Source organism: Corapipo altera, unplaced genomic scaffold (genome assembly GCF_003945725.1).
Source record: "Corapipo altera isolate COAL_440 unplaced genomic scaffold, ASM394572v1 74, whole genome shotgun sequence".
Classification (NCBI taxonomy): domain Eukaryota; kingdom Metazoa; phylum Chordata; class Aves; order Passeriformes; family Pipridae; genus Corapipo; species Corapipo altera.
Window position 1 is genome coordinate 4,289,352 of NW_020884934.1, and position 127,571 is coordinate 4,416,922.

A 127,571-nucleotide genomic window follows, 5' to 3' on the forward strand; every position below is an offset into this window, starting at 1 on the left:
GAGACAGCATCACTGCCCATCAGAAGGTTTGCATAAACTGCACTGGTATTATAGCCCAGTTTCTATCAGATTGCATCACACTGGGAATACAAACAGCATCTATATCCTAAAAACCTTTTCCCTGTGCAGAGAGCTGACTCTGTCTGCTTGACTGCTTCTGGTTTCCTTGCTATAAGTGGCACCATGCATAGTTACTCAAAATTGCTGCATGTCTGGATGTCTGGAGTGCCTACTGGGGTATTGTTTGACAGAACAAATTATGTTTAAAAAAAAAAAAGAGGAAGGAAAAAACCTGTGAAAAATAATTTTATGCTTAAACTAGTACAAAAGTCACTCACAGGCACTAGTGGTGCTGCTTTGCAGTGCTGGAACAACTTAAGCCTTTAAATTTAGAGCCTTGAAAGGCACACAGCAAATGTTAACCAAACTGCTTTCCCCTCTGCCTCCAGGGTATTGGTTTTAAACCCCTAAGCTCCACTAGCCTTTGGATTTCCCTTTTTAGGCAGGAAGTTTGTTAGAAAGGAAATGTACATGCTGCAGGAAAGGAGAGGCCTCTGGTAGTGTCCAAGTCAGCATTTACATGACTCAGGTTCATTTTGAGAAGAATAATTTATGGTGCTAGGAATAAATAACAGTGGTGAGTTCTAACTGTCCAAACACGATACATAATACCCTGGGGAAAACTTTCTCTGCTGTGTAGTAATGACTAATTATTGGCTGTTATGTTATGAGTGTCTGTAATAAGTAAATAATTTGAAAATAACTGATGTGCTCAGGTTTGTTTAAGCAGCACTTGTCAAACTGCATCTTCAACCCAATTTGAGACATGGGTTAGGTTTACTGCTGCAATCAGTGTGGTCTCTTTGCCTGCATTTGTAAGCAACCAATGCAAGGTCAGCTGCTGAACTTAAAATATCAATGATTTAGTGGGATTTGCATTGCACAGAATGGCCATTATATCAGTGTCTCTTCCTGAGGAAATAAATACACTGAAAATCAGGTAGGTGCCTAGCTCACCTGGGAAGATCATCCACCCGCTAATTTTAAGAGCAATAGCAAAAATATATTCCCTCATGAATTCAATTTGTGTGTGGAGAAACATTTTCAAGCTGTTCTTAGTCTCACCATGTTGGCTGCTCCTCCAGCTGCATCCAGGGTGTTATAGATAAATGAAACTTAGGCTGAAATATAGCAGTAAAAATTTATTAAAGATTTATATAAAATGCAAATAAGCAAAACAGCGCGCTGGGCTGCTGGGGAGACCCCTGCTCCACTAACGGCCAGCAAATGCAGTGGGCAAAACCAGTGTTCTTTATAGCATTGTCAATTCCCTTCCCATAGTCACTTGTTATCCTTCTATTGGATCCGAGTTCGCAAGTCTGGGTCTGGTTGGTTCTTTTCAGGCTCGCTTCAGTTGCCAGGTGCATTACTTCATCCGTCCTTGAGGCCTAGTGTGTAGGCCTCTCCAGATGTTCATTTTAGATTCCCTTTATTGTACCCTTTGATCCTTGTCCTTCTCTTCGTTACTTTATGCGTGCTTTTTAGAAAATATGCCTTTAGAAAAACAAGATACAAAATACTTATTCAGCAAGGCACAATAACTTGTCTTGTGAGCTTGAGAACTGCCAGCTTGTAATGCTGCCAGATTAATTAACTATTCTGCAACTTACAGTCTCCCAGCCTTAACAGACGATAACATACATATATAGGAATATAACATACACTACTAATTTGATGAGTAAATTACTTTACTACTACTAATCTATTACAAGGGTGAGTAACTCTGCCTTTTTTCCTCTTTCGTATTGCAGCTTTACTGAAATGGCTTTTTCTATTATTTTTTTAATCATCAAAGAGAAGAGTAATTTGTGCTTCTCTCCCTGTCTAACATTGGTTCTTGAAAGAGAACTACCGCGGTCCAAAGAGGGAATGGGTCTGTGACACTACACGAGTCCGGGACACGAGGGTGGGATGCAGGTAGAATGGTTTATTCAGGTGTGCACAGGATTCTTATTGGTTCAGGCAGGGAAAGGACCAGAACATAGGGTGGGGTATCAGACAGACAAATGGGGGAGCAAATCAGGATAGGGGCACAGGTGAAAGAGGGAGGAACATGGGAGGAACTGGGGAGAGAAGGGGCAAATGGAGGCTGTTTCCTCCCTGCAGCTTCTCCAGCCAATCGGCAGAGAAACAGGGGAGCAGGGAGGCGAACAGGCCGGGATGTGCCCCAAAGATACAAATTCTGGGGGAACATACAATGTGTGTGTACATAATAACTATGAAGTCTGCATCATAAAGTCCATTCAATCACTGCACATCCTTTTCCACTTCTGAGATGTTCCCCATTCTGATTCCTGGTCCTTCACAGAGAACCTTGAAACTTTTTCATGAAAGGAAACTATCTGAAATGTTACTTTTACTTTCAACTTCATCTCTTCGTTGTTGCCAGCAAGAGACCTTTCTAGAGGTAATGATTTTCTGTCTATCTCTTGCAAAGTAAATAAAATTATTGGGCAGGGTGATAACTGGACATTGCAAATTTTTGCCTGCCTGGTGAAGCCTACACTGATTTTGCTGGCTTTCTGCACAAGCAGAGTTTTCTGAGTGGTTTTCAGAGAAAAACAAACAACAAAAATAGTGCAAAAATAGTCATACATTTTACAAGATAAATAAAAATTTCTCTCCATTCTACCAATTTTCTTATCCCAAGTGACAGTTAACACAATCATGGAATTTCTCCTTGGCTGTCCTCCTTGTAATATCCAGGCACTGAGGTTTATTATTAGAGCTATATAGGAAGGAAGTCTTGGTCCTTTTAATTCCAGGCTTTTGACAAGGACACAATTACTTAAATGAGATTTAGGGGTTTTATTTCTTTCAACTAACTGAGAGTGGAGGTTTGGGTTTTTAATTGCTTGATGTGAACGATTGTTCTTAATTGGATTAAGAATACAAAGCCAACCAAAAATCTCACCCAAGTATTATAATGGCTGTGGGTCACCACTGATTTGAAGTCAATCTTGAAGTACTGACATGGATTTCAAAGGTTTCATCTCCTATTTACAGTTCATTGAGCCTGCCAGTTCCGCTGCTCAGCATTCATCTTAGCCAAATCAACTCTCCTGAACTTTTTTCTCTTTTTCTTTCTTTCGCATGTCTTCATGAGAAGGGGAACCCATCCAGTGAATGGCAGAAACTACACCACTGATAGTGGCTAAGTGGTTGTATCATTGAACACAGTTTTATTTTGCTTTAATTTTTCACAAAATATTTGCATTATTTTTTACTAGGTTAAAAGATGGCTCAGTTCTGATTACTTTGCATCCAATCCACTCATCTGAATTTAGTATTCAGTGAGCAATTCTCCATCTCAGTCATATGCATAGCTTCTTACCATCTGGCATCACTATGGCTACTACTGGCCCAGTGCAGTTTCCATGGTAGTCAATGGAAATTTTTGAGGCTGACTTCACAGAGCAGGAGAGAAAATACGTCAATCCAGAAAAGGTACTAACAGAGCTCACATTTTTCTTTGCATTGCCTTATTTATGTAATAGGGAAAATGTAATCCCACCTGACAAATGGGAACCACTGTCTCTGGATTCATCCAATATTTGTAAAGGAGTGGAGAATTGTAAAACTAGGTTTTTCAAGCCTCTGGTGCCATCCTTGAGAAAAGAGCTGTAGGATGAGACCAAATATAAGGTAGGGGAAAAATCAGCAAACACAGCATCATATTCACAGATCTGGCTCTTGCAAAGAAAGGTCCCTCTAAATCCTTCCATGGTTCAGTTTGTTTTAACAAAGGTATATGTGTGTTTGATGTCTTATTAATGCTAGTCCTCCATTGTTGCTGTAGCCTTTTCAGGAATCAGAGAATTAAAAGGTCATGTTGAACAAGGTTCTTAAATTAGTTGAATTACTGTAATCAAGGACAGAATTTGGCCCGGTATCTTGATTTTATTGATGTCATCTGCTTCATGTGTCTCTAATACAATGGAAATATGAGAGCTGACAGTTTCGGTCTCTTTGACCCTCTTGTGAGTGAGGCCAGAGCCTCACCGGGAGAAAGAGAGCTACAGCATTTCAAAGTGATTTTCACGTAGACTTTCTATTATCTTTTTCCCCTCTCTTCAGTGCATTTTTCTGTGTATTAAAAATCACTTTCCCTCCTCCGGAGAGATTTTCTCTATCCCATGCCCTCTTTACTCCCAGCTTCCATGACCCTCTTTTTACCTTTCTTTTCACACGGTACACAAATTGGGTTGTTTTCAAACAAATCTGAACTTTTGCTTTGTTCTGATTTTATTTGTGGCCTGAAAAACAAAGCACATGAACTTGAAACAGACGCTGAATTGCCAATGGGGGTAACTTGCAAAGTACTGATGCTTGGAAAGTTCCCAAAAGAAAACAAAGCCCAGCAGTCTTGCCTTGTTTGTAGAGCTGATGGAAATCATTGACTCCTAAACCTTTGCCATCTCCTTCCAAACAGCCCCCTAAAATAACAAATACATGCGCTATGTCAAACAGTTATGGTCTTCTGGCTCTGAATCATGAGCCAGACATGAGAGTGACATTTAGGCTCTTCCTGCACATAAACTTTGGTAGCTCAGTTTAGGGGCAGCCCTGTCACGCACAGCTAAACTGTGCTGTTTACTTCCACAGAGGATCTAGCCTGATATACCGAAGTGAACAATTGAAGTGATGGATCTGGAAAACAGAGAAAAGAATAAAAAGTTGCAAGTTAAATATTTGTATAAAAAGAAGAGAATTAAAACAAGCAGATCCTGTAGTATAGATACTTTTTAAAGCTAGCTTGGAATAAAGAAATTACTCGCTCAAAATTAAAAATCTGATAGTGAAATTTCACTTCATTGCTAAAGAAGTTGAACTTTTTACACATATCATAGAAAAATGTCATTCTTCATTGATGCCATGCTGGACATATAGTTTCAAAGTTTAAACAAGGAAAACTTTGCAGCCTTAAGGCAAGTCCCTACAAAGAAACAGAGAGGGAAGAGGGCACCACTAAATACAACTTTGTCCAAAGACACAAAGGTGGGAGTTATTTTCCTGCTCAAATGGGAACATAAATATGGTTAATATAAGAAGTGCCATTTATTTCTACTTCTGTTTCTGAAACAGCAGTAGTGTTTCCAATGTTACTGTTGGTAAAATGAAGAGGCACAGCTTATGCCTTTGTAGTGTCTCCCATACCTAGAAAAAAAAAAAAAAGAGTGGTAGTGTGGATTCTCTCTGCTTTCAGTAAGATTTACTACAGGCTGAACATGCGTGTTTGCTTACTAGGCTTGGTTGCCTTGCCTTGATCCATGAGAATGATTTATGCTTATCAAAAACTGTGCATTACAGTGCAAGCAGTGTCCACTGTGCCCACAGTACTGAGCCTTCAAATGGCAAAGGTTCTTCCGCAAAGACTGGCATACGTTTGAAGGGCTGAATGCCAAAGGTACAGGGCATATTTATGTGACTCAAAGCCCATCAGTCATTTGAATTAATGGGGAGCTTGATCACAGCATACTTATTTTTTATTTATTCCCCCTTTGTGGCTTCCTAGGATATGCTTGTTCTTTGTTTGGCTTTCCTTATCCTTCCTTCTTCCCCTCTGCATTTTACATTCATAAGTTTTGGAAATAATAAAGTCAACTATATAGACATAAACACCCATCTAATGAAAATAGCATGTAAGAGGTATGCTAATAGAATCTATCACTCACCTGTTGTACACAATAGGTGACTTTGGTAAGAAATAGGACACTGAAAATTTTATTTCTCTCTCTTGCAGCAGCAGCAGCATGGATCTCTGGAGTGACTCCAAAGCAGGCAATGGAGTTACACTCCTGTAAACACTGATGGGAGACACCAGCCCTGAGAATTTCCTCTCACAGCACTCCCTCTTCCATTGCATTATGCAAATGTACTATGTGCCTTCACTGCTCTCAGCATTTCTTTTTTTCAGGTCCCATTTATACAGAATTACTGAAGTCATCTAAGTAATAACTTGAAAGAAAATAGACTCATTCAGTCAAATATTTTGAAATTGCAATTGGCCCTTGAAAAAGAGAGTGAAAGCAGGGACAAGTAACAGATGGTGGCAGTGGCTAATCTTTCAGTCCATTATTTTACCACATGGGGGTCTATGACACAGATTTTCATGCTGAAAATAAAAGAGAAATTAATCATTGTGTGACAATTTATTGGTTAAGTAGTGTTCTCTGTTGCAGTGGTATTTGCCTCCATCTCGAAACCATATGCAAGGCTATGGCTCCAAAAGAGATTCAATTGCATGGGGGATGATTTTGTGGTGACAGACATCACATGACTTCAGAGGAAGAGAGCTGCACCATTTAGTTTGTACAGAGAAAATGAATTTTCTGGCTATGCTAAGGAGTCTATGAAAGTAAATCTGCATGCAAACACATGGTGGACTCTAACAGGAGATGATACCTTCTCTATGGAATTGAATAGAGAATTACATCACATTCATGGGACTCCATAAGATGGTTAAAAAGAGAAAATATTCCATCCTATGTTATTTGACAGTCTCTTAGATGGCCTTTTCCCACTGAAGGTAGGAGTTCTTTAATAGGTACAGGCCTTTATAACTAAAGTCTATTCAACTATAGTAAAATTCTATAAATTTATGTATTAAATTTCAGTCAAACTTTGTAAGGTTTTTCTACAAGAGAAACACACAAAGTGTATCTAAATGTGACACATCTTAAGGACACTGTGATAGGTGAACTAAAGAAATTTGCTTATCAAATAATGATAAGATAATAAAGTTGTTATATTGTACTAACTGTTTGTTAAAAGTCATAAGTTGGATTGTTGTGAAATCCCTAACCACAAGTTCTGTAAGCTGTGGAATGATTTAACACAACGCAATAATGATTTGGCACTTTATGCTTTAAAAACAGTTTGTCCTAAGCACAGTAATAGGAACCCGTATGGAGGGGGGAGGTCGACCACGAGGAACCCTGGTGACCAACCGTCATCCCCATGGAAAATTCCAGGACCACGGCCCCATAGGGATTGACGACTTTGAAATCATTGGTGGAGACCCCTCAGCAACAGTACTAGCCCACGAAAGGAGGAACCAACCTGGAGATAGCCCACGAAAGAGGAACCAAGCAGGATGAAACCCGCGAAACCTCAACCAATGGACCAATGACGTGACACTGGGGGGAGGTGACCACGGAGGGTATAACTGGGGTGGTTTCTGTTCCCTTTCTCGTGGACGTGGCAGGAACTGAGTTTTCCTCCGGTCGCCTGGCTGGCCATTTTTGCTTATTGGCATTAATAAATAGTTTTTACCTTGCAACCTAAATTGATAGCCTTGTTTCATCGATCACAGACACTAAATGTGTCCTTAAAATGCTATCAAGGTGAGATCATTTCTCCACTGGCAAACGAGAAGTAAGGCACTAAACTTGCAGTTAACTTTCCTGCTAGTTATCTTCACTCTTGTTAACTGTGTTGAGAAGGACCAGCTCCAAAACACTCCTGTCTCTGCCTGACTATAGAGTGTGTTCCAGAACCCACACAAGCATAACATGGCTGCATTAGACATAATAAACTTGATTTTAAAAACAAATGTTGGGCAACACAGGTTCACACATGGTCATCACTGGAGAGAAGGTGGCCTACATGGTCCAGTTTGAGCCTGCACCAAATCCCACAGCCCCACCCATGCATGGCATGCAGAGAAAAACTCTAAGAAGAGGCCAGAAATTGGTGTGTCCATCAGCAAAATGATCTGATAATTTAGTTGACCTAAGTAGAGAAAAGAACTCTCCAAAAAGAAGATGACTAAGTGGCCAGGTTGTGTTACTAATTTATAGCAGTTTGAGATGAACAGCAGCCAGGAGGACTTTAATATATTTTTTGCTCCCTTAACTCACTGTTCACCTACCAAACTGTCAATAAATCCCTTAGTGTTTCATCATTGGTGTCCCTGCCTCAGCATACCATGAATAAGAGAAGGGAAAGGCACTGCTATCCTCTAGACGCTATTGCTGAGAAGCACAATCTCTTTCATGCTCTATTGTTATTTTGGTACATTGATTTTGTATATAAAAACAAAGTAAATTTTGTATTGCGTTTCTAAAACACAACTCAGGTCTGTAAGAGGGACAGAATCCCTGGCCCTGTTACAGACCTGAGCATTACTACAGTCTGAGCTCTTGTTTTGCAGGGTTTGGGCTCAGCCTAACCATGGCTAATGCTATAAAATGCCTCTGTGAGGCACTGCCAAGGCCAGTCTCATAACAACACTATAAATATAACCAGTTTTCCTTAGTGGTTTGGAGGTGCATGCCCATGTAATGGAGCAGGAGCAATGAGAAAGCTGGAGGTCAAAAGTAAGCATGAAATTCTGAGAGGGTAAAGGAAAGCAAGAGGTGAAAGTTGCACCTCTGAAAATTTTTTTCCCTTTGTGTCCTTCATTCCATCTTTGCAGAATTTTCTTTGATATCTGCACATTTTCCTGTGTGTGCATAGTAGGAAAGAAATATGCACAATTTGATGATATATTTTATGCATGAAGTGCTGACAGAGTTAATGTAGGGATCTATCACAATTTACAATGCTGCAACAGGCCTCAGTCAGCAGATCTTCCTAAAACTACCATGTCTCTGTCTACCCTTTCCTTACAGACAGGCAGAGAACACTTTTAAACTAAAATTACCTGAATAGAAGGAAATTTAAGAGAAAGTCCAAAGAATAAAATTTTTTTAAAAAATTAGAAAAATAAATTAGTCACTCCTTATAAAATCATTGTTCAAATTAGCCTGCTGTTGTGGTTAGTGGTTAAAATAACCATGGCTATACCCTCTTTTCATTTCAATTTCTTTTAACTCTGACCCCTATGTCAGTGTGTTTGATCAGATTGTGTGTTACTAATCAAGGTGTAGACAGGTCTCTGACACTGTCCTTCAAATCAAGGAGCGCAAGTGAGTTGAACCATAAAATGGATCCAATTAGAATACTTTGGGACAGAAGCTCTAAGATCAATTGGAAAAGTTTTTTAGTGGTTTTTTTTTCTTGCATCCCCCACATCACTGTTCTTGTCATTTGGCATTTCTTGACCTCTGTGTTACCTTTATTCTCTTTTTGAACACCAGTAAAAATTTTACTCTGTGAATTCAGGTAGAGATGTAAGTATGTAGTATACTGTAATCCTAAAGAAGCTCTAATCTTGACAAACGAACATGAAACATACGCTTTAGTTTCAATTTAAGAAGGAAAAAAATTGTGGCTAGACATCACCTTTTTAGTACTTATCAGTTTTATATGGACAGTCATATTTAACTGATTAAAAATATAATACCACACAGAAAGTCTGATCTGTTGATCATACTGGTGGTGTCTTTCATTTCCCAACGGAACACTCAAATGTTACTGCAAATCTTTCCCTCATATTTTTTTAAGGGCTTGATCGTACAAAATATGACTTCAGAAAGTGTCTATACTGAACCTACCTCCTGGTTCCTAGACAGCAGGAAGGAAGGAAGGAAGAAAGGAAGGAATGTGTTCGCTCAACACAGTTATATTTTACTCACATTTCAATTCAAGCCTTCCTATTGTGTTTGTGAAACGTACTGAAAAGGCAAAAGCTGAAATTACAGTCTTATCATCAAAACAGGCTGGTTCGGGTTTATATGCAGCTAATTGCTTACTGTTTAACCTACTTTTAGCTACATCCCCATACGCAGCCTATTTCAGTCTCTAAATGCTTTCAAGTCATTTGGGGAATATTAATTTGTCCCTCAGCCCAGAAGGGTGCCCAGTTGTTGGGTCAGCTGTTAAGAATGGGAAAATAGTCATTAGCACCAGGCAGCTTGCTTTCTTCCATTTGATCAGATTACAAATAATTAATCAAAAGTAAAGACAGTTTGAGGAGAGCCCACACTGTCTAACTCAATACGTGCCTTTTGTGAAGTTCCATTTGTCTTTATTATGTTTTATTTATCCAGTAGCAGTCCCTGAATGAATTAACTTTTACTCTGCTTTAACTTGTGCCATCAGAGCTTGTAGTTCAAGCAGGAACACACAGCCCCTATATTATTTAGGCAAGTAAAGTTTATTATTTTTCATTTATAGAGCCTTGGTTCTTCTCTGTGCCTTGTAATCACAGAGGTCTTTTACCAACACAAGCAGGAAATGAACTCACACCCATTTCTAACAGAATCCAGACTTACAGATTGAATGTGAAATTACAGCTTCTGCAGCTCTAGAAGAATTTATTGTGACTTTCATCCTGTTACATTACAGTGTATTTTAAAGCCATTATGGACAGTCTGACAGCTGCTAGAAATCAGTGTATCACTCTCAAATCCAAATGAGCTTCACTTGTTGTTTTTTGAGGACTTGGCCTCTTCTGCTTCCTGTAGAGCAAGACATTTAGTGTGCTCCATGATTTTGGAGCTGTCATGGTATGAGAGCTCCAAAATCTAATTCCCTAGTCCAAACCTCCTCCCACATCTCAACCCAATTTGAGATGGTTTTCCAGACAACCACATGAGACTCAAAATGGGGGAAAGAGAATATATATTACAATGACTGTACAAATAAATACTGCAATACATTATATACAATCTTAGCTATCTCTACCATGACATAAGTATTTACAATGGATCAAATCTCTTCTCCTCTCCAAATAAAAGTCCAGGAGGGAAGAAGGAAGATCCTTTTTCAGAGCAGCGAAGTCTCTAAGGCAGCAGGTCTCTCTTCTTCTCATGCAGCATCTGTATCTGGATTGTTGCAGCTGGATCTCTTTTCAATACACACAAGGGAGTCTCCTTTCACCCCTCTTGGCTCTCCTTCGACTCCAAGCGAAGGTCTCACCTGTGGACTGCCAGCAGGGACAAAACTCACTTCACCACAGGCATATCACAAAGTGTGGGGGCATCTTCGTGAAAGTCCCTTCCTCAGGGGATTCACCCCGAGTCAGAACATCTTGGGCAGCTTTCAGTTGAAAGCCTTTGCCTCAAGAGTTCTACTAGAGCTCCTGTGCTCTGTTTCGGGCTGCCAGCTTGGCAGCAGTGGCAGGGGGGGCCAAGGTCACCCCCCTCTGCATTCTGTCTGGCCATCCCGTCTGGCTCCAGGACATCTTTGAGCTTTTCAGCTCCTCTCTCTCCGGTGCTGCATGTTGCATTTTAGGACTTCCATCCAGTAGGAGCCCACCACCCCAACTTAAGGGGGGTCTCAAAAGGGTTTTGGGGAGTCTGGTTCAGTTCTTACCCCCAAAACTCTGTGTAGAGTTTAGTCCTGCTCTCTCTCTCTCTTCATTAGACATCTCTGTGTCTTCTTGCCTGGCTGCAAACCGCCTCTGCTGTTTTCTTATCTTTTCTGGCTCTCTGCCACCGCTCTCTGGACACTGCTCCTGCTGCTGCTCTGTCTCTGCTCACTCACGGTGGAGAAAACTTCTTTAGCTTTCAGCTACAGGCACTTAGCTCAGTTTAACACTGTTCCAAGTCCCTGCAGCCCCCCGCTGGGGGCTGGGGGGGCCCAACCTCCAGTGGGGCTGCTGCTGTTTCTCCTTGTGGCTCCTACAACATGGCTACTTCTTCCACAACCAACTACAACTACCTTCTCTTCCGTTCTGGTTGTGATATGTTTATATTTTGCAGAAGCACTCATTGGCTAAAACCTCAAAACTTCAAGGATCACCACCCCCTGGGGTTTTACCATTTTATAACTGCAGAGGGAAAACTGTTTCCTCCCACCACAGGAGCACATGCTGCTGATGATTTCAAATGTGTGTTCCTGAGTTGCTCAGTCTGTTTGAAACTCTCGACTCCTGAATCAAAAAGAAATAAAGGAAACTAATGCACCAGGTTGTACTTGTTTAACACTGCCAAAGTAGAATAATCACATTGCCAATAATTGAAGTTCCCCTGGACGGACAGTAGTGACATTTAGAAGACAGCTGCTTTCCAATCTGGATGCTTGGAAAATCAAACAGGTGGGCAAAAAAGCTTCCATGTTTCAGGAATTCTGCTTCCCATCAGTATCCCGTCTTGATAGAGGCCCTTGATTATACCTCTGGGAAACTTTAGTTAGTTAAAAGTTCAAATACCTATTAAGAATTTCATCTGGGCAGCCAATATGCGATTTTTCTCTACAGAAATGCAAGCTATGAGACAAAAGCTCAAGAAGTCTTTGCTTGCTTCCTCTTCCTACTCCACAATCGTACATGAGTACAGTCAGAACTTGTTCTTAATGAGGATGTAGCTGCCCTAGAGTGAGGAAACGTGCTGGGTGGAAAGCTCAGCATCAGCACTTATGCTGAGACCTGGAGCTGGCTTTGCACATCTCCACCCTCCCAAGAATGAACACACTGCGTTTCAAAAGTCCACAGTCCTTCAGGGGTTTTGACCCATGTGGTGTGAAAATGAAAGATGAATTTTCTAAGTACAGGCTCGCTCTCGAAGTAGCATGAAGGTCAGCTGCTGTGTGCAGCTACTTCAATAAATCAGAATGGTTTCCAAGGGTGTCCAGCTCTGTTAAAGCCCTTTTGTGGATACACCTGGAATAATACCACAGAGAAAGGCAGCATCTTACACGAGGGCTGTGATCCTGTAAGTGTTGCTGCTCAGAATACACCTACGTGGAAGCACTTCTGGGGAAGAGAACTTCGGTTTGTACCTCAGTAACCAAAATCTCTAGGTCTCTCTGGGCTTTACCTGATGTAGTAGATGGGAAGAATGAGAGTATGTGTGCCAAAATACATGATTTTTGTTTTTTCCCATCTGAAATCATGAAAGAATAGCTACATGATAATTTAGGGGACTAATTCAACATGATGTTTCTCTTCATTTACCTCACTGAGTCCTGTTAGTAGCACCTCAGACTTCAAACTTTTGTTCTTTAATAGTCAAAAGTTGCAAAAAAGCAGCATAGGGGGAAAAAACCCAATTTATCTTTCAAGGCAGTGATTCACAATAAAAACAACTTTCATCTATCTGCTTCTTGTGTTAATATAAAAATACAATTTTCTAACTTTAAATTCACTCTGAATCCTGCCTCTTTAAGCTCTGTAAAATTTCTGTTGGTGACCTCTACTTCTTGCATAATTACTGTTAATAAAAAGCTTGAAAAAATGTTAATAAAATCTTGAAATGCCTCACTGAATCGGAAAGCTATTTAAATACTTGCTATTGAGCCCAAAGTTTGAAATTCCCTTTGTCTTTTGTGTACTTGGGCAAGTCTTCAGTGGAGCTGTCTTGCTTTGAATGATTTTGTGCAGGTTTGGATGAGTGCAGAAGGTAGCCCAGAAGATTTTCTTTTCCAGACTGTAACTGGAGCAAATTGAGCTTCTCTGGAGAATTAAGGCTTGAGTCTTTGATCTGTATCTGAAAGCTTTTGCTAGAACTGATTCCTGTAGCTTCTCAAGAGGTGGACTGGTGGAGAATGTACCTCTTTTCATAGAAATGAAAAATCAGGAGTGACTGGAGAAGAAAAAACTCCTTATTTTGAAAGAAAAAGGTACCTCAGGAAGGAGGAGATGAAGAACTTGTTTTTGTTCAACTGTGAACAAAAACAGACAAGATCAGACAAAATCACCGGAAGCGGGCTGCGACAGAGGAGAGACTCCCATTTAATTGAGTCCTTTAATTGTCTGAAATGATTCAGAGAAAAAAATAGGAACACTAAAAGAAAGAGTGAGGACATCTCTGAGGACTTTACCCTAAGCCCAAAGGTGCTCCACTTAGATGAGAAAACAGAAAGAAATGAGCCCATTTTATGGATACTCAGCCTTATACCTCACATGTGACTGTCATCTGTAGATGATGGTTTCTTTTTGTTAGTTTCAATGTAGTGCACTATGCTATTCTATATTATACTGTAATCTACTAGCAGCTTTTAGCTTTTATACTGTGTAGTAAAATAATTCCGATTGAGATCTTTTGTCTGTTCATTTATCATAATAAATAATTCATTTAATATAAATAGATCTGATTTGCCATCATTAAAACTTGTCGGGCAACGTGGTTCAATCACACCTTGTAATTCCTTAAATTTAAACCATTGACAAAATCTGAAGCTGATAAAGGTTTTAACTTGACCTTAAACTCCTTTCTGGAAAAGAAATACATTTTTGCCCCCTGTGGATTTTGAAATACATGAGCTTTACATATCATGAAAGGGGGTAGGCAGATTAAAAGAGTTGAGAATTATCATTTTTAAGTCTACTTTTTAACATATCTCAGGTATTTTGAGGATTGATATACAGTTGGGGTTTTTTAAATGTTTTGAGTTGATGGTGACACATTTGAAACTCCTGATATATCAGGAGTGTGGAAACAGGAAGACATGAAAGGGTCAGATCCTGCCTTTTGCTTGTGTTGTGTATCTGGAGCCATATTGTGGAAGTAAAAGGAATTACTTCTGTAAAACAGGAGGTATTCTGGCCTCTGGATTTCAGGTAGAGTTTCTGCTCTCAAATTTCCTTTATGTCAGCTCATGTAACCATAATTACCAGGCACCGGTTTCTCTTATCCCAGTCCCCTATCCAACATCTGCACAGAACTCTGAAATCCCAAACATATTGGTGAGAATCTGTGCAAGTACTCTGCTTGTGGGATTTTTTTTTTTTTTATGTGGGGGATTTATTTCTCTTTTTTTCTGATCAGGTGCACAGCACACGCCTGGTTCCCACAACTGAGAGGAAGCAGATTCTTGCTTTTCACTCTCCTGGGCAGTAATTACAATTTGTCAGGAATGAAGCTGATTTTGTAACTCAACATCTCCCCATAGCACAATTGTGTAACAGCTATACAAATATTTGTTCCTGTTAAATGCTTGGGGGGAAAAAAAATACAAAAACCCCATAACATTTTAGTGGAGGCCAGAATTGGCATAAAGTAGTCATAGGAACAAATCCTTTTATTTCCCCCATCCTAGAACATTGTACAGAATTAATTGAAATTGTCAGTAAGACTTCCATTGACTTCTGTAGGAATAATTCCAGATCCTAAATATATATAGTTCATTATGGATGTTGTATCAACATTCATAATCTATTTATATATTCAATTGGCATAGTAAAGGTACGAGATTGTCATCATTGTCCAAGTATAAATTTTGGGGCATCAACATAGACTTCACTTCCTGTGCTCCTCCAATCATGGATTTCTGATTACAAGTCTGATAAAGGAATGAAAGTAATTTTTTCTAATTAACTTGGTACTGAATCATCTTCTCTATACCATCTTTTATACTGTGTCGAACAGTCACAAAGGAGAGGATAACAGGAGAGATAAATCTGTAGTGGTTTCCACTTTCTGGGCCTTTTTTAAGTCCTTAAGGAAAAGCATTTAGAACAGAACAAAAGCTGTGAAAACTGGTAGTTGCCACCCAGGATTTCTGGTGGTTATTGAATAGTTTTAGTATTATTCAAATCCACAGCAGATAGAAAATCCACAGAGATAGAAAATAGGATTGTAAAGCAAGTAACTATGACTTTTTTCACATTTTCTTTTAAATTTCATTTGGAAGGAAAAAAGGCCAGGATAAGAAATATTTTAGGAAATATTTTTGATTGACTATTCATGGCCTACTGGTGGAAAATTATGGGATTATTAAAATATCTGTTTCTGTCGTATGGAAATAAGACCATCAGATACCTGTACCCATCATGAAGCAATGTAAATGAAATGACTGTCAACTATTTACAAAGTGATGGCTCTTATTGAATCTGTCACCCTTACTAACTCCCTGCATATTCCACCCCTCCACCTGTCTCGTGGTGCCCTCACAAAACAGGCAGAAGTGTAAACTCAAAAACGGAAAAAAAAAGGTTCATGAAGACTGGGATTTTTGTCCATGTTTTGACTGGACTGGATGAATTATTTGAAACATTGTATTTTGTTTAATGATATTTCAAGATAATCCATTTAAGTGGGAAAAAATCTTACTTCAATTTTTTTTTTTGAGCACTTACTCATTTGTATGAGTTTTTTATTTTTTAAGAGTGTCTCCTTTTTTTTTTTCCCCATGTAAACTGGAAAGTAATGTTAGCTTCCCAGATTACGTGATGAAAGTGTTTTATTTTCTTGTGTCCCACTCATCCTGTGATCTTCTAGGTCCCAATAAGAATCTGACTTGCAGAGTGTTCATGCCTCAAGTCAGGGCACACAGAAAACAGTCTTAGTGTAGTCTGCGTCTTTTTTTTGCTTAAGGAACTAAGATATTTGCAGATCTAACACCTTTTCATGACAAGCAAGATACCCAGTGATACGTGTTTTTTACTTGACTCAGGAGTCAAAAAAAAAAAGAGAAGAGGTATCCAGTGATGGAGCAAACAAATTTCTTGATGTTGGGAGGAAATTTCCATTAGGAAATTTTGAAGGAAATGAGAGCCATAAAGCCAAATCAGAGAAGAGCACTCCAGGAAAGCTTTGTCGTGTGGGAGGTACCAGGGGACCTTAAAGATCATCCAGTTCCACCCCCTGTCACAGGCAGGGACACCTTTCACTAGACCACGTTGCTCCAAGCCCTGTCCAAACTGGTCTTGAATACTTCCAGGGATGGGGCATCTACAAACTCTATGGGCATTCTGTGCCAGGGCCTCACCAGCCTCACAGTAAAGAATTTCTTCCTAGCTTCCAATCTAAACCTGCTCTCTTTCAAGTCTGAAGCCATTCCACCTTGTCCTGTCCCTTATATGATCCTTCATCTGCTTTATTTCAGAACCTAAGTTTGTCTATTGGGTTCCAAGCAAAATAAAACTGAGATTCACTTTAAATTTGTAGTTTTACAGTGCAGCTGGAACTTTATGCTTTTGTGTCAAAAGAGGCCTGAAGGTAATGGTATGTTAAATTGTTCCCCTGAAGCCCTTTTGGTCCATAAGAGTCATATGAAGCCACGATCCTTTACATATGTCTGCATGCACAGAGCCTACAGAAACAGGAAGAAATCAGATACACAAAGCTGGGTTTTGGTTAACCTTAACTGGAAAAAAAAGTGGCTAATAACAACAGCATTCTCAAACACAACACAACAGCTAGTCACAAAAATCTAGGGAATCAAAACCAAATTAGAATTTTTAAATTAAATAAATAGAGATGCTACCTATTTGAATTCCAGTTATTAAGCAGTACATTTCCAAGTTTATTCAACAGCCTTGAGGGTAATATAGCAAATATATATTTTACTGTGTTTTGATAATTTCTGCAAAAGAGATTTCTTCTGGGTTATCTATTGAACTCTATCCAGGTCCTTGGTGGAAAACCTGTTGCAGTTTGTCTACATTTCACTTCTGCATCATCGACCAGATTGCTTCTAAGTAAAAAAGATGACTGGAATTTGCATGTACGTTAGTTATTGGTGATTTTACATTGCTGAGAAGCCAGACCTTTGACAGTTATAAACAGATGCCCCTCTAACACATTTGGTTGGACTCAAAATGTGGAAATGTTTTTTCTTGATTAAAATAGCAATACTAAAACCATAGCTTTACTGTGAGTAGTAAAACTTATCCATTCACAGTCAGGAAAAAAAATTAATGATCAAACTATTCATACATTCGTTCAAAAGCAATATTTTCTACTTAGATCGGTTAGTTAACTGCACTCTATTGGTGCACATGTTGAGCAGAAATGAAGTTGGACTGAGGATGTTAAACCTGTGATTATTCATCAAGCATAACCTTCACCTGGAATTTCAGGGCCAAATTCAGTGGGTCTGCAGACAAAGATTGTACTATGTGAGAAATATTGTTTTTCCATCCTTTGGGTGTGAAAAAAGAGGTCAGATGTTCCATATAATAATCTCTGAATGCAAAATTTTGACTTCTGAAAATTTTTGTGCTGTAGTAATTTAGAAGATACATATGAGCTTCCAAACTGAAAGTGACCCAGATATAAACTGTGGTGCCTCAGTTAACTACAGTCTTAATTAAAGCTTGACTGTGTGCAGAAAAACTAAACTCTAAAATATTTTAAAAAATAAAATAACCACTACCATCTAATGTTTGAAGGTTGTTATAGTGATTGGTAATGCTTTGCAATAATGTGTGTGTCTCTCTGCCTTTTCAGTAATAAATGGATTGCATAAATGATAGAAGCTACCATAACCTGATGAGTTCATTATGGAATTATATCTTTAACTCACGTGCAAAACTAATCATAAGAAGAATGTTCATGCTGAAGCTGCTTGAAAAGAATGGTAACGTAAAAAGCTTTTTTTTTTAATCCATTGATACTTTATTCTATATGAACTCATTGCTAGAAGACATAAAAAAATCTTTAAAAATCAAGTTACACAGGCAACAAGACCAGAATGTGCACAGAAATCTATGTTTTGATTTATTTCTTTTTAATTAGTGAGTGCTTTGTGGCTTTGTTTAGTACAGTGAAACAAACCGTTTGCCAGTGTTTCCCCACTTAATGTAGGAAATTCCATGTTCTGAAGCATTTAAATCAATCTAATTGCCTTTGACATGTCTACTGCTTTTCGTTTTTTTTTTTCTTCAGGATCTATTTCTCTTTTTGGTACCCGATTCTCCCTATGTCTCTGTTCTCTCTGGCCTTCATACGACCTTTCTTACTGTTTTCAACTTCCTTTTCATCAATGACATTTCAATGGAAAATGTTGTTTGAATCACGAATTTTACTCCAGTGCACAATGAAGGACCAGATACCACAAGGTTATGGGCATGTTTACTTTACGGACGTGGGACAATGATGATGTAGATGTCCACAGTAGCTGTGACCTGCTTGGGTAACAACACAGGTTTATGCACCATATGGGCCAGCATGAACTAATGCAACCAACTCCTGCCACACTGGTGCACAATAAAACCTGCAAACCCTTCTTTTGTGAGATGTAATTTTGAGGATGCCTGTTTAGATCAGGATTCTGAGACTTGGAAGATCACTGCCAGAGAAAAAACCAAAATCTTCTCTCTCTGGTGCACAGGTATTTGTCAGCCTTTAGGCATGAGTTGTCTTTCTACTCTGTCTAAATCCTGAAGCAGCTTTCCTTGTCCTCTATTCAGATGAGGCCGTCTGTGCTGGAAGAGCTTTTGGTTATTATCTGGATTCACACTTTGTGGAGATTAATTAAGTGAGGAATGGATACCCAAGACATTTATAATTAAGGCCTTAAGTAAGTCATAAACCAGGGCTCCAAAGATGAGAGCTCACTGCTTGACTGATTCACTAAATCACACATTCCCTCTTGACCACTGTTTTAAGGGCATAGTCTTTGCCAGCTCCTTGCACATGCTCAGAGAATTATTCACTTCAGAGCTCCTGGCGTTATCAACATCACAGTATTTTTTCCCAAGCACTGCTCACGTTAAATTCTTTGAACTTGCATCACTTCATAAGGTCTGGTTCGACTTTTTAGACCTGCAAGTAGGTGTTTTGCATACTGAAGAACCTAATCTCATTCCCAAATCTTGCTGGCTCCTGGGGTTCCCCACATTAAAGATATTCTTCATCAGCTTTTCAGATGCTTCTGTTTTCAGCTTGGAAAACTATGATGACTTTATGGGGGATCTAAGAGGGAATGAGTTACTTTGAATCTTAGTTTTCTGCTACGGGGGGGCATACTTTTCAGTTTCAAATTGAATTTAAAAAGTAAATAATAATTCTGGCATCTTTCAAGAAGTTGGATATTTTTTCTTTTCAGAGAGAGTGTTTAGAGTCTAGTCCAACACTCCTAAAGTCTAAGATAACCAGGGATAAGAAAGGAAGCCAGTATGGCTAAAAGGAATCTAAGGAGGTTATTAGAAGTATAAAAGACATCCTTCAATAAGTGGAGTTCAAACGAAAATTGCATCAAAGATAATAAACTTTCTGTCAAGATAAATGTGAAGACGTAATAAAGCTGGCCAAAAAAAAGATTCTGAGGAGCAAGGGTTCAAAATCTAACAATAAAACCTTTTTTTCAGATGCTTCAAAAGCAGGAAGTTTACCGGCAAGTTGATGGGGACAATATATTACTGAAATGTAGAAAGACCATTATAGAAGGACAAATCCATAGCAGAAAAGCTTGAAAGTATGACATTGGTGAATGCTCATTAAGGAGGATGTCAAGGAAGTTTCCCTGTTAAAACCAGTTGCTGGGGACTGTTCTGAGGAACTGCTGATACCCAAAGGCTTTGATAGTGAAGTGGATTAGAATAAATCAACACAACAACAGGGACAAGGACCTCGTGCAAAAGCTCTAACAAAACTCAAAGAACAGTCAACTCTCATTGCTTTTTACCACTTCAGTCAGCCTTCTTTTAGAGATTTATGATATTCTGTGTCTGATGCTGCTTTTCAAAAAGGCTTCAAGACAATCAGGAACTACGAACTTATGTATGACTTTCATATTTCCAAACTGGTATAACATTCCTGTATTATAGTCAAAACAACAACAAAAACCCAACCCAAGCCCATACTTATTGCAAAGCAAAACAAAACAATTTTCCAGTCTCAGTTCTTTTGCATGAGTAATTGTTCCAAATTCAGTTGAAAGGTATTACTGTTTTTTTATCTTTGCTTGGCTTTTGACAGGAGATTACCTTCTGTTCTAACTTGAAGGCTTACCAGGTCCTTCAGTCTAATTCAGATACATTCACTGCACAGCTGAGTGGAGCGGAGAGGAAGAATCAATATGACCTAAAAATCAAACAAGGACTGTGAGACATTTGGTGGTTTATATGCCTGGGAGAAATGCTGGTATTACCACTTCCATGAAGTATTAGTATGGTTGATTTTAAAGACTGGCCTCAGGTCTATTCCCTGTCCCCAGTACTCAGGGGAAAAATTAGGATTAAGTGATATTTTTTGGTTTAAGACATATAACTGAAGTACATTTTAGAATAAAAATTCATTTTGCCTCTCCTGTTCCTCCTGAGAAGCTTCTGCACAGCAAATTAATTTGTCTGGACTTGTTTTCCCTCTTTTTTTATAACCAATGGTATAAACAGGCTATATATAAATAATACTGTGATCTCAATACAGGTAATATCTGTATTGGTGGGGCCATGTTCAATAACAGGACAACCAAAGCTGCATGATAAAATTTCTGTAAGATAAAATTCCTGCTGCCTGTGTGGTGCAGGTCTGTGACACTTTGCGCGCAGAGATGCAAAATGCCTGTTGATAAAAAGCAGATGTTCTCATTTCATCCCAGTGCATTTTGAATACAGAGAATGTGGTTGATGATGATAATATGTGGACTTGCTACTTTAATTTTACTTTGAGCTTCAGGGAGGTTTTTCCTCACTAGAAAGCCTTGACAAACCTATCTGGACATATAAGTGACTTTTATTTATATCTCTAATGGGGAATGGATATCCAGCTGCACATAACAGAGTCTTAAATAGTGACTCCTGCAATTTATAGGGTGGGTTTTTTCCCAATTTTATGAAAGTTGCGTAATTACAAATTATGTAATTGTTAAAGCTAAGACAGAACCAACTTAATTCCCTTCAATTCACAGACAGTACAACTCTGGTGAATAAAGTGCCACAAGATTATCTACCTGCATCCAGCAGTTAAGAGTTTACTTTCATGTAGTTGCAGGGAGCTATGAGACATTTCTCTATTTCAACCTTAGCCTGAGATAGTTCCTCCAGGTCACATTTAAATAAGAGAATAGTTAAGAATAAGATTCTAAACTCATTCTGTTTATAATATCTCTGGGCAACTTCTTTCTCATATTTACCGAGATCACTTCAGACATGCTGCAGTTATTTAATGAAATTTTCAAATGCCATTTTCAGATGTTCATCTAAACGAAACGTCAACCTTTTATTATGGTAGGGGAAAACCCTCTTTGACTATAAATTTATTTTAAAAAATTAATTAAATGTTATGTGTGTGTTTGCAGGACTTCACAGCTCTGGAAGATGACTTGTGGTTGGTTTGTCCTGGTGGAGTTTGTGCCAAAAAAAGAGCAGAGATTATCATTTTACATCGGTCTTTTTCTTGCTTAAAATACTGCCGGAGTTGTAGCTGCGGGAGAGGACGAGGATGAGGATGAGGATGAGGATGGAGGGAGGCGGTGGGGCTCTCCCGATGCCGCAGCTCCACCGCGCGGCCCATCCCGGTACCACGAGTGCATCCCATCCCGCTACCACGAGTGCATCCCATGGAACATCCCCGGGTGCCTCCGTGTTCCCCAAACTACGGGAAATGGGGACATAAACACCAGTGGAACACGTAATAACCAGCCTTTAAGGAGTGTTGAGTCTGGATTTGACCAGATCTCCCCTGTGATTCAGAAGCTGTGAACAGCCCTCTCTGTTCGTTCTGTTTCCCTCCTGGAGCTGGAGCTGCCCGGGGGTGCCCGAACTGAGGAACCAATGTGCTGTGTTGTGATTTAATAGGATGATTATAAATTTATGATTTATACTGATGCTGCCACCCCTGAGCTCCACAGCCAGGCAGGAGCCATCCCAGCTTGGGCGCCTGGGACATTCCTGGGGCATTTCTGCATTGCCTGACCAGGAACCCCCGTACCTGGCTCAGCACCTACCAGAATCATGCCTAAATGCAACATAACATTTCTTCTGAAGCTAAATTCACACGAAATTTCCACTTCTCTGCAATTCCTTCACATTTCTGTGGGGTTTTTTTGAAAACAAAAAAACTCAAAACAATCAAACAAACAAAACACAAAACCAAAGCAAAACCAACCTATTGGAGGAAAATCAGAGAAGTTTTCCATAGATAGCAATGCAATGCACATGTATTTTCTCCACAACCAGATCTTGCAAAACCTTTAGAAGGTATTATTCCTGGAAACCCGATTTATGGAACAGCAAGTGGATGGATAGCTGATCCTCAGGGGAGAAAAATGTAACTCCTCGTGACAAGGGTGTGGACAGACTACCAGATTCCAAGTTGGTGTTGCTGGGCTGATGACTTTATTAGCAAATATTTTATATAAGCCTGGTTTGTGTGTTACCAGGTAACTGTGTTGGGTTTAACAGCTTACATAAACATAACAGATCTGTTGCATTCCATTATATCAAAGCATTGAATGAGAAACTGGTAGTAGATCATCCAAAATAATGCAGTTTGACAGGTAAGGATTTTTTTCAGTTAATCTAGAAATTCTCTGGTGGGGCAGAGATATGTTTTGTCCCTTAAAATATGTGATTCTCCACAAATACAGGCTCCAGTGATAGCACATCAGTAGGTAGCCATGTGAGAAATATCCCTTTCTCACTGGTTTCAGTATCTTAATTAAATATATTTGACCAGTGAGGCAAAGGCAGAGCGGCTGAGTGGGCAGACAGAAGTGCTACAAGGTAGATTCTTTTTGATATGGGACATCACCTTTTGTCATGTGAGCAGGAGCTCCCCTGCCCCACAATCTAGAGTGTTTTGTATGGGATTTCTTATTTATGCTGTCTCAAACGTCATGTGTTTGTGTTCCTCTTCAGATGAACTTTGATTCTGACCCTGCTGAGGGTGCATTGCTTGTTTTGGAAATACTTGCAATACCCTCAGAGTGTTTATTTTCCACCCCAATACATTTCTACATTCTTGCAAACTTCCCCTGGTTGTAATGCGATGTTTGGCTGGGAAACAGAGAATACAAAAGAAAATCAGTGCCCCAGTCTCAGGGAAATGTAGTGGAACTGTGACAGAAAGTGTTTTATTGGAAACAAGACAAAGATTTCCAGAGAAATAATAAACAAACAGCTGGTCAGCATCTCTGCAAGACCATCAACTCCAGATGTGTATTTCCTGGAAGAATCAGACTATTTTGTTTAACTCTCTTCCTCTGCCCTCAGCAGGTAGGAGCAGCAGAGGGCAGATTTAGTGCTAATGTTCCAGGGCAGATAATTAGATATTTAATAAGTGTAGCAGCAATTCAATTTGCATGACCGGATAACCATGTACAGATTGTTCCCAGCAATGGATCTGAAGTGCTGACTTTCTCCAGGTATTTGTTGAAGACCAGCACTTAGACCACAGAGTACATAAAGAGTAAGTTCCAAAGGGGTAGCAGCAGGAAAACACTTCTCCCCTGCAGAGCTGTGCAGAATCTGTCTAATGTCAATGTTGACATTTGGGTCTCTTTTGCCAGGGTAGTGTAGAGTATTAAGAAGGGTCAAGACGAGACGTGTGTTTTCTGAAGCAAGGCCTCCACTCCTCCACCAAGAAATAGAAGTTTCAAAAACAGTGACAGAGAACCTGAGAGCAGATCCTTTTGGTATGCATGAAGCCATAGCACCATCAACTTCATGTACATGGGGTAGATGGAAGTGGAGCTATTGAAGTGAGTCTAGGTCCAGGGTCAGACCTGAATCCAACAATAACTGGTTGTGTCACCTCAGAGGGCTGGATAGGAGCCTTGCTGCACTGTCACTCCCCTGACAGTACTCAAAATTCAGCTTCTCCACAACAGCTAATACCTTTCCCTTTAAAACTACATCTCAGCAGGATACTCTGGATTCCTTTCCCCACCCACGACGTGGGGCGGCCCAGTTCTAGTTCCATTTCCATCTGAGGAACCATTCCGACGTCTTGAAGGATGGGGAAAGGGAACTCCAGGGGTTTCTTCAGGGGTCTCTTCTGACCCTGAGCGTGGAGGGGAGAGGTGCTCCCCCCTCCCCCCCCGCATGTGGCCCCATGGCCAACACGGAGACAGGACACCAGGCGTGGAGAGGAGGCAAGAGAGCGTTTATTGTTGTGGATGCTACATTTATAGGGTTTAGGAGGATTCACAGAGTAACCAATTAGAAGTCTCAAGGGGCTTACAGGAACACCCAATCACAGGAAGGAGTTAACAAAGGCCAATGGAAAACACCTCAGGACACCTTCCCAGGACATTCCTGAGATAACATTACCGTGGGGGGTGTTGGGAAGAAGAAGCATGTGTTTGCAAAGAGACCACCAAAAGCCATTTTAAGACATGTTTAAACAGCAGTTTTCCCATATAATGCAGATTTAGTGCTACAGGATACAACATCTCAGTGCAACCCTAGAAGTAGGATATCCCCTTTGAATAGCTCACAGACTGGTCCAGGGGGACAGCGGGGGACTATGTCCTCCCAGAAGTGCAAGTACAGCTTGCAGAGCTACATAATCTAAGTATTAGATAGTACAGCTTGCAGGGCTGTATAATCTAAGACTAAAATGTTGTTGGATAGCACCAGATGCTTTAAATTCCACTTTGTGACCAACAGCAGAAGCAGAAAAATAAGTGTGATGTGAATCAGAGAAGGAGGCTTAGGTAGGAACTTCCTCATCCAAAAGCATGAGGAGACTTAAAGAGCTTGGAGTTGAGAAAAACTGAATGACAGGGTTAGAAATGAGGAGGTTTTTCAAAAGATTAGAGAGAGATAGAGTCTTATATGACCAACCTAGTCATAGTAAAGCAAGCCATATTCTTTTCAGGTTTATGAAACAGCAAGGGTTTATAAATAAATACCAGTGATGGGCTCTGCAGTGCAGGTGGTGCCTGAGCCTGGAAGAACACAGTGTGCCCAATTACAGTTCAGATGAGGCTGCTGCACTGGCAGCTGCCACAGCCATTATTTTCTTGCTAAGCTAAGCAAGTCAGACATGGACATTCACTGGAATCTCAAAATGCTTTGTTTGTATTCAGGTGAATTTCTGTGTGAGCATTCAGTGAGCAGCAGCACATCCATGTACATTCACGGATGTGGGTGATGGATAGGACACCTAATCCATGGAAAGAGAATTTGCCTCAGGACAGAGTTTGGACAAACTTTTTCTTGTTATAAAGGCAGAGGGCTGAGAGGAAGGATTGGATTTTGCCCTACAAGGTAAGATAACAAAATTGGCACTGCACTCTAATGAAAAAGTGAACCTTGTGACCAGCAGCAAAAAGCCAAAGTCTTTGAGCAGACAAACCCACCTACCTGATCTGAAGGTGCAGAATTGATGTAAGTATATTTGCAAATCAACACTTTAACATTGCAGTGTCTGTGGAGACAAAGGACTGGCAGCCTGAACAGCTGCAGAGTTACCTGAACCTTTATGAAGCAGCACAAACAGGCTTGCACCAGCTCCCTGCCTGTGTCAAATGTAGCTTGTTTAAAGCCAGACAGATGACTGTGACATGCAACTGCTTCCTGGAGGGGCTACATTCCTGCAGTGCTCCAGTCCACACAGTGGTTGAGCATCCAGTGGTACCTCAGGACTGCAGGCCTTCATAACATCAGCTGAACACAAGCCCCAACCAACCAGACATGAACCATCTGCTCTCTCTGCTGTGCTTGCCTGGCACAGCCAGCCATTTCTCCTTTCTACTGGGAGGGCTGAGTGACCTGAGAGCTAGCCAGCTCTTCCCCAGGGCTCAGACACAGTGACTGGCCTTTCAAACTCTGGTGGAACAGACACGGAGATGAATTTTGCACACTGGAGTCCCCAATACTCTCACTGGGGCAGTGGTAAACAAAACCAGCTGCAGTTTGCAAAAGGCATTAGTGTCACTGCAACTTGCTTCATCATTAGGAACCAAAAGCCTGGAATAGGAAGTTCCTGGCAGGAGTTTAAACTTGGTATTGCTGCATAAAGCCAACATGGCTTATGCTCAACAGTTTAAAAGGTATTACACTATGCGTTTATGTATAGTAAAGTGTACAACAGACATGGGAAGTCATCAGATCTCTGGATTGTCTGGAAAGTTGCTTTCTCACTCTCTGTCTGCCTCATGCAGCAGGGACAGGTTAAAAATGGTCTCCCAGTGTAGTGCTGTCACAAGCATGTTTTGTTTGAGGTCAGAGAATCTTAGAACCTATTGCATTTCTCCTCTGACTGCAAACATTAACCTCTGTAATTGTATCCAGGCAGGTCTTTGTCCTGGTAAAGAATAGAGTATAACTTAAGTTTTGGCTTTGAGATACTCTCTGTGGATCCTCTGTGTAACAACACAGTTTTTCAGTGGCATGAGGGATAGTGGGGTGGTTGATTTTCAACAGTAGGTGGACACCTAATGTCCTCTGTGCCCTTGGAGATCATTCCTTCCTGTATTGTTTTGCCACCTGCCTACACAAAGTTTCTGCAATTTAGGGTTTAAACCCAACATTCGTAACAGAAAAAGCAATGTACATAATGAAGAAAAAACATTTGGTTCTGGGAAAAGGCACTAAATGTTTTGGGGGTCTGTTTAATATTCATTGTGCATATTCCTGAGAAATTAATGTCTACTTTTTAAGATTCACTGGTTATTTTGTTGTTGGGTTTTTTTTAGTTTGGGCTTTTGGGGGGTGGAGGGGATGAAGGATTCTTTTTATATCAAGGGGTACAAGGGTGTAAGGTGAGACTGACTAGATCAATCTCATCCTTTTTTAGCAATGATTTCTCCAGGTTTCTGGTAGTAGCTGGACATTTCAAGTATTGGTAAAGTTTGTTCTTACTTCTTGTAGATGAGCTAATCTTCATTTTCAGCCTTTGAGATCACAAGTCATAGCTGTGCTTCACCAGCTTCAGCTGATGACATTACTGACGCCCAAAACAGAGAGAGGAAGAGCTAAATGCATCAACTGCTAATACTGTTAATGGTGGGGAACCTGGGACTCCTGGTATCTTCACCCAGTTCAGAAGAAAGGTTGCTACAGAGTGCAAACAGGTGAGAGAGTAACCACTGAAGTTACCTGCTTTTCAATAGCTCTAAAAAACATTATCTGTAGGAACAAAATATGGAAAGATGACTCACATCATTCAAATTAATGGTTGGGCTTTTCAGTGACATGTGAAGAATTTACCAATCCATTTTACCACAAATTATTGTGATTACATTCTGTCCACTTGCTTGAAAAAAAAAAAATCAGACTGTATTTCTGATTCTTGTTGGGCTATTTACTTGAAGTCTTCCCTGAATAAATAAAGTTCAGAAAATAATAATGCAAGGCTCATCTTGCTTTAAAAAGACTGACAGTAAGTGTGCTCATCTGGTGTGAAATGGTTGTTCTCATATGTTGTATTTTTTAAAGAGACAGTCTGCGCTTTATATAGAAATACATTTCATTCGTCTTTGTCTCAAATGCTAAGTACCTGTGTGATAAACAAAGTCTCGAGTTTCTATAAGTTTTTGAATAAGAGTTTATTATATGATAAAAACAAGCAGCCGGCTGGGTGACAGAAATGGGGACCAGTTTCCCAAATCTGCACTCCTACTACAGGGTTGTCTCAGTCTGATGAGACTGGAATGTTTGCTAAAGAGGATAAGTTATGATATAGACCAAACTCCTCTCTCTCAGCAATTGTAAATTCAAAATTAATGGGCTTTAATCAAGGAAGTGTGGAAAAAACCAGAAGAAATAACAACGTTTTATTAAAAGATATATGTATGTTGGCAAAAACAGTAACAGAGCACAAAAAACCCTAGACAGTAGTCCTAGGAAAACAAAAAAGTCTGAAGGCATACTTCCCTGTCCTTTAGCGCAGTCTTAATCGTTGCCTGCAGGGGGCACTGTGGGATTGCTGAAGGTGTAGGGCCTGCAGTACCCGGTTGTGGTCGGCAGGGGGCGCTGTTGGGCTCCGGCAGTCGCCACACGGGGAGAGGGGTCCGGAGGGAGCGGTCCTGGCCTGCGGGAGAAGCCGAGAAGGAAATGGGGGATCCTTCCCTCAGTGGGGGCGAAGAGGGAAGGAAGGCAGTGCACTCCCACGGGACTCACCGCTGTCTCAAGTGATGGTGTCTCAAAAAAACTCCCCCCTTCTCTCCCGCGGGCATGCAAACTCTCCAATGAGACACAGCAGGTGCGAGGAGCAGGACAGCCGGGCAAGTCGGAGCCAGCAGTCCGAGCTGACCAAGATGGGAAGCCCAGACAAACAGGCTTCCAGGTCCTCTTCTCCAAAATGCCCCGGGCACAGACTCCGTCTCCATCCCCCAGACGAAAACTCTGTGGTCTCCCTCTCCTCCGAGCAGCCAACCACGCAGTCTGCCCAGTTTTCCCTCTGGGCTCAGCTCCTGATCACCCATTAGCCAGGCATTCGGCTAGATTCTTTGTAATGCTAATCGGCTCCCTTCCCCCTTTTTCACTCAAACTCCCTCTTTCCTACAGTGGGACGGGGGCAGGGGAAAAACAGATTTTCCTGAATTCTTAACCTATAACAAGGGTACATTTAGCACTTATCTTAGCTACTTCATGCATATTAATTATATCATATATATATACATTCTACAGGTTTTTCCTAAGTACTTAATATATGGGTTTTCTTACAGCTAAAGCTAAATGGCTGTTCGTCATGCATTCCTTGACGAACAGGTGCCTAAAAGACCATATTTTATTCTTAGGATAGTAGGGAGGTTTAGGGCCCCTTGACCTTGTAAGGGTCTGTTTTATTTCTTTATGGGGGTGTAATTAAGTTTTACAATCCCTTTGTTTTATGTTGATGTAATCACCCATTTGTTTCACGAATCACAATTATTTATTTATCACAGCCTGCGAGAGCAGCCTCCTCTTGTGGACACAGGACACCAGTCCCTCTCTTGACTCTTTGACCCAGACTAATTTCATTTCCCTCACAGAGTGGAGTACCCCAAGGACTAGGGGTTTTGGAAGGACAGTTTGGGGCAGATCCTGATGTCATCTTGGTTCACGTCTGTGGAAAACAGTGAATGCAGAATAATGACTTCACTACGAAGACTTTGTGAAGCTGCCAATGAACTACTTATGAAACCTCTGAAAGATTGTGAGTGTATGTAAACCTTCAGTGAGACACAAACTCCAGCTCTGTGCAGCTTAATCAATGCCTCCATTGCCCAGGGTGGTAGTATAAAGTTGTGAATTACAAGGTGATGGGGTTTGCCTGTTTCCAGAAGAAACCCTTTAAGCAAAAGGCTGGCTCCCACCCAGATTTAAAAGAGCAGATTGCTTTTCCATGGGCTGAGTTAGGAGTCTGTGACCAGCTGGTGGGAATGATCAGGGAATGATCAAGCACTCTGTGATAGAGTAGAAAACAGTAAGGCTTGATTTAATGACAGCTTTGTTTTGGTGGTTTTTATTTTTATAAACTGAGTTCTGGTTGATGGGAATCATACCAGAATCTGAAGAAGGGAAAAACCATTCCTGGAGAGGTAAGATATTGATGAGTGGTAGTTGTTTTATACACGGACCACTTTTTTGGGAGGTACGTTTTCAAGCAAAGCCATTTTTACTTGGCTTCTTCTGTGCCACCCAAAACTTGCAACAATTCACATGCAACTTAGCATGTGCCTTACAGTAGTCTCCTTATGTCCTGCTAATTAAGTCCTTAAATTTAATTAATATTTTATTTATGATATAATAAATAAAACCACTAGCGTGAGAAATAAAGAATCGGTTTTATTACAAGCAAATATAAGGCATATCACAGAGTTGTAAGACGCCAGATTCAGCCAGGAACCAGTGTCAGGGAAACATGCGGACGGGAATAAGGAACTGTAAAATGAATATTAGTAAAGAAACCCCTTATGCCACGTGGTTGATCCTGAGAGACGCCATACTACTGGACACTCCACATCCTAACACGACACAGCCAACCAAGGAGAGGGAAACGCCTCTTCTATGATGTAAACAGGGTTGAACCTTAAGAATGTTTAAAAAGTGGGTCTTTTGAATTGGAAGGCATGTTCCTGGGAATCGAGTATGCTTAGGATACCCAACACATGTTGTGATTTTTCCTTTTCGTTTTATTCCTTTTTTTTTGCAAGCTTTTGCCATTTTTCTAAATTTAATAAAATGAGATTTTTCTCACAACTAGTAGGTTCTAGAAATATTGCTCTCTGTTTCTGTAGCCCTCAGGCCTTCAGCAGAGGATGATCAGAGAAGAATGATTCTGGCTCCATTTTTAGAAAAGCTAATTTTCTAGAAAAGCTTTTTATAACTGTGGAGCAGTGTATTGCTGTGTTGTGTTTTATTTACCCTTTAACTGTGGGATGAGAAACAGCTTCTTAATGAGAACTAAGAAACAAAACACTATTTTAGAACTGCTTGCAAAAGTCAAGCAAGGCTCTCAGTAGTTTCAGGGAATTCATATTTCTTATCAGGAAAGGTGACCAAGAGATTGGATCTGTAGCAGGTCTGGCATTACAAACCAGAGTCTTGTACTTTTGGTGTCTTTGGTTACTCTGCTAATGACTCAGAGATTAAAGATACTCAGCGGCAACAAGTCCTTGTTTAAGCTCCAGTTGATGGGCAAATGTGCCTGTTCAAACACAGGTGTTTGTAAAGCTGCAGGGGGACAGGACACGACACAGCCCTGACTTTTGAGCAAACTCTTGCAATGTGGGTTGATGTAAATATGTCAAATGAGGATAAAAAAGTGAGCTGTGGTTTTAATTCTTTCTTTTGAAAGACGTGTTTATGTGCTTGGAGGGGCATAGAGTGGAAGAGAGAGGAAAGGAGTTGAAAGTATCTATTGGATCAAATAGTTTTCTTTTTTTCTTTGTGTGTCTGTTGATTTTGGGAGGGAATGGTGTTTCAAGATAGTGTTGTTTCTAATGGGTGATTTTGGTTCCTTGTGCGTGTCCCTATCTAGCCAGTATAGAAAGCCAGTACACCCAGGTGGATTGGGTTTCTGACTTTTTGGTGCTTCCCAACTCAAGAGACAGAAACAAAGCACCATCCTACTTCGAAATGTTTTATGCTTTGTATGTTGCTGCATTTCCCATGGTCCTCATACTGAATGATGTGGCAGGGGGACATCTTTGGCTCAACAAACCTATCTTATGTGATACTAATTTCTTAGAGAATCACAGAATATTCTCTGTTGGAAGGGGCCCACAAGGATCATTGAGTCCAACTCCTCAGTGAATGGCCCATATAGGGAATTGAATCCATGACCTTGGTATTATTAGCACCAATTTTTAACCAACTGGGCTAAACTCAGGTCTTGTTGCTTGTGGGTTTTTTCCACATTCCTAATTTTCTGATATGCTACAAATTCCTTAAAAAAACCCAAACCAAACCAAACCAAAACCAAAAAAAACCCAAGCCTTCAACTTCATTTTTTTAAAACCACATAATTAAGTCCCGAATGACATAAAAGCTACATGAATTTGCACCCACTCCATGGATTCAAGTGCCTGTATGCAACACAGTCCCTACTCAAAACCAGAATAATTTAGCTGCTTATTCACATCCTATCAAAATGTAGCTACCCCCAGAGCAAAAGGGTGTGCCCAGTGTAACAATAAGGGTACAGCTATTTTGTGGCTATAAAGTGTTTCAAAAACATGAAGGATACACCCTGTGAAGATTTCATAGATAGTTTGGGTAGAATTTTTTGTAGATGCTGCTCTTAGCACAACACTATTTCTGTCTTGTTGGCACTTTTGCACCAGTATATTGAGTAATAATCTAAAATGACAAGAATGAAGGTCACTTGGCTCTGAGCTGCTGTTGCAGGACTTTAGTCAGGAAAAGATGGGACAAAACCAGTATCTCAGTTCTTTTTAATCACGAAGTGATGCCTCACTTTCCTCCTGGGTATGGGCTGTTATGGCTTTCCTTGTATCTAATTTTTTTGGTACACAACTGTTATTTTTTGGCAGATGAAACATGCAATTGCATCTAAATCAAGGCAGTTATTTTGATATAACAAGGTTGCTGAGGTAAAGTGTGTACATGTGACTAATGACACTGAAGGGCTAACATCAATAACAAGCAGGATGAGAATGGCAGAGAATGAGTTTGGTCATTCGTTCTTTGAAGATAGCTCCAGAGCTAATCTTGAGCAACAACAGCAAAGGTATTCGCACTTAATCTACCAGAAAACATGCAGGCATTAGAGCATGTAAACTGAATTTAGGCATGTAAGCAGGAAGCTTATAACTGGGAACCAATTTCATGACTAAATTTCATTTTCAAGGAAATCAGGATATACTGATTTGTAACACACATGCACAGGAGCTTGAAAATGCAGAGCAGGTCCAGCTGTTCTCTATAAACACAGAGTGGCCCTTGCTGAAATGATTATGCCTAAAAATACAATGAAATACATCTGATGAAGGAGAAAATACAGGAATTTGGTTACTTTCTCTCATCTTTTTCTCCATATGTAGTTTTAAGGAAAGCTTAATTTCCTCAGGCAATATTAAACAATTAATAAGCTTAAAAAATTATCAAGAGAGCATGGATGCCTATTTGAAGAGCATATTAATTTGAGCCAACTCTTTTGATGTTGAAGATGATCACAATCTCCTGACTGAGCCACTTGATCACCAGAACAAGTCTTGCACAGTGAAAATGAACAAAGATATGCAAATACAACTTAAAATGAATAGAAACTTGCAAATGCTGCTTTATTTAATTCTTACAATAGGGAGGCACTTTTACATTTAAAAAAAGAAGTGCAGAGGTTTCTTTGTAACTACAAAACCCTAAGATATTATTCCATGAAAACAAAGAGAAACGGTCTGTGTGAGAAAGTGATTTTTTTTCTTTCATTTCTATACAATTTATTACATTTAAACAAAACCTAAAAAACCAACCAAACAACAGCAAAAAAACCCCAAAACCCCCAACCTTTTCTTCTGTTCCCATGCCAGCATAAGCATTTAGAACATTGCTGACACTTTGTGTCCCTCATCTCATACTTCCTGTGTTTGTTGTGCAAGGCAGAGCCTGACCTAAGAGCCTCCCAGAACTAATGGGTGCTGCTGAGATACCATAAACGAAATGGCCACATTTGATGTCAAAAGTCCCAATTCAGCTCTGCCTTGCTTGCAAAACCTGCTTACTTCAGCCAAGTTATTTTTCAGCTTGGGACCACGTGAAGAAAGTGTGTGCTGGGATGGTGGGAGAGCAGGGAAGGATATTCTCCTGAAGTTATCTCCCCTCCACGGAGTCAGGAGAAATCAAAGCTTGTTTTACCATCCTAGAAAGTGAAAAAAACTAGTAGTTTAGCGGCAAGTAGCCCTGGGATGTCAGCAGCTACATATGAACCAGTGCTTGGACAGATTCAGAGGCTGTACTGGTGTGAAAGTTGGAGCAAATCCTGTCTTACATGTCACAAGTGGGAAGTGAAGTTTAACAATAACTTCAGACAGAGCAATAATGTTGAAAGACGGGCACAGATTCTGCCATACCGATGTATTAAGGTTAGCATTCCACAATGGAAGAAACCTCACTAATGTCACTCAGAATATCTCTGGAGAAAGGCAACCCTCACAATGAATATTGTCACAATCCATCCTTCTGTACATGTATTTCCACTTCAGTGTCTCAAGTGTTGAAAGCAAACCTCAGGTCAAGAATACTGGCAGATAAATGACTCTGGTTGATGGATGAGAGTGCACATCCATAGCTCACAGCAATTCTCTTGCTATTTATTTGGTTTGGGGTTAACAAAACCACTAGGTGAGCTGCAGAGAGAGGCTTGTGGTTGTGTGAAAATGAGGCTGGAAGTGGAAAGAACACTCAAAGGATGCTAAAAAAATATTAGGAGTGCCTGAAGTTGGCACACCTGAGGAAAGCAATACTTTTCTAATTACCTGCTGGTATATTAAAGTTGGCTGAGCAGAATACAGCTTTACTTTCTGATGTTACCAGCAAAACTTGGGCTTTTAAGGATGTCAGAAACACAGCTCACAAATAAACCTATTCTGGAGCTCTGTGAATGCAAGGTTGACCTAAATAAAGGGAATATGATGGACCATCAGACTGTGCTTATGTTGACAAGTGCTGGATCTGTCCTGAATAGAAGAAATATTTGCCACAATTTCTCAGTTTCACTTGGCAAATTTCAGTTTGATGTCCTGTGATGAAGACCAGAGCTCCTTCCTTCAAGCCACTTCCTTTCCTTTCCAAAACTGCCTAGATGTATTTTAACCAACTTTAAATTAAATTACCTAACCTGATCCAAAACTCTTGAAAAAAAATCTAAAGCTGGGTTCTAAAGATAGAAGAATTAAAGCTGGCACAGTATAACAAAAGATATTTTCAAAAATTGAGCTACTTAAAGAAACATTTCCATTTTGAAGTTGCTTTACCAATATAAATACAACTTGTAAACATATTCACAGAGAGCTTGGGCTATGGATTCCAGGGTATTTTTTTCCTTTACCAAAAGCTCATATTACAAAACCTGAAGAGATCTTTTTTTGCATGTTATGCTCGGAAAAGTTTTGTTTAGATTTTAATACACTGAAATGATTTTCAACTTGTAACTTTGTGATGATACATGAAAAATGAAAAGTAAAATTGTTTCTAAATGGAAATTCCTAAGCTTTCTCTCCAAGCTAAATATGCCAAGGACATAGTATGAACATGGAAGATAAATCTAGCTTTAAGATTTACCACTGATATGAATAAAGGAACATTTTACAGAATTTTCATCTTGATTGTCTCTTTACCTCTGAACAGAGGATTTTTCCTCCATTCTATATAAAAAGGAAGAAAAACACACTATTTCCCTGGCACATCTTGCATAAAACAATGCAGGCTTTATTATGGCATGAGACTAATTACACAAATTATATCTGAAAGGAAAAAAAAGTTAAGATCTGAATGATTACTGCATAATCAGTGGGCACGAGTGAGATCTGATGTCGTTGTGTTTGGAAATGGCTTCATCCAGATCCAGCTGCCTGTTGTTGACCTTCACCTCCATGCAGCCATTATAAAAAGCAGTCACTGGTGTAGCACCCAGAGGAACATCTGCACAAAAGCACATTCAATTTATTAGGCCAAGGCATGCAAATTCATATGTATTTTTCAGATTACGAAAAACATGGGGAATACTCCACTCTCCATTCATTATTTAGTCATGGGACTAAATTTAGTCATGGGACAAGAGCAATTTGTCAGGAAACACTTTAGTTCTTTCCCCTTTTCTTTAAGATCAAGATAAAGTCAGCAAAGCTGAGAAAGGTCAGTAAAATTTGAAATATCCATTAGAATTCTTATCCAGAAACCGAACTACAGGAATATTTTTCATAGTAGCTTTTCCTGTATTAACAACAGTAAACCAGTGGTTTGTTTCCTGGAGTCTGCTGTTCTTGTCTTGATGTAAAAACAAATGTTTATGGGCTTAGAGGTCACAGAAAGAACTGTCTTGCTCTTGCCAGCAAGCTACTCTAGATTCAAAACTGCCAGTTCTCAACTGGGGACCCCTTGGGAACCTCACATTTTACTGCGTCCTTACTGCAAATTCAAATTCTCTGTAAAAGACTCACTTTGTCTGCTACTCATTTAGGTGTTGTTTGGCAGCATCAGATTATGGATATGCTTCCAGGAAACAGCATGTTAAGCACAAAATCAAGCAGGCATTACTCTGAGGTCTTAGGGTACAACTGGATTCTTACAAGGTTACAAAGCTTACAAAGCACTTTCATCAATTAGAATGAGGATGACCAGAAGCTGATCTCAAAAGCATGTTAATCACCCTATTCCTCCTTAGGAGACAGACTTGATCATCTGAGGAACAAATGTTGCTTCCTTGTGATTTTATTTTGCTGTAAGCTGAGGTACTGAACAAATAGTCCTGGGTTGGTTTTTTTTACACCAGTGATGATAACATGTCTGCTGACATAGAACCGTGCAAATCTCATTTAGCCTGCACTGAATTAATTAACAGAGGCATATTCCCAACACTTACTAGTTTGAAGAAAGGTGTATCAAAGTGAGGGACTTATGGTCTTCATGAAATGCACAATTTAACCACACAGTTCTGTGCACTGTAGCTTAGTGTGGGGACCCCTACCTACCTTTTTTATACTGCTCAGTAATCCTAGAGGCTTTTCAGAGGTGAACCGGAATGAATAAATGCCAGAATGGCTGTACAGAGGGACCTGAACTAGTTTTTCCATACTACTTTTTCCCTCTTTGGTAACAGAGGTTGTTGTGGAAAAGCCTCCTTCACATAACATAGGGGCTTTTGTTGGGTTTTTTTGACACCTTTAAGTAGAAACTTTTTATTCGTACAGAGGGTGGGGTTTTTTTTGGTTTTTGTTAATTTGCATGTTGAAGATACCTTTTAAAAATGATTACTTTTAAGGAGCAGTAAGTAACTAATACTTGCTTCTTATCTATTTGGGAGGGCCCAAACCAAAGATCTTAACTCTTAAGACCGCAATTGCTTTGTGGCTGGCAATGTACTAGAAAGAATAATATACATATCCCAAAAATGAAGAGGTCTAAGAAATTACTGGAATCTTAGTTGCTATGGCTCAGTTAACCTCCTGACTCACCTCTACTAAGTGAATACTGACTTCATCTCTCCTTTAAAAGCAGGCAGGCATTATAAAAACACTCCTGTGGTATGTGACAGCACTGCACCATTAGTGCATTCTTCTCATTCTACACATTACATTTGAATTGAACTCACCTGGTTATCTGGTTTCCAAGATATTGCATATCCACTCAAAAACAAAATACAAGGCGAAATTGGTGCCTTGTTACATTCTTGATTACCAGTGTGTGAAGACTTGTAGAGAAAAATTAAATTAAAACACATGGGCCTGGATTTTGAGGGGACCACCATCTCAGACAGGTTGTGGTACCTACAGTGCTGCCCTGAACACATTCCTTCTATTTTGACATGCAAGTTTGCGGATGGAACTACAAAAAATACACTACCTTGGAAGAAATGCCTAAAGAGATCATATCTAATGGATAACTCCCTTCCCTCTTCTTACTCCTGTACATCCTTGTCTTCTGTAGAAAAACATGGTGAAAATAAAGATGCTGAGTATCTGGGGCAGTGCTGTAACACTGCAGCCTACATGTAAAATGGATGTCAATTCCAAACATGTTGGTCAAACCCTTGGAATTTTCTTAGGAATTGTGACTTATTCTCCATAAAATAATAGAAGACACGGAAAGGCTCTAACAGTAGTAACATTGTAACCATGGCATCTTTCCTCTGGCAATTTTCAAGTTTCAGTATCTTAGGCTTTGAAAGTTCCTCACCTGGGGCAACGCTATTTTACTTCTTGATTCACCCCGAAGTCAAACTACTTTACAGATAAGCATGTGCACAATTCCTGTACCAAATAATCCTTGTACATGTCTTAAGACTGGCACTACACTTGTTGCTTCCTTTAAACAAAATATTTGTTGTTTCAACACAAAGATTTCCAGTTATCTATTGACAGAGCTTAATTGTTGAAACCGTATTTCTGACTTCTCCTTCCACACTTCTGACAGTTAAATTACTTACGAATGCCTGGTTTTCCCACATGCATGATGCAGTCCCTAAATTGTGCCAGCTGCTGGCATTTCAGAAGTATGCAATGCCCATTTCTTCCCAACTCGAAAATGAAGACATTTTCCAAACTAAAACATCTAAAGAGAAACCCAGGTCTTAAGGGGCCATAAAATGCTACTGTTGAAAAACAGGTTGCCTTAAAAGCTGGATGAAACAAGAAACACATCTTTTTTTTTTACAATTGTAGGCTTTTCCTAGCTTGAGTAAGGCTGAATATAAACAGGCTTGTACAAATAAACAAATAATTGAAAACAAACAGAATTTACCTGGCAGCCCACCCAAGTAAGTGACAACATTTGCCATCATGGCTTGATTCAGGACAGACAGGTGCTCTGAATTGCTTCTGTCTGTGTGTGAATCCACAGACAGTTCAAGTTCCTGTTTGGTTACTAAAAGTCCAACCTGCACCTTTCTGGGGGTACACAACTTCTTTGATTCCAGATGTGCAACAGTGATGTTTCCAATGGTCACAGTGATTTTCTAAAGAGAAGAAGGGTAGATCACAAAAGATGTCACGTATAACTTCAACACATACTTATACTTTGTTCTGGTGCACTTTATATTTGACAGTAGAAGAACAGGAAATATTAGACCAACCTATTAAAAACTGGTACCCTCACCTGGAAAAGTTACCAAAGTTGATGTGTTTGATCACTTTTGGTGATAAATGCCATTCTTAAATTTGTAAGTGAGAATGTTCACTGTAAAACATCTTTGGCCGTGGTTCTGAGGTGAAATCCTGTTTCACTTACAGGGAAAAGTGGTACCACTACAGTTTTAAAGGTAACCAAGTGTTCACTATAGGTTCTTATTTAGGGCAGAAGCATGGATTAGCCATGGAATATAATCATGATCTAGCTTGGGATGTTCAAGGTACAGCTCTAGATGATGTAAATGGATGTCAATGGAAACTTAAGGACAACAAAATCTGTTTATGAATTCAAACTAACACAATGCCATTACTATATCATCATCATCATTCCACTACTGTCATATTCCCCTTTCTGCTTCGTGCATTTGGAAGGAAAGGCTAAAGAAGGAAAGATTAAAGAAATCATGATGTAAAGGATCTTACATAAGATTACATAATGTAATGTAGCTGACATAATTAATACAATTATATTTTCATTAACATAAATATATTAATACACATTAATTAGTCATTAATAGAAATATATTTTCTGATAGAAATATATTTTCTACACATCATTATATGATATAAATCCTTTTCAAAATATTAAGTCAGGCTACTATGCAAGTATATGTGAGTGGCTTTGTAGCTTGATTTTTCACAAATGGGGCAGTAATTTCAGTGAGACAAAACCAAGATGTGAGACTTATATGCAATTAATTGCTATGATAATTGTAAGATCACCTGTGAGTCAGAGGAGTTAGAGTCCACTATGGACAATGCAAGAGGCACTGTTTCATTAGAAACCAAGGCAAACATAACACCAGTGTCTGTGGATGAGCGAATACTCAGAGTCACATTTATTAACCAATCTTCAGCACTGTCAAGGTTATCTGTTTTAAAAAGAATAATAGAAATTAATAAATCCGTCTGGTAATGAAAAATTAATATGGTGTTAAAAATTAGTATTTAATCTCCTGTCCCCTATGGAAAAATTAGTATTAATCTCCAAAAAAAACCAATGAACTTTGGAACTTATAGAAAGAACTGTAAGTCTAAAGAAACCCAAGCAAAAAAGAAACAAAAACAAAACCCACCTAACTTTTAATCCTGGATCTTCTGTGCTTATGAAATTTTGGAGTGTTTGTTTTGGTTTTTTTGGGGTGGTTTTTTTTGCTACCTTCTCCATTCTAACATGGAACAGGTGCCACATTCATTAGAAATCAGTTCAAAATTAAATCCAAAAAACAATTTACCCATAAACTACAGCCAAGAAAAACTGGCAGTTCTCACACCTTTTACATTTACAACTTGAGTGGCACAGGAAACTGATATAAGTTGGCTGGAAGCACAGAATATAAAATGCTGGAGAAATCTTTTTAAGTGTGCTAGGGAATTTAAAACTGTGAGAGAACAGCAAGTTCTGGGATGAAAACTATTGGGGCTGAAGGGTAGCACACCATTTGGGATGGGAAAGAGTATAATGACAACAGGATTTGGGACAATGCCCAAGAGATTTGGGCTTTCAAGTGTGCACAAGGAGATTCTGGATTGCAAATTTTAAAGTTAAGGCAGGAGGTCAGGTAAGGAAGTTCTGGGTTCAGGAAGGAGCAAGAGATGCACTTACAGTCTCAAGACAGGATGTCTGTTGAGGAGCAAAACTGCATATACAAATCTGTCAGTGATCCTTTTCTATATCTCCAACTTTTTGTTTTCCCCACTGATGAAGAGGGGACAGAATTAATCTTTGTAAAGTGAATGTGCTGTTCAACAGTGTCCATCCTTTGCAAATAAAGAATATGCTCCTGAATGTAAAGCACTCCAGAAATTGAATAAATAAATGACACTACTGCGATCAGAATGCTCATTCAAGCAAATTTCTAACAGAAGCTAAGGGAATCATTGGTGGATGCAGTGGTGTTTAGCTTATTTTGTGTGTCCTTTCTTATTTTCTTTCTTTTAACAATTCATCAGTTCCGTTACTACCCCAGCAAAACAAATATAAGGATAGAAAAATACTCACTATAGTTTATCTGAAATGCTGCCATTCCAGTGCCAGGGTAGAAGGATCCTCTCCCCACGGATACTAAACAGTGTTTGCTTTGTTTTTCTTGAATAACTTCTTTTACACCTGAATGTCCCTGATTCATCAGGTTCCAGGCACGAATACAACCATCTAACCGAGAGTTAATCTGTAGAAGAATTGCAGCATTAGGTGTTTGCCTTCCAAGTTGTTGTAAAAATGTTAAAAATAAGGCATTATTTTACACAGCAACTTACTTCTGTGTAGTTAATAATAGTCTTATCAATGCCATAGGCTATAGCACTGATGCTGGGAGAAAACAAAAGGCATGCTGTTAGTATCTCAGCCTTCCAAAGGTGTTTTTGATTTACCATTTCCCACTTTGATGCCAGTGATCTGTACAAAAATAGACTCCTTCAACTTTTAAAGCTCATGTTGTGGCCTGAACAAAAGGCTGGAAGCTTTTCTGTAGCTGAATGACAATGATCACTAGCACTGTTACTTGTCTGAAGTTTCATCTTTTTCTTATACCAAAACACAAAGAAATTTCTGGAATTGCTCTCTATTGGATAAGGGGATGTCATTGTATTGTTTCATACTTTTTCTTTCTGCCTCACTTTTGAGCAAATTTTTTTTTTTTAAATAAATAAAAAGGTGTACAGTTCCCTTTTGCCTCTGTTTAGATTGCCAACTAGTTTGAGGGCTCCTGGACTGCAAGGCAGACAGTTGCAACTTGATTGAACCCATCCCCAGCATGAGCTGTTGAGGTTAGAAGACTGAAAGAATCATAGGGCTTCACCAGCCTGGGCTATTATAAAACCCAGTAAAAATGAAAGCTCGTTGTGCTGCCTGCACAGTAAATTCTGTATCCACTCAGAGCCTACCAAAAGCCAGCACCATAAACATGAATCACTCCAAAATGCCCTCTCAGCAGAAGTGGTGGTGATTTAGGAAATCTTAAAGCTTTATTAGGAAACAGGTTACAGAATCCTGAAAGATTAGACCAAAAGCTCTGTGTTTTTACAACTGAAACTTACTGAAGACAGAACACAAAGCTCTTATTTTCAAAACAGTGGTTTAATAACCAGATTTTCATTTCCCAAATGGGTTCCATGCCAAACTTGCTTCCTCTGTGACTCTTAAGTAAATAATACAAAACTGAACAAATGGAACAGTATCAATCAGCATTAGTTTTGTTATTTTAGTTACCTGTTTAACAAGAGCATTGCCCACTTTGCGAGGTAATCCTGCAATGTACACCTTAGTTTCCAGGAACCCCTGGGACTGTTTAAAAAGAATTCCTGGGCTGTTAATACTCATCACAGCTTCTTTAGCTATTTTTACACTGATGCTGTGCTCCAGTTCTTCAACTGATATCTAGAATAAGATACAAATAATTAGACATATACACACAAAAAAATGTAGCTATTTATAGATGGAGTAAGTGAGCCAGGCCTTTCATCTCAGAGAGGAAGGCTTGAAGAACAAAATGGATTTTGGTCTAGCAAATGTAAAACTTGCTCTATACACAAAGTATCTAATAACTATGAACTTGACCACGCAATCACACTGTTCAATATTCTGCCACTTCCTTTTTCATATTTAAAAAGAATAATTGCTATGTTGACAGTTTGTGGTGATTGTCCCTTTCTTGATTGTAAATAGGCAACACAATTTCCTGATGTAAGGCATTCTTATGCATTTCTTGGTTGATTTTTAAATTTCGGGTGTGAGTGCATGATTTTTAGTCTTTTATTGGTTGCTTAGTATCTCTCTACTTTACTTATAAACACAGAATATTTCCATAGTGGGTTAAAGGAAGGAAAGGGGAGAAGAAAACCCAACTCACTATATGCCACAGTCCATCATTAATGGCTTTGCCTCCACTGGTGACTTTTGTTCCAAATTCATTCTTGAACTGAACTTCAATCTTCCCATCACGAAGAGCCAGCAATATCCATGCTGAATTGTCAAGGGATTCGGCATACAGGATAACTCCCTCTGCATCATATGTCCGAAAATCAAACTCTGCTGTAAATCTGATTTGTGAAGAAGGAATCTTAATAAGAAGACAGGAAACATGAAATACTCTACAGCCTACAATAACCCATTACCAGGGTTAAAAAAAGTTCACAGATATTAACCTTTTGGTATCTCTGCAGCTGAGGAGTTGTGATATTTGCATAGAATTAGTCAAAAGCAGAATGTAATGTGAGCCTTGTTCACCTGAATCCAGTGAAAACTTTCCAGATTAACAGTCTGAGCTGGGATTTGAAAAAACCTTGGTTCAGTTCCCAAATCCACTATGAGTTTTACATGTGAAGGATATCCCACTCCCTTGAATAAGATGGATGTAATATTCCCATTGTGTTTTGTGGGGATGTGATGCAGACAAAATATATGAGCAATGATGTGCTTCAGTACAACAAGGGTTGCCAAGTGTTGTCCTACAACGATTGTAAACTGGCAATTTGCTTTGGTTATGCTGCCTTTTATATACTATCCTCTAATTTTTGAGGGTTTGTTATCTGGATCTTGGCTGAACATGTACATGTAGCAAAATGAGAGTTTGCATTACAGAACCTGTACAGTGCAAGAGAAGAGAATAGAAGTATAGTAAAAAAACCTGTATCTCCTGAAGCTTTGGGAATGGATAAAATAGATTAAAGATGAAAGGGGAAAGCAAAGCATTTGGAAGTCAGGACTTGCTGAAAGCATCTGTAATTAATTTGGGTGGCTTTCACTCGCAGTGCTGTTCCTTGTCCACCAGATAGAGCTGCCCCTCACCAGACCCGCACCGAGAACCGTCCAGCATTTACAGACACTAGTAGGACACCTTCAAACATTTATCACCTCAGAAAGGTCTTCCAGGACAGCATTAATGCCTGGCCAACCTGGAACAGCGGCACAGGAAAAAGTTCTCAGTATTTATGTCCTTCTGTAAGGCTCTGGGGATCACCAGCTCAACAGCTGCTGCTGCTGTTACCTTCAAATTGTTCTGTCAGGAAGTCAAGCTGCAATTTCAGCTGCTGCAGGAAAGTCCACAAGTAATAAAGGGGTCACCCGCACTAACAATTGCTCTGACAGCTGTAAAAGAAAATCTCTAGACAAGGTGCTGTCCTTGGAACACACTGCAAAAGGAAGCACTGGCTTGGTTTTGTTTCTCAGCAGTACACGCAGAGTGTGTCACAGCTTCTACCCAGAGCAGATGTGAAGTAGCAGCAACATCCAAACTGAAGGCATTCCCATATACAACTAGGAGCTGTACAGTATTTATTTTCCTATAATCTCTGAATTTTCTGTTGATAATTTTAAATGCCTTCCTGTATCACCACCTCCCTCCTTCCCCAGCCCCTGCTGTTTCTTCCAGAGGAAGCTTCTGTCATGAGAAAGCCACACCATTCAGTTCTGGATCTCTGTGAACTCCTTCTCCCAGCCCATACCCCTCTCCCTTACAGCAGCACTGGTAATGGGGACTGTAATTGCCTGAAGACTTCAACTTTGTTATTCACAGACATATGTAGGAACCCGAGTTAATTTATTCTTCATACAAAGGTATCTTAACCACTGTGGAGGTGGCGATATAATTTATGCATGCAATGCACTCTTTCTAAACCCTCAGAAAATTAATGAACACAGATGTCCATAATTTCAAGGCACACTTTTATAAACAATAAATGCTTACCTTGTGACATTTGGCAATTTAAACTTTAAGTAGAGGACGGGAATTCCTATGAATTGCTCTGCCAGATAAAGCAGTTCATAATTCTTTTCGAGGTTCAGTGGGATACACTCAGTAATAGACTGAAAATGGTAGAGAAAAAAAACTGTTAATGCATTGTGATAGCTTATGAAGCAACTCCTGTTGGCTGCTGGTCTGTACTTTTTTAAAGAATGGCTTACCTCTGTTTTTTTGGGCTTTTTAAAACTTGAATACCTATGTACAAATGAAGTGGTGTGGTTTTGCTTTTGCTTGAAATGTCCATTATTTAAACTGCTGGAGGATAACTCAGGTTGGAACACGTTTCTGGTGGATCAAAACTACTATTTAAATATTTAGTATTTTAATTAAGAATTCAAATCTTCCATAAGGTGCTTTCCTTTCATCAGGGATGTCTGACACCCACATACTGGAGGTCCTGCCAAGCTCCATTATTGAAGTTCTGTAGAATCTAAACCTGATCGGGTGTTAGAAGGGAATGGGTCAGAGCTGTGTCTTGAGAAGATTGCATTAAAAAATTAAAAGGTGATTTTATTTTCTTTATCAATACTGATTTACAGCTACTCTCAGCTGAATGATCTCTAGTACTACTAGAATCATTTACCTGGAATAAAAAGTAACAATTTACAAGTGGATTAAGTAACAGATTAAAAGAAAATGTTTCTATCTTGGCTGTTCCTTGAATGTACTTGTCCTATTTGAGCTCTGGAAAGGAATGTTGACAAAAGCAACACCACAATTCCTACTGAATAGCACTGAATTATTATTTCTGAGGATTGATAGTGGGACTATGAACCTCTTAAGACTACATTATCAGGGAAAGTGTAAAAAATTCTAAGTATCTGTGGCAACTACAAACAGTATGTAGAACTGGGATTAATCCTAATGCTCTTGCCAAAGTCAATGTGAGTAATCATAGTTGCAATGGCAGGGGGGAAATTGTGCTTATTCCTTCAGGTATTCATCCACTTGATGTTTTAAACAAAGATGTTTCTATTCAGGAATAATATCTATTTTGTGTGGTGCAAGTTTAAACTAGGAAAATATTCAGTAAAGAAATGTCAGCTATCCATTCAAGGCATTATTGACTTATCTTCTGAAAGTGTAATTTTGTGCTTAAGTAATATGTACGATTTTATTTAAAAGTAAAACACTGATTCCTTCATGTTCAGGAAATCAGGCTGTGTGTGTGGAGAGAGGTGGGAAGACTGTCCCAGAATGGTGTTTAAAGTACCTGCCTCACTGAGGAGTCTAAAAAAGTCTCATAGTAGGAGCCTAAAAGTCATCTGGATCTAACTTATCCCTCAAAACGCCCCATGACTGTCTTCTATATGATGGCAGAATAGTAGTACTACAGAACAGAATGATCAAGAATAGGTGTGAGAACTTTTCTGTTCTCAAGAAATGCTGTACTCCTGTAAAAGTTAACGATGCAGTTCCCAAACTTTGACTTCTGTATTCCCGATGCAGCAGTTCCATTAAATGTAGAGGTGCTCATCTTGAATTTTATGGCTACTTCATTTTAAGCCTGCTGGTATCACTAGTCTTTAGACTGCATTTATTTTCAGCTGATTAAACTTTTTCTTTTTCCCCAATTAAAAGGCATGAAATTAACTTCCAGATAGAGAATTAATCACATTTGAGAACTACAGTATTAAAAATAAGAGCATCTTCCAGCCTCATTAAATGTTACCGTTTCAAGGAGGAGCAAAATGAAATATAATTACTGCCAAGTGTTGTTCAGATACTAAACTTCAGAAAGTACAAACAAGATCTAACACACAGATGTCAGAACTCATGTCAGATCTTTTTCCTGAAGTTTAATCCAAATTTTGTTAGAGTCTGTTAGAGGTGGGTTTTTTTGTTGGCACTTGTCACGTGATTTCCCTTCACATAACAAGTCTCAGCCTGCCTGCACCTTTCAAAGTATACAGAGAAGACAAAAAAATCCTTGGACTTGAATCCTTGAATTCTGATCCTCTGGAGTTTCAAAGTTTCTGCTACTAAGAAGTGTAAATTTTCAAACTGAGAAAGAACAGCCAATTTTGGCAAGTATTACTGAGTGCTTTTTCTTAAGCTATGGCAGATGAGAACTGTGGAAAACAACCCAGTGTGGGGTTTTTTTTCAATCCAAACAGGCAAAGCATAATTCTGAAACAGTGAATGAAAACTTCTGTGCAGTCTAAGGAAAACTTGGGAACATATGGACAAACTGATCATTCTGTCTTGGAGCAGGCTGAACAGAAATTACTTGTTTGAGAGGAGAAAGCTGAGGCTTATTTTGGAAGCAGCAGAGAATAAAGATGACTGGCTAAGGCAAGTTTCTTTTGACAGGACTCCTGTAAATGAGCATTCATGAACTGAATGGCATCCAAATCCCTACCAGGCCTGCTTTGTGAGCCAAACCATAGATCAGAATCTCCAGTAATTTTTAATCTGTTCTCAAACAGCTTCCCATTAGTGTCAGTAAATCTGCATTATATGAGAAACTGTGGTTTAAACATGTTTCAAAATGGCTTTTTGTATTTCTGCGAAGTCACTGCTCCTTCTTCCCGACACCTTCTGTGAAGGACTCTTATCTCCCATGCAGGAGTGTCCTGGGAAGATGTCCTGAGGTCTTCTCATTGGACCTTGTTAACCCCTTCCTATTGGTTGTTAACCCCTTCCTGTGATTGGGTGTTCCTGTAAACCCTTGAGACTTTTAATTGGTTACTCTGGGAATCCTCCTAACGCTGTAAATGTAACCACCCCAACAATAAACTCCCTCTCTCTCGCCTCCTCTCCATGTCCCGTGTGCTGTCTCTCTGGCTGCCATGGGACAGCATGGGTGGGGGGAGGGGTGAGCAAGCTCTCCCCTCCAGCATCCGGGACCTGAAGAAACCCCTGGCGCTGGAGTTTTCCCCTTCCCTATCCACATTCAGCTGTTGGAAATGGTTCCTCAGATGGAAATGGAACTAGAACTGGTCCGTCCCACACCATGTGGGGAAAGAGATCCAGAACCATTTGCCTTAATCTAATTTATCCTGTCATCAAGAAATACTCAATTTTGTGATTTCCCACATGGAATTTTGCATAGCACAGTCTTACCTCACAATTCTTCGTGTCCTTGGAGAGCTTGAACCCTTTCTTGCCATCACAATAGCAGCTGTAACTTCCTGGAGAGTTTACACAGAGTTGAGCACAAACATTTTCAGCACATTCATCAATATCTAGGAGAAATGAAAGCATACAGGAAGACTTATCACGGCATAGACTGATAAACTAACACAAATTAGTGGAATAATGGACAAAATAGGTTCTCTGGAATAACAGGAATCCAATAGGTGACTGCTGCTAAGCTAAACTAATGCTCATGGATATCTCCTACGTAAAATTTACAATCCAGAATTACCTGCTGGGTGAGTAAGACTTACTGATCTGATAGAGCCCTGGTGTGGAGAACTGGAGACAGTTTTGCCTGACTTGTGAGGCACTAAGAAGCTGAGCTGTAATGTGGTTGAAGTAGTGAAAGAGACCTCATAAATGACCACCACATATGGCAGAAATGCCATTCTGGGGCAGATCTCTTCCTTTCCCTATAAGACATCATGAGAGCTTAGATTTAATATTAAGAGTACATATGGCAAGTATGTGAAGAAAGGACCTGCTTTATTGATATAAATCCAAAATAATCTCAGGGCAAAATACCTTTTAAAATAAAATACAATCATCTCATAAACAGCTGAGTTTCAAACAGCATCTGCTTGTGGAGACAATAGTCTGATTTGAACTGCAAATAAGCTAAATCAACTCAAGGAACTTCATTTTCTATTTAGCAGGTTGTACACAACAAATAACTTTAAAATGAAAGGCTGTGTAAAAGGCCAATGTAACTTTTACAGTTCTAATATAAAAACAAAGAAAATCTCTCCTCGACAAGAGACTCTAATAAGTGTGATTTGGAGCCTCAGATTGAAGTAACTGCAACATTTGTTTTGAAACAAATGGCCCTCCTAGAGGGAATAAACAATTTTGTACCAATGCATGCATTTAAACCTGTTTTATACTATGCTGCGATTTTTTTAAATATTAAATTTTTTTTTCCTGTTGCTTGGAGGAAGAGAGAGGAAATATGGTGATGCATGGATATGGGGAGGCAGGGTTTTGTGTGCATTAGACAACTCATGTGGGAAGAGAAAACCTTGATCCTTTAGGAGATGAGTTCACTTCTCCTGACTGCAAGATAGACTCCTCTAGCACAATAAGTGTACTTACTAATTTCCATTACCTATTTTTTTTGGCACGGTGTTTGAACTTTCAAAAGTGAGAAAAGGATAATCAAATTATGTGTCTAAAATTGTATGGCTACTATGAAACAAAAAACTGTACAGATATTTTCCACTCATAGTGTCTCCCATCTCCAGCAGGCATGAAGAACTGCAGCAACATTCTCGCAGGAATGGGTGAGGAAAAAAAGACAACAAACCCTTTTCTGTTCCAGTCTAAAAGAATCTGTCATCACAGAGATAGCTGTGCATAAATGTATGTAAATTCACTTTTTCTAATAACCATAATTGAATTTGGCCACCTACACACAATATGACAATGAAAAGCTAATGTCACTTAGCATTCCTGTCAGTCTGAACAATCCTGTCCTCAGAAAGGATTTGGTGACTCATTTAATGTGGTTACAACAGGGTCTAAAAGCTTAGCAGCACAATCTCCTTCTAGGAGGTGAGACTTTTCGTTGTAACATCCTCATCTTGCAACCTCCTGGAATCCACGTTCCACTAGAAAAGCAATACTTACATGGGTTGCATCAAATTGAATTTATCTGAAGAAAATATTGAGAGAAGCAAGAATCAGACTAAGAAGTTTTTCTCACTTTGGTGCACACAGGAACATAAAATTGTCAGTAGCATTTTAATCCCATAGTAACTGGACAAAGAGCTGACAAGAAACCTGCATGAAAAGTCATGGAGCAAAAGATTCATGGCCAGTAAGAAGCTACTTCTGTGTCCTTTTGAGCAGTAACATACAGCTAGCATCTAAAATATAAAAACCAGTCATTGATATATTTTTCTTAAACTGGCAATGTAGAAAATTCCTCTTCATTGTAAAAGTCTAAGAGCTTTCATAGCTGTCCTACAACTGAAATTTAATTTCTGATGTGTACTAAACAAAACCTTTAACAAATAGAGAGAAATAAAATACACTCGAAAACAATTATGCAAATACTTTCAACACTTCAGAAGTTATTTTATTATGGTCTGTGTATGAATGGTTTCTTGCTACTCGGCTATCAATATTTTTCAACTTTGCTGTAATTGTTACAGAACTTTGTCTGGAAATTTTTAATTACAGATTTCATTTCAGGAAAGATGCTTTTGGTGCAGCTCCTTTCTTTTCATAGCTCTTTTTTTTTTCTATTTAAGAACAGTTTTATTTTAAATGCGAAGAGTTAATAAAAAAATTGTTTAGAGAACTGCCATGCTGTCATTTCCAGCCTAGAATGGAGATCAGTTCACTGTAACACTGTTATTTTCTAACATAAGTAGATACTTCTAGGAAGGATTAGATGAATGTTATGTCAAATGGAATTCAGGGACCTCAGTGAAATGGTCTTTCCAGTATCTGAGATCTAAGGACATACAAAGGATAAAGACTGAGCTCCTGGCCATGAGGATTAAATAAGCATCTAAATAGACTTATAAAAACAATCTTTTTAGTTTCTTGAGACAGCTTAATTAAGCACAGTTTGCACTTCTGGTGATTATCTCCTGATAAAGCTCCCTAACTTGCCAAATAAGTATTTTTAATTGCTTTTACTATAGCTTGTCTTGAGTTAGGGATATTTATTGACTGATATCAAATATTCCATCCTTATAACTGCAATTTTCAGCATGATGCTCCAAAGGGCCACGGCAGTCCTCGATGATCAAGATGGTAGCTACATTCAATACCGTACTGATGGAAGCCCTTTCAACCTAAGGCAACTGAAGGGCCACACTAAGACCTTAAACAATCTTGTTCGGGAGCTGCTCTATGCTGATGATGCTGCCCTTGTTGCCCACACAGAAGCAGCTCTGCAGTGTTTAACATCCTGATTTGCAGACACTGCTGAGCTCTTTGGGCTGGAAGTCAGCTTAAAGAAGACAGAGGTCCTCCATCAACCTGCACTTCAGGAAGTCCCCCATCATCCCCATATCACCATTGGCCAATCAGAGCTCAAATCAGCCCAGCAGTTTAATTACCTAGGGAGCCTCATCTCCTCGGATGGTAAGATTGCCAGAGAGATAGACAACAGGTTAGCAAAGGCATACGGTGCTTTCGGAAAACTCCATAAAAGAGTTTGGTGAAATAAACACTTGAAGAAAAGTACAAAGACCAGTGTTTACAGAGTCATAGTGCTGTCTACTCTCTTGTATGGTTCCGAATCATGGGTCATTTACCACCACCACCTGCGACTCCTAGAATGCTTCCATCAACGCTGTTTCCGTACAATCCTAAACATCCACCGGTCAGATTATGTGACTAACACGTCTGTTCTAGAACAAGCAGCAATCACAACTATTGAGGCCATGCTGCTGAGAACACAGATGTGTTGGGCAGGACACGTCTCCAGGATGAAGGACCAACCACCGCCTCCCTAAGATCTTGGTTTATGGTGAACTTGCCACCGGCTGCCGCAAGAGAGGAGCCCCGAAGAGAAGATACAAGGACTCCCTGAAACAACATCTCAGCCTTGGCCATATTGATCATCATAACTGGTCTACTCTGGCCTCCAATCGGGAGGTCTGGAGACACACTATCTTTAACACTGCTGATGCTTTTGAGAAAACACGCAGGATCACTCTTGAGGAGAAAAGACAACGCAGAAAGAATCATGCCTTGCAGAATATACCAGCTAAGGAGTCTTTCTGCTGTGCCTTTTGCAACCGGGCGTGTCTATCTTGTATTGGCCTTTTTAGCCACCAGCACGCTTGTAACAAACGTGGGTAGAGCCCTCTTCAAATCTTCGTTCGTGAAGCCTAGCCATGATGATAACTGCAATGATGATTAAAAACAAAGAACAAAATACTCTAGTAATGTTCGGGTCCTCAACACATTGGTCCAAGGTACCTGCAAGAAACATGTCAGACAGTTTTTTAGAGCTTGGACTGAAAGTCCTCCCTGCAGTGGGAAAGGAGAGATACCGTGAACTGAGAATCCAATGTTGGGGAATAAGTCATTGCAACTGTATACACTACATGTAATATAGCCTGACTGAACCTCTGAAAGAGTAAACAATTGAGTCATCATTTAATAAACAGTATGAAGATTAAGAAATACACGACTGGATGAGGTGCTGGAGTTTGGTGTAGTTGTGGATTAAAAAAAGAAAACGGGAAGGCTGAGAAGATGAAAGAGAAAAGGAGTGGGTTGGGAGCAAAGCCCTACCTTCACAGTTCTTGGAAGTCGAATTATATGTGTAGCCTTCTGCACATTCACATTCATATTTTCCCTGGGTGTTTTTACAGATGGCTGTCCCACAGATGTTTGGATGTAGCACACACTCATTTATATCTAGAAATACAAACAAGTTATTAAAAACCAAGTCACTCTCTTCCATATAATTTTTTTTCCTAACCCTATCCAAACTGAGTGAGGCTGGAAAACTGGTCTACCACGCTTTCTTAGCAGACTACAGCTATAGCCATAAAGATTTCCAGAGGGAAAACACACCTCTGCATGCTCTCAGTGGAATAAAAAGTCTCTGCCTGCCTATTTTTCTCATTCTTTAATGTGTTCTGTGGGTAACAGGAAAAGTGATGCTTGTCCAGGAAGGTAGGGAGAGAAACAGTCTGCAGACTTCCTATAAACTAAGCCAGACTGCAGAATAAAATCCTACCTTAGAAAAAGACATCCAGAAAGAAAGACAAGAGATAATCCTGTTGGAGGTTCTTATGTGCTACAATCAATTCATGTCACAATTGTCTTTTAATTGGCTCTGCTGACAGGTGTTCAAGTCCCTCACTGTCTCTCTATCCCTCAAACCATTTTAGTGTCTGTCTTCTGGGGTGTTTCCAATTTTTCACTCTCATTTTCACAATGCAGATGTGACAACTGGACTCAGCACATAGCATCAACCTTACTAAATGTCTTTTGGACAGAAAAATATCAGATCCTTGGTAGTACTTCATCCCCACTTGTATGTGCAGGGATCATTCCAGTTTTCTCTGTGGTGTAGTAGTAGTGGAAATGGTGCACCACAGGGAGAATAGAGTCTTCCACTGGCTTGCCAGGATTCCTGGAACCTTATTAAGTCAAAACTGCCCTGAATTTGGACTACCTTTCTACAGTTACTGTGTGTATTCCAAATTCCTAGTTGTATAACTGTAGTTGGATGTAATGAAATACTTAAACTCAGTTTATCAAATGACAGAACTGGTACTCGAGGTACGAAGGTATAGCCGTCTATTTTTATCTTTGATTATTTTTTAACCAAATTTTCCAGTATCTTTGCAAGAATTACAGAGATTCTAACCAACTTATCTGCTTACCCTTTTTGACAAAACCACAATCTTTGGTTGTTGTGGCCTTACTTTGGAAGTTATTAATTCACAAAAATTTATAGACTAAAGAAAGTGATAGCTGAAGACGGCCATCAAATTCAGTTTCTTAAATTATTTGACATTATCCAAAACTGTTGTCATAGTTTGGCAATAAAACATGACATTAAAATAGAATGAAGTTGTATTTTTTTCGAACTATGCAGTAAGAATTGCTAATTATATCAGTACACGGTCTTTATCTGGAATGGAACGAAGCACGTAGTTCATGGCCAATAATAACAGACACAGGCAGGCCCAGAAAAAAAATTATTCTGGGTGAATAAACGCCAAATCTCTCTTTCCATTATGAGAATTTTTGGAATCATTAATAGTTTCTTCTCCAATGAACTTCAAACTCCCGAAAGAGCAGCATCACTAATTATGATTCAGCCAAAACCCAGGCAGGATTTCCATGGTAACAATATTAGCTGGTCACACCACTTTAGATTCTTGTTTTAGCATGCTTAAAGCGTATGTGAGACTGGTAAGGGATAAAACCAAGCTTTATGGAGCTCTGAAATGAAGAAGAATTTCATCTACAGCCTTTTTCCTCTTTCTTTTTTTCTCCTTGATCTGGATCACTATGTAGTTGTCAGAAATGCTTGCAGTGAGTAACCCAGTTAAAGCAGGGCTGCATCTTTCAGAGGCAATACAACCTTTTATGAACTTGGAGCATTTATGGAACTATTGGACTAAATTCTTTCCTCTCTCTAGTCAGTAGGCAGTGTATTGTCATGTAATAATGTTCTTAAGTCTCACTTTGTACCTCCACAATCCCGTTTGTTCGAGTGCATGAAGTATCCATCTTCACACAAGCAACGGTAGCTCCCAGGTAAATTGGAACAGCCTTGGCTACAACCTCCATTAAAGTCTTCACACTCGTTTATATCTGGAAGGAAAACAAAATACAACCAACTGAGATACTATTCAATAACAGCAGAACTGTAATTGTACTCCTGAGAACTAACATATGAGATCAAAGACTATACCTTCTTCACAGTTCTCTCCTCTCCACCCTGGTTTACAGACACATGTGTATTTGCCTTGTCCATCTATGCAATCCTTATATCCATCTTTATGGCATGGCAGAGGGCTGCACTGGTTTGAAATTTCTGTGGGATGGAAAACATTGAAAAGACTTGTTATTTGGGGTTATTTTTCCTCAGAAATCAGTTTATTCTTCTTCTCTTCCTACAGGTACCTGTCATGAAATAGTAAAGGGCTTGACGCAGAACATCAAGTAGCCCCACAACCATCTTGCTGCTAATTTACAAGTGACTGAGAACATACCAAGCCACGAATACTTTCTTTGTCAGACAGAAAACAACTAGAAGACAAATTACTTGCCAAACCATGCCAATGCCTACAAAATATGACCAAATTCAGACTTGTTACTATTTTCATTACATTTTATGGATGTATTTCACTTTTTAAAGAACAGTGCTCTGCCCCATCATATTGCCACAAATTTCAGTAGACAGATGAAAGTTTCAAGAATACCAAGACTTCAAAATTAGATGAGTTTCTCTATTCAAGGAGGGTCACTTTTACAGAGAAACTGGCACCTCAGGTTGCCTTGGCCATCCAGGTCAAGGGTAGGCTGGATACATCAGCATTTAATACTGTCACCTTTTACAAATATTAACTTCAATGACAAACAAATCTGCATTATAAAGAGAAACTGAAGACCCTTTATACATGCCAGCAAGATCTCAGAAAGCAAAGTTCAAAATATGTAGACTGGGGCAGAGAACACAGAATTCACTGCCTTCTTCTCTCCAACTGAAACACATACATTTCTTTCAGCAGTTCCCATGATTTTTATAGTTTTGCATCAGCATACCACATAAGGCATTATTGTATTTGTGTCTGCTGACTATGATGTTGTCTTTTTGGATTATTTTTCTGCAGGTCTCCAAACATTATAAATGCATTGTTTCTACTTTAAAGCTCTGGAATATCCTTCTTAGACATGCTTTAAAAAAAATAAAATAGTGTCCTAAAAACCAGACTGCAGAATGAAAAGTTGAAAGGATTCAGTGATGTTCATATTCAAAAAAGTGGAGTGAAAAGGCAAGTATGTTTCTGAAGACAGAAAACTTGTTGCAATTCTGTACATAACGCCTCACTGGGTTTCTTAAACATTTCTTACTTCACTCAAAAGAACTAAAGAACTGCAGAATTTTCCTTGTCTTTCCTAGATGAGGATTAAACGGTCAATCTATTCACTGATTTTTATAATTGTTTACCTAGAAATCTGTGTCTCTAAAATGTATGTTCCTTTGTGTTCTCAAATAAATAATTTGGACAAATTATTTTTCAATTCTGCTCACATTGCTATTTTTATTCCTTGATTTTTTTTTTCAGCTTGAGATTGAAAGTATTTACTGTATTATAATACACTTAATTACAATTATTTATTTATTTCTCCTTAGTAAAATTGGATTTTTCATTTGACAGTATCAAAACCATTTGGGTTGAGAAGTTCAGGAAGACAAAACTTCTAAAACTAAAAAAAAAAAATGTTGATATCGGTATCGCAAAACCTTTGTCTCAATAAAAACACATTTTAAAAAAAAGTTGCATAGTTTTAATAGGAATTTTAAATTCCACTTTCTCAGCAGTGGCTCCCCTCCAGAAACGTGCATAAATTTAAGCCTTATAAACATTTGAAAATTTTATGCATATGCACTTCTCCTTTATCCTACTGACTAGTAATAATTTATTTAATTTGATTTTATAATGTGAACCCAAAGGGAGAAATACAATGATTATCAAGTAAACTAGGTTTTTTTCACTGCGTAATACATATTCACACAGTTCTGCTAAATCCTTTCCTCCTGGGACCTCTAATGAGACTGAGAAAGATATGAATGGGAGCATATTTTAGCTTGTGACAGCAGCAGTCACATTGGACAAGTGTTCTGGAAAATATGTTCATCCGTGACCATGTGCAGTGTAATTATTGAGGATTTTTTTTTTTGCCTACCATTGTTTTCAGTGACAAAAACAGTGTCAGAAGGTTAAGTATCCCCATTCCCACTCAAACAAACTGAAGGTTTCTTTGATATAACTAGGCTGTAAAAGTTTAACAGGTTTAGAGAGATGTTTCAACTGTGGCAAGTAGGGAATATGGTAAAAATTGCTTCCTGTGAATTTACTAACGAGAACATAACTCACACTGGATTTACGAATGGATAAAGGCATAAAAATAAAATATTTGAGAAACATCACAAGTTTCATGCTTTGTGTCCTTTTTTGGGGAGTCAACGACTGTGTTCCATGTAAGATTTGAATTTTTCAGCTGATGTTACCCACTTCATGAATGGTCACAGTGCAGCTATGGGCCAAAGAGTGGTACAATGAAGAATTAACCAGTTAACTAATAGAACATGACTTGCTAGATGCAAAGAGTTAAAGACATAGTAGAGTACAGAGGAACTGGGGAATGTTGGTGGGTTGGTGTAGGACACTTCTGTTTCCAGGAGAATTCTGCCTTCCATTTTGCACTTCGTCATAGTTCTTTTCCAGGGTGCTTCATAAAGCTTAAACTGCTTTCTCTGAAAATGCTCTGTCTCACCTAACATTTTTTGTCCATTTCTGCTTTAGATTATTGAGTTAAATGGTTATTTGTCTCTTTTTCTGCCTATAGGAACTGCTTTGTAGCCATGCTCGTGTTCTTAGATGTGAGTGCATTAGGCAAAGCATTTAACAGCAGCACTTACCCTTGACGCAGGCCCTCAGGTCAGCTGGAGAATCAGGAGTAACTGCAGCAACCCTGAAAACCCCAGCTCGATGGGAGGCAAGGCAGCCTGCAAAGGCAAATCCACAGGATCTGCTGGTGATACTAGCACTCATTTAGACTGAAATCACAACAAGCTCATTCATCTTCAAAGAGTCTGTTCCCGAAGCCTGAATTAGGAAACTTGTCTGGGCATGTTAAGGACAGCTGATCACAGAGCAACCTCCTGAGTGCTTCTGCACTAAGGATCTAAGTGCTCAGGGAGATTCTGTGCATTATAATCAGCATGGAAATCATTCAAGTGCTCTGGGTAGAATAATTAAACCAGTATTATCCAAATGAGAGGATCAGGGAATTATATACTAGAGTTGTTTGGGGTTTTTTTTGTACTTACCTAAATATTTGGGATAAAAATACTCCTGTGGAAAGAAAAGAAAAATTTCAGGTAGATAAAATTAGAGCAAAATATATCACTGATTACATTCTAAAATATATTGGTATTAGGACTACAAACAAATTTAAAAGTTCCTTTGACTCACAGAATATAGGCCAAGCTTTCTATGTCATTGTTGTTTAGCCTAAACAAGTAGATTATTTAATACACACAAGATTCAATGGAGAGATTAAGATACTGCACTGAATTGGGAACTTGCAAAATGAAGGCAATGAAAATGAACTGGGTGTCAAAATTACTTTGAAAATTCTCTTTAAATGGGAGGATCTGTTCTGATGCTGTTATTGGATGTAGAGCTAGGCTCCTTTATTTCCCGTTTTCAACCTAAAACAAACAATTCCCCCTGGAATACATTTAACTTCTCACAGCAACTTCATTCCAAATAAAATGAAAAGTGTTACAAAAGCAAAAATTATTAAAAGCAATTGACCATTGACTACTGAAACTATTTAAACTTAACAACTAGTATAGCCAAATATAGCCAATGTTATCAAAGACAAAACTTGGAACTGACACAGTTTGCAAAATATAATAAACCTTTTGTAGTAAAAAGGTAAATAAAATATACCTGCTACCAAACAATGTGCAGTGGTACTGAACTGAGGAATCAAGTCCTCCCCACTTTGAAAAAAATCTCGCAGTAATTAAATCTAACCCTTTCATTAAGATTCTTATAGCTTTGAAGTGTGAATTCTATGTACTTCTGGCTTTCCCTCTGCAAAGAACTATCTATGTCACAGATATTCATAAAATACTTACAGTTTCAGGATTATTTTCAAAGACTTCCCTGGCTTCTTCCTTATTGCATAATTCTTCAATGCATTCTCTTTCTAGATTTCCTTTCTTACTTTCTTCCATAAAAGAATTGGCTCGACGTTTCCTGAGCAGGAACTGGGAGGCATACTGCTGGGATAAAACTTTGGAGAAACAAAGAAGCTCTCTCATTATTTATCTATCTTTTTAACAGCTAAAAAGAGTTATAAACACTGAATAAATATGAGAACCTAACACAAAATTCTGAATTAAATGCTTAGTCAAGAGCTGAGTTCACTGTCATTTTGAAAACTGCAGTCAAGAAATCCTAGGAGTCTGTTTTCTGTATCTGGGGGAGCTGTTTCTGACCAAAAAAAGAAATCCTGAGTCACCAAAATGTTTGTGCAATGCTATGTCCAAAGCATAATTTAACTCTCATATTCAGGACAAGATTTTTTTTTTTAAGTTATGAACATTACAAGATGAGATACGTGACCAGCAAGCGGAAAAAAGCTGCAAAGCCTCTTATATTACCTGTCTCAGTGATCTAGGAGTAAATATTCTGGTGCTGTTTAAGTCATGTGAGACCAAAAACATGTCTTATAAAATCACGCTACTTGTTAGATGTAATTAACATAAATGTAATTTTATTTTTCAGAACTGTACAGAACAAGACAAAGTAAAAGGTGAGAAATCTCAGATAATGTATGAATACATTCACAGTTTACCAAGATAAAATAGAATCCTAGTTAACTTTTATATTTCAGATTCATCATGTTATGTGTTGTTACTTAATTTTCACATATATTGTTATTGTCATTTTATTGACTTTTACACAAATGGTGAACAAATGAAAGATATTTTTGCTCCGGTGTTCTTTTTAGAGACAACTCTACAGGAACAGCAACTAAATCAGACTGCCTCGTGTTTAACTTTTGGACACACCTTGTGATAAAGGAAAAAATGGATGAGCATAATTGGAAAAAGTCCAGCTGACAGGGTTAAAGAGCATGGATGACACATGTTAACTGGAGAGTACCTACACTTCTACACCTGCCCTTCTTTTACCAGCCTTTGCACAACTTAACCTTTCGGAGGAGCACAACCATGTGAGGGTCCTGACATCTGCAGCACAGATCAGATTTGGTGTTCATACCTATTCATCACAGGTCTGCAGACAAGACCAATTCAAGCAGACACAGTTAATTCAGTCTCATCGTGAGCAGATAACACCTCAAACCCAGAGCACCTTCTTGAGACACATGAGCAGCCAAGTGTCAGGGAACAGCCTCCCAGTTTCTGTGTACTGACAGGAAAGAGAAAACTTAAAGAGTAGCTAATGAGGCCCAGAACCTGAATCAAGAATGGCTTTTAGATGACATATTTAATAAAACCATACCATCCTAAACACCTTATGGTCTCTAGCAAGTTCCAAGGAACACAGCTGAAGCACTCTGCAACACTGGATAATGACCTGAAGAAACCTTTCTGTTACAGCATCCCGAATGTATTTTATGTGGGGTGAGCTTGTACCTCCAAACTGATCTATTTGCTTTCACTCTGATAAGATTAATCTTTCTAGAAAGGCAATAGATAAAATTTCTTTAGCATAAGGTGGATGTACTACAGTACACCTCCAAAGTTTTAAAGCACACCTTTATCTCAAAGAGCTGCTCAGGAATGCAAGGAGAGGTCAGCTTGTGTCCTTCCCTGCTCATAAGTGTATCAGTCTGGTATTTGACGATTAATTTTTTCTTATAGACATGCTAATCCACGTGGTGCTTTTACTGGAGAAAAGAAGGAACCCTGCAAGATGAAACTGATCCTCAAGGAAACTGCTTGGAGAAACAACAATCTCATCTTATTTTCTGGGCCTCCACTTTCCGCAAAATTCTTGTCACAAAAGAAATGCTTCAAGCCTGCTTTTCTCTGCTACTGTCTTCCACTTTCACAATCCTTAAGGTATACCAGAAGCGTTGTCTCAAGAAAGGCTGTTAACAACATATTTCAAGAGGTGGATTTGGATTTTCTGATTGTTCTTCATTGAGCAGAGAGGGGGAGCGATGAACTGGAAACTCTGCAACTGTGGATGTCTTAGACCTTTTCTCTCAATCCAAAAGCCCACCACTAATATGCTGTCTCCAAGGAGATTGGCAAAATGCACAGAGAGATGACAGGACAAGAAAGGCCTCCTAAGACCTTTTCTGAACCCTAACTGCACTGGAAAGCACTTCCAGGAAAACACTCTGATAACTTATTTACCATCAACTGTTGCTAGCAGTGTCATTTTAATTACTTTGAGTAAATGCTTTGTCACTACATAAAAGCAAGTTAATAAGAAGGATGCAGAAGAACCATCTAGGAGTGACAACAAAAAAAGTAAAACTGTGTACCACATCTGCTGATTTTATTTGCATTGAAGGTTTCTACAAACACACTGACATAGCTTTGGGGCAGAGGCTCTGTGGTGTGGATGAGGCCTAATTCACAGCTGACTTTAAACAGTCTTGTTTTGACTTTTAGCTGCATCGTTCTCATTTTCATACAGTTTTACAGTAAATAAAACACAAGAAAACTTCAAGTGCATGCAAACAGATATAACACTTTCTACCTCATGTCTTCAGTACACAGTGGAGTAATGGAAATAGGTCTTTTCCCCTACATCACAGCTGTTTATCCTTCTCCTAAGCTGATTTCCCATGGCATTGAGTTTAAATAAAACATGTAACTCAAAGCAAATTCCATGGGGTGCAAATATTTCAACTCCCATACACAGAATTTGTAGTGTATTTAATAATCTGTGTTTTAATTACAAAGATTATGATAGGACCTTTATTAAAAAACAATCCTGATTGCTACTGCTGCCAGTTTGATTACAGGAAACTCCAGCCTACTTCTGACCCTGCCAAACCAACAGTTAACCCTTAATGCACTTGGTGTGTTTCACTCAGTTATCACTGAAGCATCATGCCTTACAATTTCCATAGGTGTTGTACAGACACTGTGTAGTGATGACTTATCAAGCACCTGTTTAGAAGCAATGCTACTAAAAAAAAAAAAAATTGTGGGAGAGGAAGAGATTCAGTAGCTTCTTACAGCTGTTTTGTTGTGCAGATGCAACCACAAACCTGCCTTAAGTGGGCCCCTTAAACCTAACTTAGAGCTCCTTACCTAATCCCCCAGTCATGGAAAGCAGCTGTAGCCCAGTCCCGCTCTCTCCCAGAAACTCGGAGCCCCCATAAACTGAATAAAAAGGACATGTGATGCTGTTGTATTGCAAACAGCTCCAAAATTCCAGGGACTAGAGTCTCCCAAAATGCTTATCAGTGACATGAGCTTTATGCAGCCAACAAAAAAAAAGTCAGCCGCTAATATTTATGTTACTTCTCCAAAATCTGTCCCTCACTGGGTGTTTGACCAAACAACGGCACTAAGACCAGCAGAGGCAACTTTCATTTATGATTATTGAACGGTACAAGCTGCATCATTAAGCTGTTTTCTCTTCCTGCCTCCCTGCCATTCCAGAAATCCCTGCCATTGTTCAGAGAGAGGGATAGGAAGCCGGACTATATGGACCACAGAAATTTTGCATTAGCAAGACACTGCTACTGAGAAAAGTGACAAGGTATGCAATGGAGAAGATACATGGAACCGAAAATGTGATGAAAACAGGAGAAAAAAAACATTATGAAACACTCATTAGAAGATTTATTTTTAGAACCCGTTAAAAAAAAAAGTTAAAAAATTAACTTTCATCTTTCGATACTGTTCCCTTCTCGAGTCAGAAACCCCAGCATTCAAACAGAAAGCCTGAATGGTAAACACTGGGTTTCTCTTCTGCCGGTTTAATCATTAGTAAAATGGGTCAGAAAGAGGCTTACTTTGAGCTTGTTCCAGATGCAGTCTTCTTTTACTACTAAAAGGCTCAAAGACTTCTGTTTCGAAAAGACTTTATTATTATTATTATTGGTTTTTAATCTGTGAGAGCAAGCAGCCCTTACCTAGGTCTGAACTTACCAAAAGTCAGGGACCGCACAATAACGCGGTGTCTCCTGGAGACCTCGATCTATCCCCAAGGGTTGTTCCTGGGAGGGAACCCCGTGAAGGGACACTTTCCCCTTGGCCATAAACAGCTCCAGAGCCGCTCAGGGCGCCGAGTCACAACTCGGTTGTCCCAGAAAGCTGCCGAATCCCTTGGGACCGATGAGCTCCACATACTCTCCGGCTGGCCCCATCCCCACGACCCCGGCCCGTCCCCCCGCGTGCCCCCCGCTCCTCTCCCTCTCCCCACTCACAGGTCGCCGCCTGGGCCATCGCGATGGCCACTGCCAGCAGCGGGAGCCACCGCGGCCCCATCGCTGCCGGGGGGCGGCCGGGACTGCGCTACTCAGCGGGGCCGGGCGAGGCTCCGGGGGCGGGAGGGAGGGACGGCGGGGCGGGGGGGGGAGGCCGGGCAGCGCTGCCCTGCGGGGAGCGTCAGCAGGGCGCCGGGGCAGCGGCCTGACCGGACACAGTGGGCCGGGCACATGGAGCTGCGCAGGCATCCCGGCAGAATAGACCGAAACAAGCACGGCGGCTCTAATAGACCCATGTTATTATAGGGTCGCCGTGTTTACTTTCTCAGGGGCCGGGGGAGCGAGGCGGAGGGGGCGGTGGTGATTGGGTCATGCTCGCAGTTGATTGGCTGATCGGGCAGAGCCGCCCGGTCTTATTGGCCGGGCCTCGGCTAACCTTCCTGCCCGCCATTAAGTGTGTCCTTCTGCGGCCGCCGTCCGCCGTATCCCGGGGTTACGGGTCGAGGGCGCCTCACACGGAGCCGGAGGCGCCTCGAGCGTGGCGGGGCCGGAGAGGGGCCGCCGCCCCTGGCTGCTTCTCCCCCCGCAGCCTGGGGGATACCGCGACGTCCCGTCTCCGTGGACGCCTCCGCCAGAGCCACCGGTGAGCGCCCGGGGGCGGGGGAGGAGGGCGCAGCCATGTGGGGGTTCGGCAGCCGGGAAGGGGAGGTGTTCGCCCCTTAGAAAGTGGGGGGGTTTTCCATATAAAACAAAGAAGCCACGTTCCGCGGTGGGACAGTCGAGTGAAGGGACGGTGCATGGGTGTCTGGATTTTGGAGTTGCTTCTTTTTTTTGAAGGGGAGGAGCGTGGCTGGGAACTGCAGTGGATCTTGTAGTAACTTTGCTTTTCCTGGAGAGCTGGAGGTCCTAAAGTTGTTTTCTTGTAGTGACATTTCTTTTCCAGGAAAGCTGGCGGTCTCATAGCTGTTTTCTTGCAGATACTCCTATGCTTCAAGTCTTTTCAAGACGTCGCTGTTCTCGGGGTTTGATTCTAAAATCGTTCTTAAAATGCTCAGAAACGACCGCTTGCAAAATTTAAGTTTTGCTTGAGGAATAATTTTTTGGAAGTTCTCAAAATCGTGCTCTGGCTAGAGGCCCATCATTATTCTGTCTGGAACCAGTGACAGCTTTAAGGACCGATATCTTTTGACCTGGCAGAACTGAGAAGTGGAATTTTGTGCCACAAGAAGGAAAAGGTTTTCAGTTTTTTGTAAAATGATAACCCACCATCACCTTAATCTGAGAAATATGTACCTTACTAGGGAATATTTCAGAACTTTTCCTAAGATCTGGGTAATTGAGGTGCAAAGGTTTTCTTAATGGATATGTGAAAACCACTGTTTGAAAACGACACAGAACTAAAATTCTGTGTAAGTCTATATAAATATAAAATAAAATTCAAACACATCAGATGAGGAACATTACAGTAGGAAATTAAATAATTAAGCTCCGTGAGGAGGGTCAGGTTTAAATGGTTTGTTTGATTGCATTTCAAAGGACGTGAAACCCTGCTGTAACTGAGAGAAATTCTCTACTATAAAAACCTCTACTGAAGGCACAACACTTAATGTAGATTCTTACATTAAAATGTGTAAAAGGTGCTGGTTTTGCACTTTGATATGAAAGTAGATAAACATATTCATTAGATGACTTTGGATGCTGGACTTGCTGCTACCCATTGCTTTGGATCATGAACATCAGGGCTCCTGAGTACCTCTTGATCTTAATCTAGAGTGTTAGTGCACTTATCTGTCTTGTTTTTCTTTATGCTACACCTTTTTTTGTACTTTAAAGTGGGATCTTTGACATTCTTAGTCCTTGGCACTTGTGCTGACCTGCTACATAAATGGTGTACTGGCTTAACTGTGAAGTATTTCTGACCTTGGTTTTGTTTGACCTTAACAGGCACAAAGAGTTTCAACTGACAGATGTAATGTCTGGAACAGGTTTTGGATGTTGTTAATGCAACATATAAAATACCTGTCATGTGCCATACGTATTTCAGGGATCGAGTCTCTCCAAGCTCCCATAACACGATGTGATTTGCCTCCCTACCATGATTTTTTCAGCAGTGTTGAATGCCCTTTGTAGTGGCATGTTTGTGAAAATTTTTCTTATTTGTGACTTCCTGCCCACCTGCCTTTATGATTCCATATTTAAACAGTGATTCCTGTGCTATGACATAGTAATCCTCTGCTCTTCAGTCTTTAACAAGTTTTCCTGGTCTCCTGAATCCCATTTGAATGCTCTGGGCCATATGTGTGCTGAGAGCAGTTTGCAAAGCTGGACGGTCTGCATAATATGGGGTGGGAATTGTTCTGTTAGGATGCTCAGGCACTGAAAATACCACATTTTTGTCATTTGACAAAGTGACAATGGCACGCTTTGTTCATTGAGCTGTTACATTTTGCTTTTCAGTAGAACCAGCTGAAAATTTGTGTAACTGTGTTCTCAAAGTTAGCTCTGTTGTTACTTGCTTGTGGGTTGAGGCACCATACCCCACTGCATATTTTTTTTTATAATTTTGTATTCTTCAGAGCTCAGTTTTACTACTTGTGATAATTGCATTCATGTTGCTCTACTTCCTAAAAACTTCTGTGTTCTTCATGCACTCAGCTCTCCTGTGGAGAAGCTCAGGTTCTCTTGTACAATGGAATATAAATGTTTAAAGAGTATCTGTCTCTGCTTCAAAAGAAATCTGACCTATTTCTGATATTAAATGACAGCAAATCCACACAAAGACATCCTTGAATACAGCAGCTTCATGGGATCAGGAAGAGCTCTTAGTTCTTACCTGTGTAAAATTATCTAAACCACCACAGTTTGTTAAGGACAACATAGGTCTATTAGGGATAGTTCCTCAATTCTTTTTCACTTTTGTCTAGATTTGAAAGATGACAGATTTGGAAAGTTGTTATAATCTCTAATTATTCAGTTTTCTGCATCATTTGAAATTACTTTGATTTGAGGTTAGTTATAATTTAAAATATGAGAGGGATTTTGAGACTCAAGCTTTAGGAGGCTTGCTGTGGTAATTCAGAGTGTCATAACTCTCAGTTCATCTTCTCACGGAGGCAGGTTGGCAGTAGGGAATATATGTCTGCATCCCAGCTGCCCTGGTGTGAATCCAGTTGTTTTCTTAGCTTAATCTGTTGATCAAAATGGGAGCTGAGATGAGCTGAGGTGACAGTGCACATCCTATAACATAAAACTCAAATCATGGGTTATTTTCCCCCAAGTTTAAATTTCCTTGAGATGCACACTGGGTTTCCCCACTCTTCCATGTAACCCACCAAGTGCACTTGAGAAAACATAGTCCCACAAATGGCTTTGCATTTTCCCAGGGGAGAAACAACCTGAACAGCCTTTTCCAGCCCCTAACAAGTGCTGGACTCTAATATACAGTAAAGTGAAAGGCCTTTACGTGGACAACTACTGTTGTTGGCCATAGGATTATTGTAACTTGGATAACTGGAGGAGTTTTAAAGCTTTTGCATCTCTGTGCCCTTGACTGCATGGTTCGTGTAAGCTTTACTGTTTCATAAATAAATATATATAAATATAAATGTGTGTACAACAAAATAGCCAAGCACATATCACACAGTTATTCTCCATTGTTTGTTTCATAGAGCAGCGTGAAAAAGAGGAATGTTCTCAGTTTCTTTCTCCTTAAAGAGTAGAAAGTAGAATTGTGAAATGATGGAAGTAATTGATACTTTTATTTAATTTAGTGACCATTACTAGATACAGTTGCCAGTTCCTCAAAATACTCAATAGAGAACCCAGTTTCCTTGTTGTGGGATCTTTTTGTGTAAAAGCAGTTGACAGTTAAGTGAATACACTTAGCAGGTAGGGACGTTCTGTGTTTGCTTTTAATGCCTTATCCTGTTATGTTCTTATAAGCCTTACTCATGCTTGAAATTGGTCCTTACTTTCCATTCCTCAGTAGAACTGTGGGATGTGTCAGCAAGGCAAGCACTGGAATTTTGTAGCTTGATACGTCTTGCTCTTCTAACTTGCAGGTTTCCTTGTGTGTAGTTTATTTTATGTGAATACTGTGTTGTTGCTGCCCAGGTACGTAAAATGGGGGCAGATGAAATTTGAGAGGATGGAAAAGAGAAAGAAATAATGGGACTGTCATGGGCTAAGTGAACATGAACAGATAGGGAAATACCTTGCCTTGGTTAAACATAGGGGCTAACCATGCCTTTTTTTCCCTTCTTTTCCTTGCTAGCAGCAGTGACAAGACAAAGTCTTTTTGGGTTGCTCTGGCCTGTCCACATTGTTTCTGGATGGCTCTGGATGGATAGTGAAGAGGGATGTTCAGTCTAATGGCCAATTGCTGCAACTGGTTAAAACGGTGGCAGGAACCTGTCAGGTAACTATGGGAAGCTATTCTACATTTCTGTGCTGATCTTCCTGTATCCCGCCTATACTTTACTTCATTTGCTTCGTATTTTTTAATTCAGTTACAAAAATCAATCAGTTTTTTTCTCCAGGAGATAATTAATACATCTTCTGATCTTAAAAATGAAATGTTAATCATCTCCAATTTGGGTGCTTTGTTTCTGACTTCAGGAAAGTATAAAATTCAAAATACTGTCTTTCATGTCCTGTTTCCTCAGGTTGAGCATTATGGGGTGGTGCTAAAATGTTTGTTATAGAATCATAGAATGGTTTCGATTGGAAGGGATCTTAAAGATCATCTTGTTCCAGCCTCATGGGCAGGGACACTTCCTACTATCCCAGGTTGCTCAAATCCCCATCAACTTGGCCTTGAACACTTCCAGGGACGGGGCATCCGCAGCTTCTCTGGGCAACCTGTGCCAGGGCCTCACCACCCTCACAGTAAAGACTTCTTTCCTAATACCTAATCTAAACCTACTCTCTTTCAGTTTGAAGCTGTTTCTCCTTGTCCTGTCACTTCGAGCTCTTGTAAAAAGTCCCTCTTAACTTTCTTGTGGCACCTTCAGGTACTGGAAGGCTGCAATTAGGTCACCCCGAAGTCTACTCTTCTGCAGGATGAACAATCCCAATTCTCTCAGCCTTTCCTCATAGTAAAGGTGCTCCATCCCTCAAATCCACTTGGTGGCCCTCCTCTGGAATCACTCCAACAGGGATCCCTTCATCTCTGTCATTGATGAAGGTATTAAATAACACTCATCCGAATATGGACCCCTGAGGGGCACCACTGGTCACTAATGTCCATGGGGACTCTGAGCTGTCACCATTCCCCTCTGGATGTGTCTGTCCAACCAATTCCTTATCCACCTTGGAATCCATCTCTCCAGTTTAGGGAGAAGGATGTTGTGGGGGATCACATCAAAGACTTTACGGAAGTCCAGATAAATGTCATCTGTAGCCCCTCCCTTGTCCACTGATGGAATCACTCCATGGTAGAAAACCACAAGGACTACTGTGTTTGGGTTTTATCTTATTGTTTTAGTTTCTACGTTTTGAAATTTTTAAGTGTAATGTGTTAAAACACTTTATTGTCAAGAGTAGCCCCAGTGTAAAACTAATTTTCTTACTATTGTTGAAGTATCTTAATACTGCATTTCCTGGGTAGCTTGGTGATCCATTCTCATTTATGGAATTTTACTGTTTTTCTTTGTTCCTATTACTTTGACATCTTGCTTTTTCCTCCAAGTCGCAGGGAGGCACAGATAGTACATAGTTTGTTTCAAACTATATGCAAACTATGGGAAATAAATAAACTTATTTATACTTCACACTCGTAGGAGGATTTGCTCTTTTCTTCAGTGCTACGTAGTTTAGATTTTACAGAAGGTGCTGCTGTTCAAAGAACTATGTTGGATTGAGTAGCTTTCTGACACTACTAATGTGTTAGAGACAATTGTGAGTTTATAAAAGTTCTAATTTTAGATTCCTGTTAAAGTATAATGTATTATGATCCTACTCTTCATTTTTAGATTCTTTTCTCAGAGCTTTTTGGCTCTTCTGAAAGAACTTGCATAAATTATACTTCATGTTTGATACTATTACAGTTTTAAGTCTGGAAATAACAATATTTTTAGTATTACTTCACTTAAAGGGGCATAAAATTGAGCAAATTTCATTTGACTGCTCTGAGTGTTTGTGAATAGGAGGAAAAGCTGAGGAGTACAGAGTCATGCTTTTCCTATTGCTTTGTTTAAAATCCTCTTCTGGTAAATATTTATAGCATCTGATGCTGTCTACACAACTTTTATGTACTGTGTAGTGTTGTTCAGATGCATTCCTGGAGACAGAAATAAATTCCTAATACAGGAACAGCTTTGAGGCAGAGAGATGGTAAAAATACAGGAAAATGGAAATGAAATTACCATTTTGCCAGGAATTGTTAAAGGGACCATGACCACACCAAATAAAATTTACAGTACCATGAAATTAAATTTCAGCAGGCAAATACAAATTGAAAGCAAAATCGTTGTCTCATATGAAACTTAGAACCACAATAATAGACTTCTCATTTCATACCTTGTTCTGCTGTTCTGTCTATTCAGGTGGTTTGACATACTGAACACCAGATACGCAATTGTACCAATGCTACTCCTTGGTATTTTGATACCTGTTATTTCTACTGCTTGGTGGTAAATTTGCTATGCATGTGTTAAAAAAATATAATAAAATAAGTGGTGTCTAGCTGGAGGGAGAAAAAGATTTTAAATATCTTTCTCTTTTATTTGTATCCTTATGGAGGAAGGTGACGCTAATAATGGTCGGTCTTGATAATGCTGGTAAAACTGCTACAGTTCGAGGAATTCAAGGAGGTAAGGAAGTTATTTATTGTCTAAATGGAGTACTGAGAGAGAATAATTCCTAATTTTGAATCATTTAAATCTGAAAAGCCCAAAAAAACAAATGTTCAGAGTATCTTGATGCTTATATGCCTTGAGCTGACCACTGTATTTTTAACTGTGCAAAATGCTAAATTGCAACAAAATATGTTCTGGGTTCTTTTTAAATTTCATGAGCATCATAGGATATTTTTGACAAGAATAAGGTCTTTTCAGCAGTTCAATAAATAGCTGAAGGAACATTGTAACTACAAACAAGTTGCTAGTCTCCGTCAGTTGATTTAAGCGAAAGTGTAGGACAAAAACTCTGAAGGTTGTAGACCACATTCTATGTAATAATTACTTTGAATTAATGCCATGATACAAAATATTCTGGTTAAAGATCTGCTTCACATGTTGTGTACATTAGAGAAATCAATGGACTTCATATTTTTCTTTTTTACTTGTGTGCCTGTGCTCAGGTTGCTCTCAGGTGACCATCCAGTAACGTGCAAACTTTATATAAAAATCAGTGTTGTAATTACATATAATGACAAAAAGGTTAAAAAGAGGGAAATTGCATATGTGTGTATAATAACACATATTTTTTATCATCATTTATCATCAGAAGAGCACTGAAATTACTGCCTAGAAAATTAACAGTAAGAGACAACTTCATTTTGAAGGGTACTTTGAACCATCCAATGACACAGTGCAAACAGGATGTAATTCGAGATAAAACTTGTGCTTATGAAAACGAAAATTCTCTGTAGGATTTTTCCCCCGTACTTCTGAAATTGTCGTTCTAAATAACTTTCATCTAGTGCAATAACAAGAATGTATTCAGTAGTGTTTTGGTAGACTTGAAAACTCCACCTCAACTTTCTGTTTACTTGTGTTATGTAAGGAAGCTGGAATAAAATTAAGGATATTCTCTCATGTTCCTGAGTCTTTGCCCTGAAAACATGAGTGTTTAGTTATTTAGCCTTCCATTCTATATCAAAATCCACTTTAATCCCTTTATTAGCTCAATATGACAGTTATTTCTAAAAATCCTGTTTTTCTGGGGAAAAAAGATAAGGTGAAGATGGGTATTTCTAAACTCAAGGAAGAGATAGTTCTGATTTCTGTGACTGTTTCGCAGTGTTTAAACAGTTGCCTTATAATGCAATAATGGTTGGGTTTTTTTCCCTTAGCAGGGCTTGCAGAGATTAGAACCAGTATTTTTGGCTGTATATCAGATACCCAGTCTGTAGGAGGAGACTGCAGCTGCAGTTGGTTTCTGCTAAAACCCAGCTGTCATATCTCAGTTTTTAGCACTCTGGGTAAATCAGCATGGCCACCAAAGACTTATTTGCCAAAACAACTGAATCTTACACCTGTTTCTCCTGCCTTGTGGCTACCAAACTACATAAAACAGTTGAATATATCCAATTATCTCAGCCCTGCAGAGAGAGCTTAGTGGTGTGAGGCAAGTACAAGCTTTCTTTGCCCTCAAGGAAGGCAGACAGTGAGCAAGAGTTTTAAATATAAAACTATAATAGTTTTAGCATATTGCATGGCAAACTAGAAACACAGAAAATAACAATAAACAAGCAAAGGCTGAAACCTGTTCTTGAATAAAGAGAGTTAAGTAGTTTACATCTCAAAGGAACGTGGTTTCGTTCACTTCATCTTAGGCCTTGGTTTAAACTTCTGAAGTTGTTTTGGCAACCATAGAGGATAAAGAATAAATTTAGCAGAGCACAAGGGTTCCCAGGTCATAATGTTTTGTTTGTTTTCCTTCTCAAACATGAATTAATACCATGCAAATGCTGGATGGTGGTGACGGGGAAGTAAAAATGGCAGTACACTGAAGACCACTGCAATGGAACTATCTATATTAAAATATTAAATATTCAATATAAATATATGAATTATTTATAAATAGCAAAATAAATCTATTATATAAATAAATATATTTTAATATAAATAAATTATTAAAAACTGCATTTTTGGCTCCTTTCTTTTCTCCACCCCCTTGATCTAATGCTCCTATCTAAATTAGTGTAATGCAACTGGTTAAAAGACTAATGTGTTAATTCAGAATTACCTGAGAAAAGGGGAAAATCTTAATGTAAAAATAAAAATGTGTTTGGCAATGTGATGCCATTTAACAGAGAGACTTTACTCCATATTTTTAAAATATTAATTTTGCTACACAAATCATGATATTAAATCCTCTTTAAACTGAAAGATAAACTTTCTTTTTTGAACTCTGACAGAGTCTCCTGAAGATGTGGCTCCAACAGTTGGGTTTTCCAAAATTGATCTTAAGCAGGGACGCTTTGAAGTGACAATCTTTGATTTGGGAGGTGGAAAACGAATTCGGAATATCTGGAGGAACTACTATGCTGAGTCCTACGGAGTGATATTTGTGGTGGATTCCAGTGATGTTGAAAGAATGGAAGAAACAAAACAAGCCATGATAGAAGTTTTAAACAGCCCTAAGATATCGGGAAAACCCGTATTGGTGTAAGTAATGTAATAAATGTTCTCCTAATAATCTGAAATTTGGGAGATTTAAACCTTCTGAGAAATCATTTATGTATAGTATGAACATAAGTTAAAGTACTATAGTAATACTAATAACTAATACTACTAAGTTAAAGTACACTAATACTGCTGTAACTTTAGCACTAAGCAATATTACAATTAGTTTTATGATACTTATGTTTATTTATGTTACTCTCATATCATGCTGGGGAACAAAGCCTCGTCTTTCTCTCCCTCTTTCCATTCCTCTTTCCCTCCACAGTAGCTGGTGATATCCTGAATCCATTCACTGCCTCTGACTTTGTAACTTATTTAATCCTTCTCAGGGATATTTATTTGTCTTCTCTTTCTTTAGCAGTGGGAAAACAATAAGATGGGATTTTTTAATACTTTAAAATTGTAATATTACTTGAAATGACAGGCTTTACAAATCTGGCATGACAACACGATGTAAAAATATCATTACTTAGGCCTGCATCAATTACTTAAATTGTAAATGCTTGATTATACTCAGCAATACTGGTGATCTCCCAGCAATAAATGTTTTGTTCACTTAACACATGGTGGTGCTGCTGATACATGATCAGCAAAATCTTATTAAAGAAAGCTTCCTTTAATAGTGTTTGGCATGTGCTTTTTCTCTGCTTATTAGGTTTTTCAAAATATTGGAAATAACGTATTTCGTACAATTTAGGCCCACCAAAGGTCTTTGATAACAAATACCTTTTGAAGTTACAAAATAAAGTTTAAAATGGTTTATCAGGACAATGGTGGGCATAAGACCTCCATAATACCTTAAATTGCACAACATTTCTGTGCTATCATAAGGAATCTGTAAAATTAAGAGGAGAAGCGTCTTACTTTAAAGAAATGGTGATGCTGTGGTAACCACCAGGATGCAAGTGGCTAATTGTTTTGATGAAGTGGAGTGTAGTTCAGCAAGCTAATGGTGTATATGTTGAAAATAGATTAGACTTTACCTTCCATTGCTCTGAATGTTACTAGTGCAAGGGAAGGCAATAAAGGCAGCTTAATGTAGTGGCTTTAACCCAAATCTGTTCTGAAAATGCAGCTGTGACAGTTGACAACTGTTTCTAATTAAATACAACTTCAGGGTGGTTTTGGGTTATGATGGGGGGGTTGTGAGGTTTTTTGTTTGTTTTGTTGTTGTTTCTTTTGGGTTTTTGTTGTTGTTGTTGTTGGGGGGTGATGTTTGTTTGTTTGATTTGTTTTTTGTAGAAATCTCTGTGCCCTCATCCTGTAATGGAGTTTATTTGGAGTTTATGTGGGTGGCTGCCTGTACCTGCAGAGACCCCACTCACTTCCCTGGGACTTGATCCTGCTTTATGATCCATATCAGCAGCTAATCAGAAGGCAAAGTGTATTTATTAACTGAGTTTACTTAGACTAAACTAACTTTGTTGATGTTATTGCCTTCTAATAGATTCTTAAAGTGCAGAATGTATTGGCTGTTGTTGACTCTTTGTAGAAATTACTTTGAGATGTTAAACTTTTTAAAAATGTTAACAGTTTTCTTCCTCTTGAGTGTTATCACCTAATTTATGTTTGCTTTGCTCATGCTCAACACTCAAGTGCTTAAGGAGTTACTCAGTCTGTTATTTATGGGGGCACTAAGTTGTAGAAAGTAGTTCATACAGTTCTTAGATTCATTGGTAAATTCTTTCAGCATCCTCAAGCCTTATACAGGTATACAGGTTTAAATTTTCTTCACTTAGGATGGGTTTTTTTGTCCTTCCTTTTATCAGAAAGGAACACACAGACTTCCTATTATTTAGGCAAATACTAGTTTTGTTTGGGGTTAATTGTCTGCTGGGGCTTTTGTTTTGGTTGTCTGGGGTTTTTATGTTGCAAGAAGAAATACAAGTCTGTGCGCTATGGCTGATGTTTTTATACCAGGGAAATTGCTGGTCAGGTGTTTTTATTTGAGTAGAAAACTCCTTTCTGCCTGCTATTTTGGTGATAAGGGATTATAGCTATTAATATTTTATTTTTCTTAGTAGAACACTCAGAGCTCTGCTTTAATTAGTTTGCTCTTCTGTATGATTATATAACTAACAAAAACACTGGAAAGTTACTTTAATGATCACTGCAAAATTTCTACTGTTCATAATTTTGAATGCTCAATATCAAATGCCCATGATTTCAATGTAAGTTTTGGTTAATGCTATTTATTTTCAGTTATTACCACCCTGTATTAAGAAAAAGCTTTCCACAAGTCCTGGTTTTCTCACTTCCCAGTTCTTCTTCAGTGTGTTTTATATGTTTCTGTTTTACCTGTTTCGAACCAAATATACATCTGAGAACTACTTGAATTGTTCACTTTTGTATTGTTTTCCTACATATTCTTGAAACTCAAGTTTTACTCCACAATTTAAAGCACAGCTCTTGTTTAACAAGATCGTGTTTGCTTCCGAGAAACATCTCTATTGTATGAAGAGGGCAGCTGGCCCAGGAACACATTTCCCTCTCAGACAAGGATGTGAACACCTCTGCATGGGAGATGCTGTGTAAACCAGTGGTATTTGCTGTATTTTGATTTTTCTCTCCTGTCAATCCTGACTGCAATAATCCCTCAAGAAGTACCACAATACCTTTCTGTTTAAGGGCCCAGGAGAGAAGGAAAGTTTTGTACCTTTGTTTTTTCTAGAAGTAAAAACAGGAAAGGAAGATGGGGTGGTGTTGATGTTAGGTGCATATTTCTGTGTGTATTATATAAGTTTAAATACATAAATACATACATATATATATATATAGGTTGACCATAGCAACTTTTTTCTCTCTATTGTTTATTGTCTGGTTTCTGCTTTGCTCTTGGAACATAAAGGTAGTTTCCATATATGCAGCAGTTAAGGGAGGTTGTTTAATGAAATAATAACTGTGGTGTCATTAACTTTATTTCTTATAAATGTTATAATACTTTTCTTTTTAAGGTTCAGACCTTTGATTGTATTTTGATAACAGTTAATTTCAGTTGCAATTTTAATGTGGGATGGAAGGAATCCAACTATTTTTAAGTATCACAATGTAACAATAATTCAGTAGTGCCCTTTGATAGTAGATTGATTTTTTTTTTTTTTTCCCACTAGATGAAACTGAAGACATGTAGCTCAGTGCCTTGTAGAATTGTAATGCAGTTTGTTCTGCCTTCTCTGCCTGTATCCAGATATAGTAGTATTGATTGTACCTTTGCACAGCACGGAGTTCAGAAGTACATTTTTGGTTTGGGGTTTGGTTTTAGCGTGGAATTTTTTTTTTTTAAATTTCTTTTTGGAAATAACTTTTTTCGCCTCGATTGCAGTGTTATTTTCTGTTAAATTTCATTAGAGAGCTGTTTCTCATTAAGTTCCAAAAGCAGTTGGGAACGGGGTAGAAGCCAGCCATTGGGAATATGGAAAGCAAAAGCACTCCTTTTCTGCTTGCTGGTTTAGGTACTCGGGGGAGCTATTCTTATTTGCTGCTTTAGGCATCTGGTTTTCATTCCTATTTGAATATCCCAAGCTTCTACGATCAGCAGAATTTCATGGAACCATCTAGAGCTGTGGAAACCCTCCATTAGAAGTTCTGGCAACTCCTGTAGAGTACAAATAAATCCATGTCCTGCACCATTCTGGACTTCCCACCACAGGACTACCGTGAAGACAAATGTGACTATTATGTAGTGAGTCCAGCTGGGTTACTGGAGCATGTGACATATCAGGAGAGTCAGAGAGCTGCTTTTGTTCAGACTAGAAGTAAAGAAACTAAGGGAGACATCTTCCTGCTGCCTAAGCAATAAGGTGTGACAATAACAGGGTTCTTTTCAGGGGCATGTGGTAGGATCAAAAGTGGTAGACAAGAGCTGCAACCAGGAAAATTTCTGTCTTGATTTGAGCAAACGTTGGAGCAGGAGGATGATCTGGAGGTCCCCCAGGAATTCCTTCCAACCCTAAAGCATCCTCTGGTTCTAGATTTTTTTTTTTTTAAATAAGTATGGAGTTCTATTGTTTTTTTATATTTTTCCTTTAATTTTTGTACTAGCAAAAGTGAGACTGCAGATGCAACTGAACGTTTAGATAGAACAGGCAGCAGTAAGAAAATGCCTTAACACTGTGTGATAAAGTATCATATTCCCCTATCCTTACCTAGTAGGGAGTCTGCCTATGTAGCTGAATAATATAAATATCTGTGTAGGTTTGTTAATGCTTGGCTTCTCAGCAAGATGCTGACAAATATCTTTGTAGGTTTGGTGATGTGCTCTGCTGCTGCTGGTATTCTTTAATTTGTTCAGAAAACAGGAACTCAACCCCTATCTGTAAGAAATACAGCAGGGTGTTATTAAATAAATAACCCAATGTCTGTGAGTAACTTTTCCTATAGAGGTTGTAGTGAAACACTCCAGATAACTCTCTTCTGACTTCTTGTTTGGTTTAGGCATCACATTCTGGATTGTTACTAATGGAGTCTGCTTTATGTGTAGTTTGGTTTTGTAGAATTTCAAATTTCTGGGGAAAAAAAAACCCTTAGAATTTGAATCAAGTAAATAAAAGTGCTAAAAAACAAAAGGCAATTAAAAATACCAGTTATTATTTTGTAAAAAGCAACTAGACCATTATTATGAAATCTGAGATAGCAATGCTTTCAATGCTTCCCGAAAGCACAGATAGTTTGTTGCCACATTATTTTAGTTTGAGTCAGAAGAACAAAAAAGTGGCACTTTTGTCCTTTGATCCTTTCCCCTCATTCATGTGTTTGTGTGAAAACCATAACATTCTTTGCATTCTTCTAACTCTCTTTGGATAAATAGACAGAGTTTTTCCTGAGAGTGCTGTTGAAGGGAAAATGAGATCCTAAGATTGCTTTTCAAGATCAGTTTGCTGTGTAGGAACCATTGGTATTTCCAGGAGTTCATTTCTTTTATCATTTGCAACATGGACAACACCAGCAGCATATTGCTCTGCAGGGGTTTCTTTTTCTATACCTGACTGCAAGCCCAAATTTTTCTTTAGATACTTGAGTATATTCTTGAGTGTTGTTCATACTGATCTCTATGTTGTTGATCATCTCCCCCTGCTCCTCCACCAGCACTGATATCTGGATAAAAAGTTCCTTTATGTCTTTGATCTGGTTCTCTAGACTGACAAGTTCTTTGTGTCTCTGCTCGATCTCCGAAAGCTGAGCTTTAGTTATTTTGGCTTCAGTGAGGAGATTTTCATTGAAAATCTCCCATTTTCCTTGTTGGAGCATGTCATTGACTACTTCTTCAGACACCTCCTTACCAGCTACTTCGAGCTGACGGACAATAAACCTCCTGCATTTCTCCTGCTTGGCAGTTATGGCTTCATTGTAGGAGAGCATGGCATTGAGGTAACGGTGGGATAAGAAGGCATGTTGAAAAGTCAGGATTCTCACCGTGGCACGTGATGGCCCATGCTCATTTTCAGCTTTTTTCACTGTCTTCGACAGTTCATCCAAACATTTTCTTATGTGCTCTGCTTGAATTTTTATTTCCCTTGCTATGTTAGATTCCTTTTTCAGAACACTGAATCGCCTCATTGAAGACACCAGGCTTTTTTGTTGTTGGCTGAATTTATTAACTTCTTCCACCAAGTTATTAATTTCATTCTGAAGCTTCTGGATTTCATGCAAGTGCCTTTCAGTTATGGACTCTTTTTCATAAATAATGGCCTGCTGTTCAAAGTCCTGCTCCTCTTCTTGGACAGCTACACTGTTGTTTTCTCCAGCTATCTGTAGTTCCTTAGCCCTCAGTTTAAGCTCTTGCAGTCGGTCTCTCATGGCTTTTGTGTTCAGGGCTTTTTTTTTCCCCGGGCTTTTTTTCCCCCTCTTGCAACACAGGAAGTTAATCCAATATCTTTTTTTGTTGATTTTGTTTCACTGTAATCAAAACGTAACAACAATCAATGTTAGCAGTTGTATGTATAACATAAAAAGTAGTTTGGGAGGTTAGAGCCACTTCTCTATGCACAAAAGTAAAAGTGGTGGGTATTCTGAACAAATATATGAGATAGGTGGTGTCAGTGCACTCCACCATTTATTCCAGGCTCTTGAGGAGTTTATCATAACCGCCTTCACATGGGTCTGGTTACAGTCTTTCCTCAGCTTCTTCACTACAGTGTTCCTTCCACATACAGTGATTTGGAGCCCAATCCCGTTTTTGTGGGTAGAATGCAGAATTTGGACCAGTGAAGAACATAATATGTGGGGAGCACTTTTATTTTGGGGAGGAAGAGAGATGTAACTCAAATTCTTATTTTATCCTAGTTCTTTATCTGATTAAAATTCATCAACCTTTAAATCTTTTTGGAAATAGAAGTGAATCTGCTGTTCCATTTTTGGATTCTCTGTAAGAAACACAACTCTCGTAATTTAAAAACTAATGATTTAGCATGAAAATAGATTTTTTTTTTTTATGTTTGAGTTTTTCTGGAGGTGAATCCCCATCACTAATGTTGCAGCATGAAGATTTTCTAAGCCTATTTTCAATTACTGTCTTATATTCTTACATTATCATTTGCAGTCTTCATAAAATTTATGCAAATGTGCGTTGTGCACCATAGTGGGATACAACTCAGTGCTGTTTCTTATTTAATAGAAAGTGGATTTAGTTTTGTTTTATACCCTAGATGTTGTGAAGATGTAATTCACAATATATTCTTAAATATATATTTTATATTCTTAAATATATAGCTTTACTGAAGATATAATTAAGAGAAAGTTTCCATTGTGCATGTTTTAGAAAACATCTGAGTTCAACTGGTTTTAATTATAGGGAAGAAAGTGTTTTTCTCAAACTCTACATGAATTATTTGCTTGGACTGTGATCAAGAATGGAAAATTTCAGTAAGAAGTAAAATGTTCAGGACTAGAAGATTATGGGATTTTTTTACTTGGGGTCTTCTGGTTAAATCAAATGCGTGTCTTCCAAAGGGCTGCTCAAGCAGTTAAACAGGACAGAAGTATCTTTTGCCTGTTTTTAGATGTTTCAGGAAAGACTTAAAGGTGCAATTATTCTTAAACCCTGATTCTAAAGATTTATATTTGTTTTTTATTACTAAGCAAATGTAGTACTTCTTTATAGTACCCAGAAGGATGCATTTGTAATAACTGCAAAGGATCAATCAGGTAACCTGCCAATATGCAAATGATTTTGTTGTATTTGAACAGTTTGAAATGATACTTCATATTTAAAGTCCCTAAATAGATTTTGGAATATTATAAGTCATGGAGTTAAACAGTGTGGACACATCTTCACAGATTTAATGTGGCTTTCTGCAGGAGAATTACTGAAAAACAAAACTTGAACTGCTTCAGGGGTCAATCGTGAGAAAGAATGTTGATATTCTACCCTAGTGTGGATTTCCCATACTGCTTTTTCTTTTCCTTATAATCCTTTAGTATTTGAATTTAGTGTTTGATTCACATCAAGAGAATCCAAAAAGTTACAGTAATGTACTGAAACTTGTGATCAGAAAAGCTTGCAGGTTATTTATTGAGGAGTATTATTTTGGGGTGGAGAAAATGCAACACGTATTTGTTTGATTACAGTAATGCCTCTTCATTGCTGAACTTCCTATGTATCTCCCCACAGCACAAGTCAGGCTATTCCTTCAAGATAACATCCTTTAGGAATGTTTCAGAGCTGCTGCAGGGAAAGTGACTTGAAAATGTGTTTCAGTGTAGCCCAGTGCTGCTGACCCATATTAATTTAGCCTGGCTTGGCAAACCTGGGATTAAAAGCAAATTCTAAGGGCACCATTAATGTTTATGATGTGTTGTGGCAAGACTTTCTTGTATCCAAGAAAATGCAAGTAATTTCTGAAAAGCTCTGAAACATGCATGAAGTCATCCAGTTATTCCTTCAGACCACAAATGGCAGTTACCCATTTTTCATATGATTAATGTCCTATGATTTGAAAGTAAGTTAAACACTGGAGCATATGCTGGGCTTTATCTTCAGTAGATATATGCATTAGTGATTGACATCTGCTTTTCAATGTTTTAGGTGCATTTGTCTTCAAATAATTAGGGGGAGATGGAGAGAACGAACAAAATTGCAAATCTCCAAACTTTCTCAACTATCAAACTTGCAAAGCAGCAAGCAAAAAATACTTAAGATTTTTTTTTCTTGTTTAAACATTATTCTCACAAAAGAATGGAATGCAAGCAATTGAACCTTAGTTTCATATCTTATATTCTGTCAGGTTTGCCTTCAAAACCTGCCACTGAACGTACCTGACAATAAATGCAGTTGATTATACTGGCAACTGAAACACATGCTGGTTTCAAATAAATAAGGATGTCTTCCTGACAAAGATAACCTTGGAAATTTTTGACTTGGCTTCTTGTGTGTTCCACAACAAGCTTTGCTTTGTAAGTCCTTGTTTTTGTCCTGTGTGTTTGCGTATGTGGATAGGGGCAGGTCAGGTTTTGATTGAGATGAAAGATCCATTTCCTTGAAGTTTTTGTCAATAAAAGGAGAATATACCTATTCTTTTAGACTTAAGTAAACAGAATATGTGGACTGGAAGCAATCCAGTGAGTTAGTGTGTCCCCTATATTCAAAAAAATATTTAAAAAGATGATATTTTTACAGTGATAAAGTAACAGAGACTGGCACGTCCTCATCAGACTTTCTGTTCATCAGAGGTTGGAAAATTTGGGTTAAAGCAGCCAACAGACTGACTGCAGGAAAGCCAAAGCAAATCAGTAGATGGGAAAGCATTTGCTTGTTAAACTATAGCTTTAAATTATTGACCGTATTTAGAAATAGCTCTAAATGCTCTCATACCTATAAATCTGAAAAGCATTAGTGAGGTTTGCCTGTGTTTCTAGCCATTCCTCAGTCATAAATGCTGCTGTGACATCTGTTATCTGAACTATTACTGATGCTGAAACCATGTTTGGAGCTGGAATCACAGGCAGGTGGTTAAAAAAAGATAATCTGTAGCAGTGGAGTTGCTCTAATAATATGGCTGCAATTACTTATTTGAACTGATGTGGCTGCAGGATGGATTTGAGGAGGAGGGGGCAGAGATAAAGGAGGATGAATCAGGTCCAGTTTTGCCCAGTTAAGGGATTATTGATGTGCTTTCATAAACTTATCTGGGGAGAAAAATTAGGAATGCACTGGGACATTTCAGTTTGGTTGCTCTGGTATTTTGTATCTCCCAGAAACACTTTTTTCCCTGCTCCTCTGTGTTTTTATCAAGCAAATCCACTATTGATTAAGTTTGTATTTGTTTCTTCAGAAATGCAATTTTTACATTCTTATCAATATATTTTAAGGGGATTGCAAGAGTCTTTGCCTTCTGATAACTTGACTGTTTTGCTCATCAGGGTTATGTGAATCTCTGCAGTCAAACCCATGGCATAAGTGGCTGGGAAAGTCTTTATAAAGACAATTACATCAGCACACTGGTGGAATAATAGATCCTGGACCACCATTATTAATCTGTCACGATGATAAAGTATGTCCTAAATTCAAAGATAATGAAAATTTTTATATTCTCTTCTCTATTTTTAAAGGAAAAAAAAAAAGACAAGTTAAAAGGTCCATTTGCTTAATTGCAAAGCAATGACATAAATATTCTTCCACTTTTTAAATACACCCAATAAAAGTGGAGCCTACATCCAAAAATGAGATTTGGACTGCATCAAGTTAAAAGATACAATTGGATATGTGAAGCAGTTAAGTTGATCATATGGAACTCGAGTTGCTGGTTGTAATTAGATGTAATGGCTTCTTTTTGGGCTTTGCTGGATTGTTTTATTTCTTCCCCACCACCCCCAATTTACCGAAGCCTCCTGTTTATTTTAATTTCCGTAATTTTCTTCACTATTTCTTGGTTATTTGTCACCTTCGTTAAAATGCCTGACACAAAAGGCTCTGTTTATATTTGATCTTTGATACAATTTTCATGCCTTCTTACCTTCATTTTAACATCCTGCATACTCTTCCAGAGAAGAGGACTTGGAGGCAATTAAGAAGCAGAATTCTCTCTTTAAGAGCTCTTTGATATGTATCATCTGTGTTCTGGATCATCCTGCTTTCTTTACCTTGGCTGAAATAGATATCTTTTGTTGTTAGTGGGTTTTTTGTTTTATTATGCTATTTTGGGGTTTTGTTTTGTTGGTTGGGTTGGGTTTTTATTTATTTTTGTGGTTGCAACAAAAATAAAGGTTGGTTTGTTTTCCTGTCCCGTAGTTACGAGTCAGTTAAGGGCACTGGGTAGAGGATGTTTTCAGGCAACATGTCCCAAAGGAATTTTGGGTCACATGTCATCTTAAAATTTTATTTTATTCATGTTCCCAGCTGCAGTGAAGTTACATTATAGCTCTGTTATATGATGACAACAAACCTATATAACTTTGGAGCACAATGGCTGTGGATAGTGTTTGGAGTCATACTCTGGACTGGAAGTTGATTCCTGCTTAAGTATCTTAAGTTAGCAACAAAAAAAATTAGTGAGACACATATAACCATTTAAATGCATATAGTTTAAAATACTTTTAGTAGTCTGTGAGGAAAACTAGTTGAGTTGAAATTTAGTTTGCTCCAAAGGCTGTGCTCTCTCATATATTCTCACAAGAATGTTTGATGGGGTTTGATGGGAATCTTGCCCTATTTGTTAAAGATTTATCTGAAGTAATTAAAGTAGGATTTCTTGCTACAAGTTACATTTATTTTCTCCTTTATTTAAAAAGTGTCCTTTAACTTAAATACTTGATAAACAAACATGCTTAAACCAAGGATTACCGGACACAAGCTGGTTGGGTGAAAATATCCTCTTAAAGCATCTCTGTCTTAAGATAAGTCCTTAGAAAAACATGCTTAGAAATAGTTGTAAGTTCAAGTTTCTGTTTGTGGGAAGTGTGGGAGTGGTTCAACAAGAAAATACCAGAGGCAGAGAGCTTGCCCTGCCTAAAAATATGCCATTTATGAGATGAGAGTAGAAAATCGGTAACATTTTCAGCAGAGGGGACTTATAGGCTAAGGTATCTTATTCTCAATATTTAAAAATACTAAAGTGCAAAGGTAGTTTGTGGAGAAATAATGATATTGAGTAAAAACATGGGATTAAAATAGAATTAAACAGTCCTGAGTATTCAAGGATTTCATAAGGTGTGTAAGAATTAGTCCAAAGTGCAACCAAATCGTGCTGCTCTGGAGTAAGTTCTCCAAGGGAGATGTAGAGAGGGAGAAAATAGACCTTAGTTACTTAAAAATAATGCAGATGTTCTTGGGCCTTTGAGCATAAATCCATAACACAGTTATGATGTAGGAAATGTAGGTGTCTTGTGTTTTTGTGTGGTGCTGCATGAAATGGGAAGGAATCCTGAGAGAGAAGGGAATACTACTTCGTGGAGTGGGAGAATCAGCAGTTGGTGAATCACCTGGTACAAGCTTTTATATTTTCAAAATCTCTACAACTGTCAGTTCTTCTCTTGTGTTTCAATTAAAAATATGGGGGATTTTTGCTATTTTATGAAGTATTTGGTTCAAAGATACAGTGATTCAGTTGCAAATCTGAGATTGTTCCTTGGAGTTTTGAAACCCTTTGTTGTGATTGTGTGGCTGCAGATAGGGAAGACTTGAGGAAAAGCATCTTCCACCATTTCCACATGTCCAGACAGCAGTTCTCATGTTCCCTGCTCATACTCTGGGAAGTGGGAGGTAGTGAGTTCATGCTTTTGCACTCACATAAGTCACCTACTTTTCATTCCCATTTCATTTGTCAGACCACAGAGCTTTGTATCACAGCCTTGGAACTCACCTGGAATAAATGTAAGGATTTTCAGGCAGGTTTTTTATAAAAACATATCTTATAGACAATTTGACTGTACTTTGTTTGCCTAGGTATTGATATATCAAGGTGAAATAAAGTATAAAAAACCAATTCATGTTTACAATTTTTTTTAAAATCTTGTCCAGAAATATGTGGCAACATAACTTATTGTTATTTCTTTTGGAATTACACATCTGGAAGCTGAAAATAACATTTTATGTGAGCTCAGACGTCTCTTTGGATGCAGCTTATTTGACCAACAGGTGTGATTGAACTGAGAGCAGAGCAGAGAAATATGTTTTCAGTAAATATGAATATGGTTCAGACCTATGGTAAGAAAACATAAAATTTAACAAAATAAAACAAATTATAATTATTGAAAACCTTGTGACCATTTCAAAAGGTAATATGAGAATGAAGTTGCCCAGAGATGATATAACAGGATGAGTTTAGAATCTTATTCTTAATTATTCTCGTATTTAAATGTGACCTGGAGGAACAGTCTTGGGCTAAGCTTGAAATAGAGAGATGTTTCATAGCTCCCTGCAACTGCATGAAAGCAAACTCTTAATTGCTGTTTGCAGGCAGATAATCTTGTAGCACTTTATTCATCATTTCTACATTATAGCTTAGCCTAATATCCAAAGGATTGTTTTGCATAAGGGTTGAAAGCATGAAAAGCAAACTAGAGGAATGAGGTAAGTTTATTTGAGGAAGAGCTATGTGTCAATCAGTAAAAGGTTACTGATGGGTTTGTCATTATTGTCAGCAACCAAGAAGACCTGAAACTGTTGGTCTATTCTCCTATCTGTTTGTTTGCTAAAAATATAAAGAATTTTATGTTCCATGACTTCCTGAAAAAGCTCATGAACTGCCAGTAACTGAAGAAGAAAGAACAAGCAAAACAAACTGGCAAACTGACGTGTTTGTGGATCAGGAGTTTGACTTTTGTGGATGTTTAACATAAGCAAAGCATAAAAAGACTAATAAACTTTTTCATGCTCTGTCTGCTTCTCTAGGATAAAACATCCTTCTGATTGCTGTCCAAGAAAAAAGTTAATACATGAGAGATAAAATTTCTGAGGGGAGAAAAGGTAGAACAGCATTTTTAGATAGAAGGTTGACTGTACACTGAAGAATAGAGCACTGTTCTTTCCCTGTGTGTAGACTGCTGTTTAAATTCAAAGGTTCTGTCTTCCTTGTTTCCCCAGGAATTCTGACTCCGTCCCACAAAGCTACAGCTTCTTCAAGGAGCCTTAAAGACTAATGATCTCAAAGTAATCATTCTTGTAAAGATGCATTTTCCTAAACTTGCTTTTAACCTGTTGATAGCTCTGATACTGTAATATTTTGACCTCAGGGATGCTTTGCTCTTCATTTTGATGGCCACCATGGGTCTGTGATCACTGATTCTGATTAAACTTAACCCCAAAAGCAGCACATCTGAGACATTTTTACAGATCACCCTCCAGTGTGTACCCACTGCAATATTCAGTGTTCAGTATTGTGTTACTGTATAAGAATCCCACACAAGTGGAGGGAAATGCATCAGTTGGAAAGTAACAGTATTTAAAAAAAACTCCTACTCTGCAGAACAGGAAAACAAACACATGTGCACACACATACCCTCACACATAAAACCCTCTTCCCACACATACCCTTTCTGTAACACTTCTTGGATTACTGATGAAAGCCGAGATACAAATGTGTCCATTTCATACATGATTTTTTTTTCACCAGATCTTTTCTATTGTAAAGTAAACTTTAATACTGGTTTGGTTTTTGTTTGGTTTGGTTTTTTCCTCTTTGCTCAGTAATTTTATAAACAGCTCAAGGATAGATTGCATTCAGACTTTGTTTTTCTCTGGCATGTCTTCTGGCTTCTAAAGAAATATTGTCACTGAACTGCAGATGTCACTTGTGCCAGTGCACACAAACACTCCCTTTCCACCTTGTTTCCCGTGACTTTTAAAGTTCTAAAGCTCTCTTAAGTTGCTTAGACAAATCCTACTTGATATAAAAGCAGTAGGTGCCTACTTTTTCTTTATTTCTTGCATGAGGTAAGTTTGGTACACCAACACAATTCCAAATATACTTTATGTGAAATTGAAAGCAAGCCAAGCATGATTTTATATATGAAAGCTTCTTACTCAGCAAACTTAACATGATAAACCAACAGACACGCTCCTGTGCTTTCAAGTATGTTTTGATATATACCTCTTATGGGGTTTTAAACATGAAAAATTGCTATATAGGAAGTTTAACGGACTTGGAAATTTAAAACCAAGGTCTGTCCTTTAAGATAATTCTGATGTATTCCCTGAAGAAGGTATTTTTTTGCATAAAACTTGCCTCGAAACCTGGTGTTCCTGTGCATGAGTAGTAGAGCTCTGAGACTATATTCACCCACAGAAATACCTAATTCTTTGCTGGGTCGACATACATTATTTGTATGTCTTGACACTTGAGCATATTTCCATTCTAAATCCGCAATACAGAGCTTTTTTTTCAGATATTTGCAACTTTATATATATTAGGTAAGAAAAAAGTATATACCTCTGAATCCGGTGCTGATGGCTTTCTGTTTTATCCTTTCCAGCAGAACTCCTGCTTCAGTACAATCTGAGAAACATTTTTCTGAATATTTCCCAAAGTAACATGTCCTGAGTGACTTTTCCATTAAGGATTTTCTTCATTCCTTCTGCTTCTGGTTCTTATATAGTTGTCCAAGTGTTCAGGAGGGTGTAGTGTGAGAGAGAAACTTCTGCCACTGCAGTAGACAGGCAAATTGATTACTTTCTACTTGGGGAATCTGGTTCTGCCTGTTTGAAACCCAGCCTTGCTGAGGGGTGGATCCATTGCTGGAACTGCCCAGCAGCAGGAAGTGCCTGGGAGCAGCTCCTTGGATAGAGAGCCCTTAAGAGCTGGAAGTGGAGCACAAGTGTACGTGCAGGGCTTGCTTTCTTCTACACCAGAAGGGGAAAAGAAGCAAGGTTAGGTGGATCTAATAGTAGATGGAAAACAAAACCCAGCAAAATAATGCCTTTTGCTATAGTATCTTAAAAACATTTTAACTCCGTTTATGCGTTTGACCTAAAGTCTGAGGTGCTCAGTAAATGTATGACCTGAGCAAAACCACTTCACTTCCTGGGGAGCATTAGGTGGAGGCAGTTATTTGGATATGCTGCTTTTCCAGATGTAGCACCTTAGCCGTATTTTTTGAATGCTCAGTCAGTGTTGCTGCAGAGAAGATGGAAACTAATTGACCAGAAAGACAAATATGATACCTTTCAAGCTATTAGAGGGTAAAAATCAGCAACTACTGCAAGCTGTAGGACTTTAGTGTCACACTGACACTGAGCTGTGCAGCTCACCAGCATTTCATTCTGCCTCAGGTGTGCTTTGTAGAGTGTGCAGTCCAATAACACAGCACAGAGTACAGTTATTTAATCTTCAGGTGAGAAAGGAATAGTCTGTGGCAACAAGCACTACTCAGAAATATTTTCTTCATTTAGATCTGGATGAATTGACAGCACTGCTGAGCAATGCTTTTGGAGACTGAAGGGCAGCACAGTAGGATTTTCAGACTGTAACAAAGATGTTAAGTGGTGGGGGAAAAAATGGAGATAGTTTTTTCCAATCTTGTAATTACTTTCCATAGCTTTCTTGAATTTAATTTAATTTTTTCCCTGGTTTATCCTGTTTCATAGCTAAACACTGAGAGGACATTTCATGTTCTGGCTGGTTGCTGAGAAGAAACAGTGACACAAACATTGAAAATATCATAGGCTCTGTATATGTATTGACCGAGAATCTCTGCAGTGAATCATCCAAAGTGCTGAAGTTCTCTCTTTGAGAAGTGGGAACAAGTTATCAAAGGAGGGGCAGGGAGAAGAACCTTATACTCTTTTTAGCTCTGCAGGCAAGTCAGTAAAGTTCTGATTATCAGTGGGATGTAGGGATTGTATTCCCAGGATGATGATAAATAAGTGAACCATTTGGACCACAAATAGTTAAGAATGATGAAGGTTGAGAGAGACTGGGCATTTGAGAAGCTACTTTTCTATGGTCTCCTTCATAAACAAACTCTTCTAGAAAAGATGAAAGATTAGATAATGAATCATGAGGTTAATGATGACAAGGAATGTTTTTTTGAGCTGTAGATGCAATACAGCTTTTTCCCTAATGTTTCTTTGAAAGTAAAAACCCTTGGCAGTAAAATAATTAAGAATTGAAACTCTCATACTGTGATTCTGGAAAATAGGAAAGAATAAGGTCTTAGTCCAAATTGATGTGTTGACAAGTTCTCCTAACTGTGGAGTGAATTCTTACCATTGTTCCTTCCCAGCAAGGAGTATGATAAATCCAAAGTACAAGCTTTGACCTAACATTCCCTAAAAGCCATTTGAGTTAATGATGATGACTTGATTTCTGGTTCCAAAATCTTCTGCCATTGAGTTCATGAAAGCCAAATATTTGTCTTCTTATCCAGAAGGTTGAATCGGAGTTCTCATGTAATTGAAATGTTGCTAAATTTCAGAACAACATTATTTTAGTGGAAGTCTTTTATTACAGAGAAGCAAGTGCAATTTTCAGATTCCCTAATGCTATGGAATACTCCTTCTTGCAGCTTTTGCACTTAGCTTGGATTATTACTGTTGCAGAATGTACAAAATAAGATTGTGTTGTATTCTTGTAATCCTAAATGGATGTCTATCTTCTAGAGTCCTCTAAGAAATAAGAGTATGATAGCACTTCATCTTACAGAACACTTTTTTATTTTTAAGCCATGTGGGGTTTTTTTGCTTCCTGCTATTTAATTAGGTATGTTTCCTCCCTCTGGGCTTTAAGTTTTACTTAGGAAGAGCAAATTCAAAACATCACATATGAAGTTGTTTGGCGTTAGAGAGAAATATTTGATAATAAGGCAGACCTGAGGTGATCATGAAGCAGGAATTGCTTATGGTTTGGAAAGTTGCAAAGTTCTGGAACTTTCATCCAGTGACTCCAACAGATTACACTGTGTAACTTAAGATGTAAAACAGGATGGTCTTTTACATCTTAGCTGTAAATATAATTGCTTTCTCTGTGAATAATTATTAAGGAATTACTAAGTACCTCAGTGATTGTTTAGTTTTAATATCTGATGAAAAGGGTGCATGGACTAAGTAGAAAGTTTAAGCAGAAAGGATAATGAATTAAAGATGAAATAAGACATTTTATCTTTCCTTTCTCACTCTTTCCCTTCTTCCTACTTTTCTCAAAAACTTAGCTTTTGGAAATTCATGAATCTCTCTTGTCTCAGGGTGCTAAGTGTTTCTTTTGATCTTTTCTCCAGGCTGGCAAATAAGCAGGACAGAGAAGGAGCTCTGTCAGAGGCAGATGTAATCGAATCCTTGTCTCTGGAGAGGCTTGTCAATGAACACAAGTGTCTCTGTCAAATTGTATGTATATTGTAACACGCTTCATTTTCTAATTTCTAATTATATATATGTAAAGCTTCCATCCTCCAATTGGGAGGCCTGGAGACACACCATCTATAATGCAACCATCTGCTTTGAGAACACACGCAGGATCACTCTCGAGGAGAAAAGACAACGCAGAAAGAACCATGTCTTGCAGAATATACCATCTAAGGAGTCTTTCTGCTGTGCCTTTTGCAATCAGTTATGTCTATCTCATATTGACCTCATAAGCCACCAGCATGCCTGTAATAAATGTGGATAGAGCCTTCCTTAATCTTCGTTCACGAAGCCTAGGCATGAGTGAATGATATGTAAAGCTTCCAGTAAGGTAGAAACTAAAATCCTGCATTCCCAGAAAAGATACAGTCCATGTATCTGTTCTGCAAGAAATTCTACTGCTCACCTTGATGTTCTAACAAATGTTTACAATGGAGATCCTCAAAATGTAATTGCTACTCTGTTCTGAAACCATGTAAGAATAATTAAGTTACTGATGCAGTTTAAAACTTGTTGAATTGAACAGCAAATTTAGTATTCCAACTTTTTTAAAAAGAAGCAGAAAAGGAATTTGCCTGTGTTGACATTCAGAAAGGATCACTGTTCAGATGTGATTTTTCTCTTGGCAAAAAAAGGATTTGTAAATATTTCTGAATTTGTGGAATGCCTAAATACAAATTTACTTCCCATACTTCTCCATGTTTTGCAGTAAACAGTAATTGTTTAGCTAATTTCTTGTTTTCAGTCAAGGAATGTGATATGAACTGCAAGTACTTTTCCCCTCCTTCCCCTTACATTTACAGGAACCTTGCTCAGCTATCATGGGCTATGGGAAAAAAATTGACAAATCAATAAAAAAGGGGTTATTTTGGCTTCTACATATCATAGCCAAAGATTTTGATGCCTTAAATGAGCGAATCCAAAGAGACACCACAGAGCAAAAGGCATATGAAGAACAGAAGAAACTGGAACGAGCTGAGCGAGTGAGAAGGATACGAGAAGAAAGGTATTGACTCTGTAATTTCTGCTTCCTCCTCTTCTTCTTTTCTCTAAGATAATTGATTCATTTCTGTAAGTGCAACCAAGCTGTCAAGGATTTAAAATTTACAATCCAAGAGTCTCCATATTAAAAGTACAGACCTGAATTCTAGAGTTTTTCTGCAGGACCTACAAGTTTTTGTCTGGTTCATGCCCTTTATCTTATTTTCTCCCTTCTTGAAATGTACTGTGAATGAGAACTGCATGGTGGTTGTGGAGTAAATTTGGCCTTACTAATATAACTTCAAAGAAGGCTAACCCAAAAAATAAATCCTGGCATTTAATCTTAAGTTGCCTTCAAGTGTGTTCTAAATTAAACTTCTGTTAAGTTAGACTCTGTAACCAATATGTGAGTATCAAAGACTAGATGTGAAACTGTATTCAACACTATGCTTAATAAACTCCAGGATATCCAATAGTTGAGGCATGAAGAAACCAAAGATGGTGCAGTGAGGGGAAGTAGGACAAGTGGTTTATTACTTCCCTTCAAAGCCGTTTCTGGTCTTCAGCAGCCTACTATGGTTCCTATTAAAGCCTGATGTGAATCATTTTACTGAGGAATTATTAAAATATTTGCTGAGCACCTTGTCCTCCTTATAAAGGCAGAGTTTTGTGAGTCTCAGTTACTGTGAGAAGCTCCTGTGAAGTGCCTTGGCTTATACTCTTGCTGTTTTGGTTTACTTCAGCAAGTAACTGAAGCACGTTTTAAACCCCTGGAACTTGACATGGTCTTCACGCATGTTTCACAAACTTACAAACCCATATACTGTTAGTCTGCCAGATATCTCTGTACAGACAAAACCTTCTGACCATGATGAATTGCATTGGGTTAATACCATGCTGGGAAGTGTGGGGAGGAGGAGTAGCTTTGAAACATGTCTCAAAGAAACTGGCTGATGATATGGGCATTTCCTCTCCCCACTCAGTGACCTTAGTTGTATTTGTTCATTGGAAAAATTGATTGGGTCTGAATTGGGTCAAAGGCTTAAAAGTTTTGCTAAACTTCTTGTGCCTTAAAGGAAACCTGAGTAGTAACTTCTGTTGGTTTTGCTTGTCTCAGGTATAAGAGATGACATGAACTCTCGATTTGCTGTTTGGCATCAAATCGATTTCTTGTTGTAAGAAATAGGTTAATCTTGATTCAGTTGTAATTCTGTTTCATTTTGTGTTTCACTAATTCCCCAGGCTTCTTTTTTGTTCAGAAAGTGCATTTCCTCCACAATATGTTAGTAGCAACGACCTTGTTTCCAATGGAAAACCAGAGACAGTGGTAGTGCTGTGAAGTTTACAACAGCACTGTCTGTTCCTTCCAAACGTTATGTTTTCATGGGCAGATTACTGTCTTCCTTTACATTCCCATCTGTGCCTCTGAACAAGGAGTTTGTTCCTTCCTCTCTCAGCACTTACAGCTGCAAAATAGATGTAACAGTGACTTACTTCTATGTGCAATTACCATCAGATGATTCATGAGAAGTATTTGATGAGAATGTACTTTAACAATGATGTATTATTTAATACATAGCAATGTAATATTTCTTATATAAATATCTGGAACATAAAACATAACTAGTGCTGGTAAACTGAGCATTATGTGTCTTTCTGAACTTTTCTGAGTCTGGGCGAAGGAAGTGTGATTCCCTTCACAGAACCATAGAATAATTTCATTTGGAAGGGACCTTTAAAGTCCATCCTGGCATAAATTGGGACATGAGTTGGGTGATCTAATATTTTTTCTCTATAACATTTATGGCTTGGCTTCTTCAGAATTCTTTGTTCATTCTCCCCCTCTTCCCTCCTCCCCCCCCCCAAAAAAAAAACCAAAACCAACCAAAATCCACAAATGCCAAAACCACCGAAACAACAACAACATAAACCCACCAACAATACCAAAGGGAAAAAGAAGAAGGAGCTGTACCTGAAGAGGAAGACCCTGAGCCTGGGAAATATCAGAACCCCTTCCAGCCTATATCTGCTGTAATCTCTGAGGTATGAGATTGTGTGGAAATCTGGATTATTTTAGAACTGCCACTAACAGATGTCTGAGAGGTCGTGGGAAAAATGGTTAATTTCCAAGAATTGGTCTAAATCTGTCTGCACACCATTTTTTTAATTTGTATTTAATCTTGGCAGTCTTGTTTTGTGTGCATTGAATCAATGTTTTCATGATAAAAAACCCCCTATTATTGATTTGGGGACAAAAGTGGTGTAGGCATAGTAAAATAGATCTAAACACACGACTGAACATATTTCCTAATTAAACCAGTGGGGATTCAGAAGTGGAAATATTCAAGGTCTGTTTGCTTCTTGTATGATAGTGAGTCATAAAATCTGACTGACTTCTACAACTGTTTAGATTTCTGAGCATAACCTGTTTTCAGTTGAAAATTTACACTATTGAGAAGTTTTTTAGTTTTGAAATATGAAAATCACATTCATATATTTAAGTTTCTTTGACCCGTGTTTCTCAGTTCCAGTAGTTCTTATTTATTGTGCCATATTTTTTTATTCAATTGACTGGAGATAACATAATCTAAAGAAACACGTAAACTTTTCCAGTAAGTAACTCAAACATTTGCTTTTCTCCAGGACAAAAGCACCCACATCCACGCAGCATGTAAAGTCAGCTGCATGCACAATAATACACTTAATAATAACATACAGAGGAGGAAGATAGAGTGTGCATATTGCAGAGACGGTGATTTAGTGGTATAGAACTTGTGAAACAGCCTGGGATTGAGTCTGTATGACACAATAGGTATTTGTCCAAATTGTGGTGGCATTTTCAGGATACTTAAACTCTGTGAAACTGTATTTTGTTTTAAATAAACATAAAGTAAAACGTAATCGAAGAGGAAGAAATTAGAAGTTTTCTAACCTCAGGACTGTTGATATTGTTTATATTCCTATTTTGGTTTATTTTTTTAATATGACCAAAATTAAAGCAAGAAAACAGTCAAAAAACATAAACATAATTTCATTTTTTGTTAATTCCCCCTCCCTCCCTCTGTACAGCATATTTGAAATTTAATTTCTTCACCTATTTGACAATAAATTCCATGCTGTATGTGGGACAGAAAATTTTTTTCATTTTTTAATAACCTTCCTGTCTTATTAGTCAGTTTAAAAAAAATTCTTACCCATTTTTGTTAGAATGAAAAGCAAATAGAAAAGGAGAAGAAGCGGCAAAGGTTGGAGACTGAAAAGGCTACAATTGTCTTGAAATCACAAACAGAGCAGGACCAGATGGATGCCCAGCACTTATCAAGTAACAGCAGCCAAAACACAACTGACAGCAGACTAGAAATGTGCAATTCTGCAACTACACAGCTTTTGCAGCACTCGGAAGAGAATGATCACCAAGCCTCAGATTACCTTGACTCAGGTAAAACTTCCTTTGAATGTGTCGTTTCATGTGATTTTTCACATTGTTTTTCCATATTTTTATTATTTTTAATTAAATTTATTATATATTTTTTGTTTATTCTTTATTATTATTTTTCATGATAACACACATCAATTTAATCTACTGAAAACATGAAAATGCAGAATTAGGTTGTTATATTGGAAAATCTTCTTCCAAAAAGTGCATGTTTGTTGGTGTGGCTGATACTGTAGCTGAAATTGGGTTTGTTTTTTATCATCATCAAATATGCAGTCCACTTTCCAACAGGACCCAGCTAAGTTGAATTTTGTTATGGAAACACAGAGTTTGCATATATTTTATGCTTAAAATTTGTTTTCTATAGCAAAATGCTGTGTAACTTTTACATTTCCCATAATTTTGTGCGTAAATTTGAACTGAAAACACTCATGTGTCTCCTCAATAATTGTTTTAGAAGATGATCTAAGATATTCTCTGAATATAAGTGTATGATATGTAATGCTTTATTTCTGTTTGCTATAGATAACAGTAAGAAAAAAAGTAAAAAACCAAAATTAAAAAGGGGCCACAGAGTAGAACCTATTAATCCAGAGGATTCTCTTCCCAAAAATCCAACACCACCACCAGCACTTCCACCAGGTGAGTGTACTAACCACCAGTAATTGATGTCTCAATTTGTGGTTGTTAATCCTTTAAAAGATCCACTTGGGAATAATGAGACTGGAATGATCTTCGTACAGAGAAATGCTACTAAACCTTCCTCTCTAGAAAATCTTTGATGCAGCTTCCCACTTCATTATAAGAACTTCCAGCAGTAGTGATTTGGCCTGTTCCGTGGAGGAAGACATTATTTTCCCAAAAAGTGAGTCAGAAACTTGACTACTCCCGAAAAAGTGATTAAAATTATCACTATTTAAGGGGAAATCAGCTTCTTTTAAAAGTATTTTGTAGTTATTCACCATGGATGCAATATATTGCATACCTTGAGTGTTTGTAAATGCTTTGATTTCCCCCAAAATGAGCTGGTTTCTGTTCAGTTCCTCAGAATCAAGAGCAGCCATGGCATGTTTTGACAGTCTTTGTTTTCCTTTAGTTGGCTGGGGAACTCCCAAACTTAATAGACTTCGAAAACTCGAGCCTCTTGGTGAAACACATCAAGCTGGTAATTGAAAGTATTTTGGGTTTTGCACTTTTTGAACGCGTTCTCCATTGTTCATTCACTTCTACATTCATTTCATTCTTCATCTTTTTTTTTTTTTAATGTCTTAATTCTGATTTTCATTGACCAAAACCTAAACCTTTTGCTTAGTAGAAAGCATCTTTTTGATTTTTCAAGTTTTCCTTTTTTTTTTTTTATGGAAAGGAAATTTATCTTAGATTCCCTTATAAAGTTTAAAATGGCTTGGGATATCAGGAGCTATTAATGATCTGAAGTTATTTGCATAGCAGCAGTACCTAAACATTAAAAAGTGCCATATTACAAACGGTAAGAGGACCAGTGCAGGACCAGTTATTTTAAGAGTCCAAATGAAAACTAAATTATTGGTCTGGAAGTAGAAATGTCAGTGAAAAAGCTTGGGATCTGCTGCTTTACCTGAAGAATCAGAGTTCCTTAGAGTTCATAACCTGCAAGCAGAAATAAGTTTAATAACTGGGAATATAAAGGTGAGGTAGGCAGATGCTTGATTTCTTGCTTCAGTAATGGCTGTTTTCTATTTTTGGAAGATCCTGGAAGATTGTTTTTCATATCCTCACACTGCATTTTTTTTCTGGGTTTTAGAGGGTACTTTCTTTGTTTTTCTTACATTTTTATTTTTCAAATTTTGAATAGCCTAGTGAACATGGAGACATCTGGAGTAACACGAGAGGAGAACAACCAAACTAAAGCAATGAGAACACTTATACAAATTGAATAAAGAGAACATTAATTGAGAAACTTTAAGAAAAATGAGCTGTGGTTGTAGTTACTCTTGAGCTTAATCCTGACTTGAATTAATTGAACTACTGTCATGTGAAATTTGAAACAACAGAACATGGAGCTTTTCTGCCAAAGAATCAAAAGCTGCCTAAAGGGAAAATAAGATTTCTAAACCTGAGATATTTATTTGTCACAGGAATGAGATTCATGTGCATAACATGTAATTTATTATCTTAATCATAAAACTGTCTTGCTCTTTTTTTAAAGGCACATAAAGAAAAGGCTGCAAGAGAGAAAAGCCAGATGAAGAGGTAGGGAGGGGAAGAAAGGGAATTTCAATTTTTATCTGTTGCATTTTGTAGCAAGAGCATGGGTGGGAACAAAGAGAAAACCAATTAATTTGGAAGCTAACACTGGAAAATATGTTGGTAGGGATCTCTTAACCAGAGGTGTCACCACTGAGATCAGAGCAAACTTGAAGTGCTCAGAATTTGCAGCTGAATTCAAGACTTTGGCTGCCCTTTGCTGAGATTTATTCTTTTTTTTTTCAGGAATTTTGAGACTCACAAGTTTCACACAGAACAGAAAATCCTAAGAAAAGCAAGAAAACATCCATTAGGAAAGCACTATTTATAAATGGAGGGGACCCCTGGTGGTCTAGTGGTTAGGATGCAGCACTCTCACCGCTGCAGCCCGGGTTCGATTCCCAGTCAGGGAAACTCCCCCAGCAGATGGAGCTCGTCAGCCCTGTAAGGCCATCCATCTAAGAGAAGGTCACTCTAAACAAACCTACATCCTGAGGACCTCACTGCCACTGTCCAAGCTCGCTCGGCCCTGGCAGATGAACCTTAGGATTAAAGGGTGGGCTCAGCTCAGCGCACACCGTGTCTCACCTAAAAAATCCACTGCGCAGGCTCAAAGGGTAAAGACCTTTCCCAAATCTTCGTTCGCGAAGACTGGCCATACATTTATAAATGAAAAAAGCTCTTCAAATGCAGAGTCAAACCTTCAGTTAGGTCCTGATACCCAAGAGCATCAATTACTTATTTTGGTTAAAGCAACTGTTTTCTTTTTCATTCTGACCATTTGAGATCCATAGAATCATGGAATCATTTATGTTGGAAAGGACCCTTAAAATCATTGAGTTCAACTGTTAACCCAACATTGCCAAGTCTATCTTGCACTGATTTAACTTGCCATCTGTCCTTGCAACAGGGTTTTTCAGTGAGTTTTTATATATTTTGCAGACTGAGAACCTGCTCTTGATGGGATACTTATTGGAATTTTTCTAAGACCAGTGATTCTTTATTTGGAATATTCCCTGAATTGCATCTTTCTGAAAATCATCTTTTTGGCTGTCCCTTCAGCAGAGAAATAACTCAGTGTTGATTTTTTTTCCCCCAAGCTTTGCCCAAAATCCACTCCAAAGCTGGGTTTAAAAGTTTTCTCAGACATTCAACCTTTGTGAAATAAAAAGGCATTTTCATTTCTCTTTTGGTTTCATGATTAATTTATATAAATAGCTTGAAGGAACAATTTGCAGTGAAAGTAGAGATTCTAGTAGAGATACTTTTCAATAAGGAGAGTAGTAAGTCCTTTGTGTTTGTCTTGAATTATTTTCTTATTTTAAGTGTCAGATATTTGGTAATTCTTGCTGCTGAAATATGTAAAATTTGGATAATGTGAGGCTGAAACAACCTCCAAAGGTCTGGTTCTTAATGCTAGGCTTTCTCAAACATATAACTCTGCCTTAATTATGCAAACTGGAAAGTTTAAGTGTTGATGAGCAGGCTATTTAATGTATATATTGAGTCATTTTTGTGTCATTCTTAGAAGAGAATGTTATATTTGCTGTTAACAGGCAGTAGAATCAATTATATAAGTTTTTAATTATACACTTATTTCACTAGAAACTGCAATTTTTCCAATCATAATAATGATTCTGGCACAACATTAGGTAATGAGTGTCTGTTTATTGTCTGTGGAGGATACATTTGCAAGAATAACAAACCTCTTCCAATATAGGAGGTACAATTATCTGTCATTCCTAAAGTGGTCTGCCATACCTCAAGAAATTAATAAATTAACTAATAAAACCATCCATTGTACAGGTTTTCATTTGCCTTGTACTCATTCGTTGCAGTTTTCTTGCTGCTGTAACACTGAATTAGCACTATTAAAATCTAAAGATTTGCTACAATAACATAAAAGTGTTATCATTTTGCTGATTAAATGTAAGGATAACTAAAACCTTGATCCTGCAGACATGTACACAAAGTCTTAGAGTAGTGTAATCCACCTTGTTTGCTTTTGTTAATTCTAGCTCAGGAGTGCAATTTTAAGTTATTGCATATGTAGAACAAGTGGAATATATTCTTCTTGGGAAATTCTGATTTATTAAAGCTGAATTTTGTGTTGGCAGGCCATCAAGGCTTTGCTGGAGAAGAGGTGGTCTGTATAAATAAAACTGAGATTTGAATGCTTCAAAAAGCTGCTTTTGTTTTCTCTTGATTTCTACCCGTTTCCTCTTACCATCTCTCATATTATTTTGCTTGTGAAACGCTTTGCATGTACCCATCTGCATGGTTGTTTTTTAATTTTATATCAATTACAAATGTTTGAGAATACTTGTCACTCTCTTCTGATGTACCTATTGACTTTGTCTAGAGCAGTTTTACTACTTGGAACTCCTTTATTGACAAAAGAAAATGTTGCAGTTTTTTTAAAAAATTCTTAATATAGTTATTTTAGAGAGTTAGTATGACTTGCAAGATAAATCCCATGCATAAATGGTCCCAAAATTTTGGATGCTGCATAGTGTTACTGTCACTTAAAACTATATTGCAATGAAGACTTTACAGCAACATTCAAATTTTGATACTTGATTTTTTCAGTTGTTGTTGTCATACTTTGGATTTTTCATTTCCTATTTTTAGGGATGTTTACAGATCACCTTTGGGCTTGATCTTGCAAATGCTGCTGCATGTATAATAAAATGTAATTAAACCCTCTTTTGGCTAATACATCTCTAGACACTAATTAGCACTAGATTTGAAAGTTGCTTGTAGGAATTAGCTCTTAACTTGTAGACTACCTAGCTTTCATTAAAGGAAGCAAGAATTTGCCATATGTAAAAATCCTTTGGATGACAGATTGATGTGTTTTTCTTCTCTGGAATTTCTTACACAGATTTCTATGGAAAGCCTCTGCCCCCGCTGACTCTACACCAAAGACCCAACAGTGACACCCATGATGTCATTGCTTAACTGGATCTCAAACAGAATTTAAAACCACAAAGTGAAAAAATTCCATCAGAAACATTTTTTTTGCCCTTGAAGGAAAATTTTTAAAGTGACACTTTATCAGCATGTTGCAAAATGACTTGGTGACAATTAAATCTGGAGTTCGTTCTGTCAAACTTAGTTGATCTTGTCATTCCACATCACCAGCACTTCTTCAGGGTTTAGTGTGAAATAAGAAAGGTCTGTGTGTCCATGGATGTGAACATGGTATTGAATATTTACTTGTGAGAATACATATCCATAAACCTGAAGAAAAACAACTTCAAGATCACAGGATTGTACCGTCCCATCGAGACCTTCCTCCATGTGCTGTGCAGTCGTTGGTATTTTTTCAGCTCATAAATTATTTTGTAAGATTCATTGTATGATAGGGTGACTATAGAAAGGCTAAACAAATATTGAGTATATTTTTCTACCTTTTTATAAAATTATTTGGAAGTTTGAGTGGACATGGGTACCTGCTACCAATAAAGTGATACCTTGGAAGCATTAGAAAGCTGATGGTCAAGTTAATATAAATACAGTGTGTTTGACTCTTACAGTAGCAAAACGCCTTTATTAAGGATTATATTACTAGGTGTAGTATTTCATATTTCTGGCAACCTGAAGCAAGGAGTAAGACAGAAAGTTTAAAATAACTACATTTTATACAAAATATTGCTATTTGAACTGTCTGAAAGTTTTCTTATCTGTTGTTTTTTTGTTTTGTTAACTGAATCTGACATAGGTAATAAATTCTGTGGAAAAAAAATTTAGTTGGATATTGTATTGACTACTACAACATACAGGAAAATTGCACATAGTGTAAGTTTTGCACTAATTGAGTCATGAATTTTGATGGAAAACTGAATCAACCAATATGCAGATAAACTCCAACAGGGTTTAATCTCAATAACACTAAAATACCCTCTTGAAAACTAAAGAAACCCCAGGGTTTTAAGGATTTAAACAATACTTCCATGTGTTTATCTACAATAAAAAAAATCACATACAAGTGATTAATTAACAACAAGGGCTACAAATTGATATATTCCTGTTTAAATGTTTTTCCTCTTACACTAGAGACAACAATTGGTGTCTTGTGTAAAGTATATTGTTATGCCACTTAGTTACAGTAAGGATGAAACCCCCATTCAGAGGGATTTTTTTGAAGAAGGAGTATTTGATTATTGATTATTTTATATTCCTCTCCATCTTCAATAACATGGTAATACCAAATTACTTCAGGAGATGTTAAAGCAATGCAATGTTTATGTTCAGCACTTTGATATTGGAAATCTTTGCCATATGCCCCTTACAGCAATGAGTTGCACAAATAGACATCCACCATAATAATCAAAATTAAATTTTATTAAGATTTTTACAGAATGTGTTTGGGGGGGGGGTGGAATCCATCTTGAGATAAGTTTGGAATGGGTGGAGAGGTAAAGTCCAAGTTTAGTGAAAGGATGAAACACTTTGTATGTGACTACATAAGAATACTTTTTTTGTATTCTAATAGTGTAACATAATTTGATTATTCTCAGAATTTGGTCATTTTCACTAGAAATAAACAAAATATTAAGTGGAGGGGAGGTTGCATAAATGTTTATGTGTGCAATCTCAATTTTATCTTTAGCTCTGTTACCACTTAAGTTTTCAGCTTAAAGGCTATACTTATTTTTTTTACAGCTTCAGTTTCTAGGAGTGTATTACCCTTTTATTTTACCTCCCATCAAAAATAAATGAATCAAAGTCTTTACTGAAAACAAAGCTGAATGTGCTGTTGTAACAACGTCTGAGAAACTAAAATGTCAGGTGTTGATACATATGAACTGTGTGTTATGTATGTTGTGTGTGGACACATGTATCATTTTTGATTTTGCTTTTAAAATAAATTTTACCAATATGTGACCAAAATACTCAAAAATGGTTTTTACAGTTTTGTCTATTATTATGCTCTGTAATTTACTATGGTAGGGTTTTTTTCAGTAATTTATACAACCATGACTTTTTTTTTGCTCAAGCTGACATTTATATATGGAATAAAACTAATGCACAGCATCAACATGTTTCCTGTATTATCATAAATTTACAATTTTTTTTGAAGCAATTATGGTCATAAATATTTAAGGACTGCAAGTCTCACGTTGGTAAAATGTACAAAATAGAGACCTTATAGACAGAATTTCTGCATATTTTTGCAATAGCAGTGTGGTCAAATTTAGAATATAATGATAGATTGGCACTAAGTTATGTGTATATGCGTACATATAAAGTGCTTTTAATATTTGAGAAGTAAATTGAGAGGTAATTATTGCACAAATTAGAAGATTGATGCTTTTTGTTGTCAATAATATCACTTCCAAAATGTATCAGTGAATTCAGCTGAGAGTATTTGTACCTAAATACAGGAGTGGTAAGAATACAGAAATGCACTATATAAGCAGAACATTTTGCATTGTCTGTGTGACATTTTAAGTACATATTTTAAAGATAAGTTAAATGTATCTTCTAAGATAAGGATTAATAATTCTCATGAGCTGAATTAATGTGAAGGAGAATCAGTGCATCAAAATCAGTTCTTCTGCTTGTCTTCCTTTTTAGTTAAAACCGAGAATCCACAGGACCTTACTCATAGATTTAAAGGTTTTAAATGCACATTAATAACTATAATTGTATTACTAAAATTAGGTATATTTGATATCCATTAGATTTAGTTTCACATCTCTGATGGTAACTGTGATCCTCTGGAGGCCCATCTGTCACTTAAAAACGGATTTGCCAGTTTTGCTACTTTAGGTGGCTTTTGAAATAAGATTGCTTGGAGTGGTCTCATGACAATTTTCTTCTCCAGTAGAAAACAGTATATTTCCTGAAAACGGTTATTTTCGGATCTAATGATGTCACATTACAAAAGATTGATGGACAGTAACAAAGTAATCAGCACAGGCTTTTTTTTCCTTTAAGATTCAAGCAGTACTTTTTCCAGTAATATATTCTAGTATTTTAGTGGAAAGCTTGACACTGTAAGTTCAGGATGCCACCCACTAACTTTGCCATAGTCTGTTAGCTTCCTACCTTTTGGAATTCTTTCAACTTGAAGTACTATAAGCCCTAGATTTAGGGGGAGGGTACTCAGCATAATTTTTTGTTTCATTGGTACTGTAATATTCAATTACTGTATATATTTTCTTCTATGGTACTGACCTTGGCAGAATTACAGCCACGGAGAACTGTACTTTTCATACCAGTTTTGTTCTGTATCTGTTGGTACAACTCATTTATCCAGAAGTCTTTCAGGTTTCCTTTCACGTTTGATACATAGGAAGTATCCATTTTGCCTGCAGGCCCTTTGTCACAATCCTGATTGAAACATTTTAAATAAGCTTTCAAGTGTGATGGTAATTGGCATAAATGTTCTTAGCCTTCATGAGTAGGTGCCTGAAACTCAAATATTTATCTATACGATAGCTCTCCTACTATCATATAGATGACCTTTGCACCCCTTTCCAGTCTGGATTTCTGAGGCCAGTTTCAGCCCTGGTTCACTTTCCAGAGAATGGCTTATCTGAAAACACATGTAAGATACTTGTGGGAATAATTCTCAAGTCTCCATCAATTTTTTATGGCAGTAGCAGCAGGTTGAGCTGGAGCTGATCCCCGGTGTGGTTCAGAGGAGGCTCTTGGACAGCTGGACAGCAGCTGCAAAGCCTGGACCAGCCAGAAGTCTAGGTCTGGTGAAAAGGCACTAGCAGAATCCTTACTGGTGGATGGGGTGGGATGGCAGCAGCCCCAGGGATGCAGGTGCTGAGATGAGGATCAGTTTTTTAAGTTGACTGAGAATCCAGTTGCTGCCTGATCCTGGTTTATTTCCTGGAGAGGCAGAGGAGGCAGGATGGCAGTACAGACTCACAAAGTAAGAAAAGAAAATCACAAAAAAGAAACCAAAATCAAATGAAAAAAAAACACAAACAAACAAACAAAAAAACACACAAAAAACACAACACAAAAGCAACTAACCAACCAAGCAAAAAAAAGGCCAAAAAACCCCCAAATAAATTAACACACTCCCCCCCAAAAAAACCAAAAACCACACAACAAAACCCAAAAAACAAAAAAAACCAAACAAACAGAACAAAAAACCCCAAAGCAAAACAAACAAAAAAAAAAAAAACAAAAAAAAACCACACACAAAAAAAATCCACAAAAAACCAACCAAACAAAAACCAAACAGCCAAACAAAAAAACAAACCAACAACAACAAAAGTCCAAACTAAAGAAACATAAAGGTCAGGAACTGTAGTGACAGGACAAGATGTAATGGGTAGAAATTAAGAGGGAAAATTTAGTTTACACACATTAGGTAGAAATTCTTTACTGTGACTGTGGTGGGACACTGGCACAGGTTCCCAGGGAGGTGGTGCATGCCCCAACCCTGACGGTGTCCAAAGCCAGGCTTGGATGGTGCCTTGACCAACCTGCTCTAGTGCGAAGTGTCTCAAACCATGGGAGTTGAGACTAGACGGTCTTTAAAGTACTTCCAACCCATGATTCCATGGAAAGACCATAGGGGGCGGGGGGCTCTGCCCCCTGCCCTGCCCCCTGCCGTGCCCCTATGTGCCGGCGGGGGGCGCGGCGGCCGCGCCGGGTGCGGTCATGCGGCTGGGGGCGCTGCTGCCGCGGGGGGCGGCCGGGAGGACACCGGGGCAGGGGAGCAGAGGGACGGGACAGGTGAGCAATGGGCCGACAGGGCCAGGGCAGGGGAGCAGTGACCCCGGGCGCGCCGGGGCCCGGCAGACGGAAGTGCGGTGGGAGCGGCGCTCGGCCTCTTCCTGCGCGGCGGGGACAGTGGGAAGAGCGGGAACAGCCCTGTTTGCGATCCCTCCTCCGAACCAGCAGGTGCATCCTGGGTTTTCTTGCCTTGTACGAAAAGCTGCTTGTGCCCAGCCTTGCCGTCTGTGCCGAGCCCAGGATGATCTTTCACGGCTCAGCGTCATGGAGGGAGGGAGGGAGGGAACCCCCGGCCCTGCTGATGCGCTCGGTGCCAGGTGAAGGAACCGGGAGACAAGAGGAGTAGCTCCGAACTTAGTCCTTCGGGTTCTACCTTCCATCAGCTGTTCCTGTTCCATGGGGATCGTCAGGAAGCTGCTGGGTGCCGTTAAGGGAAAAAAAAATATCCAGCAAAATTTAGGTGTTTGCCTTTGGGGTTTTCCTTATAGATAGCACAAGTTTACTTAGAAACCGAAAGTTCTTTCCCCCCCCCTTACATACAGAATTTAAGTGGTTAAAACCCAAAAAGTGTAGTGCTTTTGGTTACTCCTGGAGTAGTTATTGCGGTGCTTTGTGGGTTAACTCAGCTTGTCTCCCGCAACGATTCAAATTAATTCCATTCTTTTGGTTTAGCACCTTGGCAGAGCTGATCATACTGATCATAATCATACCTTGCTTATTTTGCTCCTGGTAGATCAGAGTCCCAGAAACTACTGTATTATTAGCATTATTAGTATTATTAGTGGATATGGAGGGATAGCAACAAGCTTTGATTGACTTCTTCGCAGGCAGGGAAGAAGAGTGTACTCCAGCTTAACTTGTTCAGTCTCTGAAATTTCTGTTACATCTTGGTCACATCTCCTGTGATCTTGATATTTGAATGTCCTTAACCATGTTGAAGAATTAAGGAGGGTTTCATTTGTTTGTTTTTACTACTTTTCTTTTTTTTTTTTCCTTCCTTTCTCCAAAGCTGGAAAGTAAAACAAAAGGGAAACTTCAAAAGCAGATTTGTCGAGTTATTCTGGATCACTTTGACAAGCAGTACATGGAAGAACTGGGAAATGCATGGAGCAGTGTCAGGTCTGTTGTTTTGGGGAGGTGGGGAAGGGAGGAGAGAGGAATTGATATTAATGACATGTGGTGAACGCTGTCGCTTAATTTGGGCCTTGATCACACCACTGCTAAAGAACATTCCTTAAAATGAAAAGTCATACTCAGAGTCTTAGAAACCATGTAATTCCTCTAAGTGCCCTCTTTGGTTTATCCTCTTTCAATTAAAAAGTAATTTAAATTAAATACCTTCATTGTTGTTGGTTTTTTTTAATATATCTATTAAAAAGCATAGGTGTATAGCTTCAGTTTAATTGAATCAACTTAAAAACTCTCTTAGTTTGGATCAGTGTTTTTTCTGCTTTAGGCAGTGGATTCTCCTGAGGAGTATTTTTTGAGACCGAATGAAAAATTGCTAAGAGGAATTCAATTGGAAAAGGGGGGAAATCCATGCGAAATAGGCCTGAAAAAGTGAACTGAAGAGCAAACAAGCATGTTTCTACCACATAAGCACTGCTTTCTGACTGTCTTCCAGGAATATCTATTGCTTTAAGTTTTTCTGGCCTGGTGTTTGCAGAACATAAAATGTAAAAAAGAAAAACTGTAAAAACTCCATATTATAGTGTTGGCCGGAATGGCCTTCACAAAGGTGATGTGATTCTTTTTGCTGTGATATTTGCAGCTAGTATTGCAGTTGTTCTTTGTCCCCAGGGAAGTAAGTAGTAAGTAGATGGAAAGACCATTATGCTTCATCATGTATATCTTTTGCAGTCATTTGTTAGAGTTAAGAAAAATGGAGAACATCTTGTCTCAGAAGAAATTAAGTGTTTCAAATGCAATAATTAGAAAAAATGGTATCTTGATTCCCTATTAAAATTATTTTCCTGTGTACTCTTCTTAATCGTATCTAACCAAAATGTTTTAATTTCTGATTACACCAGGATCATCCAATGGTGAGACTGTAAGTAAAGGGTTTCTTGGAAACGATAACTTGACTTATTTGTCAGGCTATTAAGTAGCTTTTCCTTTTTTTCCCTGTAGAGATGTCCTCATGTCCCCATTGTGCTGGCAGCACTCCATTCTGCTGAACAGGTTCAGCCCATGCACTGAACTGGAGAACAGCTTGTGTGTGCAGGGATATCACCCTGCCTTCCAAGGAGGTTTGCCCTATCTTCCATCAGCATTTAAGTGCTACATCAGGAGAACTCCTGGGAGATTCCCTGCTCAGAAACACCAGGCTGGTAAACTGAAGGAGTATTACCTGCTGAATGCAGCTTCGCTGCTGCCGGTGCTGGCCTTGGAAGTGAAGGACGGGGAAAATGTTTTGGATCTCTGTGCTGCACCTGGGGGTAAATCAGTGGCTATCCTGCAGTGTGCCTGTCCAGGTAATGTATCCAGGTGCTGATCGCTGGCACTGTGTCTGTTTTCAGTACATGATTCAGGTTGGGGGCAAAAAGCCCAAAAAACAATAGTTGTTCCATGCTGTTTAATAAAATTTTTATGAACTCAGTTTACCTAAAAGAGGATGAGAAATACAGTAGTCACTTAACTATGAGTTACTTTTGTCCATCAGTCTGCAGTAGAATAGCTCTGTGGGTTTTTTCTCTGCTGGTTCCCTTATTGTTACTTCTCCAGAAGTTGTTTAAAGTCATGTAGATTTGTTGCCACAGGGATGTAAGTAATCTGCAATTTTGGAATACTTCTTTTTTTCTTTTCCTCTGCTATCTGTTTGGCCAATGCTGTGCAATTATTGTAAATAAATTTAAGTGTACTGATGTAAAACAGAGCATGACAAATTAAATGGGCAAGTTATAGGCAGAGGGAGAGAGTTTATAATGAGGAATTGGTCTGTATCAGGATTTAATAAGCTCTGTGTCTGAAGCCACCTAGATGTTAGAGAAGGGCTCTAATCACACTTTAGAAGGCAACAGCAAGCAGCAGCTCTGTTCTTCTGGGCCAGGGAGTTAAAGCAAGTTGCGATTACTGTTTCCACAATTATGTGTTAGTCTGGGTAATAATTGTCTCAAAGTGTTCACAGCACCTTATGCTCTTGTTGTTGAAACCATTACTTGATTACAACTGATTTTCCCTCTGTCTTGTAGAGGAATCAGGTGATGCTAATGAAGTAAATTAAATAGGAATTGTCCTTTCAAAAGGTTTAAAAAAAACCCAACCCACTTTTACCCCCTGGCTGCTTCTGGAGAGACCAATTTCTTGCTGAGAATGTACGATGTAAGGAATTTAATTCTTAATATACCTCAGTGAATGCTAAGATGTATTGCCTGTGGCAATACATCTTAGCAACAAAAATTGTCTGTTGTAGGACAACTTGAGGAGACATGAAAATAGAAATTTTATAAAATTAGAAACCAGGAATAAGAGGAAAAGTATCATTCTGTGTTTCTGGTATGAATATGATGTCGAGGACCAAGAATGGGAATGGGAACGATTCCATAAATGGAAAAATATGTACAGCGATTGAACGGACTTTATGATGCAGGCTTTATAAGTAGTATAATAAGTAGTATGGCCAGTCTTCGCGAACGAAGATTTGGGAAAGGTCTTTACCCTTCGAGCCTGCGCAGTGGATTTTTTAGGTGAGACACAGTGTGTGCTGAACTGAGCCCACCCTTTAATCCTAAGGTTCATCTGCCAGGGCTGAGCGAGCTTGGTCAGTGGCAGTGAGGTCCTCAGGATGTAGGTTTGTTTAGAGTGACCTTCTCTTGGATGGCCTTACAGGGCTGACGAGCTCCATCTGCTGGGGGAGTTTCCCTGACTGGGAATTGAACCCAGGCCACAGCAGTGAGAGTGCTGCATCCTAATCACTAGACCACCAGGGGTCCCCTGCAGGCTTTACGGTTATCATGTATACACATATTGTATGTTCCCCCAGAATTTGTATCTTCTGGGCATGTCCCAGCCTGTTCACCTCCCTGCTCCTCTGTTTCTCTGCCGATTGGCTGGAGAAGCTGCAGACAGGAGACAGCCCCCATTTGCCCTTTCCTCCCCTGGTTCCTCCTGCACTCCTCCCCTTTTGCCCGTGTCCCTGTCCTGGCTTGTCCCCCTGCCTGTCTGTCTCCTGCTTCGCCCTATGTTCTGGCTCTTTCCCTCCGGAGCTGATAAAAACGGCGTGCGCGCAGGAATAAGCTCTCTACCTGCATCCCACCTTTGTGTCCAGGACCGGTGCTGTGCCATGGTCCCATCCCCCCCCTTTTCCAAGACCAGGGGGTAACTACTCTGAAGTGGTAACTACTCTGGCTACATTGTTAAAAGTAAGACTTCTGTTAAAATGCTTCTAGCTTAAATTTCAAATAAATAAGGGATTGGACTGCTGGGCTTAGGATACATGAAACTGATGCTTTATTTATTTAAAAAGTAATTAAATAATAAGGGCATGTACTTCTGTGGTGGTTTGAAAAACCTTTTCTCTGAGGTAGTAATGGTTTGCCCCACTGATAATACTGGACCAGTCAATAGTCCACGTGTGCCCTACGGAAATTACACGCCCACAGAAACAGAAGAGAAGGTGGTGAAGATAGTTTAGTAGGTAGGTAGCCATGATCTGAGCCACGAGGAGGCACGGGGCCAGTGAGCCCCTCTGGGGGCCAAGGGCCCCCAGCCCCCAGCCGAGGCTACAGGAGACCCGGTATAGTGTCAAAGCTGGACCGGGTCCCGTAATCAAGAGCTGGAAAAGTTTCCTTACTGTCAGCAGCAGCAGAAGACACTGAAAGCGGCAGCAGAGCAGTCTTGAACAGAGACAGTGATGGCTGAAAGCCAAAAGGTAGCCAGTAACAACGAGATAACGTGAAGCCGGCTGAAAGACGCAGAGATGTTCCTGCAGGAGGGAGAGCTGGCAACAAAACAGAGCTGGAAAACTCAACAGAGCTGTTTTGGAGTAAGACTGTATTATTTTTCCAAAAACCAGAGACTCTCTGAAGAGGAGGGGTGGACTTCCAAACCCTTAGGGAGTCCCAAAATGCAGCAGCAGCTAGAGAGAGAGGGAGAAAGGAGCTGAAAACCCAGAGTTGTCCTGAGAGCTGAGCCAGGACGGAATGTGGAGGAGGTGGCCGTGCCCTCTGCTGCTGCTGTTGCTGTTTCTATCAAGCTGTCGAGCTGAGACAGAGCAAAAGAGCGTTGGTAAGACTGAACTGAAAGCTGCCTTCAATCTTCTAACCCAAGAGGAGTGAAGATCTACAAGGAAATCCCCCGAAGGCTCGGGCTCAGGGTTGAAATTTCCACAAAGAATAAAAATCCTGACTGCTATACTTAAATCTGCTGCCTCAGGAAAATGAAGGACACTAACCACTGCCACAAAAAACTGAAATGAAGGAACTGTGGCCTGAGAAGTGACAGAAAGACTTTTCTCTTTTCTTCTTGGATTTTCATTGAAGAAGAGGAGAAATTTAATTTAATGTAAATATATATGTGAGTGTAAATAAACCTTTGTAAATATTTTCCCCTTCCCCTAATAATGAATGGTTGTGTTTTGTCTGAAAACTCTCCACATGGGGTGAAAAAGATATCAAGTCCACACCATCACTAAACCCTCTCACAGGGGCAAACTGTGGGAGGGGAGGCTTCAACTTAAAAATTAGATTCTTGGGAGTTTCGAACCACCACAACTTCATTTAGACAGTGGCTCAAGGAGCCCAGAAAGGCACTCAGCCCTAGTCTTTGGATACGAGTTGTGATTAAACAAATTTGTTTTGCTGTCGAAGTCTATTGCTACAGAAACATTTGTCTGTAAATATTTATGGCTTGCTCTGTAGAAGCATGTTGAAATTTAGGTTTATAAAAATACAGTAGCATTCTAAAAAGTGCAGTAACAGGCTTATAAGGTGTTAGCTCTAAGTTAGTCATGGCAAAGCAGTAGAACTTCTAAAATCAGTCTAACTCCTTATGTTTGTAAAAATAGAAAAAAAAAACGTAAAGACTTATTTCTTTTGTCTTTTTTTTTTTTTTTTAATTTTCTAAGGTCACTTTCACTGCAATGAATATGATTATTTGAGGGCAAGATGGTTGGAAGAGACCATAGAATCCTTCATCCCACAACCTTTGATTAACTCGATAATGGTCTCCAAACTGGATGGCAGACACATTGGAGATCTTAAGCCTGAATTATATGACAAGGTAACGTTATTATTAGCAAATTGTATTTCTCCATTCTGATTCTTTTTCTTCCTACTATCTTTTTAATTTTTTTTTTCTGGCCCCCACAAAAATATCTGACCTATCAAGGGGAACAAATCATGTACAGGATATGCAGAGCCACAGAAAACATTTTATGAAGCCTGTTGTGCATTTTTTCATGTGTTAGGTGATGTTTTCCATTCAGCCTTGGTAGTGAATTCTGAAGACCTTGTAGCTGTATTAGTTTGCATGATGTGTAATTAGGAAGGGCAAGGGAACAAGTGAGAGCTACTTAGGTAGAGTTTACTTTTGGAGTACTAATTTCTTACCTCCTCACCTGATAACTCCATTAAAAACATCTCAAAATAGCAATTGGATCATTTCACTCCTGAAAATGGAAAATAAAAAGGGTGTGTCTAAGTATTTCTAAGCAAGTTGAATAGATTTTTAGCACATGGTATTCAGAAAGTGAGTATCTTTATTATGAATGATCTTATTTGCTTTTATTGTGTAGGTACTGGTTGATACTCCTTGTTCAAATGACAGAAGTTGGCTTTTCTCTTCTGATATTCATCAAGCTACACTCAGGGTGATCCAAAGGAAGGAATTATCATGTTTACAATTCCAGCTTCTGAGGTGAGAAATAAAAAAGAAAGCTATTCAAGTAGTTTTTTATAATGAATAAATATTACCGGGAGGGACACAAGATTTTTCATTGTTTAATGAAGAAAACCAGGATTCACCATGTGAAAATTAAGTGAAGAATATGTGGTTGTGCTGCTTTTTAGAATATACAGTGAATCTGAGTTAATATGAGTGTGGAAATCTGGGTGGGGTGAGACCAACAGTGAGCTCTAAGTCCTCTACTACCCTACTGATGTCATGGCTAGGCTTCGTGAACAGAGATTTGGGAAGGGCTCTACCCACATTTGTTACAAGCGCACTGGTGGCTAAAAAGGCCAATACGAGATAGACCCGTCCGGTTGCAAAAGGCACAGCAGAAAGACTCCTTAGCTGGTATATTCTGCAAGACACGAATTTTTCTGCGTTGTCTTTTCTCCTCAAGAGTGATCCTGCGTGCTTTCTCAAAAGAAGCAGCAGTGTTGTAGATAGTGTGTCTCCAGACCTCCCGATTGGAGGCCAGAGTAGACCAGTTATGGTGATCAATAAGGCCAAGGCTGAGATGTTGTTTCAGGGAGTCCTTGTATCTTCTCTTCGGGGCTCCTCTCTTGCGGCAGCCAGTGGCAGGTTCACCATAGAGCACAATCTTAGGGAGGCAGTGGTCCTTCATCCTGGAGACATGTCCTGCCCAGCGCAGCTGAGTTCTCAGCAGCATGGCCTCAATAGTTGTGACTGCTGCTTGTTCTAGAACAGACGTGTTAGTCACATAATCTGACCGGTGGACGTTTAGGATTGTACGGAAACAGCATTGATGGAAGCGTTCTAGGAGTCGCAGGTGGTGGTGGTAGATGACCCATGATTCGGATCCATATAAAAGAGTAGACAGCACAGTGACTCTGTAAACACTGATCTTTGTACTTTTGTTCAAGTGTTTATTTCACCAAACTCTTTTGTGGAGTTTTCCGAAAGCACCGTATGCCTTTGCTAACCTATTGTCTATCTCTCTGTCAGTCTTACCATCTGAGGAGATGAGGCTCCCTAGGTAATTAAACTGCTGGGCTGATTTGAGCTCTGATTGGCCAATGGTGATATGGGGATGATGGAAGACTTCCTGAAGTGCAGGTTGATAGAGAACTTCTGTCTTCTTTAAGCTGACTTCCAGCCCAAAGAGCTCAGCAGCGTCTCCAAAGCAGGATGTTAAATGCTGCAGAGCTGCTTCTGTGTGGGCGACAAGGGCGACGTCATCAGCGTAAACCCTACTGATGTACCGTCATCTTAACTCACTTGTTCAAATATATGCCAATTTTCAGATGACTCACAACAGTCTAGTACAATGTCAAAATATTTTTGGTGTCACAACTAAAATGGTTTTGGATTTATTCCACAACAGAAGCAAAACCAGGCATAATTTGTAATAGTGGGGGTTTTTTTACCTATTAGTGAAAGCAGTCTATACACCTGCCAAGCTGGACATTCTTCTTCAAAATCCTTTTGTTCTTGTTGTTATTCTCTCACAGAATTATCCCTTACGGTTCTTTATTATTTATTAGTCTTTTTGATGACTGAGCTGTAAGTCAGGGCTGGTTACCAACCATCGCTGTGGTCATTAGTCAACACTACTTCAGAATTTGCTTCTGAGCTCTTTATATGGAGAAATTGAGTCCACTACTGCACATTTTTACATGCTGCTTGAATTTAATACCCAGCTGACTATTTGTAGTTGATATGGTTTGAAGCTGGCTCCCTGCCAAGTCTCCAAACCTTACCATAAGAAGTCCCCCCCACCAAAAAACCTCAGGGAGAAGAGGGAAAAAAAACAACCAAGAAAACTGAAATGAGAGAAAGACAGCTAAAGCAATATATATATAAATATATTTACACTTATGTTACAGTTATATACAATTGAAATATATATACAATTTCACAAGGGAAAGGGAAGGGGGACGGGAAAAGGAACAAAACCAAAATAAAATATATACATATCCCAATCAATAGCCCAAGATCTAGCAACTAAAAGAAATTAGCAAAAGACTATCTTACTACTCTACTTGGGACAACAGAAAGTCGCTCTGGAACAATCGACGGCAACCTCCACCTCCCAGGGTCGACAAGGCCTTACCAGGCCTCGCTCCCCAACACGGCAGACTCAACAGCAGGGAACCTGCACCTCCAAGCCGTCAGAAGGAAAGAGAGCGAAGGCCTTTCCTCCTTTCTTCTTATAGTCTGGCTTACGTAAAAATCGTAGGGAATACTGGGTTAATCTGGGCACTTCCTTGGTTACAAACTGGTCACCAAGGAAGGCCTAGCCCAAACTACCACAGTAGTACAGAAAGACTCCTGATTCTAATCAATAGAGTAGAAAAAATAAAACAATGTGAGATTTGATGAGGAAGAGAGGATTGTTTGTTTATTTTTAAGAACATCCACCCAAAAATCCAAATCAAGGCTGTCATGCATTACACATTTTAATGATACCAGCCATAGACTGGCATGTGGGAAGCATTTATAACTCCACGGTTTTTCTCTTTGGGGTTAAAAAAAAGACTTCTCAATAGAACCTTCTAAACTTGAATGTTATTTACGAAGTAACAGTCACGCCGGAAGTTCATCTGTCAAAGCAAATCGAGGGAAAAATAACATTGCAAACAAAAGAAACAAAGTTTTTATGGAAAGTTCCCATTGCAGCAGTTGAAGATAGTTTTGCATGAGTTCCTATTGAAGAAGAGCCTAGCAGAAGCCTGTGATTTATAACAGAAATATGAGTATCTTATTGCAGTAATGCATCATGTCACCCATTTCCCTTGAAGAAATCAATCACATTTAAAACACGGACCTGTTTCTACCCTTTTCAATATCTGACATACAAAATCCAATTTGTGAACCTGTACCAAAAGAAAGCATATATCATGCAGAGAAATTTTGAGAATTTGCATATATCATTCCAGATTGTAGTCAGGAGAACTCATGACAGCAGGAACCTTGTTTTTTAAAAAAAGATACTTTCCTGCCAGCCCAAATCAGATTTAATTGAATTATTCCTAAATCAAGAGAAAGCTTTCTGTTGAAAATGTATTTCACTCTTGCAACAGTAATAAGAATTAGGTTGCTAAGGACAAAATAGTTTTGGTATGTAAATTGTAGTAAAAGGATGGTAATTTCAATCCTATTGCTCAACATAGGTCTGAATAGTTCTGTAGGTCAATCAATCTATTGCTGTGTGCCCTTGACTTTTGGGGTTTTTTTTGGTCTTTTAAAATATTTTGGAGCATTTGAAATAAATGGTTAATTTCAAGAGGTAGGTATTATAAGGGTTATTGGGTAAAATATTTGAGGTATAGTTGTCCAATGTATTGTTACTGTTCTTTTTACGTGGTCACTTTAGAATGAATTCCCAATACTAAAGATGTCTCAGATCCCACATGAAAGGGTAAAAGTAAATGATAAAACGAGATCAGGAAAGGCTAAACATGACAAGAGCATTAAAAGTTTAGCAAAACTAAAATGGTGGAATGCAACTCTATTCAAGTTTGAGTAGGGTGCATAATTATAAATTAAAAAAATTGAGTTTGAATCCCATCTCAGATAGTTCCAGTAATATTTGGAAGGACTGAACTTACATTCATCTGGCTTTTTACATGACTCAGCTCACGCAGGGCTGTACTGGTTTATGGATTCAGGTTCCCTGGTGCTTTATGCTCCCAGGTATTTCTCACCTTGATTCCTGTATCTGCAAAACAAAAACAAGTCTAAGGTTGAATCCCAACAATTTTATTGAGGGTACTGTTAGAAATATATTACAAGAGCATGGGGTGACAGGACAAGGGGGAATGGTTTAACACTGAAAGAGAGTAGGTTTAGATTGGATATTAGGAAAAAATTCTTTGCTGTGAGTGTGGTAAGGCCCTGGAACAGGTTGCCGTTCCATGATTCTATGAAATGTTGTGTGATTTGAAGACAAAGCTTGAAGTATAAGAACCAAGCATTATTTCAGCTTAGCAGTAGTATTAAGAATAACATACAAATGAGAAGAATGAAATCAAAGTGGAGTTCTATTTTTATTTCTATCAAGCAACACTCAGCTTAAAATTTGAGATTCCCTTCTTCTGAATTAAAGAAATGCTTAACTTGTAATCTGGTTTTCTTGATCTGTTTTTCTGGGGGGAAGCTGGGGCATCAAAGAGAAAAGTGAAGGAAGGAAGTAGAGTTTGCAGTAGAGTGTAATTTAAGTGAATAGATGCTTCAGAGAAGGAAGATCTGGAAGAAGTGTTGAAACTGCTGCAACAACCTTCCTACTCCAGTCTGTATGAAATCTGAAATGTAAATAAGTGGCATAAATGCTGAACAACAGATTTTATAAGCAGTGAGGGCACCACTGATTTGTAATAATTGTTAGTACCAAAACCAGAGCATCCCTGCTGAGTGCTGTAATCCAAGAACTGCAAATCTTATTATTTGGAGTGTTCATGCAGAAAACAAGTTGCAAAGTAAGGAAGGAATATTCATTTCCTGATGCTAAATGCTAGCATACACGTTTCCCAAAAGTGGCTTTCCCAATGTTATCAGGTCTCAGACAGAAATTAAATTTTAGGGCTAAGCTTGAATACCAAGTAATGTAATGGTTAAACTTATGAGTGTGTTTGTGAAACCACATCACTGATTTTCACATACCAGAGAAAACAGCAGCTTTTAACTGCAAGTTTGTTTATTTGTGTCCGATGTTTTCACAAAAATTTTTTTGTGATGAGGTTTCATAGAATATGTACAATTTGTTGAAAAAAAGAGTCTTTTTCACATAGTAGTAAATACTGTGATTTACTGGAAAAATCATGATATTTCTTTTCCCTCATTCAGTACCATCTCTGTATTTTCACTGAAATGTAGAGTTTCCCACATGTATCTGGAAGAGGAATTGTGTGCTCTTAGTTGTGGGGGATGGTTAAAATAAACGGTTTCTGATTTTAAGAACTGCCTGGTTCCTTAAGCCTTTGGCAACATCCTGAGAGCGACTGATTAAGTTGCTCATGAAATGTTGAAAACGAAGTTTATTGAATGTATAAATAACTGTATGAATAAACAAATAAGCCACCCAGTGGCTAGTCAGTTGTTTTTGGGATCACATATTTAAGTTTAGACACAAATTTTGCTTTAATTCCACCTTCAGTCCTTTCTCTGTGTGTGTGTTTCAGAAGCAGTAAGGAAAACCTCTAACCCTGAAGTTGGGTGGCAGGGTTGGCTTTAAAAGTCTTTCATTCTCCCTTCTGTAGCTGAGAAGGTTCTGCTTGGGTTCTGTATGTTTTTCTTCTTGTAAATAATAAGTTTAATTTGGGAAGAGAGATAGACCTGTGAGAGTGTATAAGTTAAGAAGGTAGTTCTGGGATGAGTAAATGGCAGAAGAATTGAAGGTTTGTCACAGTGGACTACATTTGTGGAATTTCATTGTTTGGTTTAGGGTTTTTTGGTGCCTGTGTCTACTTCTACTTATAGTTCAGTTTAATTCAGAAGAATTCAGTTCATTTTCATGATTTTCTTGTTGCTGCTGTGTTTTTCTGAGCTGCAGTGTCTCTCTACAGTAGCAAAGCTTAGAGGAGCAGAGGAGTAGGTGCTCGGAGTGTGGAGAAAGTACTTGAACTTTCTCTTGTGCACCTCTTTCACTGCCCATCACAAAATATTAAAAAAAAAACCAAAAAACACTGGTATTTTGACACAGAAGGAATTTCTTTGTCATTTTGGCTTTGTTTGAAGAAATAAAAGCAAAATCTTTAACATGTACATCATGTTACCGCAAAGTATCTGGACTCTTGTAAGAGGAAAAAGGTAATGTGGGTATCTTTAGTTAATAAAAAGTATTAGAATTGAGGATAAAAGCAAATTACAGAACAGATAAGGTTGGAAGGGACATCCCAGAGCACATGGCAAGATTGTGTCCTTGAGATGCATTTGTTCTCAAATCGCTTCTAAAAAGGTTGGCATTTTTTATTCTGATAAGACATTATCTGGCATATTGAGCAGAAATACATCTTAGCTGCCAAAAGATGGCACTGTTGAAGTGTTGTAATATTTTAAAATTGCCCTAAAAAATATGTAATCTTTTTACTTTAATACTGAAAATAGTTGGGTTATTAACATAATTAATACTGATCCTTCCAATGGCATGCAACATAAACCGAAGCACGGGACGAGTAGGCTGGACATGCAGGTGGTAGCTATAGTATGAAATATATGTATTTTTCTGCCCATTTTTACAAGGGTGTTTGAAACACCAAGACTTTTAGAATGAAAAAAGTCAGCCCCTCATGTCTAATTTTCTGTAAGTGGGAAAAATCCTCTTTTTAGGTTCTGGCTAACTACATTTTAGTGGCATATAAGAGTTTTCTGGACTTAGAATTCTGACTCTAGCATGGTCTTTTTTTCCCTGAGATAGTAAACAATAATACTGCTCTGTTTTCCCTGATTTAGTAAATCTTGAGAAATAAACAAAAAAAAAAGCTTTAAATTAATGTGTTTCTTTTAAAAGTCTTGTCTGTTACTCTTGTAATACAGGGGGCTAGGATAGATTAATCCATCTTTTGTACCTCTCACCTCCACAGTACAATATCTGCCATTGAACTTGTACCCAGAGACACGCCCTGCAAAACCACAATGTATTGCTAATACTTTGGGGGGTTATTTGTTTATCTGTTTCGTTTTATTGTTGTAAAACCTCATTTAGAATGAGGAGGAGAGCAATCTGCACCTGTTAACTTGTTTCACAGAACTTCCTGAATGGGATGGACATCAGCCCCCCTTTTTGTTTGGATTACAGATGGTTCTTCTACTGAAGTGCTAGAAAGATTTAAAGGTGAATTTGGTGGCTATAAATTGATAATGGGAGGAGTTCAAAGCAAGTGTGGAGAAGCATGAAGAAGTTTTTGCAGAATGATGTGCCGGTGAATCTCACTCTTATCATGCAGGTTTCCAGCTATTGTAATTCCAAATTGTTGATTAGAAAATGTCATTAAAATTTCAGACTCTTTGCTATCACTAAAACCTATGTTGCAATATGCTGGTATGTACTAAAGTTGTGTTCAGCACCCCAGAAAACAGTTGACTAAATCAAAAATGGTTGTAGGGAAAGGTGAACAAGTCATGAGGTTCCAGGAGAAGTTTCCAGTGGTTTTAATGTGTGTTCTCATGTTTCTCCATATGAAGCTTGAAACCTTGCAGTATTAGTGCCTGTAAACATGTAAAATTCATTACAGTAAATATACATACCTGAAATAAAATTATGAAGTTAAGTATCATCTATATTTAAGCTGAAAGTTTTGATATTTAATGAACATGAATGTCATCTGTACTAGTAAGGAAAAATAGCTGCAGATTAACTACCTTTAGTTAATGTGTTTTACTTTTAAACAAGGTGTTATAATAGGAGGAAGGTGAAAAAGTACTTCAGGGTCATTTGCCCTGGCATCTTTTTTAATCATACTAGATTTGAAGCCTGGTTTTGGAAGTTACAAAGTACCCTATAGCAAGTACTAAATTTCTTAAACTAAGAATTGCGCTTTAATTAAGGATTTGAGGCATAATCAAGATTCCCAGTGAAAGAGGAATCTTACATTCTTAGATGGTGGAGTTATAGTAGCAGTGGTGGGTTCTGTTTCATGTCCAACCTATCCCTTGGCTGTGCTTGTTTCTCTCCACTGATTAGAGAGGAAGGCTGGTTCCTTAAATTTATTTGGACAGATTCCCTTATGACTGAATTCTCTGTCATGCTGATGAGGAGAGGACCAAACTCCCTGAATCTGCTCACCCAGTGCAATCTCACTCTGTGACTTTGAGCCTGGCACTTCTTCACTTTGAATTTTGCAGCTCAATGTAGGTTTATCAAAAACCAAGTATGGCTTAATCAGGGCTGACTTTGAGCACAGGCACTGAAACAAGTGTTGCTGGACTTGACAAGATGGATAGATACTTTGATTAACCTTGCAGTGGAAAGTAATTCTCCTCAGATATTTTAATTCATGATTTAGGTTCAAAATAAAGACACCTGCAGTGAGCAGGCCAACCTTTTTGGGTCATGTGCCAGTGCAGATTCACAGGATGAGTAGGCTTAGACAAGTTTTGATGTGAGATTTTCAAGCTTGCATTCAGAGGCCTGTGCTGCTCTGGTGGACTCAGTTGTAGGAACATGGTGCCTTTGAAAATTACTTTCATACGGCTATATGTTACTTTCTGTATGGTAAGAAAAGGACACTTACCAAGTCTACAGGCTTTTAACCGTGTAAGCAGTAGCTTCAACTACTTATATATATATATCTATATATATATCTATATCTTTACCTTTTCCATTTTTACACGGTAAAAGTATTTTCTCACTTGTCTAAATGCTTATATAGTACCTGCTTATAGGTAGGAAAGGAGTGCCATTATCTGCTTCTGTGAGTAAAATTATCAGTTGTGCTAAAAGTATATCTTGATTGTCAGGTCAAAACATTTTCAGGCATTTCTAGATACCCTCTCATGGCTTGGCACTGCTGCACACATGGAAAAGGTGTAGCTGGAGGGGAAAATTTTGTCAAAAATGAGTTATCTAACTGGATTCTGAAAATAATAAGATCAGCTTAACTTTATGAGAGCTCATTTAGACTTCAGCCCTGTTCTCTTTGAGTTCTAATGTGAAAGCCAGAAAGTAGGATCTGTTACATAAGTGAAAAAATGCTTTTAGATTTCCCAGAACAGGCATGAGGACATCAGGATTACAGCTGCTCTCTTTTGCTGTCTCAAGGTGGCAGTGTAAGTGTTGTGCTATACCTGTCTGTGACAGAAACATTCTTAAACATTTTGCAGTCTTTCAAAAGCTACTCAGAGGTGTGAGATAAGCTTGCAGTTTTGTGATATGTCTTACTAATTCTCAAAGTATCCTGGAATGAGTCCACTAGGCCCAGTTAAATTGAAAATATTTAGACTACCTAAGTGCACTGTAACCTGTTTTTTACTTATAACAGACTGAACTTGAACAGCTTACTCACTCAGGCTAAATGTGCCAGCCATCTGCTCACTCTCCATCTTTTTACTGATACAACAGAGGCATTAAACACTTAATTTTTCTTACAGCATCATCAGTTGAAAGAGCTCTGTTCTTTTACTAAAACTGGAAAAGCATAAACTTCAGTAAAATATATACTTGGCTTGCTGATTGACATAATCAAGACTCATAAAATAAATGAGGTGATGTGTATACTCCCAAGAGAAGCAGATTTAGTTTTCACCTGTCTGAAACAGTCATTTGTCCTGGTGTTTCCTTCCTATTTCGGACAGGACTTTCAGTGCAGCTTTGATCTCTGATTGGCTTTGATCCTGCTTGTGATGAAGCTTTTCTTTATTGATTCTTTTCCTGAAAAGTCCCAGTTCTGTTAAAAGGGATTATGTTTTCCCCCTTATATTATCTTCTTTCCTTTCTCAACTGCTTTTGTTCAGAAATCACCTTTAGGAAGTTCTCAACTTGTCTCTGGAGGAAATGCTGTTTCAATGGCATTGTATTTGTTTGTCTGGGCTTGGAATCAGACCTTCTGCATTTGGAGGCTGCTCACCTCATCTAGTTTGAAGAGTTTGTTGTTGGTTTTTGTTTGTTTGTTTTTGTTTTTCTTCTTTTTATTTTTTCCCAGTACATTTTTTTTCTGGGCTATGAATGTGAACACAGAATTGTCAGTAATATCTACAAATCTGTGATTATTCAGTGTCTTTCCATACAGTGTGACTATGTCATTGTGATCCATGCTTCCAGTATCCCTGCACCTCCTGCACCTCCTAAATTCCCAGTGACTCACAGTCCTCTCAGCCCTTACCTTTGTTGACTTTCTGATATTCATAAGCTAAGTATCATCATTCACTTGTTCAGATTCTCTTGTTTTTAAACAAATAGAAGGAGTAATTGTATTTTAATGTGGTATTTGCTTCAGCACAGTAGTATCTGCTTGAATATTAGCTTACAATTCAGTCTTTGAGCCATATGTCCTTCAAGGCTCCAAAATGTATAATTTAATTGGATTTAATAGCAAATGAACCTTTATTGTAGCTTTCTCTTTTAGTAGTATGGTGGTATTAGATTTGAAGAATGCTCTTCTGTGGTGCAAGATTTTAGATTTTTCTCCTTACTTTCTTAATTTGCAGTAGGTGAATATGGCTTGAATATCACTTCTAACTCTCATAGGTTATATTTTATGTTGCTGAAATAAGGACTTTGCAGATCTGCTTTAATGCAAAGTAAGCAGTTTGTTTAAACTCAGTTTCAGTGGTAAAGTGATAAAGAACCTCTGTTCCCTTTACCCACCACTCGTTATAAAGCTTTCAGGCTTTAAGCCACTATTTTGCCTTTGTTGAGTCAAAATTTGTCAACAGGTCAGTAGGTGAAGGGCACATAAAGAACATATGATCCTTAGGAGATCAGGTTGAAAAGTAGTGACTCAGTGAAACCCCCAAGTCCTCTTACCTGATAAATAAGTTGCAGAATTTGCAGAAATGTTTCTAAAATTACAACCCAGTAATTAGTTCAGGCCATTAGTGCAAGTATACATTCTGATATTTGTTCATGCAAGCAGCCAGCTCAGGATCCAGCCAACACATTTGATGTGGTGTAACCCATTCTGTATGCACAGTTGCAGCATTTTCACAGCATGTGATTGTCTGAAAGCTGCTGTCATTCTACAGCTCTGAATGGATGCTGCTTTATAGTTGTCACTGCTGTGTAAAAAATACGTTCAGTTAACTGAGAGTGCAATAATAAATGAGAAAACAAAATTGTAGTTTCCTGTGCAGTCAATTATATGCTGTTAAGACATTTTCATAGTGTTATTTTTGTCGTATTTATTTACACTCTAGATTTATAAGTCCTTACATGTTCTCCCACACCAGAATGTCACTTTTATGTTGATTTTTTTCCCTTTTTTCTTTTTTCTCTTTTGCTATTTTCAGGTCTGCTATTAAAGCACTGCGTCCTGGTGGATCCTTGGTGTATTCTACATGCACTCTCTCAAAGGCAGAAAACAGTGATGTGATAAACCTCATCCTAAACTCCTGCAGCAATGTTATGCCTGTGGATATAAGTGAAATGGGCAGAGCTGTTTCTCAGGAATTCACTTTTCTTGATGGCTTGCAGCAGCATGAACTTCTGGTGCTTCCAGAGAGAGGGAGAGCATGGGGTCCAATGTACGTGGCTAAATTAAAGAAAATCTAGTCCACCTGGTGCCTGTTAGATCTTTGTAAGGAATATATGATAAATTAATATTGATTTAGAGTACAGGATGTGTATATGAACATGTTCAAGGCAACTGAATTTAGAGCATTGCTGCCTAATAAAAAGGAAGCTTGATATTTAACTTATTTTGGCTTAAAATACTCACTGTGTCTTCTAATTTGGACTTGTGGACCTCTGTGAAGTCCTTATGAAGTCAAGGGAGCTTTGTATTATTTTCAAGGTGGTGCTTTTAAAGGGAATTTTATTCTAGAATAGGGCCTAATGTGGTGGAGTTTCCCACTTTTTTGTTTTTTGGTTTTTTTTTTTATTTATTAATTCAGTTTTAACACAGTATGGTTTTTTAAATAAATAGTTTCTATGGTCTGAGGTCACAGAAATCCTGCATTCTCTCTGAACACATCTAGAAATTTGTGTTTCTGTGAGAACTGATTTGTATGTAAAGTCTGTCATCTTAAATGCTGACTATTCCAAGCACTGGCAAAAGAGGTTTCATATTTGCAAAGTTGTTTACTGTTTAAAAGCTGACTTTTGTTTACAGTTGCAAAGGTCAGCAGCTATATGGACACCAGGCTTTTTTTTTTATATATATATTTTTTATATGTTTGAGCTTGCAAAAATACAAATTGAAAGAGTAAATTGCATTGAAATGTCCTTAAGATTCAGATGTGTTTTGTCTTGGTACTCAGTTTGTAACATAATGCAGCATATCTAGAGCACATATTTTAAACAGAAGCAGAATGATTAATAACCACAATAACAGCACAGTATTCAGAGGGTTTTGTTACATAATTACAGTCCTAAAGTGCAAAGCAGGCAATCTGGAAAAGTGGTTTATCCACCCAGGTAAGAAATGTTATGTGAATTCATGATGTCCTGTCTGTGGTGTGTAAGACCAGGTGAGAACATGGACTGATGGTGTTTATATTTTTCCTCCATAAACATATAGACAGATGTGCACATGCAAACTGTGTTTTTGTTTTCCTGTGTGTTACCTGTAAAAACTTCTGATCCAGCAGTGCTTGAATTATGCTCTTGAGTGGATCATGTCGTGGTGTATTTGTTTCATCCTGTGCTTGTCTGGAAGTAAAAAGGAGCCCTTTCATCCCTCTCTGAGCAAAGGGTTCTTTCCCAGATGGAAGTTTATAATCATTGTTTTTAAGAATGGTGTTTTAAAGAACAGAGGAGTTAAAGAAAGAGAGAGTTTATGAGTTGCTTGTGGGGAAATGGGTGTGTGTGTGACACTGTACATTTATATATTTCATAGAATCATACAATGGTTTGGGTTGGAGAGAATCTTAAAAATCATCCAGTTCCAGCTTCCCTGCTGTGGACAGGGACACCTTCCACTAGACCAGGTTGCTCAAACTCCCATCCAACCTAGCCTTGAACACCAGCAGGGGTGGGGCATCCACAGCTTCTCTGGGCAACTTGTTTCAGTGCCTCCCCACCCTCACTATAAAGAATTTCTTCCTAACGTGTAATCCAAATCTACCCTCCTTCAGTTTAAAAACATTTTATATGTTTTGTGTGTACATTACATACTTTTTGCAGCCACAAACAGAACTTGTTAATGCAGATTTTTTTTATTTTTTTTTCTGAGTACAAAAGGACATGTCATAAAGAGCTTGTAAATACTGGAGTAACCACCAAATTGGTGATTCTGCTCCTCATTAACAAACACAGGAATAAAGTTCATCACATGAAGCCTTCTGTAAGGAGCTCCATTTAACTTCTGGAAATGCAGTTCTCAAGTGATTCTGTTGCTGTGAGATCACAAATACTTGTTACAAGTGTGACTGAACTGCCTTTTGTCTCTGAAAAATTCAGTTGGCTTTTCACTGCCTTTATTCTCTGCACACCTTGTTATGTTGCTGAGCCTCAACTCTGGCTGCATAGCAGTTCACCCTTAGTACAGCCATGGTCGTGGAGCACTCAGCACTTGTCCTTGCTGACTTGTCCTGTCCATAAGCTCTGGAACAGTGAGAGGACAGTAGTCAGAAGCGCAGCAGCTGAACTGAATAAAATCATAGTTGCCTAAAAGCTGATTATGAGCAGCAGCTTTGGTTCTTCAGGTTTCTGTGATTAAGTAGAGGAGGGCTTGGGCAGTTTGCCCTCAGAGCAGTGTCTCACTGCTGTAGCTTTTGCTGAAGCAAATAAGTGCATAAGATGTTCTACCTCTTGCTTTCACAGTTATCCTTTCCACTGCTTTGTGATGAAAAATGTTTGAGGTGCCCCTGTAGTATTAAATTATCAGCAATATCTCTGAAAACTTAAAGAGTATGTAAAACATATGCAACTTAAGACACAGAAGTTACTAATCTATGCAGATGATACTCTGCTCCTATGAAAAGACTTAAGAGCATCTGTCCCAGAAACATTAAATGTCATATCCAGATTTGGAGTTGTCTCAGGCTACTGGATGAAATAACCATACCTTTGTCAAAAAGCTTTCCATCAGTTTTATTTGCCCTGAGGAAATTGAAATGGAAAACCAAGAATGTAATTTACTCAGAGATGGAATTGAAATATGTGGTTCAATTGAATGGTTGAGGAGTACATGAACTGGGTAATCACAGAAGGAACAAAGGGACCCTTGAAAACTGAACTTCCCTCAATCTCAGCATATGGATGGATCCCTGTGAATTGCATTAGACCTGCAGTGCGTCCTGGTGTATATAAAAGCTGCAATGAGTTCTGCATAAGCCCTATTTGGAGTTTCTTCTCAAGCAGTCTGAAAATGCATCAAAAAGGGAGTTAAAAACAAGGCTAATTAATAAGTGATATTTATTTTGCTTTGCAGTTGATAAATGGTCTTCCAGAGTGCTGGGGAGTTTTTTTGTTCTATTCTAACCAGTTCTCGCTGATGGCAGGAATTTGTCAAGCACATGTGGAGGGAGAGGCAGTGAGAAGTGAAGAATAGAAAGGATGGCAGTTCACACCTGTAGAGGTAAGGAGCAGGGTTTGCACATGGTGGGTAGTGTCCACTCAAGGTACTTCTTGAAAAGGCTTCGTGTCCCTTCAAGTATCTCTTGGATACTTCTGACTTCTGCTTACCTTCAGTACAAGACGACAGCATTTTCCCTTTTCACACCTTTTTTGCCAGTGAATTGTAATTAAATTCAATACTACGTCCTTCTTCCTCCTTCCCAAGCAAGGCTGATGGAAAGGGGGTAGTAAACAAGTTGACTTCTCTATCTTAGAGGAAATTGCAGTCTCAGGGAAAAGGCAGGTGCCTGCAGATGAGGGAGAAGAAAATGACCATTTTGTTGGATTGTGGGGTCCCCAGAGAAATCTTCATGATCTCTGATGAAGGCAATGAAGAGCTTGTTTGTGCTGCTGCCCAGTGCCACATGGAGAGCATACACCAGTGCCAGTACCACAGAGATATCCTTTGAGAGTTCCTTTGAGGGAGAGAAGTGGGAGAGCCACAGATATTCCCACTGTGCTGAGGTGGGAGTATCCCCTTAGTTCATTTGGCTGTCTAAGACGGAAAATTGAGGACATCAGTTAAGACTGCAGTGGGATTGTTTTAAATTTGCAAGGTCTTTAGGTTAGCTGTGAGCATTTAAATAAAACATGTCTACCTTTTTCCTGTAAAATGAACAGTTGTATCAGTACAGGGTTCCTATTTGAAAAATTGATTTTGTGGAGGGAAATTTTGAGAATCTGACCTGACTTAAATAGTCTGTTCTGTAACTGCTGAGCTGATGCAACTTTACACAGTATTAGCTATAAATGAGAGTCTTTGCTCCAGGGGAAACTTGAACAGCACATATTGGTAGTGTCTTAACTTCCAAGTAAAACTGAAACTTCAAGTTCTTTGTTTGTCAAACTTGGATCAGAGAACACGGGGCACACACACATCTTAGCTTTTAGATGTGTCCCCACCACGTGATTTCTGACTAAAGATAGGTTTTTATAAGATAGATCATAGCAATCATGAAATATTTGTCTGAGAATGTATTCTTTAGCTAATCTTCCTGCCTGCCTCTTAAAACTTAAGGTCAAGGTCTAATGGCTTTGGAATGTTTTAGTTTCTTAGTAGTTCTACAGAGTTTTCAACAGGGCAAACATCATTCAGCTTTTATGACTCCATTTAAAAAAAACATTTTGCGTGCTTCCAAAATAAAATGCCTGGATCAAAAAGTCGCAACTGCTCTTGAGAGAAAGAGGTGCAACATAAACCTGGGTTTCATGTCAGCCTTTGTATCTCACTGAAGAACTTCTGCTCCCACCAGCTGTTTACGGTGGTTGAAAATATATTTTTGTTGAAAACATAAATGTTTTCTCTCTGTTTCACTTTGGGATGCCCCTTTGGACGTGGTGACCATGGTCACCCTTGTGTCAGGGTGATGTGACCCTTCATGGTCTCAGAGGAAAAGGAAACAGATATGTTACCCTAAAACCACAGGTAACGATCCCATGGTAAGCAATGCTGCAAAAGTTGCTGCAGAACTAAGTCTTTTGCTGAAGAAAATAGAAGCACTGGAAGGCAGCGCAGCAATCCTAATTTGAATGAAACCTTAGCTGGTTAGTGACATCCTTACCTTTTTCTTTCCAAAATGATGCTTCCCTGAAGTGTGGCTTTCAGCTTTAATGACCATAAGCGCTTGGCCTGACCTTAGTCCTGACAGGGCTAATCAAATAAAGCAGTCAAAACAGACAAGAGGCTCATCTATTTGCAGTGTCAGAGAAAATCTTACAGAGATCCAACTGTTGCTGTGTCTCAGTCACCTGTTCTGCCCTGCTATTAACACTTGTACAGCAGCATCTGTTTGCCGATGGGTTCTGACACAATTCCTGCTGGTTCTCCCCTTGTCTCCATAACTCTTTGCTGCTAGGGAAATCTCTGGAGACACATGGCTGTCTTTCATGAGAATCTGTGATATCTTCCAAACCATCTTTTGATGTACTCTGGTGTGACACAGAGTAGCAAGAAAAAACTTCTGTCTCAGATGTTCTTGTAGCATCTTAACCTGCTTAAAGTCCCTTGATTTGAAAGTGCGCCAAAATGTAGGATATATTTTAGATGCATTTTTTTCCTTTTTTATTTAACATACTCGGTGCTTATTAAACATCTTAAAAAATAAAGAAGACTGGTTATAAGAGGAAATTCAGAGCAATGTATCATATTTTTTTTTAATAGGGTATTTTGCTTTTTTTTATTTACTTTCTAGGAAAAATCTATCTCGTCTGACTGTGTGATTGCTGATGCAATAATTCTTTACAGAGAAGAAAAGACGCCAGAACATCTGAGTGGTGTAAAACTTGACTACAGAGAGGATTAGAAAAGGTACAATGTGATAGAAACAGTTGCGGGCGTGGAGAGAAGCGTGCAGCAATTGGCGGGACTTTGTCGTGTGGACTTTGCTGTTATTATGTGGTTTCATTGTATTCACACTACACAGTGCACAGCCTGGACAAGCCCAGGCTTGCCATGAGTTTGCCTGCTTCCTGCTTCCCCCACTCCTCCCCCTTTTGCCGGTGTCCCTATCCTGGTTTGTCCCTCTGCTTGTCTGTCTCATGCTCCGCCCTATGTTCTGGCCCATTCTGCTCCCGAGTGGACAAAAAGAGAGTGTGCACGCCTGAATAAAGGATTCTGCTTGCACCCTTCCTGGTGTCCTGTCCACCCTTCAGACCGCGGCAGTACAAAGAGGAATAATTTTGTCTTGGCAGGAAGTAGACTTAGTAGTACTTTTTTATCTGTAATTTTTATGATTCTGTGTCTAACCAGGGAAATGTTTAATGTTCCTTATACAGCAGGTGAAGGTAGAAGAAGAAAAATTGACATACCCAGCACTGTTATAATTCATTTCATTACTTCACATGGGGCTTTTATATTGTTGTGCCTGTAAAACTCTAGCGTGCACACTTATAGCCAATCCATCTCTATATACTACTCCTGATCCCATTGAAGTGAATGGCAAAACTCTCATCAGTTTTAATGGCAGTGGGACATGGCCCATTTTGTAGATATACAATGTATATTTCCTGTACACACTATTTTTTGTGTGTAACATCCAAAGTTCAGAGAATGTTTTATAAAGTGGCTGAGTCACAGCCATTGCTGGAGTCTCCAGCTGAGGAGAAAACGTGATCTGTCTTCAAAACAGGATTTAAAGGCTGGCATTTATCTATCTATCTATCTATCTATCTATCTATCTATCTATCTATCTATCTATCTATCTAT

The 127,571-nt window shown here is 38.6% G+C and overlaps 4 protein-coding genes across 14 annotated transcripts; 2 read left to right on the plus strand and 2 right to left on the minus strand.

Annotated features, from left to right (window-relative positions):
• Nucleotides 1-33,212: 33,212 nt before the first annotated feature.
• Nucleotides 33,213-62,467, minus strand: PROS1 (protein S). The gene is made up of 15 exons (XM_027660083.1): nt 62,337-62,467; nt 58,048-58,205; nt 57,229-57,253; nt 56,818-56,904; nt 54,082-54,204; nt 53,859-53,981; nt 51,939-52,064; nt 47,607-47,728; nt 44,484-44,602; nt 42,648-42,837; nt 42,008-42,175; nt 40,799-40,967; nt 39,520-39,668; nt 38,411-38,624; nt 33,213-35,593 (listed from the first exon to the last, which is right to left on the minus strand). Exons 1-15 carry the CDS (start codon nt 62,395-62,397, stop codon nt 35,448-35,450), a joined length of 1,980 nt encoding a protein of 659 aa, XP_027515884.1. The 5' UTR covers nt 62,398-62,467; the 3' UTR covers nt 33,213-35,447.
• A 370-nt stretch (nt 62,468-62,837) lies between these two features.
• Nucleotides 62,838-100,493, plus strand: ARL13B (ADP ribosylation factor like GTPase 13B). Of its 7 annotated transcripts, XM_027660086.1 has the most exons (12): nt 62,839-62,979; nt 66,613-66,753; nt 69,078-69,148; nt 71,419-71,668; nt 88,832-88,937; nt 89,759-89,961; nt 91,886-91,979; nt 93,144-93,375; nt 93,898-94,014; nt 94,469-94,537; nt 95,561-95,604; nt 98,483-100,493. In XM_027660086.1, the coding sequence occupies exons 2-11, from the start codon at nt 66,695-66,697 to the stop codon at nt 95,566-95,568; spliced, it is 1,209 nt and encodes a 402-aa protein (XP_027515887.1). In that variant the 5' UTR covers nt 62,839-62,979; nt 66,613-66,694; the 3' UTR covers nt 95,569-95,604; nt 98,483-100,493. The 7 variants fall into 7 exon arrangements, with proteins under 7 accessions (XP_027515885.1, XP_027515887.1, XP_027515888.1 ...); XM_027660084.1 differs by lacking the exon at nt 95,561-95,604 and having other exon boundaries at nt 62,838-62,979; XM_027660089.1 differs by lacking the exon at nt 94,469-94,537 and having other exon boundaries at nt 62,841-62,979.
• Nucleotides 74,498-87,537, minus strand: STX19 (syntaxin 19). The gene is made up of 2 exons (XM_027660098.1): nt 86,050-87,537; nt 74,498-77,581 (listed from the first exon to the last, which is right to left on the minus strand). Exon 2 carries the CDS (start codon nt 77,480-77,482, stop codon nt 76,607-76,609), a length of 876 nt encoding a protein of 291 aa, XP_027515899.1. The 5' UTR covers nt 77,483-77,581; nt 86,050-87,537; the 3' UTR covers nt 74,498-76,606.
• Nucleotides 100,494-103,224: 2,731 nt separating the features above from the next.
• NSUN3 (NOP2/Sun RNA methyltransferase family member 3) lies at nt 103,225-121,506 on the plus strand. 5 transcript variants are annotated; one of them, XM_027660094.1, is made up of 7 exons: nt 103,474-103,500; nt 104,042-104,135; nt 104,318-104,427; nt 105,439-105,782; nt 109,373-109,527; nt 110,042-110,163; nt 121,099-121,506. In XM_027660094.1, the coding sequence occupies exons 3-7, from the start codon at nt 104,393-104,395 to the stop codon at nt 121,358-121,360; spliced, it is 918 nt and encodes a 305-aa protein (XP_027515895.1). In that variant the 5' UTR covers nt 103,474-103,500; nt 104,042-104,135; nt 104,318-104,392; the 3' UTR covers nt 121,361-121,506. The 5 variants fall into 5 exon arrangements, with proteins under 5 accessions (XP_027515893.1, XP_027515895.1, XP_027515894.1 ...); XM_027660092.1 differs by lacking the exons at nt 103,474-103,500; nt 104,042-104,135 and adding an exon at nt 103,225-103,308; XM_027660093.1 differs by lacking the exons at nt 103,474-103,500; nt 104,042-104,135 and adding an exon at nt 103,535-103,764.
• Nucleotides 121,507-127,571: the final 6,065 nt, after the last annotated feature.

What these genes read in the sequence shown, in the direction of transcription:
- PROS1 (XM_027660083.1), bottom strand. Translation starts at nt 62,397, where the DNA reads ATGGGGCCGCGGTGGCTCCCGCTGCTGGCAGTGGCCATCGCGATGGCC. An exon ending in TTTTTATCCCAAATATTTAG is followed by an intron (nt 56,905 to 57,228) that starts GTAAGTACAAAA and finishes TTGCCTTTGCAG; the next exon opens with GCTGCCTTGCCTCCCATCGA. An exon ending in AAATTGCCAAATGTCACAAG is followed by an intron (nt 42,838 to 44,483) that starts GTAAGCATTTAT and finishes TTCACAAATCAG; the next exon opens with ATTTACAGCAGAGTTTGATT.
- ARL13B (XM_027660084.1), top strand. Translation starts at nt 66,695, where the DNA reads ATGTTCAGTCTAATGGCCAATTGCTGCAACTGGTTAAAACGGTGGCAG. An exon ending in CGGTGGCAGGAACCTGTCAG is followed by an intron (nt 66,754 to 69,077) that starts GTAACTATGGGA and finishes ATCCTTATGGAG; the next exon opens with GAAGGTGACGCTAATAATGG. An exon ending in TCGGGAAAACCCGTATTGGT is followed by an intron (nt 71,669 to 88,831) that starts GTAAGTAATGTA and finishes TCTTTTCTCCAG; the next exon opens with GCTGGCAAATAAGCAGGACA.
- STX19 (XM_027660098.1), bottom strand. Translation starts at nt 77,482, where the DNA reads ATGAGAGACCGACTGCAAGAGCTTAAACTGAGGGCTAAGGAACTACAG.
- NSUN3 (XM_027660092.1), top strand. Translation starts at nt 103,234, where the DNA reads ATGCGGCTGGGGGCGCTGCTGCCGCGGGGGGCGGCCGGGAGGACACCG. An exon ending in CCTGCAGTGTGCCTGTCCAG is followed by an intron (nt 105,783 to 109,372) that starts GTAATGTATCCA and finishes TAATTTTCTAAG; the next exon opens with GTCACTTTCACTGCAATGAA. An exon ending in AGCCTGAATTATATGACAAG is followed by an intron (nt 109,528 to 110,041) that starts GTAACGTTATTA and finishes TTTATTGTGTAG; the next exon opens with GTACTGGTTGATACTCCTTG.